The 143,573-nt window shown below is 49.5% G+C and overlaps 2 protein-coding genes across 4 annotated transcripts in view; both read right to left on the bottom strand.

The window, feature by feature from the left end:
- Npffr1 (neuropeptide FF receptor 1) overlaps positions 1-12,416 on the bottom strand; it is an 18,505-nt gene extending 6,089 nt beyond the window's left edge. The window contains exons 1-3 of the mRNA XM_037199563.1: positions 12,398-12,416; positions 11,429-11,770; positions 925-1,024 (exon numbers count right to left, since the gene is read on the bottom strand). Of these exons, the coding sequence (XP_037055458.1) occupies positions 925-1,024; positions 11,429-11,770; positions 12,398-12,416 (461 nt within the window). The remainder of the gene's footprint in view (positions 1-924; positions 1,025-11,428; positions 11,771-12,397) is intronic.
- A 26,301-nt stretch (positions 12,417-38,717) lies between these two features.
- Lrrc20 (leucine rich repeat containing 20) lies at positions 38,718-142,301 on the bottom strand. 3 transcript variants are annotated; one of them, XM_028886170.2, is made up of 5 exons: positions 142,212-142,301; positions 135,057-135,201; positions 88,729-88,878; positions 69,705-69,872; positions 38,718-41,231 (listed from the first exon to the last, which is right to left on the bottom strand). In XM_028886170.2, exons 2-5 carry the CDS (start codon positions 135,136-135,138, stop codon positions 41,077-41,079), a joined length of 555 nt encoding a protein of 184 aa, XP_028742003.1. In that variant the 5' UTR covers positions 135,139-135,201; positions 142,212-142,301; the 3' UTR covers positions 38,718-41,076. The 3 variants fall into 3 exon arrangements, with proteins under 3 accessions (XP_028742003.1, XP_037055384.1, XP_037055385.1); XM_037199489.1 differs by lacking the exon at positions 142,212-142,301 and adding an exon at positions 135,328-135,438; XM_037199490.1 differs by lacking the exon at positions 69,705-69,872.
- Between the last annotated feature and the right edge of the window lie 1,272 nt (positions 142,302-143,573).

The raw sequence follows: 143,573 nt of genomic DNA, 5'->3' as shown, positions 1-143,573 counted from the left end.
ATGATGGAATGCAAATTAATATACATGGGTTAGTTTAAGTTATAGGAGCTAGTTAGGAACAAGCCTAAGCTATAGGCCAAGCTTTCATAATTATAAATCTTCACATCATTATTTGGGAGCTGGCTGTCGGAACAGAAAATGACTCATTACAGTGGGTATGTGGAAAAAATCTTGATAGCAGCTGGTGTTTGGACTGTGGGCTAAGAACTGCCCATGAACTTTTCAAACAAAGTTGTTTGAAGCCTCCAACCTCTTGTTAGGGCATTTGCCATTTTACCGATAAAATTCTTCCCAAAGTAGCTGAATGAGTGACCCAACATCACATCGTGGGGCAGTGATGAGGATGAACGCCATCACCAGCTGTTCTGTCTACCTCTTAGTCCCCGGGGTGGGGGAGGTGGGGGGGGGAGGCAGATACTTAGTGAGAAGCCGGGGTAGGGTCACAACTGTGTGTCATGGGAAGGAAAGCTAAGCACTGGTCCAGAGCTTCACCCAGCCCTGGCCGCAGGTACAGAACCATGCTTAATCTAGACTGCGGGAGTCTGAGGCTGAGTGACCAGAAGTGATGGACATACAGATGGAGTAAGGCCAGGGTTTCCAGGAACCAGCAAGTAGGAAACAAGATACAGGAAAAAAAGAAACTCTTCTATTCCAACTCCACTAAGCCCGTTCACAGACAGCTTCTTCAAGCTCTGGTTCCCAGGGCTCAGCCAAAGGCGAGGTAGGATTCCTGATGCCCAGGATGCAGACTGCCTCCAGTTCCAGAAATGACTACGGGGGCCATGTCAGGAGTGGCCTCTGCCTTCCAGAAAGGGATGGAGTGGTGCCCCCAGCAGGCCTTCTCTGTGGCCTGCCAGCTAGTCCAGTGCCAAAGGCCTGTGCTCTCTCAGTACCAGCCCCACGTTACCCAGGGAAATTTCTCACCTTTCCACGGCGATGGCCACCAGTGTGAAAACAGAGGCAGACACAGACATGCCCTGCACCAAGCCGCTCATCTTGCATGTGGCGTTGTCAAAAGGCCAACCTGTAACGACAGAGGCCCCCACCGGGTGAAAGATGCTGATCCAACAAAATGCAGATCACCAGCTAGGTAAGCCAAGCTCCACCTCCCCCCCCCCCCCAAACACGGCTCATTTCTCCTTGTGCTATGAGGGGGTCATTGGTTCTCTACCACCGTGATTGAGGAGCCAATCATTCCATACCAACGTGGACACTGCCTTTAGGAAGATGGCTTTTATGTTGACAACTGATTGTCTCTATGACCTTTAGGTTCATCTAGCCCTACCAACCCCCATCCTATTGTCTAGCCTGGGAGGGAGGCCATTCTTTCCTCACATTAGCCCTGCTATTATTATCCTATTATTATTATTATCATCATATATCCACAGCCTATATATTATTATCACACATATGAATACTAAAGTCGACCAAACAAATTAAGTGAACACAATATAGATAAACACAGATTTTTTTTCCCAAAAAACAGGGTTTTGCTGTGTAGCTCTGGCTGTCCTGGAACTCACTCTGTAGACCAAGCTGGCCTTGAACTCAGAGATCTGCCTGCTTCTGCCTCCCCAGTGCTGGGATTAAAGATGTGCACCACCACTGCACAGCTTAAACATAGATTTTTTTCCCCCACTGAGAACAAAGCTACAAATAAAGAATGAGGTATTGTTAAAATAAATTTTCTGGGGCTGGAGAGATGGCTCAGAGGTTAAGAACACTGGCTGTTCTTCCAGAGGTCTTGAGTTCAATTCCCAGCACCCATATGGTGGCTCACAACCGTCTGTAATGAGATCCAGCTCCCTCTTCTGGCTTGCAGGGATACATGCAAACAGAACACTGTATACATAATAAGTAAATAAATCATTAAAAAAATTTTTTTTTTCTGATGTTGGACTGGAATCTGAAGTATTAGGATGGACCACAGTTTCTGAAATGCAGGCAAATAGGAGTGAGTTCCAGGCCAGCCAGGGCTATATGGTGAGACCCTGACCCCTGACTTAAAAAAAAAAAAAAAAAAAAAGGACATGAGCCAAAGAACTCTGTGGCAATATGCATGCATTTCACAACTCTGTTGCTTCTGAGAGTCTAGAATCAAGACACCCCAAAGGTCTGGAAGTCAGACCTTTGTTTTTAAATATTGTATTCCTTGGCACGGGGAGATGGCTCAGCAGCTAAGATCACTTGCTGCTCTTGTAGAGGGCTCTGCTTCAGTCCTCAGCACCCATACAGTGGCTCACAACCATCCATAACTCTCTAGTTCCAGAAGATCTGATGTCTCCTTCTGACCTCTGTGGGCACCAGGCATGCATGTGGTACATACATGTGTATAGATGCAAGCAAAACACTCATATGCATAAAATAAAAAATAAATATACTCTAATCAAAGGAAACAAGGGTTTTTTGAAGAACTAGTTAATTTCAGGGCTGATGCAAAGAAAACATGAGGTGACCCAGAACATTCTGTGGAGCTAGGAAGGAAACGTCATGGTAGCATATGGGAAGGACACAGAAGCTCCCAACAGCCAGACCCAGAGCAGTTTAAGCAACAAAATAACAGTAGTGCTGGATTTAAAGCCACGAAGCAGAGGTCCAATTAGTAAGCACAGAGGATTAAAATGTCATCAATAGCGAACAGGATGAGAAGCACTGTTGTGGGCAGCAACTGTAAAGTCCCTGTGAAGTTAGTGCAAAAACTTAATGAGCCGTGGCATTTGCATATTCCCGGAGGATCCCCCGCAGGGTACTTCATAATTAAGAGAGGGGAAGTGGTGACTTTACAGCCGAGAGGCAGCAGTTACCAACGGAATCCAGCAAGAAGCACCGCTCTCGTGTGCCTTCTCACATATCCAGGCTGCTCTCACCTGGACGGCGGCGACACTGAATGTAATCAAGGTGTAGGGAGCAGGGGGAAGCACCGGAAGTTCCGAGTGAATGTGCACGGCCAGGTCAAGGCTCCAGAGCTTGGACCTCTGGGACATTGGCAAAGCCACTCCCCATACGAGCCAGGCTCAAGAGGACTGGCAAAGCATTCCTCGGGAGTCAAAGTATGATTTTTTTTTGTTCTTCAAGACAGAGTTTCTTTGTGTAACCCTGGCTGTCTTGGAAGTAGCTCTGTACCCCAGGCTGGCCTCGAACTCAGAGATCCGCCTACCTCTGCCTCCCAAGTACTGGTACTTAAAGGCATACGCCACCACGGCCTGGCTCCAGAGTATGAATGTTTATGAACAATTGACCAATGTATGAAAAGACTAGCGACTTCCTCCTCCTGGGTGTTTATAGCCTGAGGCTGCTCCCCTAATGAGACTAGCTAACCCCCGTCGCTGTGCAGACCCTAATGAACACCACAATGAGGTTCTGGGTTACATCTGTAGTGCTAGAGAACCACACGTGACCCCAGCTTTACCGTATCCGTCCTATAAAGAAAAGGGGAAATGTTTGCTTCACAGCTGCCCTGGTCACCTCAGCACACCTACTGAAGGGTCCGAGGAGCCAAGCTGTATGGGTCATGGCATCAGAGGAAATGGGGAAGCCCATATTGCAAACAATGGATCAGCATTTTCCAAACTCTTTGATGTCAGACACAGCACCTGTGGCAGATGGGTGGCAGCTAAGAACACAATTCAAAGACCTGGGCCTGGTGGCACAGACTTGTAATCCCAGCAACTCAGGTGGCTGAAGCAGGAGGATGTCAACGTCTGGCCTCCATACCTATGCACACACACTCACACATATATGAGAAAATGTATACATACATGCATGCATATGCATACACATGCAAGAGTAAAAATTTTAAAGAGGCTGGGGGTTTGGAGAGATGGCTCGGTCGTTAAGAGCACTGGCTGCTCTTGCAGAGGACTGGAGTTCAGTTCCCAGCACCCACATGGCAGTTCACAACCACCTATAAGTCCAGGACCGTGGGATTTGACTGACATCCACGGGCACCTACACTTATGGGCACACACACACACACACACACACACACACACACACACAAATAGATTAATGCCAGGTGATGGTGGCACGTGCCTTTAATCCCAGCACTCTGGAGGCAGAGGCAGGTGCATTTCTGTGAGTTCAAGGACCAGCCTGATCTACAGAGTGAGTTCTAGGACAGCCAGGGCTGTTACAGAAAAAACCTATCTTGGAAAAAAAAAAAAAAAAGAGGTCGAGGATGTAGTTTAGTGATAAAGTACCTGCCTAGGATGAGTGACACCTAATTCCAGCCTCCAGGACGGAGGCTGGAGGAGGAAGGAGGGAAGGAAGGAAAGAAACAATGAAAAGCAGCGCAAGATCCTGGGTCCGACCTTGGGCTAGACTAGTGGTGCTAGTCTTAATCCAGAACACCATAAAGATCGAGTCTAAATGCTCCAAAGCAACATTCCAGAAATATTAAACCCCTAAATGCTGAAACCCTAAAAACCAAAATGGAAAACCTCAAACTCCATGGAGGGGGAAAAATGCTATAGAATGGAGGTGTCAAGCCAGGCTCTGGGGAAGACATAGCAATGTGCCCAGGCTGTCCCAGGACGCTTGCATCATGTCAGGAAGGCAGGCAGAGTACCTGGAACCCTGGAAAATGTTATTTTGGTTGTGATATTAAGGATGTTTTCAGAAGAGAGTGTAAGCCTCAGTGGGTAAGGCGAGGAAGTTCTACCACACGAAACATGTGTGAGAACATGGGACATGGGCCTGTAATTACAACACTCGGGAGGTGGAGAAGTTCAAGATCTCCCTAGGCATTCAAGGTCGTCTCAGGCTAAATAAGACCTTTTCTCAAAGACAACAGAAAAGAACTGGGAGTATTGCTCAGTGGTTAAGAGTGCTTGCCACCAAGTGTGACTGCCTGAGTTCGATTCCCAGAACCCACACAGTGGAAGAAGAGAATCTACACCCCCCCCCCCAATAAGTTGCCTGTCGGTGGCCACATCAGAGGAACTGCAGTTGGCATTGGAGCTTATGGAGCGCAGCCACCAGTTAGCACAGCGGGCGGGTGCACCCTGGAGAGGCAAAGCCCCAGGGAGTTCCTCTCCAGAACGCCCCTTGTTTCTTCTGTGCCTTCTCCTGTTTGCTGCTGCTGTGCACTTACTGTATTGGCGTGATGTAAGTATTGAGTGGGGCAGTGCCACTGTATCTAGTATAGTACTACTGTTTCATGGGAAAATCCCACTCCTCAGCGGGCAATTTACATGCAGATCTCTTTTTTAAAAAGATTTATTTATTTATTATGTACACAGAAGAGGGTGCCAGATCTCATTACAGATGGTTGTGAGCCACCATGTGGGTGCTGGGGATTGAACTCGGGACCTCAGGAAGAGCAGTCAGTGCTCTTAACTGCTGAGCCATCTCTTCAGCCCTTACATGCAGATCGTAATGAAGATGATTTTTATAGAGCAATGACCCTTAGAAATGTGAGACTTCCTCTCACGTGGATGGAAAATGAAAACAAGGAAGTTTCACGCATCATAGACCCATGAATTCTGCCTGTGGGAAAAACGGGATGATGATCAAAGATGATCAAATTATGTCCCTGCCCCCAGGATTAGGTCTGAGTTCCTTGGTCCCGCAGCTTACAGAATTCATCACGGGTTTCGGTGTGCACCCTGAAAAAACAAAGTCGTGAAAGGAAATTAAATGACCCTATTGTATGTAAAGAAGAAAAAATAGATGGGTAGCTGGACCACTTGAGGAAAGTTTTGTAGAATAGAATAAGGAGGAGAATTTGCTGCCGTGAAACCTCAAACAGCTGCCTGCCGGTACAAAGGAACTGGCTGGAATACGCTTGGCTTGCTTAGAACTTTGTTAATCGATAATAAAAGAATCATTGCTTTGGGGTGAAGATGTTATGGTGGGAAAAATAATTCAAAGGAAAATGTTTAACTACACATGGACTTCTAAGAAAAACACATAACGTGTGATCATAACGTGATTTCTTCTTGTGTAAAGATTTTAATTTGTTTTTGGAAAATACGTAACTTGTGGTTGTGAGGTAATTTCTTCTTTCATAGAAATTTTTGTCTTAGGTTGTATAAAAAGGGATAAGAGAAAAATAAAAAGAGAATTAAGTTTTGCCCCCCCCAAAAAAAAACTGTCTCCTGTGTGTGTGTAGCCACCAACTCCCACATCTCCTTCCAGTTTCTCTGACATGCTGGAGATGGACTCCAGAGTTGTCCTCTGACTTCTCCATACGTGTGCCATGTACTCCTATGCTTCTCAAAGCAACAAACAAATATCATTTTAAAAATTAAAAATAAAAGAAACAGCCGGGCGGTGGTGGCGCACACCTTTAATCCCAGCACTCGGGAGGCAGAGCCAGGCGGATCTCTGTGAGTTCGAGGCCACCCTAGGCTACCAAGTGAGCTCCAGGAAAGGCACAAAGCTACACAGAGAAACCCTGTCTCAAAAAAACCAATAATAGTAATAATAATAATAATAATAATAATAATAATAATAATAATAAAAGAAACAAGAGGGAGTGATTGCTGTAAAAGAGAGGAAGAGTTGCATTCTCCACGGAGAGCCATGTCCTTAAAGAATATAAGCAAGGGGCTGGAGAGATGGCTCACAGGTTAAGAGCACTGCTTTTTCTTCCAAAGGTCCTGAGTTCAATTCCCAGCATCCACATGGTACCTCACAACCCTCTATAATGAGATCTGGTGCCCTCTTCTGGCCTGCAGGGATATGTGCAGACAGAATACTATATGCTTAATAAATAAATAAATCTTAAAAAAAAAAAAAAAGAATATAAGCAAATACTTATTCACCGCAATCCAAGGCGCCAGCAGGGAGCTGAGGACGGTGGGCGTGGCCAGCCCTAAGGCATGACCTCTGTGTAACTGCCTATAATATATCCCCGAAGTACTCCTTTTCACATGTTGAAATTTTTTGCTTTTTAAAGTTTTCCTCCTCACTGTTTTACATCGTCAAACTTTTTTGAAAGAAATCTTTTTATTTATGCATGAGTGTTTTGCCTGCACGTGTGTGTACCATATGCATGTAGTACCTGCAGAAGCCAGAAGAGGGTGGTAGAGCCCCCCTGGAACTGGAGTTACAGGTGATTGTGAGCCACCTCCATGTGGGTGCTGGGAATTGAACCTGGGTCCTCTACAAGGGGATCTTAACTCTTAACTGCTGAGCCATCTTTCCAGCTCCAACCAATCCCTACCTCCTTACCTCTCTCCCTTCCTTCTTTCCTTTCTTTCTTTCTTTCTTTCTTTTTAGTTTTTCAAGACAGGGTTTCTCTGTCCTGGAACTCACTTCATAGAACAAGATGGCCTCAAACTAATAGATCTGCCTGCCTCTGCCTCCAGAGTGCTGAGATTAAAGATGTGTGCTACCACTACTCAACTTCAAGATCCCTTTTTTCTTTTTTCAAATGTGCATTGGTGCTTTGCCATGGATGTCAGGTCCCCTGGAACTAGAATTACAGATGGTTATGAGCTGCCATGTGGGTGCTAGGAATTGAACCCAGATCCTCTGGAAGAGCAGTCACTGCTCTTAACCGCTGAGCCATCAAGCCCTCAAGATGTCTTTTTTATGTCTGCATTTGTAAGAAATAAGACTTTTCAAGCTCTTCCTTCTTGCAGCCACTGTTTTTAATATAGATTCTATATAGTGGTGGCCTGTGATTGAGCCTGTCAAACATCTCAAGAGCCAGACGTGGTAGCACACAGCTGCATCCCAGAACTCAGAAAGAAGAGTTGGGAGAATCACACATGCCAGACCAGCCTGATCACATAGCCAGGTCTAGGCTAGCTTGAATTACAGAGTTGAGGTCTGGCATTCACCCTAGCTCCCCGAAAAGACTTGAGTGTTCTGCCAATGTGGTGGTTTGAATACCCTCCCTCTATTCCAGGGTGAGGAACCCTTTGAAAGGATTAGAAAGATTAGTATGTGTGGTCTTGTTGGAGGAAGTGTGTCACTGGGGCGGGCCCTGGGGTTTTAATAGGCCCATGCCGACTCAGTTCTCTTCTCTTGGCCTATGGATCCGGATGTAGCTCTTAGCTACTTCTCCAGTACCACGTGGTGTTGCCATGCTCCCTGCCATGATGATAATGGACTAAACCTCTGAAACTGTAAGCAAGCCCCCAATTAAATGCCTTTTTTCATAAGAGTTGCCTTGATCACAATGCCTCTCTTCACAGCGAGAACAGTGACTAAGACAGCCATGGGAATCCAGGTGCCTACAGTTACAAAGTGGGATGCTTACAATTATCAGCCACCACTTTGGACCCATTATGAACAGAGCCTACCTGCCCAGAGCTGTTATATCCTCACAAATGCTATTTGGGCATTTGTATACCTGAGTGCTTATGCTTGCAAAAAATATGTGCTATTATTGCCTATTTTATTGTTAAAGTGGCCTTTGGAGAGGTCTGTTTTGTTGCTGTTTTATGGCAATGCTTTGCAGTTGATGTTTATTTTCTGTTTGAGGTGTGGTTTCACTGTGTGGTCCAGGCTGGCCTCAAACCAGTGATCCTCCTGTCTCAACTTCTTGAGTTCTGGGATTACAGATTGTTTTAGTCAGGTTTTTTATTGCTCTGAAGGGACACCATGACCACGGCAACCCTTACAAAGGAAAACACATAATTGGGGTGCCTCACTTACAGTTCAGAGGTTCAGTCCATTATCATTATGGTGGCATGGAGGCAGACGGTGCTGGGGAAGTACCTGAGAGCCCTACATTTTGCAAGCAACAGGAAGTGGCCTGAGAATAGAACTGGGAATAGCTTGAGCGTAGGAGACCTCAAAGCCCACCCCCACCGTGACACTCTTCCTCCAACAAGCCCACACCTACTCCAACAAAGCCACGCCTACTCCATCAAAGCCACGCCTACTCCAACAAAGCCACACCCACTCCAACAAAGCCACACCCACTCCAACAAAGCCACACCTCCTAATAGTGCCACACCCTTTAGGGGCCGTTTTTTCTTTCAAACCACCGCACAGGTCATCACACCTGGCGCCACCACTCAAGATTTGAGCGTTCAGGTTGTGTTTCTCGGAATTATGGTTCCAACTCCTAGAAAATGACGTGTACAGGAAACTAGTGAAAGTCGAGAAAACTCTACCAATGGGTACACAGTACTCGGAAGCTTTCTCCCGGCCTTGATTTTCTCCTGTGGTTGTTGGGGAACATGAAGCACACGCAAGGATTCGATGCTAGCTTTCCCTTTAGGTCTGAAACTGTCTCAAGGGGCTGGAGAGATGGCTCCGTGGTGAGCAGCACTCGTTGATCTGGCGGACCTGTGTTCAGGTCCTACATGGTGGCTCAGAACCATCTGTCAGTCTAGTTCAAGGGGATCTGATACCTTCTAGCCTCGAAGGCACGAGGGACACATGGGATGCACATATATACATGCAAGCAATACACCATACACATAAAATAATATAATTTTTTAATAAAATAAAAACTTCTAGACTAAGCAAAACACTCACATTTAAAGGCACCTCTGGACTCAGAGTTCTTCAGGGAAGCCACCAATATTGCCAATTTTTTTCATGGCTTTTGAAAAAAAGATTTGTCTTATTTTTATTTATCTGCATATGTGTGTATCTGTGTTTAGTTGTGTGTACATGAGTGCAGGTACATGTGGAGGCCAGAGGTGTTAGATCTCCTGGAGCTGGAGTTACAGACAGTTGTAAGCTAACCAATATGGGTGCTAAGAACTCAACTCAAATCCTCTGGAGAGCCACACATACTCTTCACCACTCAGCCATCTCTCCTCCGTGTGTGTGTGTGTGTGTGTGTGTGTGTGTGTGTGTGTGTGTGTGTGTGTACAGTTCACGTATGGAAGTCAGAGGTCTCAGGGATGAAGCTTGGGTGTCCAACATGACAATAAGCACTCTCCCTGCTCAGCCATCTTACTGGCCCATCATGTTTTTCCACACTTGGAAATGGACTATAAATATGAGCATGTTTTACAATGCCATTATTTTCTTCTTCTTTTTGTTTTTTGAGACATGGTTTCTCTGTGTAGCTTTGCCCCTTTCCTGGAACTTGCTTTGTGGACCAGGCTGGCCTCGAACTCACAGAGATCCACCTGCCTCTGCCTCCCGAGTGCAGGGATTAAAGGCGTGCGCCACCACCATCCGGCCATTGCCATTATTTTCAACCGACCACAAAACCCACTGTTTTTGGCATACAGGTCCACAAGCTTGATGAACACATGCAGTCATGCAGCCCATCACATTCAAGATATGGAAGTCGTGTGTTACCCCAGGCAGCTCCCACTCATTGCTTTATCATTGGACCCCCCACCCCCATTCCCTGATTCTGTCAATTTGCTTTCTCTAGAGACAGAAAACACAGTTTGACTTTCGAAAATGTCATATAAGTAATCACACAGTACTCAAGTAATCACACAGTACATACCCTTTTGAGACTAGAGTGGGCTAGACTGTCCGTGGGTGCTAGAAGAAGGATATAGTTTGTGTTTGGCATCTCTGCAGGGATAGGGGACTCCACAGTGAGTAAAATCTCCACCAGGCTCACAGCCAGAAGGGTCTCCATGAGTTCCCTTTAGGGTCCAGGAACCTGAAAAACTCAGGCTTCCCCTCCCTGCGGCTGAGTCAATAAAGCCACTGTAAGGAGGGAATGCAGACCAAGTAGGAGCCTCTGGGAACTCCGGGCTGGATAATCTTCCCACGCAGACCTCTAGGGGGCTCCACAGCTTGGGAAGCTGGTCACTCCCTGCCTGGAGCCTCAAAAACTCTGATATTAAGTCAAGAAAGGCTGATCACCAGAGAAGAGTGTGTGACATTCGGACACTGTGGGGATGTAGAGGCGGATGGTCTAGTTCGATTTAAAGACCTCCTACGCAGTCCCTGCTCAGTGGCCAGCCAGTCCCTACTCGGACATCCCCAGCCACTGGGAGTTCATTAACCACAGGACAGAACCATCTTCTGTGGGAGAGCGGGCGAAAGGAGTGGATTTCCAGGTCTTCCTGCAGAAGAAAGTCGCCCACCTTCTGCTCCTCCCCCCACCTCTAGTTCTGCCCACGAGAACTCTCTCCAAGGGCCAAAGGGGATCTGATTAGACAGAGGGGTGTGAGAACATTGGCCTCGACACTGACACGCTATGTAATTTCAGACCCGTCCCTTAACTGCTCCGGGCACATTTCCTCGTCCGTAAAAAATGAGGATAATAACAAAGCACGCTTGGTTGGATTACTATGGGGATTAATTAAGATAAGGCACACACCATATGTAGCATCATGCCTGGCACACAGAAGATGATTAACCTATTAGACCTGTTATTCCTAGGCCGGTCCCTCATCCACCACTCTATCAGAGTCTGAGACATGGCCCTATGGCCAAGAGGCCAGCTCCGTGACCCCCGTCTTCCCAGCTTCCGCTTCAGCCTTCAGCCAGAGAGTGGAAGGGAAAGGGGGGGGCCTTCCTGCTACCCCTCCGTCATACTTACCAGTGATGAGGTTGTCCACGAGGGTGGTGGGCATGCAGAAGATGCCCACCAGCAGGTCGCTGACAGCCAGGTTGAGGATGAACATGTTGGTGACGGTGCGCATGTGCCGGTTCTTGAGCACGATGAAGCAGACGAGGGTGTTGCCCACCATGCAGAGGAGGAAGATGAGCACATAGGCTGCAATGAACATGGCTGCCACTGGGGAGGAGTGTTGGTAGTAGGAGGAGAAGGTGAGGTTGACGGTCAGGGTCGCCTCGGCGTCACTCCCGTTCTGACTCAAGGGCCAGCTGCCATTGGGAGGCTGGGTGGGCTCGTCTAGGACCGGAAAACAAGAGTCAGGACCTACGCCAAGAAGGGATGGCTGATTTCACCCCTGGAAGGCGACCCTTGGATGGGGACGTAACTCGGAGTGCTCGCCTCACACGCAGGAAGCCGTGGGTTGATCCCCCCAGTCCCACATAAAGTGGGTGTAGTGGCACCATGCCTTTAATTCAAGCATTTGGGAGGTGGTGGCCAGAGGATCAGAAGTTCAAGGTCACCCTCGTCTACCTAGAGGGTTTGAGACTGACCTCAGTCAAATGAGACCTTCAAAGAAAAGAAAGGAAAAGTCCACGTTTCTTTGTGTCCCGTGTGCCAGATCCTAAGCCTACTCATTACTGTCCTCACTATTCCAAGGACAACTGGACACACAGATCAAGGATTTTATTATTTTTTTTACTTTTATATTTATTTTATGAGTGTTTTGCCTGCACACATGTACGTGCACCGTCTGTGTACCTGGTGTCTGTGGAAGTTAGAAGACATCAGATGAGGATGGTTGTGAGTCACAGTGTGGGTACTAGGAACCAGACTAGATTCTCTGTAAGAGTAACAAGTGCTCTTGATCATTGAGCCATCCTCCAGCCTCTGATCAAAGCCTTCCAATTATCCCCAACTCCCACCCACACTGGCCAAGACTCATTCCCCAACCATGCTGGTCACTCTCCATCGATGCCTTCCACCTTCACTTCATCTTTGGGGACTCAGAAGACCTCCCTTCGTGTGTGGGGTGACAAGGTCTTACACATCAGGCTAGCCTTGAACTCACCATGTAGCCAAGGATGACCTTGAACTTCTCATGCTCCTGCCTCTACCTCCTGAGTGCTGAGACTATGTGTGTAGTTTATATGAGAGAACCAAGGGCTTAGTACATGTTAAGCAAGCACACTATCGACTGAGCAAATACTGGGCATGTTAGGCAAGTACACACTATCCCCAGGTCCATGAGTCTAACTCCTAAAGAACCCCATCCCACCAGCTCCTGGTTAGACTCAGCCAATGGGAGGCCCCGACGGAGGTGGGAAGGCAAGAGAAGAGTCAGGATTTGTTTCCTGGCTTCCTTCCGGCCTGGCCCAGTGCTGTGAGCAGACACAGCTCTTGTCCTGTGGGACCACTCCTGATGGTGCTTTCAATGTACTCTCATGTCTAGATACTTTAATTCCCCCAAATCATGGGTCAGTGGTCTTTGGAAGTGGGGCTTTTGAGAAGAGAGTCAGAATTACATGAGGTTATAGGGCGGGGCCCTTGTGACATCATTGATGGTTTCACAAGATGAGAAGAGTCCTGAGATAGTGTGCTTGCTCTGTATTTTTAAATGGACTCGTGTGTGTGTGTGTGTGTGTGTGTGTGTGTGTGTGTGTGTGTGTGTACGTACCCTGGAAGGCCAGAAGAGGGCACCAGATCTCCTGAGTTATGTGTGAGCTGTTAGACACATGGGAACTGAACTCCCATCCTCTGCAAGAGCAGCCAGTGCTCTTAATGGCTGGGGCCTCCTTCCAGTCCTATGCTCGCTCTAGTTTGCCATGCAAGGCCCTCACGGTGTTAGCATGCAAGGTAGGGGTCCTGTCTGACCAGGTAAGCCATGCTTGTGGACTTCTCGGCTTCCAGAACCATGAGCTAAACTAACTTCTATTCTTTATAAAGTACTCAATCTTAAATATTTTGGTAGAGCAATAGAAAAATGGACCAAGACACTCCTCTTCCGGGGCAAGGGCAGCAACCTGTTCTTTCTCTTCGCACCAACGACCCTGCCATAGCAGACAGCGATAGCATCCTGCTCTTGCCAGCCCTGGAGTTAAGCATGCATGGAGGTGCCCTGTGCCACGTGTTTCTCATCAGGATGCAGGCTGGGTATGTGTTTTTCTAGTCCTGCTTTGGAGGGAGCAGCCCAGTGTCCAACCATAGCTCTTCTGGGAAGTCATTAGTTGTGGTGAGTCATGGTGTTGTCTCAAAAATGTTCACTGTGTCTTCCTCTGGGATGGAATGGGGCCCATTCTGGAGGATGAGGTGTCTCTGAGGGATCTTTCCGTGGAGCCCAGAGCTCAGCCACTGGCTAGGAGTGCACACAGGAGGGCCGGGGAGGAGGGGCACCTGGGGGCTGGAGACAGCTGGGAGCAGCAGGCTACTGAGCTGGTACCAGCAGGACTGCAGGGACCAGTGGGGACTGTAGGAGGGTGTGGCGGGGGTGAGGGTCTGCTGACGGAGAAAGAACTGAGAGGGGACGGCACGTTCCCTCACTTTCAAGCACTCTGATGGCACTCAAACACCTTTACTATTATATAAACACATCAGACATATACATAAGAGACTCTTCGGGGAATATACATGAGAGTATAAAGTTTAATGAACCATTAGGGACGGAATGGTAAAAAGGACTCCCACGTGAACACTGTCCACCCTCAACAACCACTGACTCTCTTCTTCACTTACTCTGAAGCAAGTATCAGCCAACATTTCTTTTCACTGAAAAATAGTTTTGTATCTTAAAAAAAAAAAAAAAGACATCTAATTTTTTTAAACTGGAGATCCAGGAGCTGGACAGGGAGCTCAGTGAGTAGAGAGAGCACTTGACGGACATCCACAAAGCCCAGGTCCCATCCCCAGCAGCACACAAGCCAGGTGTGGTCCACCCATAAACCTAGACCTCCAGGGGCAGGATGACAGGTTCAAGGTCATCCTTGGCTACCTGTTGAGTTTGAGGCCAGCCTGGACGACATGAATCCTTTTCACAAAACCAAACCAAACCGGGCCATGGAGACAGCCCAACAGGTAAGGTGCCCGCTGTCAAGCCTGATGACCTGAGTTTGACCCCTGGAACCCACCTGGAGAAGAGAACCGACTCCCACACAGTGTCCTCTGACCTCCACTGACATGCCGTAGTATGTATGTGTGTCCCCCCAACCTGCGCGCGCACACACACATCACACATGCACATAATAAGTAAAAGTTTAAATTAAAAAAAAAAAAACCCGACTCCCCCTTCTTCTACCACACTTAGGTGATGTCACTCCTCAGCCTCTCGGGTCACAGGTTTCGCTGTCTCTTCACCAACCCCCAGTCCCCACAGCTCATGTGTGCCGAAGATCATGTGGCTTGTCTGTGGGGTTTCCTGCGGGCTGGAGGGCGCGGACTGCCCCCGCAAGGTATTGTTTCTTATGCTCCACTCTCTGTGCGCTCCGGAGTTCTTTTTTTTTTTTTTTTTTTTTTTTTTTTTTTTTTTTTTTTTTTTGGTTTTTCGAGACAGGGTTTCTCTGTGTAGCTTTGCGCCTTTCCTGGAGCTCACTTGGTAGCCCAGGCTGGCCTCGAACTCACAGAGATCCGCCTGGCTCTGCCTCCCGAGTGCTGGGATTAAAGGCGTGCGCCACCAACGCCCGGCCGGAGTTCTTATTATCTGCAGTTAAAGCTAAAGCTGTGATGCCAAGGTGTGTCTGGGGAGCCTGGCGGCCTCACCTGATCCCTTTTTAAACACCCACGATGACCATGGACTCACCATGTAGCTGAGACCGGCCTTGAAGTGGTTTGTTTGTTTAAGATTTATTTGTTATTTTTGTCTTATGTATGTGAGTGTTTTGACTGCATTTATGTCTGTGTAGCATATGCATACAGTTGGCCCTGATGCCAGAAGAAGGTGTCAGTTACAGATGGTTGTGAGCTGCCACGTGGGGGCTGGGAATCTAACATGCGTCTTCTGCAAGAGCAGTAAGTGAGCTCTCTCTCTTTCCCTCTCCCCTCTCTCTCTTTCTCTCTCTTTCTCCGGGGCTTCCCTGTGCAGCCCTGGCTGTCCTGGATCTCGCTCTGTAGACCAGGCCGGCCTTGAACTCACAGAGATCCATCTGCCTCTGTCTCCTGAGTGCTGGGATGAAAGGCGTGTGCCACCACCACCGCCCGGCTAGTAAGTGCTCTTAACCACTGAGTCGTCTATCTCTCTAGCCCTTAGCCTTGAACTCTGGGTCTTCCTGCCCCCACATGCCATGCCTGCACCACTAGGCTCCTCTCTCCTTAACTCAGCCTTCAACGCCCAGCAGGCTCTGACCCCTGCTGACCTCTCCACGGACTTGAATAGCTCCACTTCTCCTGTACCCATGATGTTCGGGACACTTGCACATCCTCTTGCCTTTTCCGACCCCAGGGCCTCTGTTCTTCTCCTCCTCCCCATCTCAACTCTGATGTCTGCCTGGAGAAGCTGGACCTGATGGCTCCATTTAAAACAGGCGCCCCGGTCGTACCCCTCGTTTGGGTCCGGTTTGTGAATCTGCCCATGATTTATTAAGGTTCACTGTCTCCTCCCCCACCCCCACCCCCGGGGGGGTGGTGTTAAGAGTTATCTCCTGGACTGGCGCGTGCTTCCCTGTCTGGTTGGGAAGTGTCTCAATCTTGTCAGCGCCTGGTCATATAGTAAATGGTTTGATAAACAACCAGTAATAATAGAGTGAATAAATAGGTAGAGGAAATTGCCAGAAACGTTTCAGGCTGGATCCTAGCCTGCTTCCTATACTCACTTTGCTCAGCCCTCAAATGAGCTCATTATCTAGTCTGTCCCTTTGAAGTGTCTTGGAGTGACCTTGCCCATCTCTAATGTCTAAACACCTGGGCATCCATCCCAAGACTTAGCCCGGCTCCCAGCACTGAATAATCCCAGAAGAAAACCTCCTATTCCTGTCTATTTCCTCTGACCCAGAGCCCTCATACCTCCACCAGCCTGAGCCCCATGCCAGCAGCCAGAACCTCATTAACACTCTCCACTCAGCCTTTCTGGGACCTGGCAGCTGCCCTTACGATTACATCCTGTGAACTTTTCATCTGCTGAACCCAATTACATTCCCCAATTGGATGAGTTTCCCAGAAGCCTCAGGATGTAATGATGGCTGCCTCTAGGGTATCCTGATGAGCTTAGGAGGCCACACCTGTACCAGCAAAAGCTGGACTAAAGAGGTCAGAGCACAGTCTCTCAAAGTGAGGTTGTTAACTACCCGCATCACATGGAACTGCTCAGAGTCTCAAGCCTTATCCCTGACCCAGAGAACCAGAAAACCTGGTGCGGGCGGGGAGGGGTGGGCAGATCAACAATCTGTTTTGCTTATTTATTTTTCATCCTAAGAAAAAATTAATTTTTATTTTGTGTGTAAGAGTGTTTTGCCTGCATGTATTTATGTATACCAAGTATGTGCCCGGTGCCTGAGGAGGTCAGAGGAGGGTGCCAGGTCCCATAGAGCTGGAGTTACAGATGGTTGTGACCCACCATGTAGGTGTTGGGAACTGAACCAGGGTCCTCTGCCAGAGCATCAAGTGCTCTAACCACTGAACCATCTCTCTAGCCTTCCTCCCTGTTCTTTGTTATTTTTAGTTTTTGCGTGTATGTGTTCACATGTGTGTGTGCACACACTTACATATATACGTATACGAGTTTGCAGGCCAGAGGTCAATGTCAGGTGTCTTCATCAACTGCTATCTACTCTCGCTGAACCTGGAGCTTGCCAATTTGGCTAGACTGGCTGCCCAGCAAGCCCTGGGATCCTCCTGTCTTTGGCTCCCCAGCACTGAGATGGTTACAGGTGCACGCTACAGCCCCTGGCTTTTTCATGTGGGTTCTGGGGGATGGGTGTGACTCAGGTCCCCCTAATGCTTGTAGAAAGCATTTTACCTGTTGCCATCTCCCCAGTCCTTATTTTTATTTGCTGTTTTGCAGCGCTGAGAATTGAACCTGGGGCCTCATGCTTGCTAGGCAGGTGCTCTATCACGGGGTCCCAGCCATCTCTTTGAAATTTTAAAGCATTAGATAGGAGTATGGTTCGATGGTAGAGTACTTGCTTATCATGTACAGGGTCTGGGTTCAATCCCCAGCACTGTCAAAACAAAACAAGCAAGCAAGCAAACAAACAAACAAACAAAAAAACAAAAAAACAAAAAAAAAGAAAGCATTTCCTGGCCACGGCCTAGGGTAGATCATGTTACTTCCAGGAACCAGATCCCTTTTACTACACTAGACAGAGGTCAGAGGTCAAGTTCACTCGATGCCGGTTCCTCTGATGGCAGCCAAGTAGCAGCAAAAGACCTGTGAGCAAGAAGCAAAGTCCAAAGAAGGAGCCCAGCCCAGACCCAGTCTAGGTGTGCCCCAGAGTTCAGAGCCTTCTTAACCAGCATTGGCGCTACCTTCCGGTTTGTCCTGGTAACACAAGGGAGTTCAGCCCCAGATCCATTCAATATCACCTCTGGGGGCCTATCGGTGAGCCCTGGCACCGGAACCCCTGAGGAACGCCAGCCACACTAGGGGCTGCCAAAGGCACGGAGCACACAGATGGCGAATAACCACTTGAATCAAAAAGTTCAAACTCATTGGCAACGTGAGAGATGCCCTTTAAAAGAGAACTCAGTGTAACCTTTTCATCAGTCAGATTGGCAAAGACAGCGGGGCTCCGTGGAGAGGTTGGAGTGCGGTTGCGCACAGCAGGGGCGGGGCACCAGCCTCAACCAGTGACTGGTTCCCAGACCTGCCACTCCACTTCGGGAAGAAGGGGTTATCATGGTGTTTAGAAAGAGGTCTGGTGGCATGGGGAAAATATTGACCGCGAGTTGTAGTGGTCACAAAACAGTATAAACATGCACTATTTTAATCCCATATAAAATGTGTGTATGAGAAATGCAGATGGTTTTTTTTTTTTTTTGAATGACAGCATTTGTCCATTGGGGGGTGGCGTTTCTTCAGATGATTTTTTGGTTTCTTTCATTCTAACCCTTGATTTTGACTCTTCTGATCACAGGGAAATGGAAACTTGGGATAAAATACGGATGATGTCCTTGACTCTCCAACTCACACCACAATCACCTTGATTTTAAGGAGACATTTCTCTATACCACCCCACCCCCCTTGGGTCTGGAGATGGCATTTGGGAATACTTTCTTTAAAAGCTCCTCTGATGAGTCCCTTGTGATTTGAGAGCCACTGACGTGTGCCATTTCTGCCCTCAAGCACCAAGCTTTAGTGAGGCTTTAACACTTGGGGAGGGGTGGGTGTCCCCAAAGTCTTTGATGTACTTTGATGCACTTCTGCAAAGGCTTTCTCTTGTTCTGGCATGAAATGATTCCTGTCCAGAAGGCAATTATGGTCTTTGAATGTGTTGGATCCTCTCTAAACAGAACACACACTTTCAGGGGAGCAGTGAGCATGGGAGGGTGCCAACCACTCTACTCTGCTTCCTGGAGCACGGTGAGTTTTCCCTCGAGGCTCCAGCCCTTCTTCCTGCATGCAGCATTTGGGGGGACTGCCAATCAGAAGTCTGCACCCATGCCTAGACAAATGGCAGCCAATGAGAGTTCGTTTGCTTTGGATCTAATTGTGGGTCCTAGTAACGCAGCTTTCCTGTCCACTGGATGACCATTCAACCCCCTTTCTAGAAGTTTCTGGTTGGTCGAGTTGGCACCAGCATCTGTTGCTTGCCATCTTGGTTAATAGAAGGGGACTTAAGTTGATCATCCTGGGCCTCTGCGGGGTTTGAATGCTTGGCCCACAGGAAGTGGCACCATGAGGAGGTGTGGCCTTGTTGAGTAGGTGTGACCTTGTTGGAGGAAGTGTGCCACTATGGGGGTGGGCTTTGAGGTCTCCTATGCTTAAGCTATACCCAGCGTGGTTCACAGTTGCTTCTTCTGCTCCCTAAGGATCAAGCGGTAGAACTCTCAGCTCCTTCTCCAGCACCATGTCTGTCTGCACGCCACCATGATGATAATGGACTAAACCTCTGTACTGTAAGCCAGACCCGATTAAAAGTTTTCCTTGATAAGAGTTGCCTTGGTTGTGGTGTCTCTTCACAGCAACAGAAACCCTAACTAAGACGGAAGTTGCTACCAGGGACTGATATGATAGGCCTGACCATGGTTTTGTTTGGAGTAGTACAGACTTTGGGACTGTGGCTTAGGAAAGCAGTAGGACGCTTTAAGTGCTGCTTAACGGGCCATACTAGTAGAAGCGTGGAAGACAGTGGTTCTGTGAGTGAAAAACTGTGGCAGCCTGGCTCAAAAGGTTTCAGAGAAGAATTTTATTATGTTGCCTAGAGCTCATTCTTGTGATATTTTGGTGAAGAATGTGGCTACTTTTTACCCTTGTCCAAAAAGTCTGCCTGAGGCTAAAGTGAAGAGTTTTGGATTAATTGCATCGGCAAAGGAATTCTCAAAACAGCCTAGTATAGACTCTGTCATATGGTTATTAGTGTTGACTCTAATGAAGATTTATAATGAGAAGGAATAAACTGGGGAAGGGAAAATACAAAGCGTACAATTTGAGAAGGGAAGGGGCACCAGGCGGTAGAGTGGAGGTAAGTCCTGTGTTCAAGGAGATGAACAGATTAAGAAATGGGATAAAGGAAGTAGTGACCTCAGGGCAAGACCCCACCCAGCTCTAAGCTTCCAACTTGTGAAAAGGAATTAAAGAATATCTTAGGTCCAGGTGTGGTGGTGCACACCTTTAACCCCAGTACTCAGAAGGCAGAGGCCAGCAGATGTCTGAGTTTGAGGCCAGCCTGGTCTACAGAGCAAGTTCCAGGACAGCCAAGCTTAGACAATGAAGGAAACCATGGTAACCCGAAAGCTGGTGAAGATGTAATTGAACAAGGGGACCATGTTTCAGCCCTAGCAAGCAGCAGAACTTGGCAGCTTTGGCCACATGGTTCTGGCTTTAGAGTCAAGGATACAAGAAAGGGGTTATGGAGTCTCCCTCGGAGACTAGGGAAAGCCACTGAGGCCAGGCATGTGGCAGGGGTGTCCCTGCATGGAGGCCCAGAGAGGCCATTGCTTGAGGTTATGAAGCTGAAGCCTGGATTGCCTTGGAGACCCCAAGATGTTTGAGATACCAGAGTCATGGGATATCTGCCGAGGAAAGCTGCTAACAGGGAGTGGAACCAGCCCAAGAGAAAGAAGTGTGTTGCAGTCAACAAGCTGAATTGGAGATACAAAGAGCATTTTGACATCAGACATGGAGATGCAGAGTTTGGAGTTTTCCCAGCTAGTTTTTGGTCTTGCTTTGGTCCAGTATTTCCTCACTATGTTCCTTTCCCTATTTTTTGGAATAATAATGTATATCCCATGCCATTATATGTTGGAAATATGTGATCTGTGTTTTTTTTTTTTATTTTATAGGTGATTACAGTTAAGACATTGCATGAATCTCAGAAAAAACTTTGAACTTTGGACTTTTAAACATTGTTGAGACTGTGATAAACTATGGGGACTTTAGAAGTTAAACTAAATGCATTTTGTATTATGTTATGGCTACAAGCATATGGGGGCCAGGGAGTGGAATGTGGTAGTTTGAATAGGGCATAGACTCATGTGTTTGAATGCTTGGCCCATAGGGAGTGGCACTTTTAGGAGGTGTGGCCTTGTTGGATGAAGTGTGTCACTGTGGGCACGGGCTTTAAGGTCTCATATATGCTCAAGCCATGCACAGTGTGAAGGTTCACTTCCTGTTACCTACAAGATGTAGGACTCTCAGCTCCTTCTCCAGCACCATGTCTGCCCGCATGCTGCCATGTCCTGCCATGATGATAATGGACTAGACCTCTGAAATTGTAAGCCAGACCCAATGAAACATTTTCCTTTATAGGAGTTGCCATAATTATGGTGTCTCTTCACAGCAACCGAAGCCCTAACTAAGGCAGTAAGTAAAAACAAGTGAGACTTCAGAAATCCTTGGAGTTGACAAACCTGAACAGATGACCATACCAAATGTGTGTGCCTGTGTGTCTGCGCACCACTTGAGTGCCTGGTGCCTGCGGCGGCCAGAAGAGGGCACCCTCCCCCCACCATTGTGGATGATCGTAAGCCAGAGCCGCCAATGCCCTTACCCTGAGCCACCTCTTTAGCCCCCAAGCGAGCCCTTTTATCTCCTTGTTGGACCAGGCCTGCTGTATGTAGTTAGACCCCATCAACCACCTGGAGAGGTCAGGCCCCGCCCCCTTCCAGCTGACCAACTCCTGTTGAAGATGAAGACACATCCATCCTGGTGGAGGGAAAAGACAAACCACCCAAGATAGGAGTGACTCAGCCATGCCTGCCCCAAGCCCGGTCCCTAGATATGGCAGGTGTAACAAAGCCTTGTAAACAAATGGTCCTTAAGTGCCTTCGAGTCCCGAGGCCCCCAGATCATGCCCTTCCCCATAGCAAAGCCACTACCATTCCAGGGCACCTGCCCCCTCCAGTGAGTGAGCCCAGCTTCCCTGAGTGAGTCCAGGCCCCATCTAGTGGCCGAAGTGAATAAGGAACTTGCTCCATCTGAAATGGGCTTTGAAAGAGACATCAGGCAGTTAGTTCTCTCTCAGCTGCTGCTTCTCTGGCTAAAAACCGGGACGTTTCTTTGTTTCTTTCTTTGTTTCTTTCTTTCTTCCTCTCTCTCCCTCTCTCTGTGTCTCTGTCTCCCTCTCTTGTGTGTGTGTGTGTGTGTGTGTGTGTGTGTGTGTGTGTGTGTGTGTAGCCCTGGCTGTCCTGGATCTCACCCTGTAGACCAGGCTAGCCTCGAACTCACAGAGACCCACCTGCCTCTGCCTCCCAAGTGCTGGGATTAAAGGCGTGTGCCACCACTGCCCGGCTACACAGGGCCTTCCCATTTCTCATTTTTTCCCCCCAGCAACTCTCTGGTGTGTGTTTGCTGTGTCGCCATCAACACCCGTGTTCAGAAACACCTCCCTTCACGTCCTTTACTTCTCCTGGAAACGGAATCGCTCTCATCTCACATATTAAGCACATCCCCCTGGCCCCTTGAAAGGGATTCCAAACTTTAGAAAGACGGGTGTCTCAGTAGTTAAGAGCACTTGCTGCTCTTGGAGAGGATCTGGGTTTGGTTCTCAGCACCCACATACTGGTTCACAACCACCTGTCACTCCAGTTCTAGGGCATCTGTTGCCTGCTTCTGGCTTCCATGGGCACCAGGCACACACAGTATAACATACATGCAGATACTCACATAAAATTTAAAAAAAAGAAAAGAAAACCTTTTTAAAAAGGTAAGCAGAGGTAGAACAGACTTAAAGCGGACAGAGATTCCATCCTTCGGCTTGCTCTGGGCCAGGCTGAACATGCTCTGTAGTTTCCTGTCTGTCTACAGTTTCCTGTGTATCTGTAGTTTCCTGCCCATGCTCTGTGATGGCTACTTCTTCCGGGTCAGCCTGCTCAATCCCTCAATACCACACCGCTCACCCTATTCCACTTCCTAGTGCCGCTACCTATAGAAGATTCTTTCCTTCCTCTACACTGGACACATCTTAGAGGCGGCTGACATGCCTCACTCAGCTTCAAAGGCCACCACTATCTAGCCTAGAACACAGAGATGGTGAATGAATGGTCCCTCGTTCTGAGGGTAATGAATTTTCCTCCAAGCACTGCTTTAGCTGCCCTACACGGGCTCTGCTTTCTGTTCTTTTCATGGTTATTGGCCCTTTCTTAAAGGGAAGGGGTGGTCTCCTGCAGCCTAGGCTGCTCTTGGTCTTCCTACCTCCATATTCCAAGTGCTGGGATTAGAGAGGTGTGCCTCACCTTGCCAGCTTTAAACATGCGTCTAATGCACTATCCAACTACCTCTGACCAGGGAAGAATTTTTTTCATTTCACAGAAAAATCAAAGCTCAAAGACAAGGAGACTTGTTCACAGAGCACAGGGCGGAACAGTACAGGGATTCTGCCCCTACTTGACCTCAGGATTCATGGGGGACATGCTTCAAGTCTGAGGCCCCCCCCCCTTCCCGCTCTGTCATCTCCTGCTGTGGATATCGCTCTGTATAAATAAAATGCTGATTGGTCAGTAGCCAGGCAGGAAGTATAGGAGGACAAGCAGAGAAGAGAATTCTGGGAACAGGAAGGCTGAGGCAGAGAGACTCTGCCAGCCGCCGCCATGAGAAGATGTTAATATACTGGTAAGCCACGAGCCAACTTATAGATTAATAGAAATGGGTTGATTTAAGATATAAGAACAGATAGCAAGAAGCCTGCCACGGCCATACAGTTTTTAATCAATATAAGTCTCTGTGTGTTTACTTGGTTGGGTCTGAGCAGCTGCGGGACTGGAGGGTGAGAGAGATGTATCCTGACCGTGGGCCAGCCAGGAAAACACTAGCTACCATCTCCCATAGTGCCTCATCCTCTTTGAGTCCATTAGGCCACCTCTCAAGCCCTCAGGTGTCCCATTAGGGCTCTTTGAGTAATTAGGAGAGGGCCTGGACTTCTGAATGCCGGTGCATGTCTGACATCATGAATGCCACAAGGATCATGTAAAACATCGCTCAAGGCAGGTGTGGTGGTGCATACCTGTGACCTCATCCCTGGGGAAGGTAGAGGCAGAAGGATCCAGAGTTCAAGGTCACCCTCAGCTACGTAGTGAGTTTGAGGGCAGCCGGGGCGACAGGAGACCTCGTCACACAACAAAGACAGCGCTGCCTGAAGCAGGAAGATACAGTGGTCAGAGGCAGAGCCGGAGCCACTCTGGGCTCAGCTAAGAAGCAATGAAGGGAAACCTAGCTCTTTGGGATCCATTCTTCCCTAACACTTCCTTACCACGTGTCAGCACCCAGAGCTGCTGTGTCCGGGTCCCCCAGTGGGTTTCTTGTCTCTCACTTCTCAGCAGGGTCTTGTTTAGGAAAGACTTTGACGGAGCTGGAGAGATGCCTCAGCAGCTAGCAGCAGCGTGAGAAACTGAGTCGGGCTCCCAGCACCTACCTGGGGTTAGGGGTGGGGCTTACAACTAACTGCCTGGAGCTGCAGCTGGGGGGGGGCTGACACCACCCTCTTTTGGCGTGGGGGGGGTTGGTAATCTGCCCTCATATGTACATAGCCACACAGAGACATACATAATTTTTTTAATTAAAAAAAACAAAACAAAACAAAAAAACCCAGCAGGGCTAGTGGTGGTGCATGCCTTTAGTCTCAATCCTTGGGAGGCAGAGGCAGGTGGAGTTCGAAGCCAGCCTGGTCTACAGAATGAGTTCCAGGACAGCCATGGTCTACGCAGAAAAATCCTGTCTCATGAAAACCCAAAATATTTTTTAAAAAATACTTTGATAAACTTGTTCCCTGGATGAGGAAATGGCTCAGGACAGTTCTCCAGGCCGAGTCTCTGAGACATTTGCATTTCAAAAGAAGTCAACCCTGAAATCTGAAAGAGCATCACTCTCAACACAATTTCCCGTTGCTAATGAGAGCAGCAAAAGGCTTTGCCGAGACCGAGCTTGTGTCTTTCATGTTCATGTCCTTTAAGTAGAACTGGTAGAAACTAACTATGTTCCCTCACTCAGCAATGAACAGCTGCTTCCCCGGGACCCTCCAGGCTCTCAGCCAGGACCTTTTGGAGTCGTTTGTTTGTTTGTTTGTTTGTTTGTTTGTTTGTTTTGGGGCCAACATACCTGGCTGGGCAGAAATATATTCTGTCTCTCAGTCTCTCTCTGACAGAGTCTCATGTGGCCCAAGTTGGCCTCAAACTCTGTATATAGCCAAGAATGACCTTGAACTTCTGATCTTTCTGCTTTGAGAGCTGGGCTTGCAGGTGTGTGCCATGAAGCCCAGTTTTATTCAGTGCTAGGGACTGAACCCAGGGCCTCATGGATGCTACATGCTTAGTGCCTCAACTCACTCAGGCTAGCCGTGAAGGCTGCCAGGGGCTCCTAGGAGAAAGCCACCGCATCTGCCAAGTCAGGGTGGGATGCAGTCTCTCTTCCAACTCAGCCTTCATCTTGCACCAGCAGCACCAGGAACAAGATTGTAGTGTCTGTCTTCAGGGCTTAGGGGGAAGCTTCTGAGGCCTCAGAGTCCCCTCCAGGTCATAGTTGTGATCCGGCTACTCAAGCCTCCCAGCTCTGGGGAGGGCAAGCTGGCTCAGCAGGGAAAGGCAGTTGCGCACAGGTCTGGCAACCTGAGTTGATCTCCAGAAGCCAGGTCAAAGTGAACAGGGATAGCTGAGTGTGGCAATCCCCACCTTTAATCCTAAGCACTTGGGGTGAGGGGATAGAGGCAGATCTCTGTGAGTTTGAAGCCAGCCTGGTTTACCTAGCAAGTTCTAGTACAGCCAGGGCTACATAGAAGAGACCCTGTCTCAGAGGGGAAAAAAAAAAAAAGGAAAATGAGAACTGACTTATTGTCCTCTGACCTCCGCATACAGCTGTGATGTTCACACATACACAATACATTTTTTTAAAATTCTCTACAGTCTAGCCAGGAATCAGACCCGGGGAGGCCAGAGTTCAACTTTGGTATCTTCCTCTATCTACCAATTTCCTTTTCTTTTTGAGACAGAATTTCATGATGTACCCTTGGCAGGCTTGGGACTTGCTATGTAGATCAGGCTGGACTGGAACTCGAGGACCCCATAGGGATCTGCTTGTTTCCATCCCCTGAGTGCTGCGATTAAAGGCATGCACCACCACACCTGGCTTCCACCGTCGTTTTTTCAGACAGGTCTAGCACTGAACCCAGAGCTCGCCATTTCCAATCTGGCCAGCAAGCCCACAGGATCTGCTTCTTCCTTCCTCCTTGTGGCACTGAGGTTATAGGCATACCTCTGCAATTAGCTTTTATGTGGGTAGTGAGGGTCTGAACTCGAGTGCTCAGGCTTGTGCCATAAGCCCCTTACCCACTGAGCCATTTCCCCGAGCCTTATGGCTGTTTGGGCTTCTAGCTACAGATGTGCAAAGCATGCCTCCCCCCCCACCCCCCCGCTTGGGGACCCAGAAACTGCTATCAAGGCTTTAATGACACCCCTCGCTGACAGCCCTCTAGACTTCTCCTCAGTTCATGCAACACTGCTATAATTCATCTGTTTACCTCCCAAGACAGGAAATTTGCTGTGATTTGCTCTTACACCAGCTCCTAATGAACACTAGATTATTTTCTCCCCCGCCCCCTGGAAATGTGTGTTTGTTTTGCTGAACTGGAGCTCAAACCTCGAGCCTGAGGCAGGCCAGGCAAGTAGTGCTTGACTGCTGAGACCCAGCCCCAGCTCTGAAAGTGTTCTTGTTGCTCTGTTTTTAGTTCTTAAAGACATGCATGGTTCCCGAGCACCGCAGAAGACAGAGGGACCGTCACTGAACGGGAACACCCTGGGATACACCTGCTGGGATAATGCATTTGATTGCTTTACGCCATATCTCCTCAGCCCAGAGGTGTCAGTTGGGACAATGGGGTTCTCATATTTCCATTGCCCCATCCTGTCTACACCTAGGGTCTCTCTACTTTGCTTTTTGAAGCCATAGCAGGAACGACCCAGAACTTACAGAGTGGAATAACCATCAACCAGCAGAGAGGGGCAAGCAGCAGCTAGGGCCCCTTCTCATTTAGCCCAGGCTGGCCTTGAACTTGCTATGTAGCTTCTGCCTTCCAAATGCTGGGATTACAGGTATTTACTAGCAAGCCCAGCTCATGAGTTGTTGGAGGATAGAGCCCAGAGCTTCCTTCATGCTAGGCAAGCAAGATCTACCAACTGGCCTCTGCCCCAGCTCCTTTTCTTTCTGCTGTCCCCCCACGCCTCACTTCTGCTTCCCTGAGGCAACTCCCAAATAAACTCCCTAAATCCTTGTCTTAGGGGATGCCTCGGAAACCAGGGAATCCAAAGAAGATGCTAATGACTCTCATTGTATACAAATTTCATTCACAGATAAATGATGGATATAGATAGATAGATAGATAGATAGATAGATAGAGATATCCAGTAATAACACTATGTAACTTTGCATAAAGGGATTATTCTACATGCACTCTAAACTCTGCTTTTTAATACTCGTTTAACGTTTTTATAATATAAACTCGCACAGCATAATCAATTCACAGTAGATGATGGACACATTTCCATGCCAACAAACACAATCCTAAGCACAGTCTGTCTCCCCACCTCGCCATGCTAGGGACTGAACTCACAGCCTCTTGTGCCAGTGAGCCCCACCCCCAGCCCCTAAGTGCCTTCGTTAATGACGTCACTGCAGGTGCCTCTTATCTTTGACTTAATTTATTTAGTTTATCATGTCTAGGCGAACACACGCAGACTTTGTAGGTGTGCAGAATGGCTTCCTCTGCAAAACACCGAAGCTACGCTCTTGCTTTCTCATCTCTCAAATGTTCACTATGCGTTCAGTGATTTTCTCTGGCATCCTAAGAGGCCAGCATTGCATTTGAGCAGTTTAGCGGGTTTCAGAGATTATCTTTCCACCTTGTTTGAAAATCAGGGCAGGTGCCTATCTTTGGGACTTTTTCCCCCCTCCCCTTTCATTTGCTGTAATTTCCTCTATAGCAATGATCCTATCTGCAACTGCCTCTGGGTCCCTGGGATGCCATGTGTCCAGGTTTTGAAGGGCGAGCTCGCTGGCTGCAGGTGGCTCAATGCTTTCTGTCCACCACACCCCTTGGGGGCTTTTCTTCTACTCAGCTCAGTCAGAAGCCCCAAAGCCCCCAGCCCTGAGCAGATCTGGCCTCTTCCCAGCACTCTTTGCTCTGTTTGTGCTTCTGCGCTCTGGGTTTTTCGGCACTTTGCTAACCATCCTTCTTACAGATTCTAGGGATCTTCCAGCTCCGTCCCGGGTTACACATTCCTCCCGCATCTTTTCCCAGCTCCTTGGCAAGCTGTCAGCTCACCTCCCATGATTGCCTGTAAAATTCCCTTTTTATTCCCCGTAGTGACCCTTGCAATTACTCACTGGAACCCCAGAGCTTTCACTTACTGGTATGAATATGTTCAATGCACCCTGTCTCAATCTATCCTCACAACCTCCCCCCACTCCCCACCCCTGTGAAGTCCTATTGCATGTTAGTTCTTCAATCCATCAGCTGGGTAAACACTGGTACAGAAAGACTTGGGCACCAGCTCAGAAACACCCAGCAAGTCAGTGGACCAGCCCTCAGCCCTCTAGTTTCTTAATCTAAATATAACTCCCTTTGTCCACATGGACAGAGATGGGGGACTGGACCCTCACCTGATATGCCTGAAGCCAGCACACTAAGCTTCCGGGCTATTTTCCTCCTAGGCTCTGAGTTTGGGTCCTTTCCTAGGGGAATCATGGAGGCCACCTCCTCTAGGAGTCTATCCCTCTCCCGAGCCCAGCAGGCCAGCTAAGTTGGCGGCGACAGTTCCCTACAGGTAGTACCTCAACTATCCTCACCTGGTCACAAAAGAGCCACTGTTTAGGGATTAGAGATGGCGTGTACACGCACCCACAGACACGGGTGGCCTCCCACCCCTTCACACACACATACCCTGGACACAGAGGCACCCACACATTACTCGGTCATCATCTTCCCTGTATCTCTGTGTCTCTCTCTCTCTTGGTGTCTCTGTTTCCCTGTCTCTTGTCTTTCTGTCTCTCTCACACACATACGCAAGTCTTTCCCCCTCCCAACCCCAGGAACACAGGGGCACCCTCAGATCTGTTTCTCTCCCTCTCTCAGGGTCTTTGCATCTGTGTGTGTGTGTGTGTGTGTGTGTGTATGTGTGTGTTTGTGTGTGTGTGTCTGTCTCTTTGTCTGTCTGTCTCTCTCTCTCTCTCTTACACACACACACACACACACACACACACACACACACACACACACGAGTATTAGTGTCAGTCTCGGGCTGCCAAGGTACAGGGTCTCTTCTCCCTGCCCGCCCTCCAACCACTGTCCCCGGGTCAGTAGCCTATCCCACCCTAACCCCCAACCCTAGTGACACTCACCCTCCATACTGTCTGCTCCGGGACACTCTTCAGTGGAGGTGGGCACCTTCGGGCGGATGGGCTGGGGCAGAGAGGCACAGGGAGTCTGGGCGTCCTACCCTGGTCCCCACTTCACCGGGTCGCTCGCAGGCGGGCAGGGGGCGCTCACTCCCTTGGGGCTCCGGGTGCAGCGCCCTCGCAGCAGCGCTGCGGTCCGCCCGGACTCTGCCGCCCGCCCCGCGCCTCGCGGGTCTCAGGGAAGGAGGGGGCTGGCGCGGCGCCGTCTCCATGGCACCCGGCACACCTGTGCGGCCGGGCGAGGGCGCCCCGTGCACCTCCCCCTCGGAACTCTCCCCAGGACCCGCACCCTCCAAAGTGGCGGCGGTGCCCGCCGCAGCCCTGGCGGACACACATCAGCCCTCGGTCCCCACTCTACGTGGCTGGAGAACCAGCCTGGTCCGCACTCACCCACCATGATGTCCAGGACTCTGACCCTCCTGAAGAGGCTACGAGGTCGCTGTCACTACAAGGAGGGACCTCCGGAGAGAAGCCGGTGAGCGAGCTCTTCCTGGTCAATGGGGAACAAGATGTCTGATGGTCGACCCTGGGTTCCGAATCTCCTGGACCAGGCACTCACCAGAGGAATACGCTTGGGCAAGTGTCTTATCTGCACTGAGCCTGAGTTTCTGCATCTGTGAAGTGGTTCTGAGGGAAGCAGATGTGCACGTTTCTGCCCAGCATATAGTAAATACTCAATTAACGTCCCCCTTACCGGACTGGAGAGCACTCCCCTGGTCATCCCCAGGCCCCAGCAGACAACATTGCACTTCCGCCGCGTGGATGAAGATCCCCGGGTTCTAGTCCAATGAAAGTGAACGACCTCTCCTTCCTTTATCAGAAGTCCGGGTTTTGTTTTCTTTTATGACTTCTGAAAATCTAGAGACCAGCACTCAATCCATCTCTGTATTAGAATCACAAGGGGGCGGGGTGGGGGGGCAACAGTACCAGCAATAGGCTGGGAGTGGTGGGGCACACCCTTTTAAATTCCAGCAGACAAACTGAGTTTGAGGCCAGCCTGGTCTACACAGCAAGTTCCAAGACAGCCTGGGCTACAAGTGAAACCCAGCCTCTAAAACAACAAACAGAACAACAAAAGATGTCCTTGCCTGTGGTCAACTCACCGGATGAACCTCCTTGATCCTTTGAAATGGTTAGTGTCACTGTGTCCCATCCTGCCCTCATCTCCCTGAGGCTTGCGGGTACCAGCTGATGGAAACCTTTTTTTTTTTTTTTTTTGGTTTTTCGAGACAGGGTTTCTCTGTGTAGCTTTGCGCCTTTCCTGGAGCTCACTTGGTAGCCCAGGCTGGCCTCGAACTCACAGAGATCCGCCAGGCTCTGCCTCCCGAGTGCTGGGATTAAAGGCGTGCGCCACCAACGCCCGGCGGAAACCTCTTTTTATGACCTGGTCCCTTCCACACCTCCACCTCTAACCCATCGCTGAGATGCATCCCTGACCATCCTCTCATTGAGCATCTAGCTCCTCTCCATTCCTCTGCCTGCCCCTACCTGATATTCCTGTCCACCTCTCTCACCTGCCCATCAACCATCCCTTGCCCCTCCTACTGCTCTCAAGTCTCTCCAGTAGCTCTTAGGCTGGGGGTCCCTAATCTTGCCCTGAACTTTGGAGCCACCAGAAGATTTTAACACCCACCTCCACCCCCCTCGGATGACACCTATCCCGATGAGATCGGAAAGTCTGGGGTGGCGAGGAGAGGAGAGGTGTGTGAAGCTCCCTGGCAATTCCAGCACACAACAGGAGAACCACTGCCTGGTAACAACATTGCTGTCCTTGTCCTTCTCTGTGCCAGTCTTCCCAGCTGCTCTGAGATCCTCTCCCCCTCGGTCCTCTCCACAGACTCTCATAACAGAACGCCGCAGGCTGGAGAGCTTCACAATGGAAATACAGTTCATAGTGTTCTGCAAGCTGGTAAAGCCAAGACAAAGCATCAGGTGTCCCTTGGGGTCAGTCTTCCCCACTTCTCAGGACTCTGTCACTGTCTTCTCACTGTACACACACACACACACACACACACACACACACACACACACACACCTGGCTGCCTCTCCATTCCCCCTTCGTGTGTGTGTGTGTGTGTGTGTGTGTGTGTGAGAGAGAGAGAGAGAGAGAGAGAGAGAGAGAGAGAGAGAGAGAGAGAGAGAGAGAAAAGCTTTATTAAGTTGGGCATGGTGGTGCACTCAGGAGGCAGAGGCAGGTGGATCTCTGTGAGTTCGGGCCAGCCTGGTCTACAAAGTGAGTTCCAGGGCTGATACACAGAGAAACCCTGCCTTGAAAAAAAACCAAAAAAAAAAAAAAAAACCAAAAAAAAAAAAAAAAAGGTGGGGTGGGGAGATATTTTTTGTGGGTTTTTTTGTTTTGTTTTTAATTTTATTTGTTTATTGTTTTGAGACAAGGTCTCATGTAACCCAGTTGGCCTGGACCTTACTATGAAGCCTTGAGGACCTACCTCAATATGAAACCCTGAGTTTCTAATCCTTCTTCGAGCCCCTTAGTGCTGGGATTATAGGTGTGTGCTACTGTACCTGGTCTATGTCCTGTTGCAGATGGAACCCAGGGCTTCCTGTTAGGCAAGTACTCTACCAACTGAGATATATGCCCAGCTCTTTTAAATTTTCTTCTTTGTTTTTGAGGCAAAAAAAAAAAAAAAAAAAAAATCCCATTGTGTAGCCCATGCTAGCCTCAAGTTTAAGATCCACCTGCACCTGCCTCAACCTCTTAAGTGCTGGGATTACAGATCTCTCTCTTTTATTTTTTAATTAAAAAATTTTTTTTTTTGGTTTTTGGTTTTTTTGAGACAAGGTTTCTCTGTGAAACAGCCCTAGCTGTCCTGAAACTTGCTCTGTAGACCAGGCTGGCCTTGAACTCACAGAGATCCACCTGCCTCTGCCTCTGCCTCCCAAGCACTAGGATTAAAGGCATGTGCCACCATTGCCCAGCTTCAGATGTGTCTTCTATACTGATTTCATCCCTAGGGAATCAGGACACTATCCTTAATCAATAGGGTCCATAGGCCCTATCTTCAAATATAGTCAGTTGGGGTTAGGATGGAGGGACCCATGCTCATTATGTACCATCCTCTCAGGGCAGAGACCCCTTGTCTCTGCATGTACTGTCCAACCCAACCTCCGTCCAGTTGAAGACCCTCACTGGTACTGATGGACCATACAAAGTCCGGGCTGGTTTGGCGTGTGTTCTCCTGCTCTCTAAGCAGGGTTGGAAGCCCTGAGGTGTTCTGAGATGCCCAGCAGGGTTGGTAATTGCCCAGGAGAAGAGTGGCATGGAGCCAAAGAGTGCCCTGTGGGGCAGCTCTCTAGTGGAGGGGATGCCAGGCATCTCCAGTGGGAGATTCAAGTCTTTCTCCCTAGCTGGAAATGCACAGGGGCCTTTGGGGCAAAGGAGGCTACCTGGGAAACTGCCCTTTTTGAAAAGGCTCAGAATCCTTAGGGTAGGGGATAGGGATCTCTCTGGATGGTGAGAACGAGGCCCCTGGAAACCAGATTCCACCCTGCCGACTTTTGTAGTATTTGTTTGACGGAGGAAAGACTTCTGTAGTGTTTGTATGATGGAGGAGGGAGGCTTCCCTTGCACAGTGAGGCCAAGGCAGCCGCAGAGAGGCTAAGTACAGCCCAGGCAGGAGTGAAATTTTTTTTTCCCAGAGCCTGAAAACAGCCTCTGAGGAGCATTTCACTCTAAAAGCCTTAAAATGCTTATTAGCAAGCTCTCTCCAAGGAAGCAGGTCAGCGCCATTCTCTGCATTTATAAATGACAATGGAGGGCTCAGATGGCTGACTCCATCCAGCTGCAGAGCTGGATGGCCGCCGCCAAGAGAGACAGAAAAGCCTAAAGAAGTCCTCAGAACCCAAACAGGCAGCCAGAAACCTGGGCCTTCTCCTTTATCCAGCTTTGACGCTGCCTTCCAGCACACCCTCTCTCAGGAATTCAGTGTTCCTATCTCTACAATGTGAGGGTTGGGGTAAGAGGGAGCTCCTCATCTTGACAGCCCCCATCCTTGAGCCTAGGTATACAGAGTCTGCTGAGGGATCGGAGACACCCGGAGAAATCCTGTTCTCAGGCTGGGGCTCACACTCTAGATTGTGACACTCTAGACTGAGGACTCAGATACATCTCTAGGGCATCGCAGGCTTTAGAGGATCAAGACAGCTCTCTGGGATGGCAGGGGAGAGGGGGTTCACAGGCTTCTTCTGTAAGCCGCTGACCTGGACACTAATTCCAGTGATACAGAGTACAGTCAAAAGACCTGGGCTGGGAAACCAGTTCCTCTTCCAACTGGGAGCATGCCCCATGTTATGTGACTTTGGCCACCTGCTCTACCATCTCCAGGCCTGACCCTTGGCTTCATTTCTATAGCCCAGACTAGCCTTAAAGTTGTCGTTCTTTGCCGGGCGGTGGTGGCACACACCTTTAATCCCAGCACTCGGGAGGCAGAGGCAGGCGGATCTCTGTGAGTTCGAGGACAGCCAGAGCTAGTTGTCATCCTCCTGTGTGCTGAGGTCACAGGCATGCTTTGTTTGACTTGTCACTTCTAGACAATGCAGCACACTGTGACTACCTCCCCTGCTGTGGTGGCAACTGAATTGACAGGAACTGGAAACTTGACAAGTCACAGATACACGGTGTCTTTATTTTACCTTATCTTTAAATTACATTAAATTAAATTTATTCTTACTCATTTATAGGTATACAGTGTTCTGCCTGCATGTGTCCCTGCAGGCCAGAAGAGGGCATTGTTATAGGTGGTTGTGAGCCACCACATGGCTGCTGGGAACTGCACTCAGGACCCCTGGAAAGAGCAGTCAGTGCTCTTAACCCCTGAGCCATCTCTCCAGCCCCATAAGTTTCATTTTGTTTTTGAGGCAAGATCTCATGTAGTCCAGACTGACTCCTTGAGCTTGAACTGAAAAAGAATCATTTATTCGGGTGTTTTGTCTTCATGCACGTCTGTGTCCCACAGGGTGGGTGCCTGTAGAAGCTGGAAGAGGGGATAGGATCCCCCGGGACAGGAGTTACAGATGGTTTGGGGCTGTCACGGGGGGGGGGGGGGGGGGGGGGGGAGCTGGAAATTCAACGCGAGTCCTCTGGACGGGGAGCCAGCACTCTGAATTGCCAAATCATCTCGACAGCCCTTTGGTTACTCTGACGGGTGCAAATCTTAGGAAATTAATGTATGGTTTTTGATTTGCATATATAATAAGAGAACCCCAGCCGGACACAGTGGCTCCTGCTTATAATCCCAGCACTTAGGAGTCTAAGGCAGGAGGACTACCATGGATTTCGGGTCAACCTGGGCTACAAAGTGAGACCCTATACCCAAACTAAAAAAACAGAAGGAAGAAGAGGAGGGGGAAGAGGAGTGGGGGAAAGGGAGGAAGGGGGAAGGGAGGAGGAGGGAGAAAAGAGGTGGGAGGAACATACTGTGTTTTTTTTTTTTTTTTTGTGTGTGTGTGTGTGTGTGTGCCTGTGTGTTGGGATTGGAATCCAGGCTCTTGAACATGCTAAGCACATGCTGTACCACGTTTATTTTATACACACACACACACACACACACACACACACACACCCTCTCCTGATGCTGTTGGCTGAGGACCACACTTTAAGTGGCAAGGGTCTGGTTGGTCTAGTCCCTGAACTCTGTCAATCCTGACAGGGTGGAACTGGAGGAACAGGACAGAGTGATGCTTGGTGGGAAGCAACCATCTTCTGACGGGGAGATCTCAGGCAGAGGGCACAATGCTGGGGTGTGGGGGCTGCCCATCATCTCTTAGGCTGTGCATGTGGACTCTAGGCCACTCCACTTAGGACAAAAGCCAGTCACAACATTATGGTTTGTGGGGGTCTGGGAAGGCCAGTGCAAAGAGGACTGCCTAATGCTCAAGCCAACATCTCTGGTAAGATACATGGAACTTTAATGTGGAGCCTGACCTTGAGCTGGCAGTGGCTGGCTGTGAGCAATTCTCTCAAAATTCCAATTCTCAAACATTGAGATTCATTGCCATGCCCCTGTTCAGCCACTGGTGGATAGATAGGTGCTGTATGTGTGCCAGGCATTGCTCAAGAGATGGGAGGGAGGGAAAGGCATGGAAATCAAGACCAAGATTCTAATGAGTGATGAAAAGACGGAGCAGACGCCATAACAGGCTGCCCAGTCTTCTCTCAGAGATCAGGCCTCAGTTTCAGTTTCCTGAGACTTGAGCGAGCATTTTCTGGGAGGGCCATGAACAAAAGACATAGTCCTTGCAGTAGCTCCCTTTCTGCACGTACTCTGACTGCTCAAGGTTCAGCCAGATGTTTACTGTCTGGGACCCTTCACCAACTAAGAGCTATGTGCATGGATCAATGTGAATGTGGGAGGCCAGCCAGCCCCCATGACAGCTCAAGGACAAAGCCTGGGACTTGTCCAGGCTTGCCCCAAAATGGATAACTGTAACCCCCAACTAACCCTAGCCAATTAGAAGTTACTAACATGATTGCCACTCAAATAAACCAATCCTGTGTCTGTTCCTATGTAGTCTGTAGTCCCCACCCCTTGCTTTAAAAACCCTGCCCCATTGCTACTCAGGGTCTCTCCTGCTCTGCTGCTGTGTTAGATGGACAGACGGAGAATCCCGAGTTAACTCGAAGTAAAGACTCTTTGCTTTTGCATCAGATTCAGTCTCTTGGTGGTCTTTGGGGGACTCTGGGTACAAGAAGTGTAAATAATGGGCATAGATAAATGCTCACTGGTTACATAGCTGGTGATAAGCTCTATGGATAAACAAACACTTGGGAATTGGCGGCAGTGGCAGTAGGGGTGATGTTTTAGTGGTCCATTAGAGAAGTTGACAGATAGTAGATGATGCTCTGTCTAAAATACCCTTGTAAGCCCTTGAGTTCCCCTAAAGGAAGGGAAGAGCCATTCCGGATTCATAGCATCTAGAAGGATCCTCTGGATGCTATGTGGGTGGTTAGCAGGAACTCTTTAAGATGCATGGGACATATTTCCAGAGTCTGTGTGTCTGGCAGGTCAGACCTGGGATTCTAATTCTTAGGAAAGCCCACATGTGATTTTGTTTGTTTGTTTTTTGTTTTTCAAGACAGGGTTTCTCTGTGTAGTTTTGGTGCCTGTCCTGGATCTCACTCTGTAGACCAGGCTGGCCTCAAACTTGAAGATCCGCCTGCCTCTGCCTCCCGAGTGCTGGGATTAAAGGCATGTGCCACCACAGCCCAGTACATGTCCAGTCCACCCATCTTGAATTGCACTGTAATCACCATCTTGACCAAAGCTTCCCATCTGCATGGAAAAACCCAAGTCTCAGCCCCCTCAGAGGCAACTCCCTACAGGAACAGCAAGCGAGGCTCTGTCTGTCTGCTCATAGGTCTCTGGCTGAAGTCCTGAAGGCTGGCATTTGACAGAAAAGGCCTGATTTGCAGGGGATATTTAACAGCGGAACCCTTAGAATCCAAGCCACAGCGATTGTGTGATTCCAGAAAGCTCCCTGGCAATCTGCTAGCATAGCCCCTTCATTTTGCAGCCGGGAACCAAGGCAGAGGCAGGGATTTCTAGAAATCGCAAGAGCTGCTAAGTTAGCACCAAGGGATAAACATGTTAACAGTCATAATGTGCCTGGTACCTGCTGAGTGCTCTGTGTATATTCAATAAAGGCTGTAGTACATCTGGTTTTACAATTCCAAGTAAATTCAAGTTGGCCAATTCAACTTAAAAGAAAAAGAAAAGCAAAGCTTGACCCCAGAACAGCAGTTCTCTAGATGGAACATCAAAGCTACCTGGAGGGTTTGTTTGGACAGCACCAGCCAAAACTGAGCCTCTGCAGCTGCATTTGGGGATGAACAGAGCCGCTGCACTTTTAATCAGTATCCCGGTCTCCCAGTCCAAGACTCTGCTCAGAGAACCAGGGACCCGGAGGGATGAGTCACAACGGGTGCAATGTCTGGAACTAGTGAGTGGCAATCGGGGCACGGGCTGATCAGCCTTCTCCAGGAACAGCCTTCTCCAGGTCCACGGGCTGTCCGTTCCATGTGCTCACCCCAATGCGGCTTTCTTTGAGTTACTTTTGTGTGCGTTGGCGTTTTACCTGCCTGCCTGTCTGTGTGAGGGTGTTGGGTTCTGGAGTTACAGATAGCTGTGAGCCGCCATGTGGGTGCTAGGAATTGAACCCAGGTCCTCTGGAAAAGCAGTCAGTGCTCTTAGCCGCTGAGCCATCCCTCCAGCACTGCCCCCCCACTTTTTTTCTCTGAGACAGGGTTTCCCTGGCTGTCCTGGAACTCATTCTAGCCCAGGCTGGCCTGGAACACAAAAGAGATCTGCCTGCCTTTGCCTGGGATTAAAGGCGTGTGTGCATCATCATCATCATCATCATCATCATCATCATCATCATCATCATCATCCACCACCACCAGGAGGGTTCATTGCAGCTTCCTTTACCTTGTGGTTCTGAGAATTCCTCCCCTGGGGGAGATGTAAACAATGTCTACCTTCCTCCTTGTAAGTTCCCAACGACAAGCCAAAGTATGATTCCACCAAAGTTAAATCTGGGGAAGCAATAATTTTATTGGGTTTCTTTACAGAGCATGGGTGAGGGTTGCTTATAGGAGTGTGGGTGACCCCTCAAAAAGCTTCACTGGAAAGTCACCCAGCATAGATAATGACTTCCCCATAGCCCTATAGATGGAGCTTCTCAGTTAACATTCCCTAGCCTATAGATTTTCATACAAACGGCTGGGAGAGTGGCTGGCATCTCAGGTCTAATGATCTTCCCTATCAACTCCTTCTCTGAGGGAACGCCCACAGTCCACAGCTCACTCCTGATGGACTCATGCAGGCAAGCCCAGTTCTGAGGGAAAATTCACAGTCCACAGCTCACTCCTGATGGACTCATGTAGTCAAGCCCAGTTCTGAGGGAACGCCCACAGTCCACAGCTCACTCCTGATGGACTCATGCAGGCAAGCCCAGTTCTGAGGGAAAATTCACAGTCCACAGCTCACTCCTGATGGACTCTTAAAGGCAGGCCCAGCTGATCTCATGACCACAGCAGCTGTTAACTCAGCTCTGTAACTCAAGCTTTCCACCAGAGAGGCAGTCTCCTTCAAAGGTGGGCAGATTGACAACCAGCCCCGATCCCGAGTCTATGCTGGGAAAATGAATCAAATACCACATACACACTGGGAAAGAAAAAAAAAAAGAAAGAAAGAAAAGAAAATGAAACTAAAAACCAAACACTACACAGGAAGATGAGACTAACACATCCATCCTTTATTGTAGACTGAAGTGAAGGGTTTCTGCACACTGTGAGCCTGGATTTGGAGGTTTCTGACCAAGCTTGCCCAGAAAGGCCAGACCATAATGTCTGGGCAGTGCAGAGAACAACGTCCAGGAGCACTGGCATGCAGGGATGAACCAGAGAGGTGGGGTGGGAAGACAGGACACCCCTAACCATCACCATCGCCTAGTGATCTAAGATGCAAGGGTCTCCCAGTGCTGAGTTAGTGGGAGTCTGAGCATATACTCAGATCCATGGGAGTGTGTGTGTGTGTGTGTGGGGGGGAGACCTTCACTCTGCACCATGAGAACATGCCCAGGTCACCCAGGCCCTCAACTGATTCTCACACTGGGACACTTCTGAAGTACTGGCTATGGGTGCTTGTTAAGACATAGCTCTGACTCAGAGAGCCGGTGTGAGGCCTGAGAGCCTGCATTTAGTTTCTCTTTTATTTTACCGAGACAGGGTCTCACAGAGCCCAGGGTCTCTTTATTCTAGGCCGAGGCTGGTCTGGAACTCCTGACTCTTCTGCTTCTACTTTCTGAGGGCTGGGATTGAAAGCGGGCACCACCATGCCCGACACTCTTCCCTCTCTCTCTTACTTGGTCTGCGGTTGCATTGGGATAGACTCTCACTATGCGGTACAGACTGGCCTCACACCTACACTCCCAGTCTCAGCCTCCCAGGCACTCCAATGACAGGCGCACACCACCGGAGGCTCCGTTTCCAGCACACCGGGGTTAGCCTGTCTACACTTGGAGTTGCCAGGCTGGCCCAACCATGGGATGCCTCTTACCTCCCAGAGAAGCCCCGCTTCTCCTTCAGTAAGGTGAAATCCCCAACTCAGGGACACAGGGTGGGAGAAGCCAGTCCAGTCTGGACTGCACCCAGCCCTTATTGGGTCCCCGTGTCCACCTCCTCATCTGGCTGACTAGCCTTGGGATGAGAGCAGAATATGGGCAGTTTCTCTTGGGATACACAGTCCTCAGTGGTACCAGCAATGCCCCCGTGGCATCCTTACCCAGAGCCAGGAGCACCGGGAGAGGGCAGGCAGGGACTCGGACAATTCTGTGACGGGTTTCTGTTCTCAACAGTGGCGTCAGTTCCAAGCTGCCAAACCCTAGAGACAAAGTGGCCCAGTCCTGCCTGTGTCCTGGACCTCCGTGGCTTTCACAGACCTACACGAAGGTATAGGCCAGCCAGGGCCAGGGCAGCTGATAGGCCTGCTTGCTCAGGTGAGAAGGTAGACACATGGAGACTGAGGGATTCAGGGATGTCCCCAAGTATAGGCCTTACCGGGGAGCAAGGGCCCAGCCAGCTCCTGGGAAACTCCACAGTTCTGAGTACACTGGGATAGCTGGACACCCTACTCTCTGGCTACCCCCTAGGCCACAGGCAAAGGTCCTTGAGATGTCAGGTTATTGGTGATTATGGTGATAGCCTTGAGGTTGGTGGTCCTGGACCAGGGCAAGGCAACCAGGTTGCTGCCAGAGGGAGGCCACGGTAAAGGAGGTCACCTAAGGACCTCAGGTCAGAGTCACGGGCGTAGATGGCTTTGTCTTCTCTGGGCTACCTCTCCTGTGGCCCTGGGGATGATGTCTGGCCACATCAGCCCATTATCAGGGAGGCACAGAGCAGCATGCATAGAACTTCCTCCCCTTGTCTTGTACAAGGAAGGATGAGCTCGTTGGAGCTGCCCCTCTGTAGCCCGGCCAGATGTCTATGGGTTCCTCATCATACTCTCCTGCCACAGGACCCAGCCACAGGGTCTGGGCATCCAAACTCCTAGTTCAGGCTCCAACTAGTCCGGGTACTCTGATGGCCAAGACATGGCACCATGAAGGGTGTCTTTCAAAAGAAGGACTGCGTTCGGTCCTCAGAAGGTGACAAATAGTCGGAGGTGGTCTCTTCTCAGGATGGTGATTGGCTCTCACACTAGAAACAAGGCTTCTTCAGATCATAAGGTCCATAAAGCGCCCATGAGAGGCTCATCCTTGGAAGGTGTCTGACAATGTGGAGGCAGAACCCAGGCAGGAGAGACTCTCCACTCCTCTTCCTCCTTCCGAGGAACAAAGCTTGGAGAGAGAAGCCTACCTAAGTCAGCAGGGCAGCTGTGAGCAGCCTGAGCCCAGGCTCTAGCCTCACCTAGGCTTCTTTCTCCCTCCGGGGCTCTCACCAGGGCTCACTACAGTGCTAAGCTACCTACCTTGGCTTAGCTGCATCCCACCCGCCTCCCGCTCCCCATGCCTGGCCTTCCCGCAGGCTTCCCTCCTCTCAGGATGGCAGGCCAGTAGCCTTTGTCCCTTGTTGGGTGAGCACAAGGAGGGTGTCCTAAGGTGGAGGGGCCCGTGCATCCTCGGGAGACACGAGCATGTCAAACTTGATGAGTGGGGGGGCAATGACGCGCACCTCGGCGCTCAGTGGGTTGAGACGCAGGTTGATGACGCGCAGAGCTGGCATGGTGGCCAGCTTCTCCACGGGCACATCTGTTGGGAAGAGAAGGGGACAGGTTAGAGGGGTGCGAGCAAGCAGGCTGGGAAAGCAGGAAGACTCGAGGCCATACAGAGCCGGCATGGGCTTGCTGCTCATGGGCCACCATGTATGGGCTCAGCTCAGGGGTCCTATCCCTGAGCGGGGGGGATCATCAGGGGCTCACCAGCCACATGTGGAAAAGCAGCTTTATAAACAAGGACCTAGGCTGGGCTTGGGGGGGCACATGCACGTAATCCCAGCACTTGGAAAGCAGAGGCTAGAGGATCACTCTACTACGCAGTAAGTCTGAGGGTAGCCTGGGCTACACAAGACCTTGTTTCAAAACCAGCAGGTAGTTATGGGGGGTGGGGTGGGGATTAGATCAGGCATCTCAAAAAGAGAATCACCATGTAAGCCACAATTTTATTCTTACACAGGCTTAAAAGAATTAAAGATAGGTATTCAACTCCTGTTACATGGAGAGAACAGGAGAACTATTCACCATAGCCTAATATCCACCAAGGGATAGAGTATATGAATGTAAGGGAATAGCACTTGGCAGTAAAAGGAGCAAAATTCGGATACACGCTTCAGCATGAATCAACTTGGAAGACACTGTGCTGATGAATGGCAGGCACAGCAGCCCCACCTGGCATCTAGAACAAAGCTCATGGAGACGGCAGAGGGCAGGCTCCCAGAAGCCGGAAGAAGGGGTCGGGGGAGTCATCCAGCTTGGAAATGGATGGCGGGGATGCCTGCACGGTCTTATAAAGAGCAGCCAGTGCCACTAGGCGGGACACTGAGAATAGTTAAAAATGGCAAGATTTTTAGGTCACTTACAGTATCACAACTTCTTACATTTATTTATGTGTGTGTGAGGACATGCGCATGTGGGTGTGTGAGTGAGTGCCAGTGAGCGTGTGTGGAGGTCGGAGGACAAGCTTCCCGAATCGGTCTCTCCTTTCGCTCTGCAGGTCTCTGAGACTGTATTCAGGGGGTCAGGCTTGGGAGTAAGCGCCTTCACTGGGAGAGCCACTTCGCCAGCGCCCGTAGCTCACTGTTTTACGTTAGTGACACGTCATGCCGAAGCCCGCCGAACTGTACACTTTCAATGTGTTTACACACCGAAGGGGGTGTGTGGCGTGGGATATACTGCCATACAGTGGTTGAGGGGAAAAAACGCCCTTGTAGAGGCTGGGGACAGAAGGCAGTTGGTAGAGTGCTTGCCTCACTCGCACGAAGTATGGGTTCAGTCCCCAGAAAGGAGCCAACCAGGTGACACACACCTATAATCTCAACACTTAGGAGCTAGCCGCAGGAGAATCAGAAAATTCAAGACCATCTCCAGCTACATAGGGAGTCTGAGGCTAGCCTGGGCTACATGAGACTTTTGTCTCAAAAAAGGCAGAGAGGGGAGGGTGGCAAGATGACTTGGCAGGTAAAGGCACTTGCTGCAAGTCCAAGGATCTGAATTCCATCCCTGGGACCATGTGAGGGAAGGAGAGAACCCACTCCAGTAAAGTGTCCTGACCTCCATGTGCAAAACAAATAAAACAGAACTGCTGTGGATGATTGACTGATAAATAAAACACTGATTGGTCAGTAGCCAGGCAGGAAGTATAGGCAGGACTAGCAGAGAGGAGAATTGAGAGAACAGGAAGGCAGAGAGGAGGAGACGCCAGCCTGCTGTCCAGGAAGCAGCATGTAAAGGCAGCAGGTAAAGCCACAGAACACGTGGCAACATATAGATTAACAGAAATGGGCTGAGTATAAGAGTAAGAGCTAGACAATGGTAAGCCTGAGCTAATGGCCAAGCATTTTAAATAATATTAAGTGTCTGTATGCTTATTTTATAAGTGGGCTACGGGACTGCTGGGGCTTGGTAGGACCCAGAGAAAAAAACTCTAGCTACACGGAATTTAATAAAAAATTCAGCATTCCTTGTCCCATTACCTGGTTCCTTGTGCCCTTGAGGAGTCCCTAAAGTAGGACTATAGAGTATGTACCGGGCTTCCTTCCACCCGCCTGTAGACCAGTGCTGCTGAGATCCTGGACGGGACAACAGCCCTTCAGGGCTACCCTGGCTCAAGGTCTGACATCATCAGGACTCCCCACACCACGTCCCCTGTGTCACATGCCTGTGGGAGTGCCCTGGATGCTCAAGCAGGGGTCTCAAATGCGAATGTGTAGAATGTGGAAATCAAGTTTCAAATGATCACCCATTCAATTTATCCAAAGATAATAGGACCTTTCTCAAAACACACCCAAGGCACCTGGAGTTCCTGGACAGCCAGAGCTACATAGAGAAGAGACCCTGTCTCAAAAACAAAACAAAACAAAAAGCCCAGAAAACCCCCCTTAAAAACACAAAAATAAATACAAGCACAGAGAATAAAAACAGAACAAAATGCAAAGAAACATGGCATCAGCAAGCCCACAGACAGCCCAGCTTTCCTCCATAATAATGTCTAGTCCCACCCCGGGCCTTACTCTCCTCAGCCCCTTTCGTGTTCGGTGGGAAGGCAGCTCTTCTGCGGCGGCAAGCCTGCACAGGTGGTGTGCTCCTGGCAGGTGCACAGTCATCTCGAAGGCTGTTGTGATCACTCTGTCAGTGTGGTGCTGGCGTCTTCCACCATATAATTACTGCTGTTTTTGTTTTATTCTCATTTGCAAATATAAGGACTCTGTGGGGACACACTTAAAGAGCAGGCAAGGCAGAGCTGCCTCCTGAATATTTCCCACCCACTGCTATGGCCTTGACGTCCACGGATGGTCCTTGCGGCACCCACCTTCACGATGGCTGCAGACCGAATGCCTGAAGTCAATCAGCACTGCCCTGCATAACACAGGCTGCCCTTCTTGGCTGCCCATCTGTTTAACAGGGCTTCTACGCGTCTACTGATTTCTGACTGTTGTGTTTAATTAATTTGTTGCTCAATTTGTTCTGCATTTGCCCTGCGGGAGCCCCTTCAACCTGGCTCCTGATGGCTTTTGTTTTTGTATTTTGTAGTGCTGGGGACCGAGCATACTAGCAAGTGTTCTGTCTTGCACTTCTGCCCCTGGCCCTGGCTGTGTGTGCTGGCAAGCACCCAACATTTGGGGATATATTAATGCATGTTGTGGGATCCATTTACGAGGCCCTGTACATCTGAAATCACCTGCTTTGAACTTCAGGCAAGCATGCCACGCTCTGTTCCTCTCTACATCTGCCCTTGTGCTCTGCCAGTGATGGACACATAGGCTGCATCATCTGTCCTTAAAGGCTAGTCTGAGAATGCCTTCAGCTGCCTACCAGGAGCAGAGTCAATGGCTCCATCAAAGGTTGTGTATGTAGCTGCCTCTGATAGTTCCTGGACCCTAGCTCTGGTCAACCGGTCTCCCCAAGGCTTTCAATGGAGGCTTACACCCTAGAGATACAACCCAGACCTTCAGCCAGGTCCCTTGTTCTCCCTCCTGACTCACACCTCGAGTCCTCTGAGGATGGTGGACAGCAAAGACTACCAAAGCACAGACAACTGCCCTCCCCTGGGGGCTGGATTGCTAGGATGAAAAGAGAGAAACCACCAGCTCTGGCCAGGCTTGTCCCGTGCATGTACAAGAGCTTACAAAACTGAGGAAGTCAGGGCAGCTCAGGGACTCCTCTGCCCACTTCACAGATGAGGAGTCTGCAGCCAGGAAAGCCCAGCTCAAGGACATTTGGTTACTGAGAAGCAGGGCAGGGACCAGGGATGGGGTTGCCTGTTCCAAAGTGTCTTCTACAAGGGGCAGGCTACTGTAGGCATGGGGGTTGGAGAAAGTGACCCAGAGGCTCTGTGCCTGAATAAGTAGGTGGCTCCATGCCTAGGGGGCGTCCTAGGGACCTCTTCTCCCCAGAGATGTTAAGCCCAGTGGGGACTCTTCAGTGATTGAGGCCTCTACGACCTCTGTGCTGGGTCATTTTATTGTTGATAGCATTTTCGGGTGTTATTACTTGTTTTCATTTTTACACAGGGACTCTGTATTGAAGGCGGATGACTCTGAACTTCTGACCATTTCCTCTCTACCCGCCAATAGCTGGCACTGCAAACCTGCTCCACCATTTCCAGTTTATGTGGTGCTGGGGATGGAAGCCAGGGCTTGATGCCTGCTAAGTAAACTCTCTACCAACAGAGCACAGAGTTTTAGGTAGTATGTATTGAGGGCTTGCTAATTTATGATCTACATGAATTATTAGCATCTTTAACTTAACATTTTCTATAACAGAATGAGCCAAGTACCATTCGTTGGTTTTTGTTTTGTTTTGTTTGTTCGTTTGTTTTTTGACAAGGTTGCTCTGGGAAACAGTCCTGGCTGTCCTGGAACTCACTCTGTAGACCAGGCTGGCCTTGAACTCACAGAGATCCACCTGCCTCTGCCTCCTGAGTGCTGGGATTAAAGGCGTGCACCACCACTGCCCGGCACCATTCATTTTTAAAAAGATTTATTTTATTTGTGTGTGCACATTCTCGTGTGTACATGCTTGGGGAGACTGGAAGAGTGCCTGGAGTTATAGGCATTGTGAGTCACCCTAATATTAACAGCTGGGGACAAAAATCCAAGTCTTCTCCAAACGCAGCACACAGTCATAGCTGCTGGGCTCTCTCTCCAGCCCCAAGTACCACGGTTATCTCTACCCTCTGTGTAGGATGAAGTCCAGAGAGGTTAAAGACTTGTGGGGAGGGGCATTCAGCTAGGTGATAAAACAGGGGATGGCCGGTGGCAGGCAGGCTGGCTGGCTGGCTAATGTCCTTTGTGCCATCTCCCAGGCAGCCTTCCAGCCTGGCTAGTGCCGCCCTCCTCAGCTGGGGAGGCTTCATCAGAGAGGAGCCACGCCCGGGCAGCCACATCTTCAGGTGGAAGGGTTTAGAAAAGGGAGGTTCGGGCTGGAGAGATGGCTCAGTGGTAAAGAGCACTGGCTACTCTTCCAGAGGACCTGGGTTCAATTCCCAGCACCCACATGGCATTTCACAACTGTCTGTAATTCTGGTTCCAGGGGACCCGACACCCATGGCAAAACACCAATGCACATAAAATAAAAATCAGTAAATTAAAAAAAAATCAAAACAATATTTAAAAAAAAAAAGAAAGAAAGAAAGAAAAGGGAGGTCCATCCACTCTTGGACTTCAGGGAGATGGGCCGCTATGCTCCCTGAGGGAGGGCCGTCTATTATTAGATCAGGGCCTCACTGGGGCTTCACTGTACAGCTTGCACAGTGGAACCCAGGTCCCCAAGACAGATGTTGGAGTGTCACTACCTGCCTGGCAATCAGGAACTATCGCAGGTTGAAGGACAGGGCGATCCCTAGCAGACTTGGACGAGGACAGAGTACAAGGCAAATAATCCACCCCAGGATGCAGGTAAAACCGAACAGACCTATCCCTCAGGAGCAAGGTGGTCGACATCTGCCAGCGCTCACCCACTTCCTTGTGCTTCCTCTGAACACCTGCAGCGGCCTGGAAAGCTCCTTGCTGCCCCTGATTGGCTGTGGGGCTGACGGGAAGAAGACAAAGGCTCACTCCTGGGCTCATCTTCCCAGACGGCAGCAGCTTAGGAGGCAGCCAGACAGGACAACCCCTAGGCCCCATCACCAAGAATCAGGAAACCCCTTGCGTTTGGCTTAATGAGGTTCGAGTCATTTCACTGGTATTAACCACCATGGGGCACAGAGGGAAATCAAGGCCCAGATGTCACTGGCATGGGAGGGTAAAATCCCCGCCGTCAGCAGTCCTAACACGCTAGGCTGGTCATCCCATGCGATATGCCGATTAAAGGGATAAAGTGAAAGCAGAGAGTGGAGTTTTAATCAGCACCGGGAAGAACTGATAGGGGGTGGGGGGATGCTAAGCAGGGGAAAGGGAACAAAGGGGCTTTCTGTAGCCATCCACTTGCAGGGAATGATTCGAGACTCCTACGTTTCAGCATGATGGTTGCTAACACCAGTCGGGTAGGGAATGGAAGATTTTAACACAGATTTCAAAGGCTATGATGAAAGTCTTTTCGGGAACACATTCCCAAAGATCTGGCCTTCAGATGTACAGCCACGTAACTAATTGCAAGATTAAAGAGGGACCAGCTGCAGTCCTTTAATCTCAGCTTTTGGGAGGCAGAGGCAGGCGGGTCTGAGTTCGAGGCCAGCCTGATCTGCAGAGTGAGATCCAGGACAGCCAGGGCTACACAGAGAAACCCCGTCTTTAAAAACCCAAATCCAAACAACAACAATTAAAAAAGAAGATGGACTAGCTGTAGAGGGACTTTGACTGGGGGACTAGAAAGCCAATGGGTCTCCCGTGAGCCTAGCCTGGAAAGCACACCCCAAACAGAAAAGGCCCTGCTCTGCTCCCACCCAAACAGTGGAACTGAACAGAATGGCCAGGCCAAACAAGATTGGCTACAGCCATCCCCAGAGCTGCCCTCATCTATGTGCTGGGGAGTCACGACAGGAAATTACATCCAAAATGGCTCCCTTAAACTGCCCAGGACCCAACAACTATCAGTTCGGGTTGCCCTCACCTGCATGGTGGGAGTCACTGGCCAGGGAACCTGCATAAAGGTGGTCCACCCTAACCACCTAGGAACACACACCCATTGGTCTGAGCTGTCCTCCTTCACAGAGGCTCACTCTATCTGAATGAGGACACCACAGAAACAGAGACACGTACATGCTGGTCCCTCTTCTGTTACCTCCATGGCCTCTAATGTCTCTGCAGTATACTGAATAAACCTGCTTTCTTTTCCTACTCTGACCTCGGGAGGAATTCCTTCGCCAGCACGCCTATCCCCACCACAGAATGGTCCTTAGGCAACTCCCTCAACCATGGTGTCTGCAGAGGACCTTCCTCCTCCAGTTCACACTTGCCAGCATCCTGATGGGCCTGGGACCCAGCCTCCTCTGGGAATCTTCCCCATCTGCCTCGGGAGTTTGTGTCCTGTAGCGGCCATCTCTGACTTCCCTTGGAAACAGCATTGAGCAGAAATGTCCGCCTCTTCTGGCCACTGAGGTTCTCGGGCCATGGCAACTTATAGCTTACCCCACAAAAGAGAGAGGATTACTGTTTTGAACCCAGGTCCTCTGGAAGAGGAGCCAGTGCTCTTAACCACTGAGCCCTCTCTCCAGCTCCCCCACAACTGAAGTCTTTTTTTTTTTTTTTTGGTTTTTCGAGACAGGGTTTCTCTGTGGAGCTTTGCGCTTTTCCTGGGACTCACTTGGTAGCCCAGGCTGGCCTCGAACTCACAGAGATCCACCTGGCTCTGCCTCCCGAGTGCTGGGATTAAAAGCGTGCGCCACCACCGCCCGGCCACAACTGAAGTCTTAACATAACAGTTGTATTATCTTGGTTTGTCAGTATATTTATTTCTGTGTCATCTTTAAATACATGATAAAAATTCTCCTAAAAGACTTGGATTCAGCCAGGCAGTGGTGGCACACACCTTTAATCCCAGCACTCGGGAGGAAGAGGCAGGCAGATCTCTGTGAGTTCGAGGCCAGCCTGGTCTACAAAGGGAGTTCCTGGACAGGCACCAAAACTATAGAGAGAAACCCTGTCCCGAAAAACAAAACAAAAACAAACAACAACAACAACAAAAGACTTGGATTCAAGCAGGCCTTTAAGTAACCCAGCTCATGACCTTAGTTCAAACCCCTCTGAATTCACAAAGCTTAAGCAAATCTAACAGACTAGTTAATTTGTTAGTTAAAAAGTAAGTAAAAATGTTTCCAGAATTATTAACACATTGTATTCATGTTATGATCACATTTTCTACAGTTCCTTGGATTTTCATTCACATATGGAGTTACTGGGGCTGGAGAGATGATTCAGTGTTAAGATGGTCTTCTAGAAGACCCAGGTTCAATTCCCACAGCATCTACATGGCTACTCAAAACTATCTGCAACTCCAGTCCCAGGGGAACCTAGTACTCTTTTCTGATCTCAAGGACACTGCACTCAACACTGGACAGAAGTCAGATGAAATACTCCTACACACAAAATTAAAATAATTTTAAAAAAGGTGTCACTGATCTATTCTTAGTAACATTGTTAAAAAAAGACAAAGATTTTATGTTTGAGATAATTACTTATGTCAGTTTGTCAAGCCTTTCCCCCCACCCCCAAGACAGGGTTTCTCTGTGTAGCTCTGGCTGTCCTGGAACTCATCACTCTGTAGACCAGGCTGGCCTTGAACTCACAGAGACCCACCTGCCTCTGCCTCCCGAGTGCTGGGATTAAAGGTGTACGCCACCACCACCCAGCTAGTTTGTCAAGCTTTTATCTAAATGTTCTCTAACTTAAATTTTAGATCACCATTGACTTTTCAAGACAGATGTAACTGGGTGCTATGAAGGAAGTTCCAGAAAAGAATCTCACTTTCCACTGAATCTTCTGTAGGTTGACCAATCGGAACTTCAATGGTGGTGCAGAGTTCAGAATGAGTCCAGAGCCAAATTATCCTGGGCCATTGGTTACCTTCTTCACGCCATTTAGTGCCCTCCTCTATATGTGAGCTAACATCGTCATGATAAATGTAAATCCTTTGAAATACACAGACAGACCCTAGCTCCCACCAACCCAAGGGCTGAAGTGTATCAGACAGCATTTGAGGCTTAGAGCACCTTTAATCCCCAATTTCCTGAGACCCACATCCCTCAATATTTCCACCAAAGCCTTTGAAAAATAATTTATTACAACTCTGTCTTGTTACTATAAAAATTTCACACCATTACCATGTGGGAGCATGGAATTTGAGGTTACCAGAAATGGCTTTCTCAAGCCATGGTCATCCATATTTGGTTCTTGAGTAAACGCTCTCTTATTCTTTTTAAGTCCCACCTCCAGCTCAACAGCCATGCTTGGAGGACATGAAGTGGACAGAGGGCCAAGACGAAGCTGCCCTAACTGCCTCTATCCATTTTAAAACTCCCTTAACCATCTGATCAAGAGCATGCCAAAGGGACCCTGGGGTCCCCAGAGACAAAGTGACACTAAATCCATCTTCAGGGTACTGATTGGAACTTCAGGTTTTTTTTTTTTTTTTTTAAAAGGAAGAATTGGAGTAAGGGAAAGAGGTGTGCATATAATTAAACAGTCCTGGTCTTTCAAATGGGTCTCACAAATGAATTATTAAACTGTCAACTGCTGTCATCGTTGACAGGGACCAAGATGGTTCTGGCAAGATGGAGGCTCCTGTGAGAGTGCTTACATCTGGACAATGGTGGTCTGTCTTGCCAGCCTTGGCTGTCCCTGGAATCCCAAGGTAGGACGGTGACTCACCTCTGTGCCTTCAACCTCAAGGAGGGTGTGTGTGTGTGTGTGTGTGTGTGTGTGTGTGTGTGTGTGTGTGTGTGTGTGAGAGAGAGAGAGAGAGAGAGAGAGAGAGAGAGAGAGAGAGAGAGAGAGAGGTGGGTTCACTAGTCACTCCTGAGTGACTAACATGCCTGTCAGGCAGGAGTCAAAGCCGAGGTGACAGACACAGATGAAGGCAGAGATGCCGGGCTTTTGTCTTGCTTTGAGTGACCTGTGAGCCCAAGTGAGGAGTTAATGCTTTTTAGCAAAAGCCGCTTCTAAGTGCTTGTCAAACGGGAGCTTGGCAGCTTATCTAAGAGGTCCTCGCAGAGGAAGAGACTCGTGGAAACTGATGTCTGAGGCCCTGTTCTAGAAGGTTCCTCACAACGATCCACATTACAAACAAAGGAATTGAGCCTCAGATTCTTGGTGACCAAGGCCATGGAGCCAGTGAATGAAACAGGAAGGGGTAACCCCTGACCCTACCACCCACCTGGGGGGGGTCGGGGCCAAGACACTAGCCTGCTTTCTCTGGCTCTCCCTGTTCCGGAAGGTAATCACGATGGGCGGGGCTGCTCGGGCCTTGTAACCCCTGACTGTCACAGCACTTCCGCTTCAGAGAAGGGGCTTGGACCTGTGAAGCCAGCCCATCTCCCCTTCTGTCACTGGAGACTGCAGCTCCTGCCTCAGTTTCTCTAGAGGGGACTGGACTGAGGAGTGGCTCCATCTTGGACTTCATGACTCCCCTGTCCCTCTGCCGCGAAGGCCCGTGGTCTGCACGGTGGCCGCTGTCCCTGTGATGAGATTGCCCGGTGCTGCACTAAGGCCACCCTTGGAGGACAGCTGGGGACTCCGGGTCCAGTGGGAGGCTGGCTACCTCGGTCCCTGCTTCTTCCACGTCTACCTCCAAGCCTGGCCGGGCTCTCCACGGCCTGAGCCTGTCTCCGAATCTCCTTGGTGAAGCACAGAGCGGCTGCCTCTCTCTCCACTGATTAACCGTGGAAGTGTCAGAAGCATCTCAGAGGAAGGAGCGGTGCAGCCGCAGACCACGGCAAGGCTGGCAGAGCTGACATGCTGGAACACTCTAACTAGCAGATGACAAGCCCACGGAGCCCTGCAGGAGCCTCAGGATGGAGCGTCGGGAAGATCGTTTATGCTCCCTGAATCGAGACGCCGAGATGGATACAGGATGGAGAGGACATAAAGTGATTTGTGTCTTTCTGATGAGGACACCAACTGGGTCCATGTCAGCTGCGCTTCCCTGAGTCAGAGCATGTGTCAGCAGACCACTAATAACAGAAAAAGGTCTCGCCACTTTGGGCTCCACTTTTCTCTCAGGGCTGAGGACCCCCAGCCCCAACTTCTGCTCCTTAATCCCAGCCCAAGGACTACCTCTTGCCATGTCCCTTGATCCCCTTTCAAACTCTCACATTTTTTGTTGTTTTAAAGATCTTTTTGTTTGTTTGTTTGTTGTTGTTGTTGTTTTTCAAGACAGGGTTTATCAGTGTAGCCCTGGCTGTCCTAGAACTCTCTCTGTAGACCAGGCTGGCCTCAAACTCAGAGATCCATCCACCTGCCCCTGCCTCCTGAGAGCTGGGATTAAAGGCATGTACCACCACTGGGCATTTTAAAGATTTTTTTGTTTTGTCTTGTTTTTTTGAGACAGGGTTTCTCTGTGTAGCTTTGAAACCTGTCCTGGAACTCGCTTTGTAGACGAGGCTGGCCTCGAACTCACAGAGATCTGCCTGCTTCTGCCTCCCAAGTGCTGGGATTAAAGGCATGCGCCGCCGCCGCCGCCGCCGCCGCCGCCGCCGCCGCCGCCGCCACCACCACCACCACCGGTTTATTTTAAAGATTTTTTTTAAAGAAGTATGTGCATACCTGCATGAGTGTGTGTGTGCTTGTGGAGGTCAGAAGACAGAAACAGATCCCCTGGAGCTGGAATTCCTGGCAGCTATGAGCAGCATGCTGTGGATGCTAGGAGCCATAGAAACCAAACTCAGGTCTCCTGGAAAAGCAAAGTGTGCTCTTAAGCAATGAGCCATGTTTCCAAGTTCCTGTTTTTGTTTTGCAACCAGGTCTCAGGTAGCCTAGGCTGGCCCCAAACTCTCTATGTAGCCAGAGCTGACCTTGGATTCCTAATCCTCTTTCCATCACCTCCCAAGTGCTGGGATTACAGGCATGCACCACTGTAACCTGTTTCCTTTCACTTTAGAAAGCTATCTTAATTTTATGTGTGTAGATGCTGTGTGCATGTCTGTGCACCATGTGTGTGCCCGGTGTCTGCAGAGGCCAGAGAACAGTATCAGATACCCTGGAATTGAAGTTACAGATGGTTGTTAGCTACTATGTGGGTGCTAGGAATTGAACCCCGGTCCTCTGCAGGAGCAGCCAATGCTCTTAACCGCTGAGCCATCTCTGCAGCCCCCTTTTATAACTTTTTGACGTAAGACTCCAGCATAGGAATGCACAAACCGCTCGCTCTTGCTTCTGCTAGACGTTCAGCCTCGACTCCACATCTGGGCGCCTAAGATACTATGGGTTAAACGAGGCATTCTGGGGCAGCTTCTGTCTCTTTCAGCCACACCAGTAGGATGTATGATATGAAGTTCTAGAATCCGCTCATGAAACCGAAGCAAAATTCCTTCAAGTGTCCAGGTGTGGAGGAGCACACTTGTAATCCCAGCACTCAAGAGGCTCCGGCAGGGGCTAGGAATGCAGCTGACAGAGGGAGGGCTCACTTGGCATGCGGTGGTATGCATCTGCAACTTTAGCATTTTGGAGGTGGAGGCAGGAGGATCACAAGTTCAAGGTCACCTTTGCTAAGGCCACTCTAGGCTACACGGGACCCTATCTGTCACACACAAAAAAGGGAAGGTCTGAGGCAGGAGGAGGATCAAGACTTTGAGGCCAGCCTGGGATACATACTGAGCAAAAACCTGAGTCTCTTAAATCTCTCATGGTCCACGAGTGTCTGGAAGGGGGTTGGCCGCAAGCCTCTTTTGCAAAGCCCTGTGTCCTAGGAGGGAACTCTAGCCAAAGACTTAACAAACCTTGCAGAGAAAGACCTAAATCAGGACAAATGCCCTGCTCTCCCTGATGCTCCTCCAAGTGTAGAGGGCCTTCTTAGGCTCTGTCTATCGATGGGAGCCTTGGGTAATCAATCACGGCAGCACTCAAGTGGGTAGAATTTACAAACATCACTGCCCTGAAGTCAGCTTCACTTCATTTGCTGGTCATTAGCACTATTGACTGATAGGTGTGTGATGCAGTGGGACCGGCTGAGAGGCAAAATGATAAATACCATCTCTCCAAGCAATGTTCTTCATCTCTGTGACCTCCCCCCCCCACCCCGAGCCCTTGAACTGGGCCCAGGGAAGTGGTGAGGGGTGGTGAGCTCCCAGCAGAGTTAATCAGAGGCTAGTGTATCCTCAGTGACTTTAGATTCCTGGGAATCCAGGCTGGCCAGAAGTGGGGCCTGGCTGCATACCTCAGCATCACAGCAGCTCTTGGTGCCGAGAAAGCAAACCAAGTAAGATCAAGGATGTAGAGCCCAGAAAACGCCATCGACGAGCAGATAAAACTCAGGTGACCCAGCAGGGACAGGAAATGGTGCCTGGAACAGGGCTGTGTCTGGGCCACACTCATGTTCCTCAGACTGTGCTGGTGGTTGGATGGAAGCCAGATTCAGCCTCTCCCATCTTCCAACGCTCCGGGCAGGAAGCCAACAGAAACAGAATAGCCCCTGCCTTCTAGGAGAAGCACATAGCTGGCCTCGGTCAATTCCTCATATTGAGCTCCAGTCTTTGGGGGAGGCTATGTAAGATGGGGCGTTCTAAATCTACTACTGAAGAGACCTGGGCTTAAGACCCAGTCTCCCAGTCACCCTCACACATGGCTACATGGTGAATTTGGCCAGTACAGGCCATACAAGCCAGCCTTGAAAACAAGATCCTCTTGCTTAAGCCTTGCTCAGGAAATTGTATACCACCAGGCCCGTGGTATGTATGTATATATATATGTGTGTGTGTGTGTGTGCGCGCGCACATGCATGTAGAGGTCAGAGGTCGACATCAGATGTCTTGCTCTATGGCTCTCACCTTATGTTTAGACAGAGGGTCGCTCACCAAACCTGAAGGTCACTCATTTAGCTAGGCAGGCTGGCCAGTGAGCCTCAGGGTGGCCATCTCTGCTTCCTCAGAGCTGGGATTATGGGTATCCATGTGGTCGCTAATGGCTAATGTTGGTTGTCAACTTGACACACCTGGAGGGAGGAAACCTTACTTGGGGAATCACTTCTATTAAGCTGGCCTGTGGGCATGTCTGTGAAGCATCCTCTTGATTTATTATTGATGATGGAGGGTCCCGCCCACTGTGGGAGGCACCATGCCTAGGCGGGGTAGTCCTGAGCTGTTTTCTCCTTGGTTTCTGCTTCCGACTCCTCCCATGAGCCCTGCCCTGGCTTCCCTCCATGACAGAATGTAACTTGGAAGCTAAAATCAACCCTTTCCTCCCCAAATGCTTTTGGTCATGGTGTTTATCACAGCAATGGAAAGCAACCAGGATGACCATGCACAGCTTTTCAGATGGGCGCTGGGGATCCGAACTCAGGTTCTCATGCATGCAAAGAAACCACTTCCCTGACTGAGCCATTTCTCCAGTCCCTGTGTGTACTTTGAGAGGGTCTCGGGTAGCTCATGCTTGCCTCACGCTTGCTGGGTAGCTGAGAATGACCTTAAACCCCCTAAGGCTACCATTTCTTAAAGGCATGCACCACATGCCACCGTGCCTGGTTTTAAAACCTCTCATCTACCTCAGAGTCTGTTGGGTGGGGCCACAGGGACATTAAGAGGACCATACACTGTTTTCCAGGGAGGAGGGAGTTACTGAGGGGCGTGTGGTGGGCAACCCTTTTGAGAACACGGGAAGGAAGCCTGCAGTTTTTAAAGGATCTGTAACAAACCGAGAACACCCTCCTACCCACACACAGACACAACCTGTCACAAGTATGAGCCAGAAAAGAAAAACAGAAAAGTCCTGGCTTCTCTCTCCCCCTCCTCACCACAGGCTGGTGTGATCATTGGGCAAGTGCAGAGAAGGCCACTCGTCACGTGGCCTTTCCTTCAGGTGTCTCTGTACTCAGGTCTGACATGCAATCAAGTCTCATCACAACAGTTCTCCTTAGAAATAACAGCTGGCCTCCAGAGACAGGGGAATGATGAACTCAAATCATCAGCCAGCAGTTATCTTCACTCCCAAACTGGCCCGCTCTCCCCGCTCCGGCCAGCCCCAACCCTCCAGGGCTCTGCCTTAGATGCTCTTAGGGAGAGTCTGAGAAAGCAGGGCAATTTTCTGTCTCTCTAGTGTCTTGCCACTCCCTCCCTTGGGGCTGGTGGCCTCTCATGGGAGGGCTGGAAGTGCATGCCGGGGCTGTCAGAAGTCAGATGCCTGGGATGGTGGATGGGAAGAAAGGCTGCGATCGAGAGCAGTAACCAAGGCAGCGGGTTTGGGGGCTGGGGAGGGGGGGCACAGCTCCGTGCCTGGGGTCCCAGGAGCTGTGGAAGAAGAGACATGTCACGGGGCTCAACTCAGCTGCCCTCCAGCAGAGTGTTAGCTTCCAGGACCAGGCTATTGTTCTTGTTCTGAACGACACATCTCCCCAGAGGCTTTGGGGTGGGCAGTTAACAGTTTTTCTGGGGGCTGACATGAGGTTTTTGTCTGGGTTTACATGTGTTTCCAAGTAGAAAAGACCCTGTGTCTGGGGCAGAAGGGTGCTTATTGATGGAAGGTTCTGGTCTAGGTCAGCTCCAGTCTTGCCTGAACACTGGAGCATCTAACACTGGAGCATCTATTTATTTATTTTCGTGTGTGTGTGTGTGTGTGTGTGTGTGTGTGTGTGTGTGTGTATACCAGTGAATGAGGGGTGGTGTGTGTGTGTGTGTACACACACACACACACACACACACACACACACACACACACACACACACGTACCAGTGAATGAGCTTCTGTGATTCTCCTGTCTCCACCTCCCATCTTTTTGCAGATGTGCCGGGATTACAGATGTGCCACACAACTGCGCCTGGCTTTTTGTGGGTTCTGATGCTTGGAATTCAGGCCCTCACACTTGCTGGGCAAATGCTTTATCCACCGAGCCATCTTCTCAGCCTCATTTAGAGAGTTTTTAAAAGTCACGAATCAGAACTCTACCACCAGAGATCCTAATTTAATTGGTGTGGGATATGACTCGGACTTGGATGTGTTCAAAAGTTCACCGGAGGATGTGAATGGCGGCTAGTGTGACAGCCACCTCTTCCCTCCATGAGGACTCATGAGAAGTTGCTGAAGATACTCATGGGGTGTGTCCAGCCTGGGGTGCTGCCCTGCTGCCTCCCTGTGAGGGACTGAGCAAGCCTGAGCAGGCAGGATGTACCTCGGGAGACTGCTTTGCAGACTCTCTCCACACCACCAGAGTCTCCTCTCAGCCACAGTTCTGTGCTTGAACCACAGCTTTCCCGGGGCTCTCTGTTCCAAAGCCTGTGGAAAACTCCCCGATTCTTGTGCCAAGTGCTGGCAGGAGCGACACAAGGGAGCTTGGGTTGGAACCCTTGCTCTGTCCAGATGGCGTGACTATCACTTTGTTCCACAAGATTGTAGTGGGGATTAAATGGGAGCATCCTTGAAAAGCTCTCGGATAAAACATCGAAGCAGAAAGTGGAAAATGAGCAAATAGCAGCTACTAGGAACCCATGATGCCAGGAGCCCCACAGGAACGGAGAGATTTGTTTTCCTTTGTGTCTCAGCTCAGTGCCTGGCACAAAGTTAACATGCCCCGTCTAGACCCATGTCTGGGACTCCAATAAGCTGCTTCTGCCCTGGGGAGACATCCTTGCAAGGCTGTGCTTAAACACCTAGTATTCCAGCACTCTAGGCCAAGCCCAGAGCGGGAAGTGAGTAAATAGAGCATAAGGAACTCACTCGATAACCAAAGATAACCTGGAATTCCTGATCTTCCTGCCTCCACTTCCCAAGTGTGGGGACCATGGGTGGGTGTCACAACACCTAGTTTATGTGGTGCTGGGGATTGAACCCAGGGCTTTGTACAAACCAGGCAAGCACTCTACCAAGTGAGCGACACTCCTGGCCTGGTGCAAGCCTTAATTACAGTTTAAACAAGTGTTCAAGAATGTTAAAGATGTGCCTGTGTCCTGGATAACTGTTTGTGTGTGTGTGTGTGTGTGTGTGTGTGTGTGTGTGTGTGTGTGTGTGCCAACAGTGTCCCGGATAATGGGGGGTTTCTGTTCATCAAGGCTTCACCACACAGTGGCCAGGACAGACGGTGACATTTGGGCAGAGACTTTAAGTATATAAAAGATATTTTGCCTAGACACGGCCTTGCTAGTTCCTTGTGGTTGGACGTGTGCTGGGCCAGGCCTTGCAAACTGGCTCTTCTCTGCCCTTGGGCCTGAGAACCAGGACTTCTTTGTACTAACTGCCGCTGAATCCTGTTTGGCGACTCCACAGCGGTGGCCAGCGGGTGCTCTCTGAACTGTCTGTCTAGTGATCTCTTGTTGGCACAACCCATGCCTGTCCCGAGCGTTTGATGTCCACAGAAGCAATGCATAGCTTTGTGGATGCTAGGCTGCTGAGCGGAATGAACCTGCTGTGCGTACAGGCCACGGCCATCTGGGAGGGCAGACTGTCCTTCCCAGGTCCTGGGATGCTCCTGCACAGCCACCAGGCAGGACTGAGTCTGGAAAACAAACCAGGGAAAATTCCAGACCCCACACCCAGGAAGACAGCTCCATTTCCCTGAGGCAGGCTTGGAGATGTAGGGGTAGGTAAGAGGGAAGGGCCAAAGCTTGGCTTTGCCCCCTCAGACACGCCAGATCCAGGGTCCCCGCCTGGCCAAATCTTTGCCAGGGTTGAAAGCAGGCACCATGGCCGCTCTCTCTTCTCAAATGCTAAGAGGCCATCTCCAGTCCCCACTGTTTTTCAATTGTAGGTGTGTTTGGGTACACATGTGCACACATGGAGGCCAGAGGACAGTCTCTGCTGGCATTTTTTTAGGTGCTGTCTACCTTGAGTTTGTGAAACAGGATCTCTTACTGGCCTGAAGCTCATCAAATAGGCCAGATGCTGTGGAATATTAGTTTAAGATGTGTTACCTTTGTATATGCTGTGGAATATTTGTTTAATGATGCAAAGATGTGTTGCATTCCTATATGTTGCATTTATCTAACTCTGTGAAGCTGTGTTACTGTGCCTGCCTAAAACACCTGATTGGTCTAATAAAGAGCTGAATGACCAATAGCTGGGCAGGAGAGGGATAGGCGGGGCTGGCAGGCAGGAAGAATAAGGAGAGAGGGAGGAGGCTGTCAGGGGCCAGCTACCCAGTCACACAACCAGCCATGGAGTAAGAAGGAAAGAAAGATATATAACATAAAGAAAGGTAAAAAGCTCAGAGACAAAAAATAGTTAAAGAGAAATGGGATAATTTAAGTTAGAAAAGCTGGCTAGAAACCAGCCAAGTTAAGGTCAGCCATTCATAAGTAAGAATAAGTCTCCAGGTATTTATTTGAGAGCTGGGTGGTAGGCCCCCAAAGAGTGAAAAACAAACAAAAAAAACCAACTACAGTATCGCCGCCTGGAGGAGCAGCCTCCAGACATCCCAAGGCTCGAAAGGAATCCAAGGCTTCGATGCAAACTAGACTTTTCTATCTAAGAGGGTGAGGGAAAAAGACACTCACACACTGACTCGATGGTTGCCTTCTGACCTTTTCTTTATTCTTCTTTTGCATTCTCTATCATTTTCCTGGAGCTTTCCTTCTCTCATTCTTGATGTTTTCCTTCCAACTCTATCTTTATTCTTGATGTTTCCCTTCTAGTTCCTTCTAACTCTTCCATTCCTGATGTTTTCCTTTTAGTCCATTTTAACTCTCTTTATTTTTTTTCCCTTACAGCTGACATACCCCAGCAAAATCTTTCAGACTATATAAAAATTACAATGTGGTTACCCTCTGTTTTTCAAGTGAATGAATACAAAATAAACAGTAAAAAACAAAACAAAACAAAAAAAAACCACCAGCATGTTTTTCATATCCTTTACATGATTAAATATTTTAAGTATGACAGGTGAAAAACAAATTATCCTAAGAACCCACATTACATTCATAACCAAGTAACTTGTTATAGATTAACTGTGTGAGCAAGCAAGCTATTCTTCTCAGTTGGGTCTTTTACTGGCAGGCTGCATTTTGCAGTTACAAAGAAAGGGCCAATTACTTTATTACTTATCTTGAAAGGTAATATTATAAGGAATCTTAAAGGAATCACAAACCTAAACTTTTATATATGAAAAATAATCAGTCAGCTCTACTTTAAATCTTTACAGTGCATACCCACTCATCAATAGTTTTTTTTTTTTTATATCAGGAGACTGAGGGCAAAAATGGGTACAAGGAATTAATCATCACCTTTGGTCATCAACCAATCCTAGAAAGAAAGGCACGTCAACCAATGATAATTGGGCTGCTTTGTTCTTGTTACCTGAACTTAAAGAGTTCTGCATTCAACTATGGGCCTTTCTAAAGCTTTAAATTATCTTCTTGGGGTTTTCACCTCAAAGCTATTTGATGAAAACATCTTAGTCCAACTTTAAGCTATTTTCAAAGCTTTGTTTCAGCTATTATGCACTCTTAAACCTGTGAACACATGACCCAACATCAAGGTTAAAAGAATTTAAGCTAGCTAGGCTACTGGGACTCAATTGTTTTTCTTTTTCTTTTTTCTTTTTTTTCCTGGAGCTGAGGACCGAATCCAGGGCCTTGCACTTGCTAGGTAATCACTCTACCACTGCGCTAAATCCCCAACCCCTCAATTATTTTTCTTAGTCATTAACCTAAGCCACAGTCTATACGGCTCCTCAATAGAAACTCGTATGGTCTAGCTGTGTGACACTTCCTTGTTTTATTTTTTTTAATCCTCAAAACTCTATTTAAATTAACATTACTATTATCAATTAGACAGTACGGCTTAGGAAGAAATCATCTTCGTAATCCACCACAGGTAAAAGTGCCCAGCAGAACAGAATGTATCCATGAGATAAACACACTACATTACAGGCAGTGGGAAAGGATCTCCCCACACCCATCCACACCATGCCAGATACCAAAGAAAAGATGGCAGTAGCCAACATGTGAAGGCACAGCAGAAGCAAAAAACATTCTGGGGTCTGTGGTCCCAGGGCCTTGCCTAATCCGAGATTCACCCATCAGGGATTTTCCTCCTGTTGGGCTGACACCCCGAAGTCAGTCGCCACCTGCTGCTCCTCTGACGTGGCCACTGGCACTACAGCCAGGTTGGCTAGTGCCTGAGACCTGCCTGTCTCCACCTCCCCAATCCTGGGATTACAAGCACTGCAACATGCCCAACTTGATTTTGTGTGTGTATATATGTGCGTGCGTGCGTGCGTGCGTGCGTGCGTGCGTGCACGCCCGTACGTGAGGGTGGAGGCCAGAGGACAACCTACGGCAGTTGGCTTTCTCCTTCCGCCGTGCTGATGGAAGTGATCTGCTGATCTCCTTCAGGACGTCAGGCCTAGCACCGAGTGCCTCGACCCCAGGAGCCATCTCACCTGCCCATGCCCAGCTTTCCTTCTTCTGTGAGTTCTGGGGATTGAACTTAGGTCCTCATGCTTGCAAGGGAAGCACTGCCCGGATCTCCCTGGCTTTCCATCCCCTAGGTATGTGTGGTGAGGGAAGGAGAAGGGACCCTCATGCCCACAGACTGTAGCCGACTGCCATTCTGTACTGACTCTAATGTTCAGCTAGGGCAAGGTCACTTTGTGACCTTGGGCAACTCATTGAGGTTGGGCCTCACTCTACAGTCCGTGTGCGGTGGTTTGGATGATAGTAAGCCCAGCAGTCTCCTATATCGAATGCTTGGTCCTCAGCTGGTGGACCTCTGGGAAGGGTTAGGAGGTGTGGCCCTGTTGGAGGAGGTGTGTCAGTGGGGGTGGGCTTTGGGGTTTCAAAAGCCCACACCATTCTAGTTTAGCTCTTCTTCTCCATCTCATGCTTTGTGGATCAGGACGTAAGCTCTCAGCTACTGCTCCAGCACCACGTCTGCCTGCCTGCTGCCATGCTCCCGGTTGTGATGATCGAGAACTCTGGCCCTCTGGAGTCCTGAGCCCCAGCCGATGTTTTCTTTTATAAGTTGCCTTGATCATGGTGTCTCTCCACAGCAATAAAAAAGTAAATAAGATGCCGTGGCTACATTCTATAAGCCCTTGTTTGACCTTGTGTTACCTTACGGGCTGCTGCCTCCACTTTGGAACAGATAGTTTCCTGCCTGTCAGCTAGACACAATGAACTCATTTAATCTATTGTTCTAGTCACCGGAGGAAATTGACACCCACACATTGAACAAACCTGGAAATAAAATCTACCTTTCCTTGGACACTGGCAGTTAGGCTTGGCAATCAATGCAGTAGCAATGGCAGGGGTGGGGTTCTGTCTCGGAGTCCCTGCCCATCGCAACTGTCACCCACTGCCCACACAGGGCCTCGTGGAAGGGCTTGGGTTCAACCAGTTGTCACATGGCCTCTTGTTCTCCATCTTTCCTTCCCCCAGGACCAGGGATTGAATCCTAGGGGCTCATACATGCTAAGCAAGGGTTCTACCACCAGGCAGAGATAAGTTGGTACCCAGCAGTTCTGCCCATCCTGATGATGGGAGGCACCAAGTTATCTGGAGCACTTCCCTCTCCTCACCCGCCCAGGGCTGACCTAAGGGTGGCTAATGGTGGTCCAGCCTACCGCAACTGCTACAGCCTAGGATGCTTCTGTAAACATCCAGGTTCCCACAGCCCCTCTTTGACCTGAAGAGCCCTTGGTGGTCTCTGCTTTATGCATTTTCCACACAGGGGCCTGGGGTAACCGGTGGGATATGTAGTGGGAAGGAGGTTTATGACCAGGAGCTATCATGCACCAGCCAGGACTGAAAGGACCCCTTTAAACGCACAATTAGATGGGTGACAATCCACTAAAAGTTCATGGAGGAACTTGACACTTTATAAAATGCTATGGCTGGATGTGACGATGCATGCCTGTAATTCCAGCACTGGGATCATACAGGGAGGCTGAGGCAGGGATCAAAACTTAAAGAATTTGTTTCAAAAAAGTAAATTAGGCCCACCTGGGCTACAGAGTGAGTTCCAGGAAAGGCACAAAGCTATACAGAGAAACCCTGTCTTGAAAAACCACTTGGTAGCCCAGGCTGGCCTCGAACTCACAGAGATCCGCCTGTGTCTGCCTCCCCAAGTGCTGGGATTAAAGGACACACCAGAGCTTCTGTCGTGGGTTCCACTGCTCTCCCAGGGGCAGAATGAGGCATTGGAAAAGGGAAGGCCTGGATATATTCAAGAATAAATGCTCGGCAGTGGTTTAAAGACAGGATAGAGGGGTAATGAAGATCTAAATAAAATAGAGTAAGAAGAGAGTAGAGGGAGGAAACATAATCAGGATATATTATATGAGAAAAGAATCTATCTTCCAATAAGGGGGTGGGGGAGGAAGGAAGGAAATGCCTAACAAGTCAGATCTTATGGAGGCAGTTTCTTAGTTAAGGTTTCCTCCGCTCAGGTGACTCCAGCTTGTGTCAAGTTGACATAAAAACCAGCTGGCACCTCAGGTGAAGGTACCTGCAGCCCGGAGGGACTGAATCTTGAATCCAGGCCTCACGCACCAGGCAAACACTCTGCCACTAAGCTGTAGTCCCAGCTCTTATTTGTTAAATTCCGTGTGTGTGTGTGTGTGTGTGTGTGTGTGTGTGTGTGTGTGTGTGTGTGTGTGAAGGAATGGAGACAGGGTCTCCTGTAGTTCAGGCTGGCCTGATCTTATGTCTACCTCTCAAGTGCTGGAATTAACGGGCATATGCCATCATGTCTGGCTATTTACCAAGTCTTCAACAAGAACAGATTTTTCCTATGATCCTTTGCTCTCTGGAACAGTGTGGGTGCAAAACAACAGCAGAATTGACAGTTGTGGAGAGCCAAATTCTAACTTAACTAGGAGCCTCCTGCTTAGCAAAATGAAATTGTCGAAACATGTGATTTCCTCCTCACCCCCGCGCGGTCCAGCACTGCTAGGCAGCAGCCAACGCTCCCCAAGTGAGAAGGTAATGCTGCCATGCTCCCTCTCATCATCCACATCCACGATCCACGTGCAGGTTCCCGAGATGGGAGAGCTGATTCATCCTCATAGGATTGGCACCCTGGCACCAACCCGCGTCATTGCTCACAGTCGGGCTGAACACTTCACCTCCTCAGGAGCCCTCTCTGGGACAGTCTGGGAGTCCCTTCCTAAAAGCACACGGACAGCCACCTGCTTCTACAGAGTCCTCTGCATTCTGGGCGCCAGCATGTCCACCCTCCCCTGGTGGCTAGGTCCTTTCAAGCAGTATAGATGGTATTTGTCCACACTAATACCAGCAAGCCTCGAGGTCAGGACAAGAAGGCCCTGCCTCTCCAGAGACTATTTCCTCCAGCAGTTTCGTTCATAAATACTTAACAAGCCTCCACAGAATCTTCTCTACCTGTGTATTTGTCACTCAATAATTCAACTGGCCACAGGCTAAAATCAGTCAGAAAAAAAAAAAAAAAAAAAAAACCAACCAGGTTTGTGATGCGCATGTGCAGAACTGTCTTGTCGTTATCCCCTAAACAATGTGGGGTCACAGCCATTCATTCAGCGTTTATACTCACTTAGGTGCTCCATTGAGAGCCGACTCTGAGTGTACTGGAGGCTACATGTAAGTTGTACTAATTCTTTCCACTCTGTGCAAGGGACTTGATCATCGCTTCAGGGCTGGTAATTTTGTGTCCTGGCACCCGTCCCTATGGATCTGGAGAGGTGACTACTACTTTCTGGTTTGGAAAATAGAGGGACCATCTCATACCCCATACACTTTTAGGTGATTACTGTTTGGACAAACACTGTTTTTTGAGACAGGGTTTCTCTGTGTAGCCCTGGCTGTCCTGGCCCTCACTTTGTAGACCAGGCTGGCCTCGAACTCACAGATTCACCTGCTTCTGCCTGCCGAGTGCTGGGACTAAAGGAGTGCACCACCATGCCTGGTATTGAACAAATACTCTTAAGCCACAAACACCCACCCCACTGGAACAAACAACCACGCTCCCTGAAATCCAGAAAGCTTCCCATCTGCATGGGAGGCACCAGGGGGCAGGGGAGGGAAAGAGGGAGACAGCCCTCCACCTGTTCCGCTTCCTGTCCAACTGAACCAGGCGTTTAGACTCTGGGGAATCCAGTCACTGGCAGAGAGGGCACTAAGACATGAGAGGTCCTCTAGACTAAGAACACAGACCAGGATGGGGTCAGAGGATAACAGAGGACAAGGTTGTACGTTACAGCCGGGGACATTGACTGGAGGGTGGGGTCTGGTGGCCAGGTTGGCTGAGAACAGAGGTTCCGTGCTCTGTAGAACTCACTGAAGTGTCTTTGCGTAGTTGTTGCTATTATTATTATTATTATTATTATTATTTAAGATTTTATTTATTAGTATTATGTGTATGTGTGCCAAAAGGCCAAAGGACAACTTTTTGTTGTTGATGTTTTCTTGTTTTTATTTTATTTTATTTATTTTATGTGCATTGGTGTTTGCCTGTGTACATTGTGTGAGGGTGTCTGATCCCCTGGAACTAGAGTTATAGACAGTTGTGACCTGTCATGTGGGTGCTGGGACTTGAACCTGGGTCCTCTGGAAGAGCAGCCAGTGTTCTTAACCACTGAACCATCTTTCCAGTCCCTGCTTGTTTTTAGATAGGGTTCTCTACACAGCCCTGGTTGTCCTGGAACTCACTATGTAGACCAGGTTGGCTCTGAACGCACCTTCCTCTGCCTCCCAAATGCTGAGACTAAAGGCATGTGCAACTATGCTCAGCTTCAAGAAAAATTTTGTCAAGTTGGTTCTCTCCTTCTACTTTTATGTGGGTTCCCAGGTAAACTCCAGTTCTCGCCAGCTTGGGTGGCAAGCATATTACATCTTAACAGCCCTGGTGGTTTTTATTATGACCAGGGCAAGGAACATAATCTTTCACCATGACCCCAAATAGACACCTGAGTGTACACACAGTAAAAACTAAAATTAAAAGTCACAAAGTAACAACTGACTGGGTTTCATGAGGTGTGTACCCTGATATTTTCTACTCTATTAAAAAGATTGCTGGTCTCAACCCACAAATTTACCATTACAGCTCTCCAGTGGATCACAGCCTGCAACTGAAATGATCAGCCCGACTTGGTCTTGGGGACTTCAGAGGCGTTTTGAGGCCTCTGAATCCCTGCTCTGTGTTGTGGTTGTGCTTTCTAGGCAGTGAGCTGCCGACGCTGCGTGCTGTGCCCAGGGGGTAGCCGGGCAGGTGGCTCTAACAGAGAGGAGAGCATAGAGAAGCAGGGTCACAGCCCAGAGACTGTCTGCACAACCCGTGCAGACACACGCCTCATAGCCACGACACCCGAGGACACTCACCACCAGAAGACACCAAGGACACGTGCCCCCCCCCCACCGTGTGGGCCTCAGAAAACAAACCGAGTATCCCTCTCCCTCCTAATCGGCACACCCTGCAGAGGGCCCAGGACATCTTCTCTCCATGAAATGCCACCCCCAACTCTTCTCTCTCGCCCCGGAACAGCCCTAAGTGTGGAGTGGGGTCAGAGGGCAGCACTAGCGGGAAGAACAGGGTGGGTGAACTGACCAGGGATGCTACACATGGCAGTCTTCCAGGGCCCGGAGAGGAGGCCTGGTGAGGGGAAGTCCCTCAGGGCTGGGGGTGGAGCTGTCCCTCTGAAAACTTACAGCTGGTTCAGCCCTCGCCCTGTTTGCTGAATGAAAAAGCTTTACAGTAACTCAGAAATCTCAAAGCTATTTCTGGGGTGGACGAGATGGTTCAGAGGGTGAAGGTGCTTGCCACCAAACCTAACAACCTGGGGTTGATCTCCAGGACTCATAGAGTGGAAGAGAGACTCAACTTCTCAACTCTCTCTCTTCCTTTCTTTCTCTTTCTTTCTTTCTTTCTTTCTTTCTTTCTTTCTTTCTTTCTTTCTTTCTTTCTTTCTTTCTTTTTCTTTCTTCCTTCCTTCCTTCCTTCCTTTCTTTCTTCCTTCCTTTCTTCCTTTCTTTCTTCCTTTCTCTCTCTCTTTCTTTCTCCTCTCTCTCTCTTCCTTCATTTTTCCTTTTACTTTTCCTTTTTCTTTGAGACAAGCTCTCTCTTTATACGGCCCTGGCTGTCCTGGAACTCACTATGTTAAACCAGGCTGGCCTCAAACTCACAGAGATCCGCCTGCCTCTACCTCCCAAGTGCTGGGATTAAAGAAGTGCACCACTGTGCCAGGCACGAGAGAACCAACTTCTGCAAGTTGTTCCCTGACCTCTTCATATGCACTGGGGCTCATGTCCCAACCCCCATAAAATAAATAAATAAATGTAATAAAAATCCCATGGCAGAAGGTTTTTTTAAAAAGACATTTCTCATAAAAAATTTGGCTTTATTTTATCCATCACCGCTTTAAAGTTCTAAGGGGAAACAAGTCACTTTGAAGATATCCCAAGCTCTGACTGTAATTACAGTCTAGTGGGAGATGAACTGGAGCTGGCGGACAGCACAAAGCTCTTCCCACTGAAGGACGAACGGTCCTTGTGTTCACTGGCGACAGCTCCCCCTCCTACTCTGGGGCTTGTCTCACTCCAGAAGGGCTATGAAGGATGTGGTACGTCCTTCCCATTGATTTGGAAGCAGAACAGCCGCTGGGTAACTAGAAGAGACCCGGGAGAATTGGGGCAACTCGGCAGGGTACGATGGCTGCCTCGGTCCGTTCCCTCTCTCTAGATGAGAACAACCAAGTCTCCTGCAGCAGTCTGATGACTACCTGAGGTTAGCTGGACACCGCTAGAGCTGCTGCTGCTGCTTGGGGACAGCCAGGAGTCTTTGCTGGATAGAGCCAGCTCCCTCCCCACCCATCTCTGTAGTCCCCAGCACTGGCCTCTGACTAGGGCTTAAACTGACTAGGAAACAGCCTAGGCACTGAGGTCCCTTTTACCTGACCAAGTGTGCAAAAGGAACTTGGCCACAAAGGCTAGGAGGACCTCTCAGAGAGGGGCCTCAGTTTCTCCATGTATCAAGTGAGGATATGCATCACAGATTTGCTAAGCTGTAAGCACATGTGACAAGTTGTTATTGTCATTCCCTAGAAAGGCAGAGGTGTGTGTGTGTGTGTGTGTGTGTGTGTGTGTGTGACAGTGAGCCAATGTGGCTGGTCCTTGCTGTGGCGCTGCTCTGAGGGAGAGGAATATGAAAGTGTCTGGACCCTAGGTCTTGCCTGACTTAGTGACAGTCACTTTATGGGCTGCAGCAGACATTCAGTCTTCGCTCAAGCTTGACAGACACTTTTTTTTTTCTCTCATCCCTGATCACCTTCTGGGGTAGTCAGAGACGACCCAAGTACCAAGTGGCCACTGACTCCATATCACTTTCATTCAGAGAGCTGCCCAGAACCTTGTCCTGGCTCACCTGCTCATCTCTGGACTTGGCACTGACCCCAGGAGCCCTTGCCCGATGACTGGCTCACTTGGATCAGCTGCAGGAAGTGGCAGAGGCAGAGGAAGTGAGGGGCCAGTGAAAGGCAGAGCCGGGACAGACAGAGAGCTTGGGTGACTGGGGCGGCACAGACGGGAGACCTCGCGGTACAGGGCACCCGGGGGACGCTCTTTCTGCTTAGAGACGACGACGACGCAGAGGACCAAGTGACTAGTGAGCCAAGTCAGGCCAGACTGCTGAGGGGACCCCAGGCCTCGGGAGTGCCCGTGGCCAAAGGCTTCTCTGAGGCCAGTGGGCCGGGGGAAGGGGCCCTCACCACAGACACTGGGCTGAGGTTCACAATCATGGGTTTTTTCTTGTGCAGTCTCTCTATGCAATCTAATGCTCTCTCGTAACACTTAGGAGCTCATTTTACTCATGGGTCAGAGAAGGGGGTGGGGGCAGCGAGATGCTCCATTGTCAAAGGTGCCTGCTGCCAAGCCTGGTGACCTGAGTTCAATCCCCAAAACGCACACGGTAGAAGTCGTCTCCTGCCCTCCACATATACTCTGTAGTGCGCGCGCACGGACACATACGTACAATAAATAAATAAATGTAATTTAAAATTAAAAAATAACAGTAACAAAACAACAGACCTAGAACTGGAAAAGGTCAGCTGGTTTCACCTCTTCCCAACCTGGCCAGGTCAGAAGTCTTGCCCACAGACAGCATCCTGGATACACAGGCACTGACTACCACACAAGGCATTCCCCTGCCGCAGCCCAAACCACTCCGAAGGCCATTGCCTTTTATCAAGTGGCATAAAGGGCCATAAGAACACTTGGGAAAAATCAGAGTGGAGCTGAAGGGGACTCGAGGTCACGTGGCTGCTACCGGAAGAACAGCCGTGGATGACAGAGACGCAGTGAGAGGGCGAGATGGGGCCGGGGGAACTAAGAGCCAGGCAGATGAGGACACAAAGGGACAAGTGAGCATCTGCTCTCTCTGGGGACATCCGGCTCCTAGCTGGAGAGGACGCTCCGTTCTGTGAGGTCCCGGCGTGGCAGACAGGCACTGTACGGAGGGAGGGAGGGCACACTCTAAACCTTAGCAGAGCCCAGCCTCTGAGGGCTGCTGTGCATAGGAGGTACTGGCCTGATGCGTCCTCACAGTGGGGGCCCTGAGGGACTGTTCTAAGCAGGACCAGCCTGCCCCCCCCCCCGCCGCCGCCCCCCCGCCCCGCCCTGCTACTTGCTGTGAGGACAGAAGATTCAAGTAGGGCTCAGTGTACAGGGGCTTGTGGCTAAAGGGGACTGGAGACAGCCTAGGGTGGTACGTGAAAAGCTAGGGAGACGGGGTTCGAGGCCCACACTGTCCTGAGAGGTTCAGGACTGGGCTATGGGGAAAAGCTCAGGCTGCTGACGGAGGTGAGTGTCTGAGCTAGCACCTGGCAGGTGGCAGGGCTGGGCAGTGGTTACCGTCCCAGGCTCATTGTCTGCTCAGGTGCCTTGGCCTGGGCAACGTCAAGTCTGCCCACAGAAAAGAAATCCCAGCGCTCCGCGCTCTGCAGAGCCTCGGACAGCAGCAGCCACGCTCACCCACGATCTCATTCTCCTCCAGGTTGATGGTCTCCAGTTCGGGCAGGGTGGTCAGCTGCTCCGGGAAGTCTTGGAACTGGTTCCGGGACAGGTCGATGGCCCTGAGGTGCTGCAGGCCGTTGACCTCGTTGGGGAGGCGATGGAGGTAGTTCCCTTCCAGGCGGAGTTCTGCCACAGGAGGAAAGGGGGGAAAGTTGGGAGGGAAGGGGGCCTGCCCAGAGGCCACCAGGGTCGCCGCCAGTGCTCAGGCCGGGAGGACAGTGAGGATGACCCTGCCACACAAGAAGGCCCCAAGAGGATGGCTCCAGGTCTGTTTGCCCCCCACCACTGCCCAGGGCCTTCTGCCATTATTCCAGCAGAGGCACCCCCACGTTGGCTCTGTGGGAGGCTCTCCTGACAGAAGCTGGGACCCAAAGATCCAGGCGTGATAGCTCCCGTGGACAGGCCTTGTGGTCACGACCTTTCTTCAAGGCCCTCTTTGACAGCCAAGTTCTGTCACATGTCCTTGTTCCTCACCCAGCCGCTACCAACCAGATGTGGGCAGGCTGCTCCCCCCCCCCCAGTGGTCACTGTGAGGCTGACCAGTGGCCTGTGGAAAGGGCCCTCAACAGCAGGCGTGGACAGCACTGAGAGATGGACCAGGGCGGAAGCTGAAGCTGAGAAGCTTAAAAAAAAAAAACAACCCTCCTGGGCCAGACATGGTGGTGCACGCCTTTAATCCCAGCAGAGGCAAGTGGATCTCTGTGAGTTCAAGGTCAGCCTGGTCTGCAGAGTTGAGTTTCAGGACAGCCAGAGCTACATAGACAGACCCTGTCTCAACAAGAAAGAAAGGAAGGAAGGAGGGAAGGAGGGAGGGAGGAGGAAGCAAGCAAGCGGGGGAGGGGGGGATAGATGACTCCCTCTGTCTGTTGTGTTTTGAAAATGTCCCTACTGCTACATGCCACACTTGAGATTTTTCCAGCCTTTGAATTCTTTAACTCGTAGAGAAAAGGACTCTTTCAAGACCCTGAGATGGTAACAATAACAGTAAAGAAAAGTAAGGAAATAATGAGCATGAGCATAGACAACAGGAAGCAGCTTCATTTGAGGGAGGCAGGGATGCTAGTGATTGGAGGGGACCTTGGAAGACACCGGGGATGTTCTACACCTTGGCTAACCTGAGAGGCTTCTATTTGTCTTAATGTTTCTATTGATTATTTAGAAACTTCACATAATACATCTCATCACATTCACTTCCCAATCCTCCCAGGTGTACCCCGGACCCCTGTGACCTTCCCTAAAAACAAAAGAAGAAAAAAAGAAAAAAAAATACCAAGTCCAATTTGTGTGGCTCCTATACTGGAACATGGCCAAACTCCCAGTGGCCTACCTACCCCTTAAAGAAAATGGAGTTCTCTGCCTGCATCCCCATCAGAAGCCATCAGCTGTGAAGAGCTATCATAGTTTTTAAGAGTTCCCTTCAATGGCTTCCTATCTACACTGTTTCTTTTCTTTTCTTTTCTTTCTTTCCTTCTTTCTTTCTTTCTTTCTTTCTTTTTTTGGAGGCGGGGGAGGTTGTCACAGAGAGGCTTCTATTTTGTGGCGATCTGTTTAGCACTGTCCATTTCATATCCGCCTCTGCCTTTTATTCTAGTCAACAAAACACAAGAGAAGCACAAGGCAGATATTAACTGCGTGGCTACAGTATGACGGGCAGAAACACAGTTCACTAAAATACGGTGCCGTGCAGGAAGGGAGGAGGGAGGAGGCTCCCACAGGGGCCCTCGTATAGGAAGAGGCAGACACAAAGACAGAGCCAGGACGAAGAGGGTGGAGGGTAGGACACCGGGCTGTGACAGGGATCGGTGGCTGCTGCTGGAATGTAACACTCAACCCGGCCACCTCGGCTGACTTAGTCATTTTGCCTCCTTAGATCCCAGCTTCCTCTCCTGAGACAGGAGCTGGCAGGCGCCTGCCTCACGGGGATATGGAGAAGAACTATGTCAGTTCACACGGGAAAAGCACCAGGACATGGATGGAACAGGATCTGAGTTTCTGGAGTGGGGAAAGGCCATTCGGGGAGCGAGACCATCCACATGTGACTGTACACTAGCCTGCTTCTCTATGATACAGGTGCCCCAACTCTGACCCAAAGGAAATGGAGACCCCAAAATGTCACATCGCGTCCCTCAGCTCTTCTACCCAGCACCAACTTTGTGGACATGTGACCAATGCAGTCCCATAGGGTCCCATTCCTTTGGAGCGGAGTGCCCATATGCGGTATTTTCTGTTTGTTTTGAGACAGTTTCTTTCTTTCTTTTTTTGGTTTTTCAAGACAGGGGTTCTCTGTGTAGCTTTGCGCCTTTCCTGGATCTCACCCTGTAGACCAGGTTGGTCTCGAACTCACAGAGATCCGCCTGTCCCTGCCCCCTGAGTGCTGTTCATCATACAGCCTCAGTTGACCTCAAACTCAAAATCCTCCTGCCTCAGCCTCCCAGGTTCTGGGATTACAGGTGTGTCCCACCATGGCTGGCTCCCATGTATCATCTTGAAAGTCTTCATCATTTTCCGCAACTGTTTTGTGATGTCTGAGTTTCCATGGAGGCCTGCCTCCATTTCTGGGCTGTCTACAGCCCCACTTCCCTCTCCTCCGGGCCTGTGTTAGGCCTCGCTTAGACTTATGCAGCCCTCCACCTCCGGTAGGGAACACCAGAGTCAGGCCTGTGTATCCTGTGTTGTCTCAGGCTAGAACACAGTGACTGTCCCTCATCCCACCCCTGCCCAGGGACCTTGGGCTGCAGTACTGTAGTGTACCTGGTGTGGGTGGCCAGTTGGAGACTGAATCTTGGCAGGACTGACACTCTGGGCCATCCCTGCCGCAGGTACCAAGCAGGTCTTGATGCCCAGGGGTGAAGATGGGGAGCTGCAGTTGTCTGTCTGCTCAAAGTTGGGGGGCTCTCGGTGGAGGGGACACCTGGCGTGGCAGTCTAGCATCTGCTAAGAGCCGAACAATCGCCATCAGGCCTGACATGCACATGCTGGCAACCTGGCTTCGTGGGTGGTCCTGGGCAGGGATGGGATGAGGGACAGCCTGCTTCTCTTTTTCCTTTTAACCTGCCTGAGCCTGGCTGGAGTCTGGTCTCTCGGGCCCACTCACAGCACCTCTGGAAGCCAGCAGTAAAACACAGGTTGTCCAATTCCAGGGTTTTGCGTGTGCGCTCACTGCCCCAGTAATTGCACTTCAAACAGGTTTTGTGTGACATTAAGATGAATGGCATAACTCACCCTAAGTCTTTATTTTTGCCTCGGTGCTAAGTGGCAAAATGAAAAGCAGCGTGGCAAGCTCTTTGAGAGGCAGCCAGAGAAAGCTTTCTATTTATCTTACAGTACTTCCCCCAGGACAAGAGTCTAGCACTCCATCTCTGTGGCCAGCCCAGCCCCTTCCTCTGCGCTCCATGTTATCACAGGGCTCCTGTGATGTGGACCTGGGTTGATGGCCTGCTCTGTGGTCCCTACAGCTCACCTTCGGGCTTGTCACAGCAAGGGTTCAGAACCGTGTCCCCTTTTGGCAGGGCCTCTGTATACGCATGCCTACACACATACACACGCACACATCATTCTAGACACACTGTAAGTCTTCTGCTCTGTTATGATAACACAGGAACTGCATGTGATTCTTCATTTCTATGTCCAGCCTCTTTCTGGGCTTATATGGTCACTCAGTGAGTACCCAATGAGTGATGGGAGGGGATGTCAGGTGGTGCCTCCCAGCGTCCTGTCTTTGGTAACATCCTGAACTTAAGGTCCCATGAGCAAATCCAAGGCCTGTTCCATGCAACCAAGATCGACCCCTTTAGCAGCTAGACCAATGCATAACCATGTCTGAATCATAAAACACCCTATGTCACGGTGGTACATAGCTGTCATTCAAGTAACCAGGGGCAATGCTAGACATCTAGCCTACTGTGCCTTGGCCAAACAGCATTTCCTCATGCTGAGCAGGTTGCTGCCTTGGGGTCCTCATAGTTTGATTGACTGATTGATTGATTCATTCATTCATTTCTTTTATTTTCCCTTCCTTTCCTCCTCCTTTCATTCCTTCCCTCTTCCCCCTCCTTCCCTTATTCTGTTTCTTTTGGGGCAATAGATCTCATGCAGCTAGGGTTAGCCTCAAATGCCTTAGGTCACTGAGCATGACTGTGATCTCCTGATTCTCCTACCCCGACCTCCCATTTGTTAGCATTACAGGTGTTCACCACCCCTCATGTATATTTGGTATCAGGGATCAAACTCAAGAGCTTTGTGAATGCTAGGCAAATATTTTACAACTGGACTACCAACCTAGCACCCCACACCCCACACGTGGTGGTGGGGCTTCACCCTGTCGTCCTGCCTGCCTGGAACTCGCTATGGCCTCAAACTATGCGTGGTCCTCTAGTCTCGGCTTCCAAGTGCTGGTGCTAAGGGCAGCCTTCACTTCCTGTTTTCTAGAATGTTCTCAATGGTTGTGTGCAAGCCCTGCTGCCTCATGCGATCTTGTGTCTTCACTCAAGCATCCTAAAGTGGGACTCCCTCCCCCTGGTCACTGGCCTTTCCCTTCGGTACCTGCCTCCAGAGACCCCCCATTTCCTAAGTGTACTTGCTTGTCAACACTCTGCCTCCTGCTGTGAGAACGGAAGCTGCACTAGAAAAGTGCAGTCCGGAGGGAGCACTCGAGAATTCCCCAAGGGTCCAGTATGCAGTGAGCACCCGAGAATACTGGGCAGGTAAACAAATGAACAGGTGAATGGATTTCAGCATCACCCTGACAATGCTGCAAAGTTCCTGTTCTGAATACATCACAGTTCTTCCTGAAATTGATTTGTTCCTTTATCAAAAAGAGAAAAAAAAACCTATTATTGCTTTCTATAAAAAGTACTGTTGTTCATATCTTACTGAACACTGCTGCTGAATGAAGACTTCGTGCCCTAGGCAGAATACAGCGGAGAGGAAGGCAGAGAGGACATTCACAGCGGGGATGCCCCGGAGCCTCTCAGAAGCAGGGGAGGATGAGCCCATTTTCCCAGGCTGCTCACATTCTTTTCAGTGTGTTTCCCAAAGCTCCCACTTTCCAGAAACATGCTGTGCAGCTGCATTTTCTGCCACTGCCTGCAAAGCCTAACAGGCCACTTAGAAGTTGGCTGGAACTCACTCTGTAGGTCAGACTGGCCTCAGACTCACAGAGATCCACCTCCTGAGTGCTGGGATTAAAGGTGTGCATCACCACACCCAGACTGACTTTGAACCCCAGGATATCTGGCTCTAGAGCTTGTGTTCGTGTACAGTACTCACTGCGCCATGGGAGGAAGTGCAGAGGGACTCTCTCCCTGGCATGGGGCATAGACATCCATTAAAAACCTGGCAGATAAAATCTGGGAGTGGAGAGAGGGGAGGAGCGAATCCTGGGGAGGACGAGGCATTATATGGTGGTGCAGGCATGCTTACGCACCCAGTCACAGAATGAAAAACAGTCTTGGAACTGCTGGGGCCACTGGCCACCTCCTTTTCTGTATCCCTAATGGCATCTGGGAAGAGAGCCAAGCGAGTCGAACCATGTCCCAAGTCACGTGGGAGCAGGTGTTTGCAGCAGTTAGTAAAAACAGCCATGATAATCACCCACACACAGTTTCGCCCACATGAGGGGTCTCAGACCTGCTGCTGCCCCAGTCTTCAAGATGGATGGAGACAGACAGACAGACAGACACACACACACACACACACAGCTCTGCAGGACAAGCGCTGCACATGCTGCAGAGGCTGGGGGAGAATCTCTCTCCTCTTTCCACTGTGACTTCTAATTTCCTGAAACAATCACAACTGTTATTAAGGGAAAAAAGATGGACTTTATCAAATCAATTCAGGCCTGAGTCTTATCACAGTCCCAGCGTGGCTCAGAAATATTACAAGTGTGTGTCCCTAAAGGCAAATTACAAGGCAGCCTTCTGAAGGCAGCTTGCCCCGGAGCCAGAACATGTATCCACATATCTCTATGTGTGTATCTGCCTGTATGTAAGTATGCATGTGTGAGGTTACCTATGCATGTATCAGTTTATGTGTCTATTTCTCTATGTATCTACATAGCTATTATGTTCCTGTATGTCTGTGTCTATATTTTAGGTGTTTCTATATTTGTATTTATCTGGGTCTATATCCCTCTATGTCTATATGTGCATATACATATATATGTAGGTAGGTAGGTAGGTACATATGTATCTATGTGTCTGTCCATGCATCCATGCATCCATCCATCCATTCATCCATCTCTTCTTGGCTCGGTGTGGTGGTATTGTGTTCCCCAAAATATTGTGCACCCTAACAAACTTATCTGGGGTCAGAGACAGAACAGCCACAACATTAAACATAGAGGATAGGCAGTGGTAGCACACACCTTTAATCCTAGCATTCCAGAGGCAGAAATCCATGTGTTCAAGGATACAGCCAAGCATGGTGACTCACACCTTTAATCCCAGAAAGCAGCCTTTAATCCCAGGGAGTGAGGCAGAAAGCAGAAAGATATATAAGGCATGAGGACCAGAAACTAGAAGCATTTGGCCTGGTTAAGCTTTCAGGCTTCTAGCAGCAGATCAGCTGAGACCCATTCTGGATGAGGACTCAGAGGCTTCCAGCCTGAGGAAACAGGATCAGCTGAGGAACTGGTGAGGTGAGGAAGCTGTGGCTTGCTCTGCTTCTCTGATCTTCCAGCCCTCACCCCAATAACTGGCCTCAGGTTTGGTTTTATTAATGAGAATTCTTTAAGATTCATGCTACATCGGGGAGACTCTCTCTCCTCTCTCCACTGTTACTTCTAATTTCCCGAAACAATCACAACTGTTATTAAGGGGAAAAAGATGGACTTTATCAAACCAATTCAGGCCTGGAGTCTTATCACAGTCCCAGCATGGCTCAGAAATATTACAAGTGTGTGTCCCTAAAGGCAAATTACAAGGCAGCCTTCTGAAGGCAGCTTGCCCCGGAGCCAGAACATGTATCCACATATCTCTATGTGTGTATCTGCCTGTATGTGAGTATGCATGTGTGTGGTTACCTATGCATGTATCAGTTTATGTGTCTATTTCTCTATGTATCTACATAGCTATTATGTTCCTGTATGTCTGTGTCTATATTTTATGTGTTTCTATATTTGTATTTATCTGGGTCTATATCCCTCTATGTCTATATGTGTATATACATATATATGTAGGTAGGTAGGTAGGTACATATGTATCTATGTGTCTGTCCATCCATGCATCCGTCCATCCATCTCCCCTTGGCTCAGTATCTCTTGTCTCTGAAGGTCTCAGAGGCCTCATCCCACAGCCTCTCTGCACCATCTGCGGACTCACCCATCTAGCTTCGATGGTCAATCTGGAATCTTGCATGTCTAAAGCCGTCAGTTCTCTAAACTACTGAGGACTGCCACCAAGCACCTTTGGAGAGCCTGTACTGTGCAAACTGCCTTCCCTGCATGGCCTCTGTCACCTCCTGCGATGGTCCCACAAGCTCAACACCAGCATCACGGACACAGTTTGCAAGTGAGATGAGTGAGACTTGGGAAGTTCAGTGGCTCCAGACAAATCTTGTCACCAGTATTTGAACAAAGCACCTGTTTCTATGACATAGATCTTGACCATGGATCCAGGGACCCAGAGCTTCTGCCTGCAGGTGGGTCAGACAGACCGCCTGAACCTCGGGCTACCCATCTCTGCCAGCTTAAATCTCTGCAGTTCAGGTCCCATTGAAGTTTCTCCTGTAGAGGCTTATTTCTGTGACCGACTGGCTGCAGTCTCCCTACAGACACAGTAAGCCTCCCAATGTGACTGTCACTCTAAACCAGAGCCACCGCTCATCAAAACGTTCATGTGCCTACCCAGGCGCACTGGGTACTTTTTTTTGTCACTGTGGCAGGACAGCTGATAAAAGCAACTTAGGGAAGGGTATGTCGTGGCTCACAGTTTGAGGGAACAGGGCATCGAGGCAGAGAAGATGGGGAGGCAGGGCGTGAAGTAAATGGTCGCATTGTGTTCCTGGTCAGAAACCAGAAAGAAATTAAAGCCGGTCTTAGCCGACTCTTTCCTTTTTCATTCCATCTGGAATCAGGGATGGTGCCACCCACATTCGGGGTGGGTCTCCTTTCCTCAGTGAAACCTCTGAAAACACCTTCCCAGACATACCCAGAGGTGTGTTTCCATGGTGATTCTGAATCCAGTCATGTTGATGATGGCTACTAAGCACCGCACACATCATCCCCAATCTCACCGGATCACTGCGGTCCAGATGGGGTTTGAGTGTGTCCCCCAGTGTGCTTGTGCCGGAAGCCTGACCCCGGGAGAAGGAGGGTGGAGGGGTGGTGGAACCAAGGGGCCAATGTGCCGGGTGTGGCAGCACACGTCTTTAATCCCAGCACTTTGGCAGGCAGATCTCTGTGAGTCTGCGTCTTGGTCTACATAGTGAGTTCCAGGCCAGCCAGGGAGGGCTACAGAGAGACCCTGTCTCCAAAAAAAGGTGTGTGTGGGGGGGCGGACCAAGTGCATGGCATTTATCATGGGGGCAACTGTGAATCAAGGGATTTGTGCCTTTCTTGCAGGGTGGAATATAGTTCTCAAGAGTGTGAGTCATTTTAAATCGAAGCCACCCGATGCACTGACTCCCTTTGCACATGGCTGGTTCCCTCTCTGCCTATCCTAGCCACACTGGGATGAAGCCAGGTATCCTAGTCAGGACACTGGAGTCCGGCTGTTCAAACCATGCAGCTGCCTGAACTGGGAGCCAAGCCTCTTTACTTGGGAAATTACTCAGCTTGGGTGTTTGGATAGCACAACACAAAACAGACGGGCATAGAGGAGAGGCTTAGAGAGACCAGTGGGGGCCAGCAAGGCTGCCAACGGCTCTGCTTCATCTTCCCAACAGCCTGCTCTGGGCTCCTGTGGTTTTTTTTCCCAACTGTTCCTGTGTCACAGGAAACAGCCCTTGCCGCTTGCCCTGTGACTGCGCCGCCCTTCCACATGGCCTTGGCCACAGCCAGGCCTGACTCTGCTCTTCACCCCAGGGTCAACAGCACCCAGGTCCTCTGCCCAGGGTTTCGTGGCTGAGGGGTAAGGTCTGAAGGACTGTCTGAGGGGCCAGGGTTCAGAGCTGAACACGTTGGGAATCCAAGGACATAAAGGGCTTTGGGAGAAGAGTCTGTTTCATCCCATTCTGGAGGTGTCCTGGCTGAGAGCAGCAGCCCTAGCAGTGACATTTCCTTCTGTGGTTTCCAGTGTTTGCCAAATGCACCCTTCCGATCTCATCTCGACACTTTCCAAGTCCGCTCTACCTTGGACAGCTGCCAGGGTCTCCTGGGATTAACCCGAGGAAGAGAGAGAAAACCAGTCTATTCTGTTAGGGGACATGCAAGGCTGGCCTCATAGTGACGGTGCAGCTTCCCTATAAAGGAATGTGCCAGCTCCACATACCTGCAGACCAGGGCTCAGCCAGCAAGGAGGCTCTGACCCTGCATTACTAAACAGCTGTGCCTACCCCGTGGAAGAGCCGGATGTCAGTGTGGCAGTAAGTGTTTCCAAGGGGCCATGTGTGGGGCTGGGTAAAAGCACAGAAGGTTTCCCCAGGGTAATAACTGGAAAGGAAACAAAGCCAAGCTTCCAGAAAACACACCCCAAATTGCGGGGGGGGGGGGGGGATAAGAAGGCCTGTGACTAAAAGGAAGGGCTGACCATTCCGCCCCCATAAAAGCCAGTTAATAAGACAGTTCCTAATTCATACAGCTCAGGCTAACTTCAAACCTCCCAGGCAGCAGAGAATGATCTTGAACTTTTGATCTTTGTGCCTCTATTTCCCAAGTGCTACTATTATAGGTATGCGCCACCATAAGGGGTTTAGGCAGTGTTGGGGATCAAATCCGGGGTTTCGTGCACACCACCCAAACATTCTACCAACTGAACTACATCCCTAACTGGAACAACACCAACCCCTAAGTCGAACAAAGCTATGATGTAAACATGGTACATGTATCCTTTTCTAGTGCATGGTCTCAGCCCACCCTCCTGCTGTGTGATCTTGGGCAAGTTCCTTGCACTCTCTGAGAAAAGGAAAGAAGATAGAGAGAGCTAGAAACACAATGAGAGGGAGAAAAGGAGGCAGAAGAGAAGGGAAGGGAAAAGGGGAGAGCTGTAAAATTTTTCATAAATTTATACCTGGAAAGGGCTCACAACAACGCCTGCTCTTGATGGGATGCTGTAAATGTCACTAATATGAGATGCATTTCTATTTCACAGGCCAGCAGCATCTCTAGAGCTGGCAGCGACAGCTGCTGCTGGCCAGGGAACCGGATGTCTGGGGGAGGAGAGAGACTTATTTCCCTCTATTATTCCTTTTGACTGGACCACTGCATTGTGTATATGTATTGCCTATTCAAAAATAAACAAGCAGGCAGGACCCATTCTTTCCAATGATGCGGTGGAGCTGTGCAGGGGTGGGGGGACGTGACCAACCAGCAGAGAAATGGATGGGGTGCAGGGGAGGGAGGGGCAGAGGGGCCCCGCAGCACAGCAGCAAAGGAAATCTATACAGAGAGCTTGTGGGGAAAGGGAAATGCAAAGTCCTTTGTCGCTCGGGGTTTGGAAAATGTGAGCTTGGGAACTGAGCCAGAGGACACAGCTAATTCAGCCATCCTGTTCCAGTGGTCTCGGAGTGCTTCACCCTGTGTGCACCAGCACACTCGCCCTGGCTAGGTAGGGAGAGAGCTAGGGTGCCAAGGTGCAGGATGGAGGAGGTGGCCCCCTGCTTGAGTAGCAGGCTGCCACCAGGTCCCCTCCAAGAGGACTTAAACTGATTTCTTCCAGCTCTATGGGTCTGGTGCTGTCACCAACATTTAGACTTGTAGGCTGTTGCTTTCAACCGGGTAACCCCAGGGATCCGACACCCACGAGGACAGAGAGCAGAAGCTGTGAGGCCACCACGCCCCTGTCACCTCCGCCATGCCGTCCAGAATTCCTAGGGACAGCAATGGGTGTTGCCCCTAGGGGCCCTCCGGGGAGATGGGTCCTCCTGGGTTCCATGACTGTAATCAGGATCTGGAGAAACGGAAAATGTGTGTCCCGACAGTAGATCTGTGAACAGCTAAGATGTTGACACCCACCGCAGCACTGCTTCTGTGTCTGGCCAGCTTGCCCAGAGTCTTGACATTCTTGCCTTTGGCTTTCTGTCAGCTGAGCTAAGGAAAAGTGAATGCAAAGGGCGAAGGGAGAGCATGGAGTGAAGGCCCAGTGTCCTGCCACCTGATGACCTATGTGGGGATGGTTCCACCCGTTCTCGGCTAAGGAGATTTATCATGACCAAGAGAACCCACCCCAGCCTCCTTTTCCCAGAACAACAGGAAATAAGCCACCCTAGGACACTTTCCGCATTGTCCCAGTCCCCCAAAGCCCCCTAAGCCTCCTCCTGCCCCAGGAGCAGGACAGTGCAGCCCTCTCATACCAGGTGGCCTACCAGGAGGAAAGGAGGAAGCTCTCACGCACCTATCTGGTTGGCTGAGGCAATGAGGTAAACTAATTTTCTCTAGCTGCCTGGAGGCCCCTGTGGTGAGAACAATGACAGCCTGGTGAGCTTGAGAAGTCCTTAACAGATAGGCCCCGCAGGACACCTGTATTGGAACAGGAGTACACACAGCACAGTGTCCTAGGGTGGCTGGCTACCTGCCATCTTCCTGTCAGCAAGGGCTCAGAGAACATGGGCTTAGGGAAGGACACAGAAAGAGACACTCATCATAGCCGGGTACAGTGGCCCACACCTGTCAAATCAGCACAGGGGAAGTGGAGGCAGGAGATTAGAAGTCGAAGGCCACCCTTGGATGTCTATAGAGTTTGAGGTCAGCCAGGGTTACATGAGACTCTATCTTACGCTAGCAAATGAGTCCATCACTGGAAATCATAAGCAATTTCAACTTCACACCCTAAGGATCAGGTGTCACCTCACCCCACTCTCATAATACTTAATCAAGAGCCTCGTCCCTAAGCCCAGCTCTGCCAAGCCTGTTTTCTTCCCACACCAGGAGCTTTGGGTTAGCTTAGTCTCCACAGAGGCACCCATGCTGGTTGACCAGATAGCCCAAACCTCCCGGCCCAACATTGTCCACAACAACACTTTCTCAATCGGCCCAAGCCCCACTGCCCTGCCTGTGAAGAGGAGATTCATCATCTCAGAGGCTCCCTTAGGACCTGACTGAAGACTAACTTGGGGCTGGGTCTTCAAGGCCGGTCCTGTTTCCTGCATCTGCTGGCTTTACACTTGGATTCATTATGCGTCTCCTGTCTTCGATGTCCCACACTGCCTTTTCTTACCCTAATTCATCTTGCCAGGTCCCTTCTCAAATGTTCCGGTTTAAGCACACAGCTCCCTCTGGCCAGTCCCTGACGACACGCTTCATCCCTCTGCTCTGGACCATTCCGTCTTGCATCATTTTTGCAGTCATTTTCCAAACGTACCTTTCCTCTCTTGAAGGCGGCTATAGAAACTCCCCCATATTTATCTGGCAAACGCCTCCTCCTCATCTAACAATTGCCACTTTAAGCTGCTTCTCTGGAGCTTCCTGAGTTCCCACCCACGACATCTCTGAGTCCTCCACAAGCAACCCCTCAGCAGGCAACTCCTTAAGTTTCCATGTTGCTGCTTCCCCTGCGAAACGGTGAGGATCTCGAGGGCTATCTCTCTGTAGCTCTAAGTCTTCTTGTTCCCAGATGATAGTGGTGTTACAGTGACAAACACAGGCAGAGGAGGGGGAGCTGGGGAGAGGCCTCAGGGTTAAGAGCACTGGCTGCTCTTCCAAAGGACCTGGGTTTGATTCTCACCCACGTGGCAGCTCACAACTGTCTGTAACTCCAGTTCCAAAGGATCCAATACCCTCTTTTGGCCTCTTTGGGCACTAGACATATATGCTGGCTAAACACTCATATACATAAAATAATAAAATTAAATTTAAAAAAGAAACATCTATAGGCTCAGAGCCAGAAGAACTGAGTGCCCAGTGAACTGGGGTGCCTGTACTATTTATTTGCTTGGACAGAGCTTGTGAGCATCCACTGGATGAGTAAGGTGAAGGCGTGAGAGATTGTGTGTTTTATTTTGTTTTTTTTTAAGATAAGGTCTCATGTAGCCCAGGCTAGCCTTCAGCTTTCTATGCAATTAAGAATGATCTTGAACTCCTAGTCTTCTTGCCTCCATCTCCCTAATGCTGGGACTACAGGTGTGCACTACCATGCCTGGCTCATGAAAGACTGAATTTAGTGACAACAGTGACACCCAGTATCAAATAGAATACTGATCCACAACCTGTAGCTAATTATTTGGAGCCACTAACCCAGTGGCTTGCTATGTTGGCTAGTCTTATGTCAACTTGACACATGAACTAGAGTTATTCTGAAAGCAGGGAACCTTAATTGAGAAAATGCATCCATGAGATCTGGCTGTAAGGCATTTTCTTTTCTTTTTTTTTTTTTTTTTTTTTTTTTTTTTTTTTTTTTTTCTTTTTTCTCCCTGAGACAGGGTTTCTCTGTGCAGCTTTGGAGCCTGTCCTGGATCTCGCTCTGTAGACCAGGCTGGCCTCGAACTCACAGAGATCCGCCTGCCTCCTGAGTGCTGGGATTAAAGGCGTGCGCCACAGCCTGGCAAGGCATTTTCTTAATCAGTGCTAATGGAGGAGGTCCCAGCCCATTGTGGGTGATGCCATCCCTCGACTGGTGGTCCTGGGTTCTGTGAGTAGGCTGAGAAAGTCATGATGAGCAAGCCAGTAAGCAGCATATCTCCATGGTGTCTGCATCAGCTCCTGCCTCCAGGTTCCTGCCCTGTTTGAGTTCCTGTTCTAGCTTCCTTCTGTGATACAACTACAATGTGGAAGTGTGAGCCCAATAGCCCCTTTCCTCCCCGACTTGCTTTTTGGTCATGGCATTTTGTCGAGGCAACAGAAATCCAAGCTAAGACACTTGCTCACTTACGTCAGACATCATAGAAACTGTCGTCTGTAAAAACAGACAAGCCAAACCATAACTCCTGGCTCTACAAGGCGAGTACTCAATAACCCACAAATAGCTTCTCTAATTTTGGGGGTGCAGAGTAGATACTAAGTTAAGACAGAATCTCGCCGGGCAGTGGTGGCGCACGCCTTTAATCCCAGCACTCGGGAGGCAGAGCCAGGCGGATCTCCGTGAGTTCGAGGCCAGCCTGGGCTACCAAGTGAGTTCCAGGAAAGGCGCAAAGCTACACAGAGAAACCCTGTCTCGAAAAACCAAAAAAAAAAAAAAAAAAAAAAAAGACAGAATCTCATTTAGCCCGGGCTGGCCTTAAACTCACTATGTAGCTAAGGCTGGCTTTGAACTCCTGGGTCTTTCTGCCTCTACCTCTCCAAGTTTTGGAATTACAGTCTTGAGCTATCACACCTGGGTGAGCTTCCCTGAGTCTCGTCTCCGTATCCAACTACGGACCATAAGGAGAAAGCCAAAGCTATCTGTACCCAACTCTAGCCCTCCGTCCCCAAGGATGCCCGCTTTTAGCAAGCCACTAACAGTTGCCCGAGCGGCTGCTCGGACCCAAACCCCTTGCTTTTGCTCCACTGTGACGCATTCCCTTCGTCCCCTGTCCACTCTGGAGCCTCTGCCATGTGCACATGACGGGGTTGGCTTCCTGCTCTTCAGTGGGTGCCAAGGGCAGGGGCCTCCCAGGGTCTCACCTGTGGGGAGGCGGCACACAATATTTATCTCTTAGGTGTGTCTCACACTCCTCTCACCTAGCAGGCCCAGGACACACTCGATCAAAAGAGCCGAGTGGCCAGAGAGCAAGGCGGGTGACGGGGAGACAGGAGAGCCGTACCCAGACACTGAGATCACTTTCCACAGGCCCATCTGCCACTCACACCGATTCTATCTCACCCCTTCACTCACTCAGGTCTTGCTGTTTTGCTTTGTTTCTTTTTTCATTCTTCTTCTTCTTCTTTTTTTTTTTTTTTTTTTTTTTGAGCTGAGGATCGAACCCAGGGCCTCGTGTTTGCTAGGCAAGCGCTCTACCACTGAGCTAAATCCCCAACCCTGTGTTTTATTTCTTTTAAAACACAATATATCTCAGGCTGGCCTCCAACTGGCTAGGGAGCAGAAGATGACTCTGAACTTCTGGTCCTCTTGCCTCTACCCCTGGAGTGCTGGGATCACGGGTGTGTGTCATCACTGGTTTAGGCAGTGCTAGAGGGTGAACATAGAGCCTGGCACAGGCTAAACAAGCCACTGTAGACCATGCCCTGCCTTTTCATCTCATAAAGATGAGTGAGAGACATGGAGAGGTAGAACCAAAGATGATCCAACCCTGGGAAGCCACGAGTCTGATGGAGAGAGTTCTCAGCCTCGAGAGCCTGTGAGGCGGGCGGGGGACACGTGGCCCAGCAGTTGCTCCGTCAAGAGCCCACAAGAAGACACAAAATGATCTTTTAAATGCTGACACCTCCCCCTCCTCCGCGCTCATGAAGCTCGGGGTGAGCGTGTGCATATGTGCGTGTCTGTGTCTCTCTTCTGTTGAAATCACAACAAAGACTTGGGCTCAGAACTCCCTAAGAGCTGAATGGGCCTTGGCTCCAGCACTCTCCCACTCAAACCCCTCACCCTCGGCTCCTGGCAACCACAGCCTACAATCCACTGTGTGAAATCCCATTAGCTGAGCTGGCCTTCTCTTTGAAAGCCCAAGCTGAGGGATAGAGAGAGGAGTCAGGAGCTGGTGGGGGCAGAGAAAGAGAGTTCAAACAGCATCCTTCAATAGGGTCTGAGTACTTCAATGGTACTGGAGTGAGTGGGTAGGCTGGTGTTGGCGGAGCCCTGAGCAGCATTTCCCCCAAGCTGCTGGTGGGGGACCTCTGGAAGCTCTTCCTCCAGCCCTCAGTGCCCACACTGCTCTAGGGAAGTATCAGTTCTTCTGCCCAGCACTCTAACCTCCTGCATGGTTCCTTGCCGGTGCCCCAGCCCTCGGGGTGCAGGGTAAGGGGGAGCATCCTGCAAGCCCGGGCTCCTTCAAGGAGGCACCTCGTTGACTGGCCGCCATGGTTTCCCTGCCTCCAGACTCAGGTCCGGAAGACGGACTGAGCATAAGAAAGTACACAGGATCTCTCCTCTGCCCAAGGAAACCCCAACCCAGCTGCTCTTCCTGGGACCCTGACGGCCCCACCACCTCTCTCTCTAGAAAGCAAAACACGCGGGCCGGAGGATGTGGCTCCCCTGGTAGAGTGGCTTACCCAGCATGAGGAAGCCCTGGGTTTGACCCCCAGCACCAGAGAAGATGGACATATTATCCCAACACTTAGAAGATGGAGGCAGAAGGATCATAAGGTTAAAGGTCACCTCCAACTGAATAGAGTTGGGTCAGCCTGGGCTACATGAGACTTTGTCAAAACACTACAAGACCTTTGAGCTAATACCCTGTGAGGTGGCCCACTTGGGGTCAAGCTCTGGAGATTTCTGCTCTGGGTCCTACTGAACCAAGTCCTTCCTCCTTGATCTGCCATCTCCTTCCATGAAGGAGGAGACTAGAGGTCATGCCAATATTTTACAAGCTAAGTCTACATTGCAAATTCATCAGACTGGCTTTCACGTTACCTAAAACCTGGAGAAATTCTCACACGCTGCTTACTTCCAACTTCTGTTAAATGATCATCCGGAGCCAGCCATGGTAGTGCATGACTACAGTCCTAGCGCTTGGGAGGCAGACCCATGAGCATCCCAAGTTCAAGGTTCCATAGTGAGTCTGAGGTCAGCCTTGACACCCTGTCTCAAGAAAACCAAACTGGGGACTGGAGGGATGGCTCAGCGGTTCAGAGGACTGACTGCTCTTCCGGGGGACCCAGGTTCGATTCCTAGCACCCACATGGTGTCTTTCAACTGTCTGTGACTCCAGGTCCGGGGATTCAGCACCCTCACACAGGCATACATGAAGGCAAAAACCACCAATGCATATCAAATAAATGATCAGAATGGACGTAAGCGACTAGAAGAATGGACATCGCCGGTCCATCTTCTCCGATAGCACACACAGCTGAGGGAGACACCAGTGGTAGGTGGGTAAGTCCCCATTACTCCTTACGGCCACACACTCAATGCAAGTCACTCCTTACTCATGCGCTAGCCTGTTAGGCCCTTGTGCTGCTGAGCCTGGAACTGTGGGTCTCATCTTTGGCTGTCAGCACTTCAGAATGGCCTGGGCATATATTAATGCCAAGGCCTAGGCTCACACTCAGGGGGCCTGATTCATCTGGTCTTGGGACGACAGTGGGTACAGAGAAGTTCCTAGGATGGTTCTGATTTCATCAGGGGACATGAACTACAAGGACCCACCTCACCTACGCAGAGGCAGATGCCAGGAAAAGGACTGAAGAGAGAAACCAACCAGGTTAAAAAGTACACACACGGGTGCCTTTGGGGAACTGAGCCCTGCCCAGGCCCCTCCCACTCCCCCCCCCCCCCCGGCCCACAGGCCACCGGAACTTTTCAAACACAACTGTTTGAGCTCTGTGACTTCTGAGAAGGAGCCACCGACACTAATCCTGTCTTGGTGCTCATCTGTGTGCACAGTGAGTGTGGCCTCGCCAGGTTCTCGCCTGCTCCCCCCTGAGCCACCACACGGTTCTTCCTATTTGCTGGACCAAGCTTTGCCCAGTCATACCTGTCTCTGCCTTCTGGTCTCCACAGCTCGCTGAGGAAGCCTGCTGTCTTAGGGTTTCTGTCGCTACAACAAAACACCATGACCAAAAGGTAACTTGGTGAGGGGCGGAGTATTTGGCTAACACTTCAGCACTGCTGTTCATCACTGAAGGAAGTCAAGGACGGGAACTCAAACAGGACAGGATGCTGGAGGCAGGAGCTGATGCAGAGACCATGGAGGGGATCTACTTACTGGCTGGCTTCCCACGGCCTGCTCAGATCACCTTCTTATAGAACCCAGGACCAGCAGCCCGGGGATGGCACCACCCACCATGGGCTGGGCCCTCCCCCATGAATCACAATTTGAGAAAATGTCTTACTGCTGATCTCAAGGAGGCATTTCCTCAACTGAGGTTCCTTTGATGACTCTAGCTTGTGTCAAGTTGACACACAAAACCAGTCAGTACATCTGACCAGCCGAAATCAGGGATCTGAGATACACTTGCTTGCTCTTCATACAGGACCAGTATTTTGTGTCTGTTTCTCTAAACAGAATCACAGACCCTTTTCATATCCCTGGCAGCCAGAGAGCCCTAGGAAGCAGGATCCACCTTATCCAGGCACCCTGCGCCGTCTGTCGCTCTCCCGCCTACCACCCGGTCCTGCTCCATGAGGCAGAAAGCTGGAGTGAGCACCACCACACATCCTGCTGAGCTACCCAGAAACACCGCTTCAAAAGATCCAAAATGCCCACCCGCTGGCCTCCTGCCTAGCACCGTCCAAGGACAATATCCACTCACTCGGTGTGTGCCAGAGATAAGTCAGCATTGCTGGCACCTGTCACAGCTGCCCTGAGAAAGCAACATGAGAGGAAGGAAGGGAGGGAGGGAGGGAGGGAGGGACAACGCTGGGGATGAGAAGGGAATCAGTTATTCACATCTCCTCGGCTCGCTGGTCTGCTCAGAATGGAAGAGTCAAGCCAGGACTTGTCTTCAGTCGGTCTTTTTTTGAGATGCAGTTTCCCTGTGGAACAGTCCTGGCTGTCCAGAAACTCACTCTGTAGACCAGGCTGGTCTCGAACTCACAAAGGTCCGCCTGCCTCTCTACCTCCTGGGATTAAAGGCATATGCTACCACATCCGGCTCTGGCAATCTTATTTTCAGTCAGCTGGAAACAGAATTTGGCCCAGAGACTTCCAGGTCTTCAAAGCCTATACCCCTGGAAATGATTTTATGAGTCTGGTTGATCCAGGACTAGCTCTGGGGACATTCTCCAGAGGGGGTTGGGACCCTGAAGGTCTGGAGCTGGTCACACACTCCTTGTCTGAGCTCTAACCCCTGGCCTACCTCGAAGCTGACTGAAGGTGGTCATGAACTTGCTGGTGAGGGACTTGAGTTCATTGTTAGCCAGTGTGATGAGGTGAATCTGGTCGGAGACGTTCCTCAGGACCTTGTAGATGCAGATGGGGAAAGAAACAAGCTTGCAGTCGGCCAAGTCTGCAGCAAAAAAGACAAGGACAGATCAGAGCCATGAATCACAGCTTCCCAGGAGCCAGCCCCAGACCCACACGGACCAACCCCCCCCCACCCCCCAGCGTCTGTGCCCTCTGGCCTGTCCCATTACGCCTCACTTGAAGGACACTTCCTTCACACTCAGAATCTTGGGTTTTGTCTCCATCTCTATTACCACAGCCGGACTCCAAGAGGCAAGACCTTGAAGTCACAATAATAATGTCATTCCGGGCAGCATGGTTCAGGCCCTTCCCTTACAGAACCAATTCCTTCGGAATCAAAGAGCTGACAATGAGGCAGCCTCTCGGAGAGCACTTCACAATTGCTTGCTTTGGACACACACAATGCTCAGACCTCGAGGTTTGCCCACCTTTCCCGGGGTCTGTATCAAAGAAGCAGAGAAGCCACAGGCTCGCACTTCCCCGGGGGCTAACCGCAAAGTCATTACAGGATCGAGGGCCGCCACCCTTCCGACACAGACACCCAGGAGACATGAAGGCCAGCGTTTCCAGGCCGAAAACACGGGACATGTAGCTTTGCTCGAAAGGCCTGAAAACAGAATGACACGGTTGGGCTGGCCACAGACTGAGAAATGGGTGACCTGCCCATAAGAAGCACTACTGCCCAGCAATAAGAAAAAATGCCATAGAGGCTGGGGAGGTGGTGTGGTTGGTAAAGTGCTTGCCTCTCAGGTACAAGAGCCTGCATGTGATCCCCAGAACCTACAAGGGAGGGGTGGGGGAAAAAGGCAGTCTGGTGACGGTGGTGTGTGCGGATGATCCCGGTTCTGGGGAGGTAGAGACAGGCTTAGCCTGGGACTCACCAGCCAACCAACCTAGCCTACTTCCTGAGTTAAAGGCCAAGGCATGACCCCATCTCAAAAACGGGGGGGGGGGGGGGGGGGGGGCAAAAAAAATGGATGGTAACCAAGAAACAACACACATGCACAGACATGCATGTGTACATAAGAACATGCCCCGCTGCCCACAGAGAAATACCATAATATGGGAGAATCACGAAAACACAGTGCTGGCCGGGCGGTGGTGGCGCACGACTTTGATCCCAGCACTCGGGAGGCAGAGCCAGGCGGATCTCTGTGAGTTCGAAGCCAGCCTGGGCTACAGAGTGAGTTTCAGGACAGGCACCAAAACTACACAGAGAAACCCTGTGGGCTGGGGTGGGGGTGGGGGTGGGGGACACGGTGCTGAGCCAAAGAAGCCGGTCATCGGCACCACCCATCAGCCTGACCCCACGTACATGAAATGGGCAGGAGAGGCAAATCCACTCAGACAGAAAGCGACAGCTGCGGAAGGGCACAGGGCTGCAGGGGAGAGGCGCGAGGGAGTGATGAGGAAGGGGCGGGTTTGTGTTCTCTTTCTGCAAAATGTGCTAAAATTGGACCGTGGCAGCAATTTTATAGCTCCTTGGATACGATGGAAACCACTAAAGGATTTCCTCTCTCCTCCCTTCCTTCGTCTTCAGTGCCTCATGCCGCATCGTAGGCCAGCCTCAGAGTCACCATGTGGCCAAGGATGACTCCGATCCTCCTGCCTCCACCTCCTAAGGGCTGGGGATACAGGTGTGCCTTATTACATCCAGTTTTACAAAGTGTTGGGGAAGTCGAACCCAGTGCTTTGCATAGGCCGGGCAAGCACTCGGCCTACTTTCAGCCACATGCCCGGCCTCGGGTGGTTCACGTCACATGGATGAACTACATCTCCATAAAACTGCACGCGCACACAGAGAGACACATGAAGGACTGAGGCTATGTTATTAGGCTCTCCAGCTCTCCCCGGTGACTTAAGCTCCCTGGGCCTCAGTTTCCCCACTTATTATAGAAAATAACAACAGGCCAGGCGGCGGTGGCGCACACCTTTAATCCCAGCACGAGAGGAAGGCGGATCTCTGTGAGTTCGAGGCCAGCCTGGGCTTCAGAGTGAGTTCCAGAAAGGTGCAAAGTTACACAGAGAAACCCTGTCGCGTAAAACCAAAAAAAAAAAAGAAAGAAAGAAAAGAACAACAATGGTATCGGACAGTCAGCTGCCACGAAGAGGAGCCAGGATAAAAATCTCCACTCACAAAGGGCCCAGCAGATACATGGCTAATGTGTTACAGTGCCACCGGCCCCACACCCACACCCACCTCTACCCTCCCTCCTCACTGTTCAGACCCTCTCTATACTTCAAGGCTGGCTCCCTCCAGGTCTCTTCTGGGAATCATTCCAGAGTTTCCTTGTTGCTGGCCATTGCCTTCTGAGCCCTTGGGACTTTCTCCGACTGTGGCGGCACTGTGGCATCTCTTCTTCACAGAAGCCTGGCTCTCTCAGGTGGCCATGCATCTGCAGACGGTTCCAGAATAAATATGCAAGTGCCATAATAATCCCATGTGCCAGCAATAAAATATATGGATTTCTATTCCTTGTTGTTTGTCTTTTATGCGGCACTGGGAGTTGAACCTGGGGCCTTGGGCTGGCTAGGCAGGTGCTCTACCACTGTGCGGTATTCCCAGTGGAAGGATGTGGCTTTTAAAGGTCCTATTCCTAATAGCAAAAAAAAAAAAAAAAAAAACACAAAGCACGTGGAAATGGCCATATAATAATCACGATTATTCCTCACATAATAACTGAAGCGCTTCTCAAGCCACTGTCCCACGGAATCTTTACTTTTGTTCCAAGTCCCAGTCAGATGTCATGTGCTCCACGAAGCCTCTCGCTGCCCTAAGCAGCTGCTCCTCCAGCCAGAGCCTCACACACACACAATGCCAATGAGACCGCTTAATCCGAGGTTTTATTAACACCTTTTTGTGTCTGTTTTCAGATATTTTTAGGTTTGTATGTGAAGACAGACGGGATGTTCGTTGGTAACAAGAAAAGATATTAAGTGATGTTGCTTTTTAAAAAGAGATTTTATTTGACTTCCAAGGTCTGCATATGTGTGTGTCTTTGTGTATGTACATGCACGGATGTGCAGGTGCCCAAGGAGAGCAGTCAGTAGTGGGGGTCAGATCCACTGAAGCAGGAGTTACAGACGGTTGTGATCCATCCCACCTGGGTGTCTGAATGAGCAGCAAGGGCTCTTAACCATTCACTGAGCCATTTTCCCACTCTGTGTTGTCTTTTGTTTGTTAGTTTTCGAGACACGGTTTCTCTATGTAGCCCTGGCTATCCTGGAACTCACTCTGTAGACCAGGCTGACCTCGAAAGAGATCCACCACCTCCCTCTGCCTCCCAAGTGCTGGGATTAAAGGTCTGAGTCTCCACTACCTAGCTCCATGATGCCTTTTTTTAGAGAAAAATTTTAATAGAATGTCTGCTTTGTTTTCTACCCAAATCCCATCTCTCACTGAGTAAACAGAATGATCTGAAAAATAATGCAGGGTAACAGTCACTTCAGAAGTCGCATTGATTAAGAGAGGCCAAAGGAGAAACATCATGAAAGGAAAATGTTAAACGCAGAAGGTTTTGCACAGAAGAAAACATGTCATAATTGAACAATGCTAATGGAAGCCTCACAAATAAACCAGGGAAAGGAAGTGTTCATCAGCTCCCTCACTTAATAGCTTAGGAAAAACAAAAAAAGACTCACCTAAGACTCAAAATTTTTATCTTCACCAGAAAAATCAGAACTAATCGGAGATAATATCTATGTAACCTCTTAGACGAAGGTCTCTTTTGAAACCTAGGGAGTATAGAAGAGAGGGACAGGGACAAGGGGCGGGGCAGAAACTGCATAAAAGATAGACCACTGAATATTAAAAAAAAAAAAAAAAAAAAAGCCGGGCGGTGGTGGTGCCCACCCTTAAATCCCAGCACTTGGGAGGCAGAAGCAGGTGGATCTTTGTGAATTTGAGGCCAGTCTGGTCTACAGAGTGAGTTCCAGGCCAGCCAAGGCTATACAAAAAAACTCTTGTCTCAGAAAAACAAAAGCAAACAAGAAAAATAAACCTTTTAAAGAAAATAAGGCAAACAATGTATTATGCAAGGGTCTATAAATAAGATAAAGAAAATGAGCCGGGCAGTGGTGGTGCACACCTTTGATCCTAGCACTCAGGAGGCAGAGCCAGGCGAATCCCTGTGAGTTCGAGGCCAGCCTGGTCTACAGAGACAGGCACCAAAACTACACAGAGAAACCCCGTCTCAAAGGAAAAAAAAATAGAAAATGAAAATGCTTAAGACAATAGTATAAAGAAAAATTCAAACTAATCAATAAATAGAACATAAGACAGTTACAAAGGGAAAATACAAGTCATAAACAAATACACATGCCCTCACATGGATTGCAAGCTGCTCTCCAGAAGATTGTTGCTTTATAAATCTACTGAACAGCAGGAGCATGCTTTAAAAACATACCTTGTTATTATGATCGAGGGAAACGGTCTTCCTGGGTCTAATCTGCAATGCTTTGGGTAATGAGACTAATTACGTTTCATAGTCAATTAACCATCTTTATTCCCCCTGTGGAGCACCCTGTTCACATCTTTTGTTATTTTGTTCAGTGTGCTGGAGGGTTTTCACTGAAAGTCTGGTAAAGCTCCTTTATCGGGAACTGTCAACCCACGCCTGTTGGTAACTTTCACATTTAATAGTTCACACTTTCCCAATGTCATAGTTCACACCATGCTTTCCAAATTTTATAGTTCACATTATAGAGGTTAGATATTTGTTGCCTCTTTCTCTTTTTTAGTTCAGGGCTGGCCTCTACCTCACTGTATAGCTGAGCATGATCTTGTATTTCTGATCCTCCTGCCTCTGCAGATGGGTGCCACCATGCCTGGTTTTATGTTATGCCAGGGATGGAACCCAGGGTTTTATAGGTGCTAGGCAGGACTCTACCTACATCTCGAGCCCCAAGATCAGCAATTTTTTAAAAAAATAAGATATTAACATTAAGCTGAATGTGAAGGTGTATGCCTATAATCTCAACTACTTGGGAGACCATTTGAGCCTCACCATCAGGATAACACAGCAAGGTGGTGTCTCAAAAAAAAAAAATTTCTATGTACACAATAGTTTCAACCAGATAAAAAGTATACAGGTTTGGGAAAGACAATCTGAAGAAAAAAATAACCAGAGTGCTAACAGCAATTATTTCAGAGTATTTGGTTGTTTGTTACCATAAACAATCACAGTGCTTGTTTTACATAAGTAAAATATTACTATTGTATTTATACAAAACAATTTGTCAAATTCGGTATATACAGTGATGCTTTGAGGACAGAAAAATACATGATTACAAAATGAACTTTCATGGGGGAAAAAACCTGGCAAATTTGAAGATAAACTACGCAGCCACTTTCTCGTCAGTAAGACTAAACAAGGCAGAGACAATAGGCAGAAAAAAACAAGGCCTGACTGAATCATCCTGGGGCAGTCTGGGTAATCACTCCTCCAAAGTGTCTGAAACTGGCGGCGTTTAGCCTCCATCCTGCCATCTAGGTGGCATTCTCAATCGGCGCAGACTTGAAAGCCTATTCAGGAAGACCTGAATGACTTGAATAAGAGCATCCAGGAAGATGGCATTAGTGTTAAGGCAGACAGAATGACTTATAATGAGGCACTTTTAGACAACGCCACAGTGGAGTTACGAGAACTGCCCATTACCATATCCAAAAACATGCACTGCTATATACCACCAGAAAGAACAGAGCCATTGGACAGGACTACAAAAATGGCACTCTCAGGGAAATTTGTTGATTGTGGAAATCAGGAGTGGAATCGATCTGTCTTTGCTTGTGTAACTGTTTCCTCCGAGATTGAAACATTCCACCCTTCCGGGAAGCCACTTAAGCAGGAAGGTAAAAAACTCAAAAGAGCTTCAGGAAGTCCCTGAAACCAGCCAGATTCACGAAGCCCCTCCCTACCAGAGCAAGCAGTAAAAGCTGAAAGTCCTTCTCAGGAAAAGCTCTGCTCAGCTGCAAAGAAGACTCTCAGACAAGCAGAGCTGCAAGGAGACTTGAGACCCGACCAGCTCCCTGGAGGAAGCAGAAACCAGCAGAGCGGCCTGGAAGCCGTGTAGCCCAGAGGCACCTGGAAAGGACGCTCTCCAACCTGCTGGGCAGCCTGCAGGCTGTGCAGCGTGCTCCAGGCTTCCCAGCTTCTGTGAGCTGTGTGTCGCCCACGGTAGGGTGGGCCTTGGTGATACATCTGTCTTTGAGTCATTTCTGCTCCCTATAGGTAACCCTCCAAACCACACTCCTGTGAGTCACCCCAGAAAAAAACGCATCTGGTTCACCACGCTGGACTCGGGGGGTATCTGTACTTTGATCTGTCATGAGTTCCCTATCTGAGGTGAGTAGACATGTGTTGTGTCTCCCCAGGGAAGGCATTTGTCACACTACTGCCAGTTTCCTACACCTTTGGTTAAGTCTAACCGTGATGTGCTTGTGGGTTTCTATCTGCTGATGCCACCATTATTACTGGCATTCTCCATCTGTTTGCAGGTCCAGGGTGCCTGCCTCTGTTGGGACAGGATTAGGGAGCCAGGTCACCAAAGGAGAAGGACCATCCAGGAATTAGGTCCCGGGATCACTTTGACATGCCATTCTAAGTAGACAGGAACCCAGGATTGGGCATTGGGTGCTGGTGGCAAACAGAGCTGCTGGGCCTCAGAAACAGGGCACCAGGGCCAGCAAGATGGCCCTGTGGGTAAAGGAGAATGCAATACAAGCCTGATGGCCTGAATTTGAGCCTGGAACCTATGCAAGGGGAGAAAGAAAGAAGTAATTCTTGCCAAGTTGTCCTAAGATCTCCACCTGGGTTCTGTGGAACAGTCTTCTATCTGAAGCAAGTGTTTATAAATATGTCTATAAACATTAAACTTTACAAAATTATTTTTTGAAACGGGGTCTCATGTATCCCAGGATGACCTTGAACTTGCTATGTAACTGAAGTTGGCCTTGAACTCCCTAAGCTCTTGCCTCTATCTTCCAAGTGCAAGGATTACAGGCACACGACACAGTGCCCAGTGTGTAGAGTGGATTCCACTTCTGTATCATTTGACAGATTTTTTTTTTAAATGTTACTTGGTAATTTGTTAACGTCTTAGTCACTGTTCTGTTGCTGTGAAGAGGCACCATGACCAAGACAACTCTTATAAATAAAAGAAAGCATTTAACTGGGGGCTTGTTCACAGTTTCAGAGGTTTAGTCCAGTATCATCATGGCAGGGAGCATGGCAGTTTGCAGGTAGGTACCAGAGAAGTAGCTGAGACTAACTACATCCTGATCCACAGGCAGAGAGAGAACCTGGGCCTGGCCTGGGGTTTTGAAACCTCAAAGCCCATCCCAAGTGACATACTTCTTCCAACAAAGCCACACCTCCTAATCCTTCTAATCCTTTCAAACAGTGCCTCTCCCTGGTGACAAAGCATTTAAATACCTGAGCCTACGGGAGCCATTTTTATTCAGACCACCACACTTATCATTTCGTAATATTGTGTGTGCCTGTGATATATATGTGCATGTGAGTGAGTGTGCATGTGTAGAGGCCAGAGATCAATGCTGGGTGTTATCGCAATCCCGCTTCACCTTATTTTTTGAGACAGGGTCTCTCAGTGAATCTCAGCGGTCACTGTTTTGGACAGAATGGCTAGCCAGCGAGCCCCGGTGGTCTGCCTATCTCTACCCTCCTGCACACTAGGGTTACTGACACATAACTACGTCTGGCTTTTATGTGAGTGCCGGGAATCGAACTCAAGTCCTTGGCTTGCACAGCAAACACTTGGATCTGCTGAGCATCTCCTCACCCCATAACCTCTCTCTTTTTAATGATATTTAAAGTAAAAAGGATAAAGAGAACGGAGAAAAGCAGACCCACAACAGACAGACAGGAATAGTACAGCTGGATCCAGGAAGCAGCTGTGAGGCAGGGGTTTCAGCGTCTGGCACTGGTGAAGGACTGTACAATGGGCCATTGATCCCCAAAGTGAGGGAAATGATCACAATCAAAGAAGAGACACAAAGCCATTCAAGTTATTTCCAAGGCTCTTCAAAGCTGTCTGTCACCCTGAGCAGATCAGCCCAGAAATGGCCAGCCCATATCCCGCTCCTCATGCCTGTACATTCCCAGAACATTCTACTGTGCAGCTATTCCCTCCACACTGAAATACTTCCTCCTGGAGGAAGGGAGCAGGCTGGGAAGAGACCTGAGGTTCAAATGCTCCTATTGATAAGCTTGTCGAGGTGGCTCAGCAGGTAAAGGCATTTGCCACCAGTTCTGACAACCTAGTTTGATCCTGAGTTTGACCTGGTGGAAGGAGAGAATCAGTCCCTGCACATTGTCCCGGTCTCCATACATATGCTGTGGCATACATGCACCTACACACACACACACACACACACACACACACACACACACACACACACAAATGAACGAATGTTCATTGACTGGGCGGTGGTGGGGTACACCTTTAATCCTAACACTTGGGAGGAAGAGGCAGGCAGAACTCTGAGTCCAAGGCCAGCCTGGTCTACAGAGTGAGTTTCAGGACAGCCAGGACTATACAGAAAAACCCTGTCTTGAAAACAAACAAATAAAAAAGGTTAAAAAAAACAAAGGTGTAATTTTTTAAAAGGAAGCTCAAAAAGTTACAAGATTCACAGAGGTCCTCTCCAAGGTTATGTACGCAGTAAAAGCCACGGGGAGAGGAGAGTTCAATGGAGATGCCTGCAACCTGGGCACAAGGATGCTGGTTCGGAAGGATGCAGGTTTAGGATGCAGTTCTCTTCTGCGGCATCACCCATGCTGGGGTGGGCATTCTGGAGACACAGCTGCCTTTGAGTCATCCACGCTCCTCTAAGCCATCCTGACACACTCACGATGTCACTAAGGTGGCCTTGAGCAAAACCATTCCTTTGATCTCCAGTCAGGGTCCTTTCTGGGGTGAGCAGACACTTCTTTCATGTCTCCCCAGAGGAAGTCACCGGGTAGCCCCCAACATCCCACCACTGTTACGGTCGATCTTGACCGTCACCTGATGGGCTTGCTAGGTGCCTAGAACTAGTAAACACACCCGAGGGCATGACATCCGACTCGTTGGCAGAGATCCCAGAGAGGATCAATGAAGGGAAGACAAGCTCCGATGTGCTCTAGCCCAGGGCTGGATGCGTGGACGGAATCAAAGGGAAAGGCAAAAGCTACTAGCTCAGCTGGCAGTCCTCCTCCCTTCTCCCCGTCCCCAGAATCAGCGGCTCTGCCACGTCTCCCCCATCAGGATGCTCTGAAGCCATCACCCAAATAGGTCAGTCCTCCATGTACTTATTTATGTCAGGTATTTTCTCACTGAAAATGATACGAGGGCTCCGGTTGTGATCGGTGTTATTCATTAAGCGGCGCGGTGTTATTCATTAAGCGGCGCAATGTTATTCATTAAGCGGCGCTGTTTACCTTGCGAGAAAAGCGACGAGGCACAACGAAACCCACTGTAAGAGTTTATTAAGGGAAGGGAACAGAGGGCATGTGCTTAGGCCTATGGAAGATCGTGCAGGGAGAGAGAGAGAGAAAGGATAGATGGAACCTGATTTTTTATAGGTTCCTCCTGCACTCGCGCATATGGGCTTCCGTAGCTACGCCACACATGCGCATAGATTACGTGATCACACTGCGCGCAAATTATGTGATCATGCAGAGCATGGATTACGTAGGACGTAAGGCCCTGGGATGACGAAGCCTCTTGCTTGGTTACTGGACAGCACATGTGTGGTCATGTAGCTGGGGGAGGGGCCAGGAATTCCAACAATCAGAGTGGGCATCAGGCACAGATTTGCAGAGGTAGGGGATGCACATGGGTGCTGGGGTGGAGATGGGGGCGTCTACCCACCTTCTTCAATTCATTTTCTCCACTTCTGCTACAACATCAAAAGGGGGAAGCAGCAGCCACAAATGAGAATTCACTCCAGTTTGGGCCACTGATCCAAGAACCTGATTTTCATTTTTTTTTTCACATCATTTGCCAAAGGCCAGCCAGTCACAGCCCACCTGAACCTATCAATCCTTGGGCGCAGTCTTTCTGAGAGACCTGTTCCTGTTTCCAAACAACCGGCCGATTCTGGCTCTCAGCCAGGAGGCTCACACCAGCTCTGCAGTTTCCTGACGGCAACCAGCTGGTGACTCACGCTTAGCTGGTAACCCAAGGCCACTGAGAGCGTGTGTGTCTCTCTCACTCTGTTCGCTCTCAGTCAGCCAGCACCCCACAGTCTGGGAGAGCTCAAAGCTGTCACTATTCACTGGCATTTAGCTCCCTGTCAGCTGCTGCAGCCCCCGGAGAGCTTCCTCTTCACCTTCTAGCTGTCACTCCCACACAGATGAAATTCTCCTTGTTTCCTTTTGTTGTGGGTCCATTAATTCTCGGGGGCAAGACAATTAACCAACAGGAAGGGAAGAAAAGTCTCTCTTACTCCACTCTTCCGGCGTGCTTTAAGCCATAGACCAAGTCTCTGAAGCTGCCTGTGGCCAACTGATGGAAGTCACTGGGCCACCCATGCTGACCCTGCAAGGATGCCAAGGGCTAGGGATGTCACCCCAACACCTGCTTCTCTCGTCTACCCTCCATTGGCCGTTGAGGCTCATCTAAGCGCCAGGCCCTCATCTAGTGGCACCACATCTTGTCCCCACCCTGTGACTTTGTTACCATTGTTCCCAGGGACTCCATCTGTTCCGTGCATGCCTACCAGAGGCGTAGGGTGCCTTGTCAGGGCACTCTGGCTGCCACCGACAGCAGAGGTCACTGTGGAGTATTCCTTCAACAGGTCCACTGGACCTGAGGCAAACACGCCTCATTCCAGCTGTATGACCAGCCGCTACCAGCACAGAGCATCATCCCTGCTGAGGGAAGAAGTCACGTTCTCAGGACAAGAACGTGAATATCCAGGGACTCAGCCATCGTGAATATCCTGGAACAAACCTCTACCTTGTCCCGTCATCTTCCCATCAGTACACGAGAAGCAATATTCTGGGAGTTTATGGTTTTAGGGGTGGTGACTGTATGGCTGTCAGTAATATCACTTTTATTTCTTCACAGATGCCAACCCCCTCCACACGAGGAAACCACTACTGAGTGACTTTTTCCAGGGCTAGGGAGTAGCTTGGTGGGAGAGTGCTTGCCTCACATGGTTCAGTCACCGGGACCCCCCCCCAACACACACACACACACACACACACACACACACACACACACACACACACACACACGAGTGTCTCGTTCACTGTCCCCTGTTCCTTAGCTTGGGGACAGGTGTTGAGCTAGGAGTTGGGGGTAGGGGATCTGGACTCAGGTTAGGCAGACAAAGTCTCTATTCATTTTCTTTTTAAAAGATTTTAGTACATTTATTTGTAGTTTGTTTTTTCATTTTTTGAAACAAGGTCTCTCCATGTAGCTCTGGCTGGCCTGCAACTCCCGATGTACACCAGGCTGGCCTCAAACTCACAGAAAACTCCCTGCCTCTGGCCCTCCACACTCTGCTCAAGTGCTGGGATCAAAAATAAAGGCCACCATGCCAGGCTTATTACATTTATATTTGAGGGGAGTTGGGTACCTGTGTGGAGGTCAAAGGGTAATTTGTGGGAGTTGGTTCTTTTGTTCCACCCCAGGGGTTCTGGGGGCCAGACTTAGGTCCATCAGGCTTAATGCCTTTACCAGCTAAGCCACCTTGCTGGCCCAGTAAGTCTGCATTCCAAGCGCTCTGCTATACCACCTGCTTCGGTCAGGGCTATGCCCAGGCACCCACCTCTAGCTCAGGCAGATGGAAAGGAATGAATTTCCCAATTCCCACCGGGAAACTGTAGCTGTGGCTACCACCTCCTGGAGGCTTCTCCAGTTCAAAGGATATGATCCCAAGGCTCAGCACTTTCTGAGGAAAGGCCCGCAGGCTTCCCCGGCTTTCTGCTCTCCTGGAGTTTTTCTGAAGTCTTAATTTAGAGGCTGAGCACACTCTATGCTGACCGTGTGGTTTTATGCGGAATTAAAGGTCCCCATAAGCTAAGCCAAATTCAAACGTTGGATCTTTGGTTATGAGAACGCACGGCATTGGTTCCAGAAGATATGGCCAGGATGTGGATGGTCATCAGGCACAATTAAGAACAAGTTAAAGGGTCTTCAACCAGGAAAGGGCCAATGTGGGCTGCAGCTAGAATGGCATCCTCAGGAGGGGTTCTAAACTGGGGAATGTAGCTCAGTGGTAGAGTACTTGATCAGCATGCACGAAGTACTAGTTTAATTTCCAGTGGCAGAAAGAAAGAAACAATCCTGCAAACACTGAGTTAAGAGTGCTCTGGTAATACCTTTGGCCGAGGAAATGGCTCACCTGGTAAAGGCATCAGCCACCACAGCGGAAGACCCAAGTTCAATCCCCAGGACCCACATGTTGGAAAGGGAAAATCAACTCCTGGGAGAGTTGTCCTCTGGCTTTCATACGCACAATGTAGCATGTGCACCCCCCTCCAACACAAAATTAATAAATAAAAATGTAATTTGAAGTTTTTAGAAAAGAAGAGGACCCCATGCTCTGGGGGCCTCAAATGAGACAGGATGGGTTAAGAGTTCACCGGGTCATAAAGGAAGTGAGGAAGGACAAACCCCGTAATATGGGGGCCAGGCCAGGGTCAGCAGAGAGGGTTCCTCTTGCAGATTGGGGGCTGAGCTGTTGAGCTCAAAGGTCCCGTTCAACCCAGTGAAACACGTGCTGCTGATAGCACTGAACACTGGTGCTGGGGTGTATGAGCTCAGTTCCCATGACCATCTGTGAGTCTCCCTCAATGGGAAGAAGACCAGGGCTGGGTTGCCAGGTTGATCATCCACTATGACTCGGGTCAGACAAAGGGGCTAATAAATCAGCATGGAGATTCCAGACCAGAGATTTGAGCAGGGGGCAACCAACAGAGCCGTTTGCTCAAGACTTCCCCAATATTACTACGGAGAGTCGTCCGTCCTCTCACACTGGGATGCTGAGTCACCCTAAATTCAGGCTAGTTGATGGAGACTGGTTCAGAGAGAAGAGGGCAAGGCAACCTAGGAGGAGAATGGCATGACCCAAGGCCCTGAGGACTCTCTCCAAGAGACCTCCACCTTCCCGGGTCAGCCTTCTCTGGTTCCCCGAGCTTCACCTTGCCCCATAAATGCTCAGAGATGAAGGAGCCCTGTTCAAATCATGAGCTACCTGGTGGCGCTTATCCACAGATCTCTACCAAGGAGCCGAGGAGGCAGGTAGGTCATGAATCACCAGGGTCAACCCTGGGCCCCTCCATCAGTGCTGGAGCACACCTGGACTTCAAGGCTCTTCCTCAGTACTCCCAGCTGCACCTACCCGAGCCTCAGGAGAGAAGCAGGTCCTTGTAAGACCGCACTGGTGAGCGTCAGGCATAATTATCCATGTAATTACATGTACTGCAAGAAGGCTGAAATGCACACCCCAAACCTCTAATCAAAACAGTACTTAGTGTTAATAAAGGAGCCTTCTATTCCAAAGGCCCCGGTGCTTTATGAAAGGCTAGCCAATATATTCATTCCAGTGAGTACCTGCTGATACGTAACGGTGGGCAGAAACAGGTCCCCGTAAACAAAGTCCAAGAAGCAGGCAGAGTGGCCAGCTACAAGTCGGGTGTGCGGGGCTGGAGAGATGATGGCTCAGTGGTTAGGAGCACTGACTGCTCTTCCAGAGGACCCTGGTTCAAGTCCCAGAACCCACATGGCAGCTCATAACTGTCTGCAATTCCAGTTCCAGGGGACCCAACATCCATGGCAAAACACAGACACACATAATAATAAAAAAAAAAAAAAAAAAAAAAAAAAAGTCACATGTGCTGAGCAGAGAATGCAGACATCTGAGTTGGTAGACTGCTTGCCTAAAATGCAGGAAGCCCTGGGGTTCAATCCCCAGCACGCATAAACTGGGTGCAGTGGTGCACAATTCCAGCTTTCAGTAGGCAGAGGCAGGAAAAGCAGAGGTTCGAGGTCATCTTCAGCTACATAGTGGGTATGAATCCTGCCTGGGCTACACGAGACCCTGTCTCAAAACACAGGAAAAAAAGACGGTGCTTCTAACAAGGGGCAAGAAGAGAGTCCTGACTCCTGAAAGTTGTCCTCTCTGACCCCCATACCGCACCAATACATTTATTAACTAAAAAGAAAATAAAAAATTTAAAAAGAACCCATTTTCAGAGTTGCAGCTATTTCAGAGTTCGGGGCTGGGGTGGGGGTGGAGAGCACAGAGGGCGTTTAGAGCAGGGAGCCTGGTATTGCCATGGTGGGTACACGCCATCACACATCCGCTCAAACCTAGAGAATGCACAGTTTCTCGAGTGAACCACGGGGGACATAAAGATGCCGTGGAATGTAGGGTCAGCAGTTAACCACGTAACAGCTGTGATGGCTAAGGCGACCCGCTTGGCAGAATTTCCTAGGAGAAAAAGCTCTGGGCGAGTCTGTGAGGGTGTCTGTAGACTAGGTTAAGTAAGGTGGGAAGGCCCGCCCTTAACCAAGGCCTGGGGCCCTGGGCTGAATAAAGAGACAAAAGGCAAGCTTTGGACCAGTGTTCCTCTCTTTCTGCTCTTGGCTGTGGATACAACGTGATCAGCAGCCTCAAGTTCATGCTGCTGTGATGGACTGTATCCTCAGACGTGACTTAGGAAGGCCTCTCTTCTTGAGCACTTCTGGTAGGTATTTCGCACAGCAGTAAGAAAGGTAACCGACCAATGGACCACGCTGGCTGGTGATGTGAATCAGGAAGGAGGCTGAGGGGGGAAGGGTTTGTGGAAACTCCAATTCCTCTTCCATTCTGCTGCAAACTTAAAACTGTACTTTAAAAAAAAAAAATCTCGCCGGGCGGTGGTGGCGCACGCCTTTAATCCCAGCACTCGGGAGGCAGAGCCAGGCGGATCCCTGTGAGTTCGAGGCCAGCCTGGACTACCAAGTGAGCTCCAGGAAAGGCGCAAAGCTACGCAGAGAAACCCTGTCTCGAAAAAGCAAAAAAAAAAATAAAAATAAAATAAATAAAATAAAAATCTTTTGTTTTTTAAACCAATGTAATCATGTTCGAGCTTGCTGTTCAGTGGCCTTGAATAAGGGCATGTGCTGGGTAATCAATCTCTAGAATGCTTGTATCTTGCAAAACTGAAGCTACGTACTTATTAGAGACCTGCCCCCTCCCCTTCCACCTGCTGCTGGCTCCCTGGAAAATGAGAAACTCAGGAACTTTTCTCCAGGCAGAAGCATTGCCATGGTTCCCGAGGCTCCTCTCCTGCAGGGCTCTGTCTAACATTAACGGCTGCCATAGATCACTGAAGCTGAGCGCCACGCTGTGCTGTGGGCCTGTTATCACCACAGTCACCACCAGCTCCGCTCTGTCAGAACAGCAGTGTGCTTACTTATCCCTAAACAGAAGAGGAAATGCTTGTTCAAGTCACATGACTTATTAAACCAAAAAAAAAAAAATTTAAAAAATCACAGGTCATCCAGATGGCTCACCAAGTTAAGGGGTCTGCTGCCAAGCCCAATGACGTGAGTTCGATCCCCAAGACTCACATGGCGGAAGGAAAGAACTGACTTGTCCTCCGACCTATCTACGCACGCACGCACGCACACGCTACTATTTAAAAAGTAAAATAAGGTCCACGGAGAGAGCTCAGTGGGTAAAGGCTTGCCTTGCAAGGACCTGAGTTCAGTCCCCAGAAAACACCTTGGAAAAAGGGCCAGGCATGGTGGCCCCTGCCTGTACTCCTGGCAATGGGGAAGTGGAGGAAGGCACATCCTTGAGGTTTGCTGGCGGCCAGGCCAGCCCACTCAGTAAGTTCCAGGTCCGGGTCTACGAGAGGACCCTGACTCAAAAAACCAAAAAGTTGATAGTGCCTGGGGAGTGACACTAAGCTTCTCCTCTGACCTGCACATGCACGCACACACCACGACAGACATAGACAGACACACACACCATGACAGATCGACAGATACAGACAAACTGACACACAAATACACCACAACCGACACAGACACAGACATACCACAACAGATGAATAGACACAGCATACCACAACAGATGAACAGACACACAGACAGACACACAGACATACTACAAAAACAAACACAAACACGTACCACAACAGACAGGACTCAAACACACAGACACATAGACATACCACAACAGACAGACAGACAGACAGACACACACACACACATACACACACACACCTCACAACAGACACACAGACAGACACACTAAAGGATGTCACCCCAGAACTCATTAGCAGGGCAAATTCCCAGGCCCCTCTCCAGGCCTACAGGGGATGGAGCCCAGGCATCTGTGCTTTCAGTGACCCCAAGGGGTGTCTGGTGCCCAGTATGAGAATCACAGAGAACAGGTCTCCTTCCAGCTGTAGTGACTTTACCCTGGCAAACGCTAAGAGTGTGGTTAGACTGATGCCTTTTGGGATTTTTTTTTTTTTCTGGGAGAGGGGGAGAGGATTTAGCTGAGGCTGATCTTGAACTTCTGACCTTCCTGCCTCTGGTGCTAGGGTTCAGGAGTATACCACCATACTCGTTCTATGCAGTGTTGGGGATCAAACTCGAGACCTTGTACACGCTAGGCCTGCACGCTCCCACCCAAGCAGCATCGCCTGGAAAAGACACCAGAGTGTTGTTGGCTCCTCTTTGCTGGTGGATGGACTTTGGTTTTAGTCATGGAAATTTCTGGTCTCATGTGAGCCTCTACACCAGACCATTTCAAGACAGAGACACCATCTCCTTGTTCTCTTCTCCTAACGTGTTTGTGTTTCTACCTCTCAAAGAGCCATGCACGGCCCCTGGCATGAAGGCAGCCCTGAACTTGGCACTCAGGAGGCCTATGCTTTCCTGCTGGTGTCTCTACTGTTGGCCATGGAGCTTCAGAGATCTCCTTGAGTCTTGGTATCTCATCTATGAAAGGGGTCTGGATGTGTGTGCACATGGGCCAGAGAATGTACCACATGCATGTATGGAGGCCAGAGGACGACTTTCGAGTCAGTTCTCTCCTTCCACTACATGGGTTTCAGTGACCAAACTCAGGATATCAGGCTTGGCAGCAAGGGCTTTAGGCCGCTGAGCCACCAGCCCCAAATGGGGTTTGGATTATGTGACCTGGGGGTGTCACCCAGGCCAAGCATTGTATAACTCCATGATTCTACTATGCAAAGGCTGCCCTGTCCATGCTTAGTCATGCTAGGACACACATGCTATTGGTGATGTGACAAGCAGCCTCTGTGTCACACAGCTGGAGAGCACAGAGCTGGGACCTGAGCCCAGAGTGGCCCAACCCAAGCCTGGGATCTTTCCATAAAGTCCATTAGTCTATACAATACTGCCATGGTCAGAAGATAGTCTTGAAAGGGTTAAAAAAAAAAAGTAACAAAATAATGACTCACCTGGCCTAAGATTTTTTTTTTTTTCAATTAGAGTCACATGTAGCCAAGGCTGCCCTCAAACTCCATATATAGTCAAGACTGCTTATACTCTTGATCCTTGGTTGATATATATATTCCAGGGCCTGGGGAGATGGCTCAGCTATTGCTCTTGCAGAGGACCTAGATTTGGTTCCCAGCATCCACATGGCAGCTCACAATCATCTGTAATTCCAGCTCCAATGGACCCAACTCTCTTCTGACCTCCAAGAGCACTGGGCATGCAAATGGTACACATACATACATGCAGGCAAGACACTCATACATAAAATAAAAATAATAAACCTAACCTGGATGTAGTGGAACATACCGTTAATCCCAGTAATCTGAGGCAGAGGCAGGTGGATCTCTGTGAGTTCAAGACCAGCCTGGTCTACATAGTGAGTTCCAAGACAGCCAGGGCTACCTAGTGAGACCCTCCCTGCCTCAAAAACAAATAAATAAATCTAAATTTACAGAATATAATTTTAGTTAAGAAGAAAAAGAAGTAGAAGCAGCAGCAGCTGGGCAGTGTCTCACATGCCTTTAATCCCAGCACTCAGGAGGCAGAGGCAGGCGGATCTCTGTGAGTTCGAGGCCAGCCTGAGCTGTTACACAGAGAAACTCTGTCTTGAAAAAACAAAAAAAAAAACAAAAAAAAGAAAGAAGAAAAAAAAGTAAGTAACACTAACAGCATCGTCCTGGGGAAGGTGTTTCCTCCAGTGCCAAGAAGGCTGGGTAGTCAAAGAGTGAAGGTGTGGTTGGAATCTCCACTCCCTGCAGGGCAAAGCTCAGAGCACCACTGTGGAACAGTCATCAGCCCAGAGTTGTATTGATGCCCTTTGCATGACAAGGGCTAGGCACAGGCTTCCTGAATCTCATGAATGCTTTCTCACCAACTGTGATGCTTCGAAAGAAAATGGTCCCCAAAGGAAGTGGCACTATTAGGAGGTGTGGTTTTGCTGGAGTGGGTGTGGCCTTGTAGAAGGAAGTGTGCCATCATGGGGGTGGGCTTTGGGGTCTCCTCTGCTCAGGATGACAGTGCACTTGTGTGGTGGACAGTTCACTTCCTGTTGCCTGTGGATCAAGATGTGGAACTCTCGACTCCTTCTACGGCACCATGTCTGCCTGCATGCTGTCATGTCCTACCATGATAATAATGGACTAAACTTCTGAAACTGTAAAGCATCCGAATAAAACATTTTCCTTTGTGAGAGTTGCCATGGTCATGGTGTCGCTTCAGAGCAATTGAAACCCTAACTAAGAGAGAAGTTGAGACCAGTGACTGGGGTATTGCTATGATAGGCCTGCCATGCTTTTGTTTGAAGGAATATGGACCTTGGGGCTGTGGATTAGAAAAACAGTTGGACGCTTTAAGTGCTGTTTAATGGGCCGTACTAGTAGGAGCATGGAAGACAGTGGTGCTGAGTGAGATTTGATGAACGGTGGGGGGCCTGACTCAAGAGGTTTCAGAAGAGAAGAATTTTAGTGTGTTACCTAGAGATAGTTCTTGTGATAATTTGGTGAAGAATGTGGCTGCTTTTTGCCCTTGTCCCAAAAGTCTGCCTGAGGCTAATGTAAAGAGTTTTGGATTAACTGCATTGGCTAAGGAAATCTCAAACAGCCTAGTATAGACTCTGTTGTGTGGTTACTAGTGTTAACTCTAATGAAGATTTATAATGAAAAGGAGCAAGCTGAGCAAGGAAAAATACAGAATGTCTAATTTGCAGAGAAAAGGAGCACCAGGAGGTAGAATGGAGGTAAGTCCTGTGTTCAAGGAGATAAACAGATTAAGAAATGGACTAAAGGGACTAGTGACCTCAGGGCAAGACCCCACTCAGCTAAATTCCAACTTGTGAAAAGGAATTAAAGATCAGCTTAGAGCTAGATGTGGTGGTGTATGACCTTAATCCCAGCACTTGAGAGGCAAAAGAAGTCGGATCTCTAAGTTCAAGGCCAGCTGGTCTACAGATCAAGTTCCGGAACAGCCAAGCTTAGGAAGTAAAGGAAACCATGGAAAACAGACAGCTGGTGAAGATGTAATTGAATGAGGAAGCCATGTTTCAGTCCCAGCAAGCATCAGAACTTGTCAGCTTCAGCCACATGGTTCTGGCTTTAAAGATAGAAGAAAGGGGCTGTGGAATTTGCCTCTGCAACTAAGGAAAGCTGCTGAGGCCAGGCATGTGTCAGGAGTGTCCCTTAATGGAAACCTAGAGAGGCCATTGCATAAAACTGTGATGTTGAAGCCTGGATTGCCTTGGAGACCCCAAGATGTGGAGACGCCAGAGCTGTGGGATACCTGTCAAGGAAAGCTGCTAACAGGAAGTGGAACCTGCCCAAGAGAAAGAAGTGTGCTGCAATCAACAAAGCTGAAAGGAGTTTGGAAATCTGAAGAGCGTTTTGACATCAGACATAGTGATACAGAGTTTGGAGTTTGCCCAGATGGTTTTTAGTCTTGCTTTGGTCCAGTATTTTTCCTCACTATGCTCCTTTCTCTATGTTTTGGAATGGTAATGTATATCCTGTGCTATTATATGTTGGAAGTATGTGATCTGCTTTTTTATTTTGATTTTATAGTTTTGATTTTATAGGATTACTGTTAAAAAATTGCATGAATCTCAGGAGAGACTTTAACTTTAGACTTTTAAATAAGTTTTGAGACTGTTATAGACTATGGGGATTATAAAGCTGGACTGAATGCATTTTTGCATTATAATATGAATACAAGCCTCTGGGAGCCAGGGAGTAGAATGTGGTGGTTTGAAAGAAAATGGTACCAAAGGGAGTGGTACCGTTAGGAGGTGTGGCCTTTTTGGAGTAGGTGTGGCGTTGTAGGAGGAAGTGTGCTATTTAGGGAGTGGGCTTTGAGGTCTCCTTTGCAAGTTATGCTCAGTGTGGGACAGTTCACTTCCTATTGCTTGCAGATCAAGATGTCGAACTCTCAGTTCCTTCTCCAGCACCATGTCTGCCTGCAATACGCCGTGTCCTGCCATGATGATAATGGACAAAACTTCTGAAACTGTAAGTCACCCCAATTAAAAACTTTCCTTTATAAGAGTTGCCATGGTCATGGTGTCTCTTCACAGCAATAGAAACCCTAACTAAGGCACCAAGCAATGCAAAGCTTCTTCCTCACTAGGAAGCAAGGTGACTGCTGGTGTCTATCTCAAAGGCTGACGCTTGGCTGTAGATCCAGACAAAGGGCTTCATACCCATCAGGATGCTCTCTGCAGACAGCAGCAAAGACAGAGGCCCAAGAAGGAAGATCTCCTCAGGTCCAAATCAAAGCTTTTCTAGGGCCAGCTCTTTCTGGCTGTGGCACCTGGAACAGAGTTTTAACTATCCCAGACATCTCTTCAATACAGTGAGGACTCGAGCCATACAAAAACCTGTCTGTGAATGTCCACAGCTGAACCATTCACAACAGCCTGAAAGTGGAAAGCACCCAAGTGCCCAGCCATGGAGGAACAGAGAAAAGAATTATGGTATATCCATGCAATGGAAAAATGTTCATCCATAAAAATGGACAGAATTCCAACACAGGCTGCAACGTGGGCTGAACCTTGAAAATATTTTAAGAGATGAAAGAAGCCAGTCACAAAAGGATAAACAATATATGGTCCCATATACATGAAATGTCCAGAAAAGGCCAGTCTCTGGGGACAGAAAGCAGATTAGTGGTGAGCAGAAGATAGGGCAGGGACATGTGGGCCTCCAGCTAATGGGTAAAAAGCTCATATTTAGGGTAATGAAAATGTTTTAGAATTAGTGGTAATAGCTTTACAATCCTGTAATTATACTAAAAACCACCAATTTATGGGCATGGAAAGAAATGTATTTAACAGAAGGTGTTTGGCACAGCGCCTTCCATGCAGTCTGCATGCAATAAATAGGATTCACTGCTATGAAATGAAGAGATGCAGGCGTGTGTGCATGTACATGTGTGTGTGTGTGTGTGTGTGTGTGTGTGTGTGTGTGTGTGTGTGTGTACATGTGTGTACTGGTGGTGGTATTCATTTGTTTGTTGGTTTGGTTTCTTTTTCTTGCCTGTATAGTTTATGCATGCATGTGTGAATGTATGCTGGTGTGTATATGGGTATATATGTATGTGTGCATGCTCATATGTGTATGGGTGTATGTGTGTGTGCAGAAAAATGGAAGTTCAAAGTTGGTATTTTGTGTCTTCCTCCTATGTTGTTCTCCACTTTATCTCCCGAGGCAGGGTCTCCGGCCGACCTGGGAGCTCACCAATTCTGGCTAGTCTAAGATAGCTAATTTACCCCAGAGAACACGTCTCCCCCTCTCCATCCCACCCCCATACAGTCTCTTTCTCTTGAGTGCTAGAATTACAAGTGGCCACATCTGCTCAACATTAAACGGGTTCTGGGGATCTGAGCAAGCCTTATCCACTGAGTCATCTTCCCGCCCCCTTTTGTGTTGGAAACAGGGTCTCATGTGAGATAGCTCAGGCAGGCCTCCATATTCATCCCCCTGCCTCCACTTCCTGGGTGCTCAAGTTGGGGAGGGTATGCCTTCCTCACTTGTTCTCTACCTTATATTTTGAAGCAGAGTCTCTCCCTGAACCTGGTGCTCACTAATTCAGCTAGGCTGGCTGGCCAGTGTGCTCAGGCATCTGCCTGTCTCTGCCTCCCTAACTCTGGGATTACAAGCCAACTGCCACCACACCCAGCATTTTAGTAGAGTCCTGGGCATTGAACTTGGGTCCTCGTGCCTGCATAGCAGACCCTTTACCCACTGGGATATGGGACTTTTGGAGAGAAAAAAAAATCCTTATTCCTTGCTGGAAATAATCATCCTGAGTGAAGTAACTCAAGCCTAGAAAGACACACATCATGTGTTTTCTTTCATATGTGATATCAGCTTATACATTTTAGATATTGGGTTAGAGAGATGGCTCAGCAGTTAAGAGCACTAGCTGTTTTTCCAGAGGTCCTGAGTTCGACTCCCAGCATCCACATGGCAGCTCACAACCATCTATAACTGTAGCCCCATGGGATAGGATACCCTCTTCTGATGTGTGGACAGACATGTAGATAAAACATCCATCTACATAAAATACAAAAACAATGTGTGTATGTGATGGTTATTCCTGGTTGTCAACTTGACGATATCTGAAATGAACTATAATCCAGAAATGGAGGGCACACTTGTGATCCAGATCTTAAGGCAGGTAGACAGCATGCCTTTGCTCCGGATCTTGAGGCTAGAAGGCACACCTTTCATCTGGACCACACCTTCTGCTGGAAGCCTATGTAAGAACAACAGAAGAAGAAAAGGGTGTTCTTCACTTGCTTGCCCTCACCTCACATTCATTTCCTTCTTCGAGATCCCAGCAGACCAGCTGAGACACCCAGCCTCGCAGGACTGAGCAGCTACTAGATTCTTGAACTTTCCATTCATAACTAGCCATTGTTGGACTGCACCCTGTAAGTCATTCCAATAAATTCATGCACACACACACACACACACACACACACACACACACACACACCACGCATGAGAGAGAGATTCATCCCATAAATTCTGTGCCTCTAGAGAACCTTAATTAATACAGATTTTGGTACCAGAGTGGTCCTAGAGAAACAGAAATGGGAGGATGAATCTTTTAAGTAACTAGGATAGGCTTCTTAATTTTCCCGCATCTTCAAATTCACCAGCACCTTCAGCGACTGAAATCTCTCCAGTCATTCTCCTGGGAGCTCGGAGAGTACTGAAAGCCCGTGGTATAAACTATATTTAAAACTTAAAGAGATAAATGCCTTTGGTTATCTTGATTCATCAACAGTGAGTGGCAATGGATTTCATGACATTACATTTGAAACTTTTGACAGTTTAGGGGAAAATAGGGAAAATGATGCTGTGGGTTGGCTGTTCTTGATCTCTCTGGATAAACTGCTAAAGGATAGGAATGAGCTCCATGGTAAAAGTAACCAACTTCAGGATAGACAACAATGAACTCAGTGAGAGAGTTGACCAGCTCCAGGTGCAATTAAACAGTCTAAGTGTGCCCTGGAAGAGAACCCGCTCTCCACCAACACAGAGCTCAGGAAATCAAGCTGAAGCCACCATTATAAGGATGTCAGAATTACAGCGAAAATTCAAGTCTCAGCCTCAAAAGGTGTTGGCGGATAAAGTAAGGGCATTAATTAGTAAAGAATGAAATCCCGTAACTTGGGATGGGGATGTGTGGAAGGACCCTATTGAAGCTGAGAACTTTGAACCCTCAGATTCTCAAGGGTGTATCTCACCTGAGGAAGTAGTATCCTTAGCCCCACCCCTTGAAATATTGCCCTTTTCACCCTTTCACGGAAGGAATTAATCCATCAGTGTCTGCTAAACAGCAAGACCGTTTTTTGGAGGAAATGCCAGCAAGACAATACCGATGTCCCTCAGTTGCCTTTAGACCTATAACCAGACTCAAGGCAAAGCAGGCTCCTAGAGGGGAGGCGGAGAGTATAGTCCACAAGGAAGTGTGCCACACTACTAAGGAGGAGCTTAATGATTTTGCTAATTCATTCAAGCAAAAATCTAGGGAATATGTGTGGGGATGGATCTTAAGGGTGTGGGACTGTGGCTGGAGAGATGGCTCAGAGGTTAAGAACACTGTTCTTCCAGAGATCCTGAGTTCAATTCTCAGCCACCACATGGTAGCTCACAACCTATAATGAGATCTGGTGTCCCCTTCTGGTGTACAGGCAGATATGCAGAGAGAACACTGTATACATAATAAATAAATAAATCTTTTTTAAAAAGGGGGGGTGGGATAATGGTGGAAGGAACATAAAATTAGATCAGGCTGAGTTTATTGCTATGGGCCCTCTGAGCAGAGATTCTAGGTTTAATAAGGAAGCTTGCACAGTTTTTAAAAAAGGTGTGAAAAGCTTGTTTGAATAGTTGGCTGAAACGTTTATCAAAAGATGGCCTACTGAAAAGGAGTTGGAGAGGCCTCGGTTTAGTGTAGAGGGAGGGATTTTTAAAGCGCAGGGAAAGTGCAATGCTAGAGTGGATATGCTGTGTAAAACCTGATCCCCCACAGTGGGAAGGCCCAGAAGACAAGCCCTTTATGAATCCTGTAAGACGCAAAATGGTGAGGGGGCTACCCACACACTGGAAGAGTTCTGTTTTCACCCTTTTCCTTGTCCCAGACCTTAGGGGTGGAGATGCTGCTGCTCAAATGGATGAATTAAATGTAATGGGTTTAATTGGGCCCGAAGCAGCAAAGGCCAGATGGCAGCCTTGAATCAAGGTGATCGTAGTTATCATAATGGGTAATACAGAGAAAACAATGCTCATAATGGCCTAACTCGTAATGGTCAGCCCAGGCAAGGTGAATTTCACGGTGGCATGACTCATACAGATCTTTAGCACTGCCTAATCATGGTGTTTCCAGGTACGAAATAGATAAGCATTTCTGTTTGATCTGTATGAGCAGAAAAATTCTCAAACTAACCAAAGAAAGGATGCATCGGATAATGGGAAAGGCGACCTCGGCCAGCGAATCAATTTCCAGACTTGAGCCAGTTTGCAGACCCAGAACCTCTTGAATGAAGGGGTGGCCAGGTTCCCCTGGGGGAAGGACCTTGATAAGATACCTAAGAGTTTTACAGTTAGCCTTTCTCCAGTTCTTCCCCGGAGGGACCTGAGGCCTTTGACAAGGGTAACTGTACACTGGGGGACAGGAAATAGTCAAGACTTTCCAGGGTCTGTTGGATACTAGTTCTGAACTGACACCGATTCCAGGAGATCCCAAGAAACCAGTTAAAGTAGGGGCTTATGGAGGTCCGGTGATTAATGGAGTTTTGGCTGACGTCCAACTCACAGAAGGTCCAGTGGGTCCCTGAACTCATCCTGTGGTTGTTTTCCCAGTTCCAGAATGGATAATTGGGATAGATATACTTAGAAGTTGGCAGAATTCTCACATTGGGTCCCTGACCTGTGAAGTGAGGGCTGTTATGGTTGGAAGGGCCAAATGGAAGCCTTTGGAGTTGCCTCTGTCAGGGAAAATAGTGAATCAAAGGCAGCATCGCATCCCTGGAGGAACTGCAGAAATTAGTGTCACCGCCAAGGACTTGAAAGATACAGGGGTGGCGGTTTCCCCAAACATTTCCCATCAACTCTCCTATCTGGCTAGTGCAGAAGACAGACGGATGGTGGAGAATGGTAGTTGACTGTTGAAAACTCAATCAGGTACAACTCCAGTTGCAGCTGCTGCACCAGATGTGGTGTCCTTACTTGAGCAAATTAACACATCTCCTGGTACATGGTATGCAGCTATTGATTGAGCAAATGCCTTTAACTCAGTACCCGCCCATAAGGACCACCAGAGCAATCTGCCTTCAGTTGGCAAGGCCAGCAGTCTACCTTTACTGTTTTGCCTCAGGGATATATTCACTTTCCTGCCCTGTGTCATAACTTAGAAGGGATCTTGATCGTCTGTCTCTTCCAGAAAATATTACACTGGTTACACTATATTGATAACATGATGCTTATGGGACCAAGTGAGCAGGAGGCAGCAACCACTTTGAACTCATCGGTAACATGTGTCAGAGGATGGGAAATAAATCCAACCAAAATTCAAGGACCTACTTCAGGGAAATTCTTAGGAGTCCAGTGGTGTGGGGCTTCCTTCTAAGGTGAAGGATAAGTTATTGCTTCTGGCCCCTCCCACCACCAAGAAGGAAGCACAATGCTGAGCGGGCCTTTTTGGATTTTGGAGACAGTACATTGCCTACTGGAGTGTGTTACTCCGGCCCATATACCAGGTGACTCAGAAAACTGCTAGGTTTGAGTGGGGCCTGGAACAGGAGAAGGCTCTTCAACAGGTCCAGGCTGCTGTACAGGCTGCAGGGACCATAGGGTCCGGCAGAGCTGATGATACTGGAGGTGACAGTGGCAGACAGGGGTGCTGTCTGCAGCCTTTGGCAGCCCCTATAGGGGAATCACAGAAGAGTCCTTTGGGATCTTGGAGCAAGGCTCTGCCACCATCTGCAGACAACTGCCGTCCCTTTGAAAGACAGCTCTTGGGCCTTAGTGGAAACTCAGCGTTTGACAATGGGCCACCAGGTCACCATGCAACTTGAATTGCCCATCATGAGTTGCATGTTATCAGACCCACCAAATCATAAAGTAGGACGTGCACAGCAGCAATCTATTATTAAATGGAAGTGGTGTATACAACAGGCCTGAGCATGTCCTGAAGGCACTAGCAAGCTACATGAAGAAGTTACCCAAATGCTTATGGTTTCTACTCTTGTTACAATGTCGTCTGCTGCCAAGCATGCACCTAGAGCCTCATGGGATGCGCCCTATGATCGGTTGACTGAGGAGGAGACGACTAGGGCCTGGTTTACTGATGGTTCTAGACATCATGCAGGCACCACCCAGAAGTAGACAGCTGTAGCATTACAACCTCTTTCTGGGACAACCCTGAAAGATACTGGCAAAGGGAAATCTTCACAATGGGCAGAACTTCGAGCAGTACACAGGGTCATACAGTTTGTGTGGCAGGAGAGATGGCCCGATATACAACTGTTCACTGATTCATGAGCTGTAGCCAATGGACTGGCTGGATAGTCAGGGAATTGGAAGGAGTATGAATGGAAAATTGATGAGAAAAACATCTGAGGAAGAAGTATGTGAATAGATCTTTCTAAATGGGCAAAGGATGTAAATATGTGTCCCCAGCTCACCAAGAGTTGACGTCAGCTGAGGAGCAGTTGAATAACAAAGTAGATTTGATGGCCCACTCTGTGGACAGTCAGCCTCTTTCCTCAGACATTCCTGTCATTGCCCAATGGGCCCATGAACAAAGTGGCCATGGTGGCAGAGATGGGGGTTATGTATGGGCTCAACAACATTAACTTCTGCTCACCAAGACTGGCTATGGCTGTGGCTGAGTGCCAGATCTGCCAACAGCAGAGACCAACACTAGGCTCCAGACATGGCACCATCCCCCAGGGTGATCAGCCAGCAACCTGGTGGCAGCTTGACTACATTGGACCACTTTTCTTCATGGAAAGGACAACACTTTGTCCCTACTGGAGTAGACACTTATTCTGGTTATGGATTTACTTTTCCTGCACGTAATGCTTCTGCCGAAACCACCGTTCGTGGACTGACAGATTGCCCGATCCACCGACATGGTGTTCTACACAGTATGGCTTTTGACCAGATCACTTCACAGTCAGAGATCTGCAAAAGTGGGCCCATGATCATGGAATCCACCCGTCTTCCCTTGTTCCCCACCATCCTGAAGCAGCTGGCCTGATAGAAAGATGGGATGTTCTTTTGAAGACACAGTTACAGTGCCATTTCGGGGACAGCAGCCTGGGGGACTGGAGCTGGGTTCTCCAGAAGGCAGTATAGGTTTTGAATCAGCATCCAATATATGGTACGCTTTCTCCCATAGCCAGGATCCACGGGTCCAGGAATCAAGAGGTAGAAAAGGGGGCAGTCCCACTCACTATCACCCCTAGTGAAACACTAGGAAAGTTTTGCTTCCTGTTCCTGTGACTTGAAGTTTTGCTGGCCTAGAAGTGTTAGTTCCAGAGAAGGGAGGGCCCCTGCCAGGAGCCACAACAAACTTTCCATTGAACTGGAAGCTCGGACTTCCCCCTGGTCACTTTGGACTTCTAATGCCCTTGACCCAACAGGTTAAGAAGGGAGTAACAGTGTTAGGAGGGGTGACTGATCCCAATTACCATTGGGATAGTGGATTATGTCTGGAGTGCAGGAGACCCTTTAGGGCATCTTTGGTGCTACCGCGTCCTGTGGTTAAAGCCATGGGAAACTACAACAGGTCTGATCCAGACAGGATGACAAAGGTCTGGGTCACTCCTGCAGGAAAAGAGCCAAGGCCTGCGGAAGTACTTGCAGAGGGTGGGGACGAGGGTATCGGCAGTTATCACATGTAAGTTTGAGACACTAGAAGGCTGTCTCCCAAGAACGTTACAACGATTCTAAACTTATAATGCGTTTCTGTTTGTACAAGGGATAGGTATAGCACCTTAGGTGTGATTATGTCCTGGTTAAATATATAGTGTATTTGTGATTGTATGTGGGATAGTTATGTCTAGGCATTATTATGACCTGGTTATTGTTTCTCATTTGGAAATTAATCATGACATAAGGATATAGGATTGTGTGTCAAGTTGACAAGTGGTGGATTGTGATGGCTATTCCCTGATTGTCAAGTCAACTATATCTGGAATGAACTATAATTCAGAAATGGAGGGCACAACTGTGATCCTGATCTTGAGGCAGGAAAACAACATGCCTTTGATCCGGATCTTGAGGCTGGAAGGCACACACCTTTAATCTGGGCCATAGCTTCTGTTGGAAGCTTATGTAAGAACAATGGAAGAAGGGAGGGTGTTCTTCATCTGCTTGCCCTCACCTCAGCACATTCATTTCCTTCTTCGAGATCCCAGCAGACCAGCTGAGACACCTAGTCTTGTGGGACTGAGAAGCTACTAGATTCTTGGAATTTCCATTCATAACTAGCCATTATTGAACTGCACCCTGTAAGTCATTCCAATAAATTCCCAGATAGATGGATAGATGGATGGATGGATGGATGGATGGATGGATAGATAGACAGACAGACAGACAGATAGATAGATAGATGGATGACAGAGATTCATTCTGTAAGTTCTATGATTCTAGAGAACACTGACTAATACAGTGTGTTTCACTTGGAACCCACGAGGTCAGGGGCCATGGAGGAGGGGATGTTTCAGGGAAGGGGAAACAGAATATGGTGTTATATGAGATAAAGGAGAAGTTGGAAGGATTAAATGAGGTGGAGAATAAGAGGGCAGGGTAGAGGAAGGAATATGGGGAAGGATGAAGACCTTTTGTAAAAAGCCATATGGAGGGCTAGAGAGATGGCTTAGTGGTTTAAAGCATTTGCTGATCTTGTGGAGGACCCAGGTTTGACTTCCAGCACCCATATGATAGTTCACTACAATCCTGACTCTAGTTCCAGGAGATCCATTGCCTTCTGACCTCTATGGGCACTAGGCACATATGTGGTACACATATATACATGCAAGCAAAACACATGTACATAAAAGTAAACATTTTTTAAAATTTTAAGAAAAAAGCCATAGAAACCTACCACTAAAATATATACATATACAAAGAGTTTAAATGCAGTTACCCTATAATGAGAGACAATACTCCAACAAGAAACTATACACTACCTAATAAAAAACCCCATTGCCAGGAATAAGTTATTTCTTTTTAAGATGTTGGCCAGTGGAATCCCATACAACCTCCCCAAACAATACAAGGTATTGCCTGTAGATGTAACAGTCTTATTAAATAAGAAACACAGAGCCAAATGCAGAGTTAAAAGCCCAAGAGGTCAGAGCAGTAGCTAAGAGCTGGGACTTAAAACCGCCTTCTTACCCTTCCTGCCGCGCCATCCTTCCCCTCAGAAAGAGGCCTACTTCCTGTGTGTCTGTCTTTTTACTGACTTTCTGATCTGCCTTCTTATTGGTTGTAAATCCAACCACATGACCTCCTCGTCACTGTCTGTCTATACAGACCTCTAGATCTCTATGGTTGGTATTGAGATTAAAGGCGTGTGTCTCCATGCTGGCTGTATCCTTGAACACGCAGAGATCTGCCTGTCATGTGATGGGGATTAAAGGTGTGTGCCACCACCACCCACTTTTGCTATGGCTTGCTATTAGCTCTGACCCCTAGGCCACTTCATTTATTAACATACAAATAAAATCACATTTTAGCACAAATAAAATATCATCATAATTGCCAATGCTTAATTACCCTCCAGAACTCAATGGTAAGAAGACCCCATTGCTGAAGATATCAGACACTGGAGTCATACATAAAACATGGAGAAATCTAATTGGTACTCAACTGGAAGCTTCACCCATCCTGGCTAGCTCTCACAGGCTGGAAGGTGCTGTACACACAACCAGAGGAGAAAGGTAATCATCAGTCTCACCTCACTATGAACCCTGCGAGCAAGATACGCCGGCTGGTACAACAATGGTACAACTATTACTCAAGTAACCAACCACTTTCTAACCCAGCTCCATGAGGTGGAACTTATTCCTGCCACTGTCAACCAGGCCAAGAACCTGTGGCTAGATAGGTCATGGCCTCAGGGGTGAACCTAATGCTACTAGTCTGCTTAATGGACAGACTATTAAAAATGACTCCAAATGATATATTGCTGTATCCATAGGTCAGTGCATCTCTCAAGCCTTATCAGAGAAGTCCCTTCTTGCAGTAAATGGCAGTTAACACAGAAACCAACAGCTGGCCAGCATGCAGAGGGCAAGAGACTTTGGAGTGCCCAGCCCTAAATGGAACATCTATAATTATAACCTTCCCCAAAAGGCTCGGGAATCTATGCAAGGAAACAGTGTTTTCTGGACGTAATAGGGCAGATAGATATAAGAGCTCACAGTGATTGTGACAGCATGCATAAGACTTGTATAAAGCCCAAACCAGACCAAATCCCAGCATAAAAAAAGGGAGGTGAGTATGGAGTTTCACCCCTAGTGAGGAGCGACTGGCAGCTGATTGCTGCTGGAAGAAGAGCCAGTTTTCTTCAATGTGACACCTGCTTTACTGGTCACACTACAGGGCAGACCCCATACTCAGGAACAGTCAGTCAACACAAACACAAACTAGACTTGATGGGCTTGGGAGAGAAGTAGGAAGAGAGAATATGGAGTTGGGTGGGTAGGAAAGTGGGGGAAGGTCTGGGAGGCGCTGAAGGAAGGGAATAAATACAACAAAATACACTGTATAAAATTCTCAAAGAATTCATGTAAACATCATTTAAAAAAAAGAAACCCTTTTCATTGCTGACAAGCTGGTCTGCTATTTTAAGAAAAGAAAAACACCAATATTCACTTAAAAATAAAGTTTCTTTTTTGCAAATACAGAATATATGAATGACACACAGGTTCTGACTTAAGACATCAATTATCTTAATTTAGTCAGTGACTCATCCCAGCCAGGGAGGAGTCAGAAGAGCAGCCATGCTGCTGCTGACAATTTAGACACCCACAGCTCTGTGAGGCCCTCAGCTGGTCAGGGCAGAAGTCACAAGGGCACAGCAGTCAGCGCTGACTGAACATCACTGGGCTAAACCTGACAACCACCTCCAAGAGAGGGATTCCTGGCATCTCCTCTGCAGATGAAGAAGCTAAGGCCAGAGGAGTTGAGATTTTTCTCAGAGTCACACCTTAAATAGGAAATGGGTGGAATGTCTTCCTCTTGAGGCTCATGGTCCTACAGAATTTGGGAAACCAAATCCTGATCTGCAGCTACTCTTCACAAGTGAACATAGGCAGGTCACTCTTAAGTTCTCATCTCTAGCTCTCTGTCTATAAATGCTCATGTTCTCAATGAAGGCCAATGTCCCTCCCCTTGAGACACACACACACACACACACACACACCATGTCTCTTCCTCTATCACACTGTACTTATTTTTTTTTTACAGACATCATTGTTTGCAAAACTGATTGAACATCACTGGACTCACTGAATCTGAAGTTCAATTTGCTAGACTGACTGGACAGTGACCCCCTCAATGCACCTGTCTCTCTACAACCCACCAGCCCTGGGGTTACAGGTGTGTGCTGCTAGACCAGCTTCTTTTCAAAGATTTATTTTATTTTTAGTTGTATGTATGTATGTATGTATTATGTATGTATGTATGTATGTGTACAGGTATGTGCACATGAATGCACTGCCCTCGTAAGGCAGTATGTGCTCTTAACCACTGAGCCATCTCTCCACCCTGGTACCCAGTTACCTAGCATGTGCCAGGATCTGGAAGGACAAAGGACTGTCTCTGGATAGAGGAGATAGACATGGTCCATAGGCAAATGACAGTTTATAAAGGGAAAGGGGAAACCCTGTGAGCCAAAGGGGGCTTTTGGTTGCTGGACTTCAATACTTCGATAGCTGGACCTTGGTAGCAGGCCTCAGGAGGAGGAAGTGGCCAAATAAGGGACTAGACCTGGGTTGCTAACTTTAAGAATGTGATCTAATGGTCTTTTAGCAAGGTAGAGGGAATGGAGAAGGGCAAGGCAAAAACAGTTGGTGCCATATTTGTCATGCTTAGGCCTGCTGGAGCCCTTCAGTAGGAACTGGGTCCCACTGGAGCAGGTAGCTTGTTAAAGGAGCGCACTGGAGGCCAACAGACTCAAGTTCAAATCCCAATACCAGATTTGCTGGCTATGAGAGTCAAAACCAACCCCTACTTCCTTTTCCTTTTTTGGAGTGCTAGAATTTGAACCCAAGGCCTGGCACATGCTAGGCAACTATCTGCTGAGCTACACCTCCAATTTTGGGGGGCTTTGAGAAGATTGTTTTTGAGATAGCTCTCTATATAACCTAGGCTGGCCTCGAACTGGCAACCTTCCTGCCCCAGTCTCCTGAGTGCTGGGATTAGAGAGATATACCACTGTATCTGGTTCTCTTTGTATGATGCAAAAGTACCACCTGTCAAAAGCTATCATTAATTCATCTGACCCATTCATTTATTCATTCATTCATTCGAGAAGTCTCTCCCAGACAGCCACTGGGTTAACATTGTCTAAGGACACGATGGTAAGCTAGACCCAACTGCTGCCTGTGAGGAGCTAGCTCACGCTCCAGCACAGTAAGCAGAGACCTGAGAGGGCGGTCAGCTCTAACTGTCCTCGAGAAACAAAAGGGTATCCTAGGACAGCAGACCAGAGAGGCAGGGGCGAGTCGAGCCTCAGCACAGGAATAAGGAGCTAGTGCAGCAGCCTAACCGGGCACCTGCAGGGCTCCTTAACTAGGTCTTTCCTCCAGTGCCTGCACAGCCCATCCTCTGCAGAGCGATGACCATCGACACAGCACATGCTGAGAGACTGTTCTGAAGAGAGGACTTGACAAAGAAACCTCCCAGAGAAAGCAGAGCGTGACAGAAATAGGCATCTTGGCAATCCAGTCAGTCAAAGCAGGACAATTCAAAGGGTCCTAAATCCCATCTTTCGGGATAATGAGTCTGGACAGCACCACCATCTCTGTGAGCGATCACAATTTCTCGACTTTATCGAGAAGAAAGATCGCTTCTGGCACGTGCAAGATCACATTTAGAGCCCAGAGGAGGCCTGATTCCAGAAGTGCTGGCCTGGCCAGTCCACTCCAACCCGACCCTCCATCCCTCCCACCTTAACAGCCAGCATCGCATGTACATTTGTGGAAATATTTGGTTTTAATATACTCCTCAGCCTCCTCATTAAGTTGCCTGCCCAAGGCTAACATTTTCGTGCCTGAGCAACGGGAGCTTTTGATACTGTGAAATTATCTATTTGCCGATTTCTGAGGCTAGGTGTTTTCACTCTTCTACTAATACGCGCTATTTGAAGCTGCATCATTAGCCCTGCAATTTCAAAGAATTGCACAGGTCCATGGGATTGAAGGAGGGAGCAATCTAAGGTGGGGCGGGCTCCTGGAGCAGTAGCTCTTCTGCAGAAATCCCCGGAGCCAGCTGGGCGAGCCATCTGTCCAATTCCTTGCTGTGAGCCTCTCCATGGCGTCCCACGAGGCCCCCAAACCCCCCACATTACCAACCCCAAATAACCCAGGCTTCCCTGTTTGTTCAAGTGGAACCAGGTTCCACACAGCACACCTGACTGACTTCTCATCACCCACAAAGGTGCCAAACTGCTTCTTCCCTGGGTTCCCTAAGGTGGTTTCATGTGTGCCCTATACCCTTCTAGACCTAAGCAGGTCATGCAGCTCTCTTGCTCAGAAGTCATCAGGGACCTCTGTCACCACCCAGACCAGAGGAAGCGGAGGCAGCTCACGCACTCATTTAACTGATTTCAAAAGCAGTGTGCCACTCTGACATTGAAGACACGTATTTCCCTCCAACGTGGGCCTGCTGGCCATAAACTAAAGTGCTTCCAAACACAGAATCAACAGTCTCCTCAGAGGTAAGTAACAATGTGTGCTCCACCCTGGAGAGAACTCTGGCTGAGTTTAAATCCCCCGCCCCATGCCCTCCTGGGAGGTAAGCCTGGGGAAGTGGCTCGGTGCCCCCCGGCCTCTGTTTTCTCCTCTGTAACACGGCATTAGAGGCTGGAATGTCGCCCAGTTGGTCAGTGTTCACAGGATGTAGAAAACCAAACTGGGCACAGTGGTTCGAGCCTGTAATCCAAGCACTCTGGAGGCAGAGCCAGGAGGACCAGAAGTTCAAGATCCTCCTCAGCTACATAAGGAGTTGGGAGGCTTAACAGGTACCTTCTAAGGTTAATCAGATCGCAGAGTTAAGGATGGGACGGGAGGGATGTCCAGCCGCTGAGACAGCCTGGTCCATGGAAGACACGGGTCATTTTGATTCGAAGTGACTTTTCCACCTTCAGGCTCTTTAGATCCTGGCCCTGTATGAGGTGGGGCCTCAATGCACAACTATTTACAATGGACATACCACTTCGCCTCCTAACTGGCTCCTCTGCCCTTCTGTGTGGCCCTGCCCTTCCTGGTGGGGACCTCCTACCTTTTTACCCAGAACACTTTGTCTGCGGGCCCCCTGCCTGCACCCTGCACCTGACTCGCCTTCTAAGTAAGGTTCAGCACAGCTGGGGTCCTGTGTGTAAAAGCAGAGCTCATCCATATGCCATTCACCCCCTCCTCTGCACAGACTGTACAACCCACAGGGCCATCTCTCCATCTGGCGCCCTCTCTGCACGGATTGCAGCATTTCCATAAATCACTGCCATGCCTGGGTCCCAGTGTTCTTGCTGTAGAGGGACCACCACCATCCACCTGCTTCCCTTGAGACAACCCAGGGAGGGACCAACTCTCACCCCTAAGTCACCTCCACAGCAGTGGGATGGGAGAAGGGTGGAGGGAGGAGGGAGGGGAGGAGAGCAAGTGAACGAGGCTTTATTCATGTCTCCAGCGCAGGCACTGGCTTGGGATGAGTTCTCTGACCGGGTAACATGGGACAGAGCTGGAGCCAGGGAGCAGGGCAGTCAGTCCTTGGGGCACTGACCTCCATTCCTAGGATCTGACAGCATGGATGTCTGAGGTCCTCAGCCCTCCGTGATGTCAGAACGGGGTGAACGAGGCTCATTCACCGACGCTTTCGGACCTCCAAAAGGATCTATCTATATAGGTCCAAGGGAGGGAGAGGGTCTGGGGCGGAGCCACAGAGCTTTGGGGCCTTTCTCACCACTGCCATGAAGGGGGGCGGCCTAGGACTCCGGCTGACCGCTCTCTGTCCCAGCAATCCCACAGCCAGCCGGTCTGACCCCAGGAGCCTCATGCTGGTCCCACAAAACACTGTGCCAGAGAGGAAGGGACTGGGGGCCCGAGGGCCGGGTGGGAGAGCCTGGCTCCCACTACCTACCATTCCCCGCTTTGGAGCTAGCACTCAAGGCCTAGGGATTACCCACAGCTTCTCACTGTGCTTGGATTTTGATTTCTGTCTTCTTCCCGGGTGGGGCGGGGTAGAGGGTTGTTTTTTAAGACGGGTCTCATTTGCAGCCTTAGCTAAGCCTGGGACTCATCATGATCTCCACCTCCAGAGTGCTGGGATTACAGAGAGGTACTACCATGGCTGGCACCTGTGTCTTGTTGTGTTAGTGGGCTTTTGTTGTTGTTGTTGTTGTTGTTTTGTTTTGTTTTTTTGGAGTCAGGGTCTCATGTAGCCCAGGCTAGCCTTGAGTTTACTAGATAGCTGAGGATGTTCCTCCCGCCTCTCCTTCTCAAGTGCTGGGACTGCAAGAATACCCCACTAGGCTTGATTTACTAGGCAAACGCTCTCCGAACTCAACTACATCCCAGCCCATCTGCTGCTGTTTTATGGACCATCTGCCTGTTTTAAGTATTTCTCCAGGTGCGAAGGTCACAACTAGACCTTAGAGCAAGTCCACACCCGGCCCCGCAGGTATCAGAGTAAGGTTCCTTCCCTGTCCCAGGTCTCTGCACCTGAGGCTGAGGGGTCTAGGCGGGCTCCGTGACCACCTGGGCACAAAGAAACACTACACCAAGGGCAGAAGACAAGGTGTTCTGGAAGCTTCCCAACCCTCTCCTGCCTCCCTCACTGCCTGGACTTTGAACCCACGCTTCTGGGCCTCAGCTGCGCTAGACATCAGTTCAGACGCGCCACAGGACCCAGGAGGACTGGCGCTAATCGCTGGCCTGTGAAACGAGAGCCGCCCCAAGCTTGGGTCCTGCCCTGAGGCTCAGCAGGCGTCGGCGCCAGGCCAATTTGCTGGTGGTAAAGCTTCTGTTTCTCCGGTTCTATTGATTTTGCTTTTCAAGCCAGGTATCTGCTTCTGAGTTATACTCTCGCATCCTACCAGGATCCCACCTCCGCTGCTCTCTCTACGCTGGCACATCCTGCCAGGGACAGCAGCCTCAGATTCTCCGAGGCTTTATTGACAGCCACTGCAGCCGCGGCCAGCCCACACCAGCCTGCTTTCTCAGACTCCCGGGCCAGAGAATGCACATGTCCGAAGCACCTGGCAGAGTGGGCTGGCTCCCCAGCACCTGTATAACTGACAGAGGTCCAGGCCAGAGTTGGGAAGTGACTGCCAAGGTCACCTCGCGAGGTCAGGGCTGAGCTAAAGGCTTGTACTGGGTGGTTCCGTGTGTCCACGCGACACAAGCAATAGAGTCATCAGAGAGGAAGGAGCCCCAGCTGAGGAAAGGCCTCCTTGAGATCCAGCTGTAAGGCATTTTCTCAATTAGTGATCCATAGGGGAGGGCCCAGTTCATGGTGGGTGGTGCCATCCCTAGGCTGCTGGACCTGGGTTCTATATGAACGTGGGCTGATCAAGCCATGGGAAGCAAGCCAGTAAGCAGCACCCTTCCATGGCCTCTGCATCAGCTCCTGCCTCCAAGATCCTGCCTTGTTTGAGTTCCTGTCCTGACTTCCTTCAGTGATGAACAGTGACGTGGAAGTGTAAGCCTGATAAACCCTTTCCTCCCCAACTTGCTTTTTGGTCATGGTGTTTCATCACAGCAACAGAAACCAGGCTCAAGCCTCAGGACTCCTCTTGCCATCAACAGGCCTATCCTAAGAGGGATGAAGGGGGCCCATAGGTACCCGAGATGTGTCCCACTTACTGGCTCTTCCTCTCTACCAGTGCTACAACCAGCCAGTACCCAAGCCAGCCTGAATGATACCTGTCCTAAAGATCCATACTACCTAGAAAAGATGCCTACAGCCTGAGTCTCTCCTTACAGAATTACATGCATGTAAGAACTGCTGGGGCGGGGCGGCGGTGGTACACGCCTTTGATCCCAGCACTCGGGAGGCAGAAGCAGGCGGATCTCTGTGAGTTCGAGGCCAGCCTGGGCTACAGAGTGAGTTTCAGGACAGGCTCCAAAACTACACAGAGAAAGCCTGTCTCGAACAAACAAACAAACAAACAAGAACTGCTGGGCAGCCCTGAGTCCATTTACAGTGGTGTGGGTGAACACCCCGGGGCACATGTACGCGGTGAAATAGAACACAGTGATGCACAGAACAAACATCTGCAGGCAACCGCGTGGAAGATCCCGGGCAGTGGAGAAACAAAATCAAAGACGGATGTGTGGAAAATCCAGTGCTCAGGTTAAGAATGGTTGCTGCACAATCCATGGGGACCGCAGTTCAGATCCCAGCACCCACATACCACTCAACATCCTCTTGGGGCCTGCATGTGCGTACACTCAAATACACACGTGCACATACATTCACACACACAAGTAAGTAAGTAACCTTTCTGTAAAAATCCACATGCGGGAAGCTGCACAGACAGCTCAGCAGTTAAGAGTGTTCACTGTTCCTGGAAAGGACCTCAGTTAAGAGTGTACACTGCTCCTGGAAAGGACCTCAGTTAAGAGTGTTCACTGTTCCTGGAAAGGACCTCAGTTAAGAGTGTACACTGTTCCTGGAAAGGACCTCAGTTAAGAGTGTACACTGTTCCTGGAAAGGACCTCAGTTAAGAGTGTACACTGTTGTTGGAAAGGACCTCAGTTAAGAGTGTTCACTGCTCCTGGAAAGGACCTCAGTTAAGAGTGTACACTGTTCCTGGAAAGGACCTCAGTTAAGAGTGTACACTGTTCCTGGAAAGGACCTCAGTTAAGAGTGTACACTGTTCCTGGAAAGGACCTCAGTTAAGAGTGTATACTGTTGTTGGAAAGGACCTCAGTTAAGAGTGTACACTGCTCCTGGAAAGGACCTCAGTTAAGAGTGTACACTGTTGTTGGAAAGGACCTCAGTTAAGAGTGTACACTGCTCCTGGAAAGGACCTCAGTTAAGAGTGTACACTGTTCCTGGGAAGGACCTCAGTTAAGAGTGTATACTGTTCCTGGGAAGGACCTCAGTTAAGAGTGTTCACTGTTCCTGGAAAGGACCTCAGTTAAGAGTGTACACTGTTGTTGGAAAGGACCTGAGATTGGTCTCAAACACCCAAGTGAGAAAATCTTGGGTGTCAGTGTCCACCTTCCACCTTGTTGGAGACAGGGTTTCTTCTTATTTACCGCTGCCTACGCCAGGCTAGTTGGCCTTTGAGCTCTCGGGTCTATCTCTGCCTCCATCTTGTGCTACAGCATTCAGCTCTGCGTGGCTTCTGGGGATCCAGACTCAGGCACTCATGCTTGCACGGCCAGCGTCCTGCCCACTGAGCCCTCGGACCAATTTTCTGCTGCTTTTAAGCCACCTGGGCTGTGGTGTTCTATCAGAGGAGGCGGACTGGACAGGAACATGGGCATCTCTGGGATGGGGCTAGGGAGGGTGCTGAACACTATGTGCACAGGGCAGCCATGCTCCAGAGAAATGGTCGGCTCAGAGGTCACCAAGTCGTTCCTGCTATAGTCCTGGCTGTTTCCCTTATCCTAAATCTGTGTGTGTCCAGAGAGAGAGAGAAACATGGAGAGAGACCTGCCTCAGTTTCCACACTGACACCCCTGGAGCAGCTAGTTCTGCTAAGCATACGGTCGGTATTCAGTGTATATTTGTTAGGAAAGAGCCAGTAGAAATTTCAGATTCAGTGAGACTCATACAAGTGCATGGTAAATACTGTCATAAAAGAAAGGGGTTTTGAACCTGGAGAGATGGCTCAGCAGTTAAGAGCACTGAGTTGCTCTTCCAGGAGATCTGAGTTCAATTCCCAGCACTTACATGGCAGCTCACAACTGTAACTCCAAGATCTGACACCCTCACACAGACATACATGCAGGTAAAACACCAATGCGCATAAAAATATAAAGAAAGGAAGGAAGGAAGAGGGAGGGAGGGAGGAAGAAGAGAAGGAAGAAAAGAAGGAAAAGGTTTCTGTTGGGCTGGGTGGCACTCAGCTCTAATCCTAGCACTTAGGCAGAGGCATGAAAACCTCTGTGAATTTGACGCCAGTCTGGACTACATAGGGAGTTTCAGGCCAGCCAGAGCTAAGAGCTACACACTGGGACCCTGTCTCAAAATAAAAAAATAAAAAAAAATTTTAAAAAAAAAGGAAGAGAAGGAGGGAGGAAGGAAAGGCTTCCAGATCATGTGGTCCCTACAGGGATCAGACAATTATACATTACAGAGAGCGAGCCAGCTGGGGAGAGGACTTCTTGTCAGGTGGTAAAACCTACACCCTACAATAGCCAGGCCAGCTGGTGACAGGGTGCCATCTGCTGGTAAGCACAGCAGAGCGTGGCTAAGAGCTGGGGAGGGACCGCGGTGAGCCTGGGACAAGGGAAGAGAAGGCTACATCTCTTCTCTCCCTAGCCTGGGTCACCTACTGATGTCTCAGCTCCCATCCTAGGACGTGGCGGCCTCTCCCAACTGAGCTCAGCCTCTCTCTCTACCCCTCATCCATATTCAGAGGCCTGCCAGGCAACGAACCCGGCCAGACCTTAGAAATTCAAGGTAGAAGGGACTCACACAAGCCTCCCATCTAAGTGCTGCTTGGGAGAGAGAACCTTGCACTTTCACAGACATGGGGCCCATGAACCCACAGATTTGCCCGGCTTCCAGACAGTTCCAAGAGGAGGACAGGCAGGCTTGAGTTTGGCAAAGCTATCTTATATGAACCACCAGGAGTACTGTCTAGAAGGAAAAAAAAAAAAAAAGATAAACTGGACTTCATCAAGATTAAAAGTATCTGTTTCTCAAAAGGCAGTGTCAGAAGGCTGAAAGACGAGGCAGAGCCTAGAAACTGAGTTAGCAAAACATGTCTGGCCAGATATGATGGAGAACACGTAGGATCCCAGCACTTAGGAGGCTGAGGCAGGAGATGGCACTGGAGTCTAGCCTGGACTACATAGCCAGACTATGACTCAAACTTAAAAAAAAAAAAAAAAGTGAACTAGAACTTGGATCCAGAATACATAAAGAGCTGGGTACCAGCAAGAAGGCTCAGTACGTAAAGACACTTACCACCAAACCTGACTACCTGAATTCCAACCCCAGGACCCACATGGTGGGAGAAGAGGACTGACTCCCGAAAGTTCCCTAACCTCTACATACACACCATGGCATCTGTGTGCCCCACCCAATAAATAAGTCATAAAACATTTTAAAAATATATATTTATAGATCCGGGCAGGGTGGCATATGCCTTTAGTCCTAGCACTCAGAAGGCAGGAGCAAAGAGATCTCTTTTGAGTTCCAAAATAGCCAGGACTACAGAGACACCACCTCAAAGAAAAAAATATATATCTGCATACATACATATATATGTATAGATACACACACACACACACACACACACACACACACACACACACGAATTTTCAAAACTTAATGACAAAACTTATTTAAAATGACAGTAAAGGGTTGGAACACAGATTTCATCAAAGACAGGCGGGGCAAAGAGGTACGTGAAAAGATTGTCAACATCGTTTGTCATCAAAGAACTGTAAATAAAGCAACAACAGATGCTGTCTCCCCCTAAAAGACCGTCCTAAACTGAAAACCGTACTGCGTGCCGGAGAATATGGGCAGGGACCAGAGCTCTGGGCACGAGAGGGGCTGTTCCACGGTGGTCAAACCCCACTCACCACACACAGCCCAGCCACTGCTCCCGGCACTGACTCGCACAAAACCCTTCATGACGGCGTCGATGGGCTGGCTCATTCACAATGTGGGAAACCTAGGAATCATCCACACGTCCTCCGGCCCGGGAACAGGTAACAGGTGGCAGACCTCTGCCACGTATCCCCACTCAGGGGAAGAGAGAAGCTAGGTACAGATGGATTCTCGCCAGCCAGGACGAGTGTCACACAGGCTCTACTGAGGAAAGGCGGCCAAGCTCAGCTGGGCGTGGGTTTGCCTGTCTGGAACCCCAGCCTCGTGGGAGACTGAAGCAGAAGGGTTCCAAGTTCAGGACCAGGCTAGACCACTCGATGAGACTATCACAAAACAAAAATTAAAAGAGCCCGGGAATAGGGGCTGGAGGGATAGATCAGCAGCTCAGAGCACTCGCTGCTCTTTCAGAGGAGAACCATCTGTAACTCCGGCTCCAGAGGATCCACTGCTCTCCTCTGGCTTTTTGAGGGCATCTGTATTCATGTGTGCATAAGTACACATCATTAAAAATGCAAGCCAAGTATGGTGGTGCACTTTGGGAGGCAGAGGCATGAGGCAAGAGGAGCTCTGTGAGCTCAAGGTCAGCCTGGTCTATGGAGCAAGTTCCAGGCCAGCCAGGACCACACAGTGAGACCCTGCCTCAAAAAGAACGGAAGGAAAAGAAAAGGCAGGCTCACAGGGGTGTTTCTGAGGCGGGAGAGGAGACAGTCTGGAGTAGGGTAGCCGGCGGTGGCTTGGCTCTCAGCCCATCCCTTCATTTCCTGTGCCCCCACAGGGGCATCAGGGTGTTTGTCCCGCCAGGGTCTGAACCACACAGGGCTGGGTGAGCTGTGGTTCCACCTCTACCCACCTGGGTCACCAGCAAGTCACCTGCACACTCTTTCCAGCTCCAGCTCTGTAAAACTCCTACAGCATGATGTGATACATGTTTGCATTTACTCCTAGCACTCGAGAGACTGAGTAAGAAGGTCACCGTAAGTTCAAGGCCAGCTTGGGCTACACAGTGAGGTCAAAGCCCGCCTAAGCTATATAATGAGTTTGGGGTACACAGTGACACACCTTCTCACAAAATTAAAAATCAACCTTACAGAGGGCACAAGTTGGTTACCTTTATGCAGCAGTATGCTAGAAAGAAGACATTAAAAATACTCATGTCTAGGCTCACACCTTTAATCCCAGCAGCACTCAGGAGGCAGAGGGAGGTGGATCTCAGTGAGTTCGAGGCCAGCCTGGTCTACAGAGCTGAGATCCAGGACAGCCAGAAACCCTGTCTCGAAAAACCAAACCAAAGGAAAAAGAAAAACAACAACAAAAAAAAAACCTCACATCTGTTTCATCATCTTTACAACAGGATACTGACATCATCAAGTTCTCGTGACAATTAAATGAGTCAGGACTGGCAAAGCACTCGCACGGGTGCCTGGTGAGCAGAGGACCTGGAGAGGCAGAACTGACATCCCATCACCCCTAGGTGGGAGGATGGCCGCTCTGGGCCTGTCAAGGGGCCAAGCTGTCCCTGCTGGAAGCTGGGGTTTTTGATGTATGTCACCCTCAGTAAAAGGGTGAGCTAGGGTGGAAGCTCCTTTTTTTTTTTTTTTAAAAAAAATATCTGTCTTATCTTTCTTCAGCTCTGCACTGAAAAAAAAATTCCTCAAAGATTCTGAAACCACAAGCATGTGTGTGTGTGTGTGTGTGTGTGTGTGTGTGTGTGTGTGTGTACGTGCCCAAGTGTCACAAGACCCACGGAGAGGTCCAAGGACAACCTGTAGGAGTTGGTTCTTTCCTTCCACTGAGTGGGTCCTGGGGATTGAACTTGGGTCTTTGACTTGGTGGTCAGCATCTTTACACACTGAGTCATCTAACCCAGACCTTGTTTTTTGTGTTTTTTTTCAGACAGGTAACACACAGTAAGTGCTCAATAGGTACAGACTTCTTAAAGCCCGTGGCTCCTTCAGACTGTCTGAGCCTGGTCTGGTCGGGTCACCTTCCAAAAGGCAGACTTGTGAGGAGCTCAGAACAGCCAGGTCTCACATTTTGCTTCTGTGGTTACTAAAGCGGTAAAAAGGCCTGTACAACCCAACTGCGACTTTAAAGGCTCAATCCCACCACAGGAAAGTCTCCGGCTTCAGCAGGACTTCCATGGCTGAAGGCTCTCCCACACTGACTGGGCCTTTGCTGCACCCAGGATCTTGGCAATCACCAGCTACCACCCTACCCCAAGGCTGTGTGGTACAGGGAGGCTCTCGGCTCTGGTACCCTCAGCAGGGGTTCTAATCCCAGGCACTGTGGTGGTCTGGTAGAGTGGCTGGAGGCCTGCCTTGGGATCCTCAGTGGGCACAGACCCTGGCTGGTGCAGGGGTTGGTATGCCATGTTCTACCCTAACCAGCCCAGACGAGTCACCCAGGCAGACTCCACTTGCTGACTTCTGCACCTGACCACTGGGACACATGCATTTGCAATCTCTGGTTTGGGGAGCTCCAGATTTCACACAGTTGGGGGGTATCACCCCTTAACAACACCTCCTGAAAGCTAAAGAATCAACTCTAACTCAAAGGCCTCTCCTACCGTGGCCATATCCGGTCCCTTCCTCCTGCCTCCTCACAGCTGCCTCTTCCACCAGGAAGCTGCCGGGGTCAGAGTTCAGGTCTCCCTCCCTGGCTCTCCCTCCTGAGCACTGTCACTACCCACTGTGCTCACCGGATCTGGATCTGGATCTGGATCTGGATGAGAAGGTGCTGCCTGGGTCCCTCAACCCCCGCCACCTTATCGACACGCCACCTCATACTGAACTGCCTCTCGGAGGGAATGTGAGGCGGGCCGTGTGTGACCGGGCTGATTGGCACCTGTGGAGGTCGTTTGTGCCAATGAGGACTTAGCCTCCACCTCAACCGCCTTTGGGTATGAGAAAAAAATTAAAAATAATAGCTGCCAATGCCTGAGCTCCCTGCATGCCAAGCAAGTGACAGATGTAATTGTTCTTAGCCACCCTGAGAGGATGACACAATTGTCCCTGACCACCCTGAGAGAAGGACACAACTACCATCCCTACTTTACAGATGAAGAAATCAAGGCTCAGACAGGATAGGTGACCTGCTGAGATGCCAAGCTAGTCCGTGGCAGAGTCGGGATTCACATCCAGGACCCGACAGCCCGAAGCCTGGCAGAGGGTCTTGTACGCTGGGGGTCAGACTCCAGAGCTCTGCTGAGGGGCCACTGTTAGCGGCTATCCCCAAGGCTCCCCCTCCAAAGCCACCCATTGCCTGACAACCTCTCCTCACCCTTTGCCTCAGCTTGGTGAACCCGCCTCATGCCAACAAAGTGCCAAGTGCCATACTAGGTTCAGGGAGAGGGTGCAGAAGACCACAGGGTCAACCGTGCATGGTGGCGCACGCCTTTAATACCAGCACTAAGGAGGCAGAGACAGGCGGATCTCTGTGAGTTCGAGGCCAGTTTGATCTGCATACATAGCATTCCGCTTCAGATACATGGAGAAAAAAAACCACAGTGTTCCTGCCTTCTGGAAATGCCAAATGGGTCACTACAGAGGAGGAAGAGAGGGAGGGAGGGTGGATGGGATAAAACTGAGGGCTTCCTGGAAGAGGCAGTGACCGAAGCGTATCTGAAGGCTGACTGTCTCTCTAATCCCCGGGCTGTCACCTTCTGGCTCAGAGCCTGCATTCCAGACAACACCTGAAGGGAGCTCACAGCTCGGGTCTCTACTCGGGCAATAACCACCACCCAAAGGCTTCCTTGTTACACAGGCACATGCAGACACACCCGTGTGCACACAAACCCCAACATGCTTGGAAAATTCCTCTCCACAGACAAAGCCCATCCAAGCCATATGCACTGTCATCCCCAAGACAGGGCTGTGCTCTAGCCCTCTGAGTTCCTACAATGTGCCAACATGCCTATGTCTCTTCAGTGGCACTGATAATCCTGTGAGTTACACACACACACACACACACACACACACACACTCTCATGTGTATGCAGAACACATGAATCCTTCATGCTCACCTCACAAAGGCACACACAAACTCATGCATACACAGACATAATTGTTCAGTCCCCCTGGCTGCTCCTGTCATTCATATCTCCAGAATTCGACTAGATGGATGGCTTGCTTAAATACTTAGGAGTCTCGGGGTAAATAAAAGGCTAAAATGCTATTATCTGTTCAAATTAAAAAAAAAAAAAACATGTCACAACAGCAGAGCGTGAAACTATCTTCCAGCTGGGTGAGCCCAAAAGCTTACACAGGCTAGACATGACTGGCAGGCAAGTATTGTTCCCCACAGGGAGATGGTGACAGTTCAACCAGATAACACTCAGGAGGCGCCCCGCATGGGGCCTGTACATGGGGTGACTCGAGCGTGGCCAGTTTGATGTTTTGAGGCAGTTTGATGGAGCGTGCGTGTGCGCGCGCGCACACACACATACACACACACATACACACTAAGCTCACTGACATCCAAGCAGTCAGGATCCACAGCTCAGCACTCTTCCAATTTCTTTGGCCAGGACCCAACATAAGAACCAAGTCTACAGGGGGACACACACACCAGCCACACTAGCCACAACTGTAGTAGAAGTTCCAAGAAGCGCTTGTCCTTCTGGCCACACACTGACGGCCCCCTTCATCTCCTTTATGGGCCACCTCCGAATTCACAAGCAAGTCACAGGGCAGGAGAGCCGGGCCTCACTTACCCAGGGTATCTGAGCTGCTTTCTACCGTCTCGTTGACCTTCCTCGCGACTCTGGCCACGGCCTCACCCATCTTCCTCAGCATGCAGACGTGGGTGTCCGGCTCCCAGCCTCCAGGCTGGTCTGCTGCTCACAAAGGGGTCTGAGCCTGGGGAAAACACAGGACCATGAAACACCCACCTGCCAGCCAGGGTCCGTCCCATGACCGGTACTCTCCTCCCTAAGGACCCAGGCCCTTAAGAAGCTACAAGGAAGGAGTCCCCAGGCCACTCACCTCCTCCAGAGCCCAGGCCACATCCAGTTTAGCCTCTGCAGTGCTCTGATCTACCACCCAGAGGGTGAGGGCAGCTGGGCCTCTCCTGGGAGGACCAACACGTGTGACCTCACCATACACAGAGCTTGACCCAGTGGCCAGGCAGGGGTGAGGACTCAGATGGCCTGTGACTCAACAGGTAGGGCGGGTTGCTGGGGAAGAGGCCAGGTCCAGCTAACTGCTGGGGAAAGGCGCCTGTCTATTCTGCAGCCTCCTGGCCAGGGCTCAATCCACATAACTGCCCGGCTCGCTGCCCCATCTACCAGGGCAGGAAGTGCAGTACCGGGGCAAATGGGCCCTAGAGTCGGCAGGTGGGTGGTCTCCAGGGATCCCCCGCCTCTATGCCAGAACAGAGGATGGTGACAGTGTCAGCACTCAGGCCTCAGTCTCGGCTTGCTGCAGAGTTTATCTGCAAGGAAAGAGGAAGCGCTGGACGTGAGAAGGGAAACTGGATTGTGGTTGATTTCTTGTGCACCCTAATAAACTTATCTGGGGGTCAGAGAACAGAACAGCCACTAGATCAGACATAGAGGCCAGACAGTTGTAGCATACTCCTTTAATCCTATCACTCGGGAGACAGAGATCCATCCAGATCTCTGTGAGTTCAAGGCCACGCCGGGACCAGAGCCAGACATGGTGGCACACACCTTTAATCCCAGCACTTGAGATCTCATGTCATTGCTTAGGAAAGACACATGCCTTTAATCCCAGGAAGTGATGGCAGGAAGCAGAAAGGTATGAGGACCAGGAACTAGAAGCTTTTTAACAGCAGTACAGCTGAGATCTATTCCAGTGAGGAAGTGAGGACTCAGAGGCCTTCAGTCTGAGGAAACAGGATCAGCTGAGGAGTTGTCAAGGTGAGGTTGGCTGTAGCTTATTCTGTTTCTCTGATTTTTTTGTTTTGTTTTGTTTTTGGTTTTTTGTTTTTTTTTTTTTTTTTTTTTTTTTTTTTTTTTTTTTTTTTTTTTGGTTTTTCGAGACAGGGTTTCTCTGTGTAGCTTTGCACCTTTCCTGGAGCTCACTTGGTAGCCCAGGCTGGCCTCGAACTCACAGAGATCCGCCTGGCTCTGCCTCCCGAGTGCTGGGATTAAAGGCGTGCACCACCACTGCCCGGCTTGTTTTGTTTTTTGATACAGCGTTGCTCTGTGTAGCTTTGCGCCTTTCCTAGAGCTCACTCTGTAGTCCAGGCTGGCCTCGAACTCACAGAGATCCACCTGCCTCTGCCTCCCGAGTGCTGGGAATAAAGGTGTGCACCACCAACACCTGGCTGTTTCTCTGGTTTTTCAGCTTTTACAACAATACCTGGTTCTGGATTTTTTATTAATAAGACCATTTAGCAATTTGTCTTACACTGGAACACTGGGGAGAAGATACTTAAAGAAGTGTGGGGGCTGGAGAGATGGCTCAGAGGTTAAGAGCAATGGCTGCTCTTCCACAGACCTGGATCCAAGTCGCAGGACCCTCATGGCAGCTCACAACCATACTCTTTTGGCTTCTGAAGGCATCAGGCACCAGATATGTATGTAGTACACATACATACATTCAGACAAAATACTACATACATACATACATACATACATACATACATACATATATACAGAAAGAAAGAGAGAGAGAGAGAGAGAGAGAGAGAGAGAAAGAAAGAGAGAGAGAAAGGAAGAGAGAGAGAAAGGAAGAGAGAGAGAAAGGAAGGGAAGAAAAGCAAATGACAAGGCATTGGAAAAATAGGCTAGGAGTGTAGCTTATCTGGTAAAATGCTTACCAAGCAATCACAGGAAGGGCAGAACACACTGATGATGGGAAAGACCCCAAGTCCAACTCTGCCACCGAGTGACTGGGAAGTGTGGGGGGGGGGGGGGGGGGGAGAGGGGGGCTCAACCACACTGAGCACGAAGCCTAGTAACACCTCTCAATGAGTGCACATGATCCCACAAAGCATGTGATCCTGCCTCACTCAGAGCCCGGGACTCATAAACACTCCATGAAAGCCAGCTGAGAGGATCCGGGAGGACATGGGCAGGTGCGACACCAGCGCGGAGTTTTTCCGTGTATGACCCACAGGACTCTGAACAAACACCTCGGCAGAACTCATCCGTGAGGAATGAGTCCAGGTCCCATGGCTCCACTCCCAGAAAGTGTCCCCTGACTGTCCCAGCCTCAGCAGTGGCTCCTCCCTCTGAGCTTCAGTGGTACTACTTACATGACTAAGCACAGGTCACTCGGGTTGTTTGGGAGCGTCAAAATTTCTCTCTCCAGCTGGGCGTGGTGGCAAGCACCTTTAATCCCAGCACTGGGGAGTTCGGGGGCCTACCTGGTCTGGGCTACATAGTGAGACCCAGGACAGCCAGAGAGTTACATCATAAAGAGATCCTGTCTCCAAAAAAAAAAAAAAAAAAAAAGCAAAATACAAACAAACAGAAAAAAAAGAAAAATCTCTCTTCCCATATTGCTCCCTTCCCCCACCCTCCACTGGCCTATGAGCACATCCACCCTAGGCTTCTCTTCAGACTCTCACCAATACAGATGCTCGGGAAGTACCTCCAATGGTGACAGGCCACACCCACCACTTGGATTTCAAATCTGAACGCAAGTCAAGTGACTCTTCCAATAGGTTGAAAAGGGTCCTAAGTCCGCATACATAAACAGCCTGCATAGCATGGGCCAGTGAGTGACAGTGGGGTGGGGGGGCGGTGACAAACAGGACCCCACCACTTTCAACATGTAGCTGCCTACTCCCTAGGCCTGAATTAGCGTTGCCAAAATTGAAGTGACGTACTTGTCTTTATTTTTTAAATTTTACTTATTTAATTTTATTTTATATGCATTGGCGATTTGTCCAAATTCATGTCTGTGTAAAGGTGTTAGATCCCCTGGCACTGTAGTTACAGACCGTTGGGAGCTGCCATGTGGGTGCTGGGAATTGAACCCGGGTCCTCTGGGAGAGCAGCCAGCGCTCTTAACCACTGAGTCATCTCTCCAGCCCTTAATTTTACTTCTCTCGTGTGTGTGTGTGTGTGTGTGTGTGTGTGTGTGTGTGTGTGTGTGTGCAGGCTCAGGTGTGCTGTGGGACACATTTGGAGGTAAGAAGACACCTTTCAAGAATGTGTTCTCCCCACCACAGTAGGTTCTTAGATCAAACTCAGGTCACCAGGTGTAGCAGCAAGTGCTTTACCCACTGAGCCTCTCAGTGGCCCTGACGTCACCTACCCTAACTCCTTCACACACAGGGAAACTGAGGATCAAGGAAGGGAGGCCAACAGCTAGATGGACACAGAGACCCCACGTCTCCTGATTCTTGGCATGGGGCTCTTCCTGCATACCATCTTCTCTCCTTTCCCCTCTCCAATACTCATGATCAATAATCATTATGTATGTTAGGTATGCAAGGCATAAGAATAAAAGGAAAAAAAATGACAGGATTTAACTCTAACTTGTGATTTTTTTGAAGATGAAATTTCTAAAGAACAGCCCCGGGACAATTCTGGACTCAAAACAAAAAATGGAAAGAAAATTTGCCAAGATGCGCAGGGCCTGTGCTACCCAGAAGAATATACTAGGCTGTCACTCAGCCCCTATGCCTGCAATTCTATCAGCTGTCACCAGGTGGTGACATACAGCTGTGGGTTATCGATGAAGGAAGTCCCTGGGAAAACCATCAGGAGTAGACCACTCTGGGTAGACCAGTGTGGGTCAGAGTGGACCAGAAAGCATGAACAGGAACAACATATAAAGTCCAGGTGTCAAACCAACTTACTAGGAAGAAGGACTCCCTTATCTCAAGGATGCTCTGGGTGAAGCATAGAGACATCCTAGGAAATCTAAAACCATTGCCTAAAACATCAGCTGCCTACATTCACCACGCTCACCGCTGCCCAAGCAGCCGTTCATGTCACCTAAAGACTCTTTTCACCACAAGCGAGAAGTACTCCACCAACCCAGCCGGGCACCTCTTCCAAGCCAGAGGACAGAGCAGGCAGGACTGTGTGATGGAGAGACGGCAGGTCACATTCTGTACAGGGGCCAAGATAGGGTAGCAGGGCTCCAGAGCTGAGGGAGAACAAACCTGAGGAGGCTGGAGTGGGGTCCTGGCCCCACCAAGAGGCACCGAGAAAACTATCCAAGTGCACTTAGTGGCCCCTTTGGCCCCAAAGCCTGGACCAAACAGATTTATTGAATATCTAATAGGAGCTCAAAGAGAAAGGCTGGGGAGGAGGATGAGAAAAACACATTTGTCCTTGCTGGGTCTGGTGGCACAGGCCTGTAATAACAGCTGCTCAGCAGGCTGGAGAGGGAGAATCATAAGTTCAAGACCTGCCTGGACTACAGAGCAAGTTCAAGGGCAACTCAGACTCTTCTCATAGCCCTGGTTTTAATCCCAGTACTGGTGGGGAGTGGGAGGCATGGGAGGGGACACATAGTTGTTGTGGTTTTTTTTTTTTTTCCTTTTCAACATTTTAAAAAGAGAAACAGACAACTGTCAAAGTCAAGCGAGGCAGGGCTGTAGGCTGCCCCCTCCGCAGTCTATATAAACAGTTTTGAGCCCATTCACAATCTGCACATCAGCACTATCTGAACAATCAAGGCACTCGGCATCCCTCTGGAGCCAGCACAAACCAGGGGCCCCAGGCCAGCCCCACGGGTGTCAGCTCTGGGCTTCGGGAAGCAGAGATCTGGTGAACCCTTCAAGTAAAAGTGATGGCAGCAGAGTTAGGAAGAAACAGGAGCTATCGGCCCACAGGGGCCTGGGCTGTTTCATTATAACCAGGGCTATCCATTGCAGCCGCCGGGTGGGGGACGGGGGAGGCTTGGAAACTTTCAAGGAAGCTGGACACGGCGACATGTATCTATAATCCCAGCCCGAGGAAAGCCGAGGCTGGAGGATTTTGAGTTCCAGGCCAGCCTGGGCTACAGAGCAAGACCCTGTCTCAAAAAAATAAATAAAGGAAGGAAGGGAGGAAGGAGGAGAAAAGAAATCCAGAGGAAAAGGAGGAGGAAGAAATGACCAAAGAAATCACTCCAAAGTCCACAGTGCTTGGACAGACAGAATAATCCCTGCCCACCTGCTCACCTGTCCCTTCCCCGAGTCTGTGATACAGCCCCAGGACATGTTTAAATTTGCAATCTTCTGGTCACCATCTACAAAACCCACCCCGGACAATAAAGAGACAAAGACAAGACAGACTGGAGGTGTCCCCACCTTTTGACACTGCAACACGGCCCTGTCATCCACATGTGTATTGAGCTGCATTCATAGCTCTCCTGGGACGAACTGAGCCCACAGGCCACAGGTTGGACATGCCTGATGGAACAAGCTTCCCACTGGCAGGCAGAATGAGCCAGTTATGGGCCAGTACAGTACAATGATAGCCTGGGGGAGGGGAGCATGGAGGACTGTGGCCTGACCCCAGAGGGAGGAACCACAGGGTGCCAGCAACAGGTAGACAAAGGCATGCCAGAGAGGAGAAGGCCTGCAGTCTGTTTCAGATCTCTGGGGACTTTCCTAGAAGGCAGTCAGTCCTCTGAGGGGCACCACTAATCCAAGCAGAATTCTGGAAAGTTCTCAATGCTGTGGGGCAGCCCCAGTTGTAAGATGGAAACATCACCCTTCCTCAATGGAGCTGTTAGGAAAACTAATTGATGACAAATCGCTTCTGAGCAAGGGCTTTGCAAGCCATTAAGGGCTTCCCACATCAAGGCATGACCAATCAATAGGTGAGCAAACAAGGGTAAACCGGAAGTTTTCACACAATAAATTGAAGGTGGGTGTGCTGTTCTGCTTTGACAGAGCTACAATTGTGAGCGCTGCGCGCGATTCCTCTGCCAGATGGGAAACCGGTCTCACCTAGATTCCAAACTGGGGGCTGGGGTACTTAAACCCTGACCATAGATAGCTCTGACCCAGCCCTTAAGGGCCAGAACTTTACCACCTTATCTGCCGCCCTGAGATCTCTGCAAAAGAAACCACTGCGACACTCCGGACGCACCAGATGGTCCTATATTTAGTTACTGTTGTGGTCAACTGGGAACTTTAGAGCCTGGCAGCCGCTCTGCGGGGCAACCGGAGCCTCTGGAGCCATGTGCGCAAGCTGCCCCACCGCTGGCTCCAGCCAGGCTTCGGGACCCTGCCAAGGCCGAGAGCTGGTGTGGGGAGGTGAAGGGCACGGTGCTTGTTCGCACCCCAGCAGTCCCAAAGGTGCACTCGAGACCAGAACAGAGCTGACCCACTTTCCCACTCAGGGGAAACAGCCCGCTGGGCAGTGAGCCGGACGTGTCGGCGCCTAGTTTCTGAGTCTTGGGGTTTGGGGAGCCCCGCGTGAGCATCCTCAGACCGTATCTGCCCATGACAGTACGCAGGGGCCAAAGGCAGGATTCCCCCAGACCGCATGCCCGCTGCCAGTGGCTGCTGGTCTCCAGCCCCGCACTGGTCTGGCAGGCGGGGACGGGGTCAAATAAAGCAAACAGACCAGGGGACTCTGGTGATTACACAGGCCGGGGGCGTCCCACGCTGCCAGGGGCGGAGAAGTACACTCCCGGAGCGACATGCGCAGCTGCCTCTCCCCGTGGGCACGGGCGTCTCCCTGGGGAAACGGAAGCTGGGCTGTCCGGGAACGCTAACCACGAGCCTCCCACTCCCCCGAGCGATCGCGGGCTGGCGAGTCCACGACCCCGGACACTGCCCGAGCCGCCGCTCAGTGCTACCACCAGGTGTCCTGGGGGAGGGGAAAGGACGCGGCCAAGCCTGGGACCCTGCTTTCCCTTCTCCCCCAGCCCCTGCCACGCTCGGCCTCTGGCCACCGTTACTCTGCGCGGCGCGGAGCCTGTGGGCCGCTTGAGGCAGCACTTACGGCGACAATGCGTCCTAAGCCCTGCGCCCAGCAGTCACGCTCCCTCGGCGGCCGCCGGTACCCGGTGCAAGTTCTGAGCCCAAGGGGCGGAGCTCGAGGGGGCGGAGCCCAAGGGGCAGCCAGCTCTGTGCGCACGACCGCTCAGCCAATAGCGGTGCCAGGATGATAACTGGGGCGGGGCGAGGCCTGAGCTCCGGCTGCGCGAACCAATCAGCGCTCAGTTCTTTCTGCGCGCTCAGGAACCTAGGGAGGAACCGCTTTGTGTAGAGTCAGCCCGAGCCAGAGCGCTGGAGGCGGATGTCTGCACCTACATCTTGAGGGTGCTGCTCCCAGGCTGGGTTTTCTCCAGATGGGGCCGAGTCCGGCAGATCAGGGAACTTTGAAAAACGTGAAGAAACTCTAATTGAGGTCTCATAGTAACTTCATCTCTCCAAAGCCCAGGAAACATGGAATTAATGTCTATATAAATACCTGCTTCTCGGGGTCCTTGTGAGCATTGTTACGTGCAGCGCGCTGCTGCGATGCAAAACCAAGACTCTCACCTCCAAGGGGATCAGAGATGGTTTATCCTGGAGCCAAATATGAGTGGCCCTAGCCCTAGAACACAGATGCAGGTTATTCCATGTCCCAATGTGGTCACAGTTCAACGAAGTTGTGTGTTGTTTCGTTTTTGTTTTGTTTTGTAAGATTCATGCGTATTTGCCTGCATGTGTATCTGTGCACCACTTGTGTGTCTGGTAGCCTCAGAGGCCAGAAAGAGGTGATGATCATCCCCTGAAATTAGAGTTACAGAAAACTGTGAGCCATGTCCAGCTGGGAACTGATCCTCTGTATGAGCAGTAACTACTCTTCACTGATGAGCCATTGCTCCAGCCTCTTGATGAAGGTTTGATAGCAACAGAACAAAGAAAGTCATAAATCGAGGCACTTTTCACGTATATTGGTGAGGATCCCAGATAACCAGGCTACAGCCAAGGGGAGGGTGGTGAGATCTCAGCTATAGGCCGTCGGATGCTAGTCTGAAGGCAATTAGCCCCTTGGTTGATTGGAAACTAGAGGGCTGTTCATGCATTCTAAATGATTTATAGAATGGTTACAAAGCTGTTAGGCCAGGTAGAGAGCAGGGCAAGCTGTAGTTGTTAAGCAGCATAAACATGCCTCAAAATAATCTGGCTCCTCGGGACCTGCAACATTCCAACCTCTCTGCATCACCAAGGTTCTAATCAGTAAATCAGATTAGCTGAAGGTGTAATTCAGTCATTTTTTATGCACAGTGCCCAGACAAAGCATCCGGAGACCTCCTATTGTGTAACTGTTTCCGAAAACACCCCAAACGGCAGGAATCTCCTTAAACAATATGCA

This window comes from Peromyscus leucopus, chromosome 16_21, assembly GCF_004664715.2.
Source record: "Peromyscus leucopus breed LL Stock chromosome 16_21, UCI_PerLeu_2.1, whole genome shotgun sequence".
Classification (NCBI taxonomy): Eukaryota; Metazoa; Chordata; class Mammalia; order Rodentia; family Cricetidae; genus Peromyscus; species Peromyscus leucopus.
This window is presented reverse-complemented; position numbering and strand designations above follow the sequence as displayed.

Excerpts from the sequence above, each read along its gene's own strand:
- Lrrc20 (XM_028886170.2), bottom strand. The coding sequence starts at position 135,138 with ATGCTGAGGAAGATGGGTGAGGCCGTGGCCAGAGTCGCGAGGAAGGTC. Across the intron at positions 88,879-135,056 it reads AAGCAGCTCAGATACCCTGG|ACTTGGCCGACTGCAAGCTT; the intron begins GTAAGTGAGGCC and ends TTTTTGCTGCAG. Across the intron at positions 41,232-69,704 it reads GGAGGAGAATGAGATCGTGG|ATGTGCCCGTGGAGAAGCTG; the intron begins GTGAGCGTGGCT and ends TCTTCCCAACAG.